Below are 101,241 nucleotides of genomic sequence, written 5' to 3' on the forward strand. Positions count from 1 at the left end.
ACGCCAGCAGTCCATCATTGGCCGGGGCTGCTTGGTAGACACAAAGGGGATTGAGCTGATCTCAGATCAGATGAGGAGGAGGAGGAGTCCCGCTCTCTTCCAGGCAGCATTGGTACTTGAGCTCGCACCCACACAACATTTATGGAGGTGATTTACAATTCAATGGCTGCATCTGTTTATATAAACCTGATGTTTGAAGTTTATGTTCTAATGATTTAGACATAAGAACGAAGCAATATTTAGCCTGTGCTGGAGGAATCCTGAATGTCTCAAATACAGAAGAATGTGAATGACTAGAACTGCACCTGTTCAAGTCTGATATCTCATTATTTGACATTTTCTTAACAATCTTTAGCTGAGATTAAGAAAATGCTGAATTACATCATTCATTTTAGATCAAAAAACTTTATTTAATGTTTTTCACTACTTCGATAACCACTCATCGTTTACTCTTTAACCTTTGAGTCTTTCCAATCCATAACCTTTTCATTGTTTATCATTTTCATCATCATCTTCCTTTTCATCAGCTCTATCCATTATTTATTGATTGTCGTCGTAAGTAAGTAAGTAAGTAATTTGTATTTATATAGCGCTTTTCCAGACCAGGGTCACAAAGCGCTTAAAAATTTTTTTTAATTTCCCATCATATTCTCACAACCATCATCTCGGCTCAGCTGGTGAAGCCACTCCCCCTCGCGCTCCCCCCGCCCTCCCTCCCCCTGGTGGCATAAGGTTAACAGAAAAATCTCTTGGCAGTGAGCGGCCCTGCTTTGCTAATCCCGGCTTAGACTAGCGTACCTATTTCAGCCACTTAATGCCCCCTCATGGATGATGTCCCGAGAGCAAAGTATCACGTTTATCTGTTTTGATTATGAGCGAGTTTCAACACATTCAGATCAAGCTTAACAAACGTGCACGTTCTCGTGACCTGTCAGTTTTTATCACGCTTTCTCTTACCCACATCCTGCGATTAAAGCCGATGATATGGTTGCGCTGAATATGTTTTTCTGCTCTTATGTTGAACAAAAGTGTTTGTGGTGGGTTCAGAGATGTATATGTGCAGGTCACTTAAAACTCTGGGGATTTAACACTGTAATAGACTTTAGGATTCCTCTTACTCAGAGCAGGTTAAGTTGCTCCATTTATAGACACACGACTCGGGACAGTCCCAAAACAGCCACCAAGCTCTGGAAATTGATTATTTGTTGTTCATGGATCACAATATAGTTCTCTTTCACAATTTAAAGGGTTACAAGTCAGTATTTTTTTTATTTTGAGCAATCACCTGTATTTATTATAATTAAATCCTCATGAGTTCAACTATAAACAATTATTATATTAGACGGCATGACCTCGTGGGCCTTGTGTTATTACATAAGTAAATAAGTAATTTGTATATACTTAAAAGGTCAAGATAAAACTGACAACAACACAGGAGTTCCAGGAAATCAAGGAAAAGCCAGCACGAATAAAAACGTCTTAAGATGTTTCTTGAAGGAGTCAGTAGACTCCATCAAGCGCAAAGAGTGAGGAAGATCGTTCCAAAGCTTAGGAGCAACAGACTGGAAGGATTTCTCTCCTCTGGTCCTGAACCCTGAGCTAGGAACCATCAGTAGATTGGGGTGTAAGGCTGGATCAGATCACTGATGTCAGATGGAGCCTGACCATGAATAGATCTGAAAGTAAGAACCAGAATTTTAAAATTGATCCTGAAAGAAACTGGCAGCCAGTGAAGAGTTTTAAGGATCGGAGAAATGTAAGTTCTTCTACTTGAGCGGCTCAGAATTCTCGCTGCAGAGTTCTATATCAACTGCAGGCGAGACAGCTCCTTCTTATTTAGACATGAAAATAAACTGTTACAATAGTCCAGACGAGAAGACACAAATGCATGAATTAAAAGATCCAGATCATGTTGTGACAACATTTTCCTAAGTTTAGAGATTTTTCTCAGTTGAAGGAAACAGTTTCTGGTCAGTTTTCTGCAGTGTTTTACTAGAGACATGACTTTGTCAAATAAAACACCCAGGTTTCTCAGGCTCAGTTGGACGGACTGACCTAAGTCACCCAAGTACTGACTCAACCCTGGAACCTTATCATCAGGAGCAATCACCAGAGTTTCAGTTTTGTCCACATTTAGCTGCAAAGTGTTTTCACTCAGCCATTGTTTGATTTTTAGCAAACAATTGATTAAGCTGTTCAGCCTCTGGGGCTCAGTTGGATCAAAAGAGCAGTAGAGCTGGATGTCATCAGCAAAAATGTGATAAGAAACATCAGGAAATCTCTGAATGATTTTACCAAGGGAAATAATAATAATAATAATGTGCAATATGAGGCCTGCAGGTCTCGAGGTTGAAACTCTTGAGCTTGAGCAAAACTCAAGGTTTGAATCAGGGTTTTCTTTGCCAGTTCAGAACAGATCCATTCAAGTGATTAAAAAACTACGAACTGAAAATTAAATGTAAAAACATTTAGAACTTTATAAGTAATTTTGCTGACAGATGGACCGACAGAGAAGATATACTTCTTAGATATAAAATATGCCTACAAGGACAAGAGAGAACCAAAAAATTTGCTGTATTACAAAGTGCTTTCGAACATTATTTTATAGAAATAAGAAAATGTTGTTTTTCATACTAAATCTATCTTATTTTGGTATTCGATTATACATGTTTATACAGTTTACTGAGAGCAAATATGATAAATGTAAATATGATATGTAAATATCCATGTAAATATCTATCTATCTATCTATCTATCTATCTATCTATCTATCTATCTATCTATCTATCTATCTATCTATCTATCTATCTATCTATCTATCTATCTATCTATCTATCTATCTATCTATCTATCTATCTATCTATCTATCTATCTATCTATCTATCTATCTATCTATCTATCTATCTATCTATCTATCTATCTATCTATCTATCTATCTATCCATCTATCCATCTATCCATCCTTCCATCCTTCCATCCTTCCATCCTTCCATCCATCCATCCATCCATCCTTCCATCCATCCAATAATAATAATAATAATAATAATAATAATAATACACACAGTGACTCAGACCAGGATCAACAGGGTCACCTGAAACATAAAAGGTACGCCGATAAGTGGTCTAAGATGTGAGTGGAAGAGAGATGCCAGATGTGTTAGGACAGTCAATGTGCTCTCAAGAGTCCTCTTGTCCTGATGAGTCGCTCCTTCTTCATCAGAGGCTGGATGCTGATGATTGCTCGAACCTTGTCATTGTTTTATCCCTCTCGGATGACTTGTCCTCCAGTGAAGCCTCAAAGCTGCGTCGCTATAGCAACTTTGCAAACAAAGATTAAGGGGGTTTTACCAGAGATGTCTAATCTGGCCCTAAGTGAGTCTATTTTGCATTCAGCTTCTTGCCGTGGTGAGCTATAAGAGAACGATGCTAGGTTGATGTTACACTTCGACATCAACATGATTCAACTGGAGAACAATAACCTGTATTAAATCATTAATCAGATTCAGTCGATTTCAATCATTAAGCTAAGATAAGTGGTTGCTTTTTTCTTTAAATGTTTGCCTCTCTAGGTCTTCTGTCCTGTTTATTTTGTTGTTGTTGTTGTTGTTCATTTGTTTCTTCTTGTCCATCAGTTTCAGTAAAACTATATGTTTTCCTGTCTTTGTTTCCTTTCAATAAATTTAAACTTCGATTCAGAAACATTTTTTTTGTTTTGTGGACATAACTGATAGACTTCTGCAAAGTTATATGAGGAAGTTACCACCCGTCTGCTGCCTTCTGTAGGACAAGTGTGTAATTACATGTGTATATAACTTTATTGATCCCTCGGTTTCAGTATAAGATCTACTTTCAGTTTTGATTCACACAACATGATAGATGTTTTTGGTATTAAGTGCAACGACAACAACAATAACAAATAATTACCTTTTTTTTCTTTTTCTTTTTTTTTAAACGTAAAGACTTCTTATTTAAGTACATTTTCTATATAAAAAGGTACCTTGTTTTTTCAGATACATTTTTAATGATGTTATGTTTAACGGAAATGAATAAATCATAATGATAATACATGTATATGTAAAGCACCTTTCAGTGACACAAGGGGCATTATATATATATAAACAACTTTTAAATGATAGAATACATAAAAAAACAGCACAATAGCAACAACAATATGATAAAGAGAAATAATTTGCAGTCAGTTAAAAAAATAGGACATTTGATGATAATCAATTGTGCTTTAGTTATTTGAAGTTTCAATTGGACAAGTGGGGATACCATGTGAAACTAAACATTAAATTTTGGCACCAAATATAAACTTTTAATTTGGTAGCTGCTTCAGAAGTCTTTTGCAATATGTGTCTTGCCGTTGTGTTTTCACAGAAATGTGTAACATTTTGCCATATCACTAGAAGGTGGTAAAGGAGAGAGTTTCCAAAATATGTAATGGGTAGTTTTTTTTTGAGGTTAACCGCTCAAACTATGTTTAAAACAGAACAATACAAAAAAATTCAGCTTCGTATTTGGCAGATATAGGATGAATACAGGTATGAAGAAAGTTCTGATAAATTTCTTGGCTGGATGTCAACCTTCCTGCATATCAGGAATAACTGACTCTACTTGAAACAACAGTTTCTGCTTATGTTGCAACCCTGAAGCCTTGAATTGGGTTCTCTTCCTCCTTTGCTTTCAGTTCCAGTGTTTGAACGATTAAGAATAACATCTAAAATCAATATATCAGAGACAATGCCTAATATCTTAAATATCTTTCTTAAATATCTTGCAGACGTCATGAGGTTTAGCTATTTTTAAGTTTTCTCTAGAGTTGTTTATGAGTCACAATCTCAACATGAGAGGGCGGAGCTACTGTTAACAAGACACGTTGCTTTAAAGTGACCAATCATCAGATGTGGTCTCACCAGTAGTGGAGGGTGTGGCCATCACGTGGGACCTGAGTCCATGACAGAGGAAGTACAAGAGGAAATTGTTTGATAGAAGACATTATTAACCTTTGAATTATTTTGTAAAACAATGTTTGATCGTTGACTGATCTACTACTTCAATTGTTCTTCATTCCAGTCGTAGAATCAGTTTACAGTTCAACTTGTTTGACAACATAACAAAGTTGTTTAATGTATGTTTGATTCATGGTCTTAGTTGCTCTATTACTTTAACCATGGTCGCGAATTAGCATTAGCCCATCACTGCAATTGTTAATAAATGAATATGTTGTTATCTTTATTTGGTTTCATTGATCTTGTATTTCATGTCACAGAAACTACTGATTAATAACTATCTAACAATATTGTTACCTTCCTTGACCCTTATTTGACTTTAGACTTTAGACTTTCTTTTATTGTCATTGCACAGAAAACACAGCAGTGGCAGCCGTTAAAAAACACAGCAGAGTGAATGTATATATAAAAGTATAAATATAAATATTCATAAGTTAAAAATAAAAATAGTGCAATATAGTATAAAAAGAAAAAATAAATAACGTTTCAAATATTGCATGGAATTAATGTTTATAAAACTATAAATATTCATAAGTTAAAAATAGTAGAATAAATATATAATGTTTTAAATAATACAATTGACAAATGATAATAAAGAAAAACCACACATGGATAGAGGAAGTCCAACCTTTGTCATTCTTATCATCAGGTTATTTATTAGGGTTTATGACGCCTCCTACTTAGATGAGGCCTACTAAACATGCAAGCCAAAATACACATTAAAAGAACACTCAAAACTATTTACTACAATGGGACTTTAAACATGTAGTTGTATAATAATCATTAACTACTACATTCTTTTCGTCTCCACCCTGGGACTATCCCATCTCCAAAAACAAAGGACAATGGAAATAAAAATGTCACCTTTTTTTACTCTCATTGTCACTGGTAAACGTATGTAAATAAATAATTAAATATATTTTTCGTATCTATTAAATTGAGTGATAAATCAAGTTGTCAGTAAAATTGAATTAAACGTTGATGTACTGATGTGAGCTCATTTACATCTATATTACTCTGGCAACAATGTCGCCCTAAAGATATGAACTTGCAGCAGGTGATAAATTGTCTGGGTGTGGACCTTTGAAGTCCAGCTATGCAAGTTTTTTTTTTCCCCGACTCACTTACAATAACAACGTAAGATCACTAGATATAGGGCTGGTTATTATATTCATGGACCGACCTTCATATAAAAACCTTTTCTACTAGTTAACAGGTTTATTTTTAGAGTAAAATTGACTGAAACAAGCATCATGACGTATCAAGATTCACATGCTAATATTTTTTCACAACAAAACACATTTAAGACAGTAATAATCAAAAGAACAGAAATTATAGAAATCATTTTTGACATTTAATCATTGATGATTACAGTTATTAACAAGAACAAGAGTAGTAAGAACAAGAACAAGAAGAAAGTGCAATAAAAAGAAAGTGCAAGATGACACAATCTAAAGATAAAGAACATGGATTAAAGACAAATAACACAGATAAAGGATACCAAGATGACATAGAATAGACTCATTTTTTCACTCCACTCCTGCCCCCACTCAGAATTATACAATCTAATAGCACGAGGAATTAATGAGTCCTTGAGTCTATTAGTGTTGCATCTGGGAAGGAGCATTCGTCCTCCATCTGCTTCTCTGTTCACTGATGACAGTGTTCAGAGAACATTTACATGGATATTTACATATCATATTTACATTTATCATATTTGCTTCTGAAACGGACTCAACAAAACTGTACACGACTGAAAAAGAAAAGAGAATCATGCGTTCGCATAACGTTCGCATAACTTTGACATGATTTGATACTTTAAATAAAATTGATTTTAATGAAATTACATACACCAATGTCATCTTTATTTTCTTCTCAATGAGTCCCGTTATTATAGAACAGATGTACTCAAGGACGTCAATAGAACTCAAGGAAGTCCTGTCAAAAACTTGGAATAAGGGGTTATGTGTTTAAAGTCCACTAAAGGCTGCGTCGCATCATCTAAACCTAACATTCATTCATTCTTTTCTGCCGCTTATTCCCTTATGTGGGTCACAGGGTCATTTATAATTGAATTGTGGGGGTGACTAAATTGCTCTTACTAGTGTGAGGCTTGTCCTTGTTTCACTTAGACAAGTGAGGTCTTTTTTTCAAGGAAGAGGGAACAAGTGTTAGAAACGCTGTAAGGCTTGAGGTCGACAAAAGGTCAAACAGCAGGGCCCAAACTAAGGCAGCTTCCTACTGCCGTCCGACAGGAGACTGAGATCGATATGGACCAGAACATCCTGTTTCAAGAACTCTTTCTATGTATTATATTTTAATTATTTTTATATGTATGTTTATGATTATGTATCTTATTTTACTTTAATTTACTGTATTAACCTCAAATTATTTCATTTTTATGTTCTGTTCTGCCACCACAACAAATTCAGGTGTCGAGTTTTTAGACCGCCAGTCCTGCTCGCACTAATAGTACCAGACGGGTATTTGGCCATCATTGACATTATTAGATTGTACTGTGTTTTTGCTTTATTTGTATGGGATGTATTATGTAAACTGTCTGCATCTTTGTTGAGGACTACAGATGTAAAGTAGCATTAAATCCGGTGCAGCCACCTTTTTAATGGAACTGCACATTGTCCTTTTAAATAAACTGAAATTGAAAAATTGAATTCACGACGCTGGCAACAAAAGTGTTCTGATTTTCTCATTCTGATTATAGTTGATAAACATTTGACAATAGAAAAGGTTGTAGGTATTACGTTTTGGCTTTTTGTTTATCAATAGGAAATGGAAGTTTTGGGCAGGGGGGGGGGTTAGTTCAAGACAGCTTGGATCAGCTTTGCTCATCTTAATGGATAGATTTAACGCTGAGATTGTGGGTTGTTTAAATGAATGATGAGAACCTTTTTCTTCTTCATTCTGCTCTTTTGAAATCCAGGCATGATATTGAGCGAGCAGTGATGACTATGGAAAAAAAAAAACTGCCGTCAGTTTCTGTTTGTCTGACCTTGAACGTGTCAGATGTTTTTCAGATGAATCAAAGACATTTAAAATAGCTTCATGATGACTTGTTTTTCTTACGTAGGCCGAGGAGAATGACCTGACAAAATGTGTCTCCTAATAAAGTAGATTAGGGACAACAAAGGAATAAAAGAGAATAAGGCAGTCAAGGGCAATTAATAGTTAGAGGGGAGACTGCGGTTATATAAAGAATAAAACAGCTGAAGTGTGTTGCCTTTTTAAAAAAATTTTATTTTGCATGGTAAACTTTTAAGTTGAGAAGAGTCGGTCAGGTGATCGAGTCATGCTCACTCCGCAGCTGTAGGCAGCGGTAACACACCGCGCCTCTGTGTGTGTGTGTGTGTGTGTATGTGGAGTGAGTAGACTCGTGGAACGTCACGCATTTAACGGAAGAAGAAGAAGAAGTAGGGGAGAAGAAGAAGAAGAAGAAGAAGAAGAGCAGTTTGAGTCGAGCAGTCAGCAGCTCCCTCTCTCTGATATGATTGACAGAGTCAGCCGAGGGTTCCACTGGCATGTCCTCCCACTCGCTCGTATTTTAGTTTAACACAGAGAAGACAAGAGACATGGCGAGCCTCGAGAGAGTGCGGGCTGCTCGCCACCCTCTCTCCGCCGACGGAAGAACGTGTCTGGGACTATTGAGGATTTTATTTATTGTTTTTATAAACACGACGCGGGCGAATAAGCAAGGTTTGTAACTCGGGGCTAGCTATGCTAGCGCTAACTTCCTTTAAGTGTTACCTTCCACAGGGCCAACTTAATCACAGCTAACTCGCTAACAACTCACACAAATGCTGCTCTGCTTCCACTTTTATTTATAAAATGACACTGTTATTCGTGTCCTGCTGCTGCTGTGACTGTTTTTACACGTTTTCTCATGTTCTTTCTCTCGGCATTACGTTTCCTTTAACGCTCTGGTTGACGTTAGAGTGTAGGTTTGTGATGTTGTCATTCCCTTCATGCTAACTTGGGTTCGGCTAACTGACCAAACAGCAACTGGTACATAGAAGAGCTGTTAGCATTCATGCTAACACAGGGACATAAGCTGCCATTAAAAGAAGCTAATCTATCTCCATGGTGATAGTGAAACCATTATCGTCAGCCTTTAGGCTCATATTGTAGAAGGATACAAATATTTTGGTGTCTGTAAACGTGGCTGGTTGTGTTGACACTGGGGTAGAGTCTGGCAGAGTCAAGCCCCACATACGAGGGACGGTTGCCTGTCATGTTGACCACTAACTGTCAGGTCACACAGTCTTACCACTGCAGGGTGGACTTAGTCATAAACAAAACAAGATATGCAAGACCTGTCGTATCAAGAAACTGTCCTTTATTAAGTGGATATGGTAATAAAGATAGGGTTCGACTTAGTCATAAACAAAACAGATATGAAGACCTGTCATATCAAGAAACTGTCCTTTATTTAAGGAGGATTTGGTAAGAAAGGTATTCCTTTTTTCCTCATGCCATCATTGTTGCCAAAGAATATGTTGGGGGAGAACGTTAGAGACGTTTGTAAACAAGTTTTTCAATGGAAAAACGTACCAGGATGTATCAACTGAAAAACTCCCCCTTATACAGCCTTATATTATCTTTCTTTCCCGTTGTCTTTTCTCTTTTACTTTCCACACACTTGGAGATGTGACACATGAGTTATTGGAAAAAGAATAACCTGTGCCTTCTTCTTTGGTTTACTTGTCTTCTAACTACATGGCCAGCAGACCTATTATAAAACCAATATAAATAATGTCAGTGTTCGCCTTTTATGGTTAATAATAAATCAAAACGGCTATTCAGCTGAGATCTGTATCTTTGTGAGCTATGTCCTTAAAGGGTATTTTATCTAGGACCTGTGAAGTGCTTCTTTTTTCTCCGTGTCTCACTTTTAATTACATCAAATTAACCACAACATAAATAACATTGCAACTAATCACATGGACAACATGTATACTAAATGCACTAGTAAATAGAACAAAACTTCTGGACACAACTGGGAGCAAAAGTAACCTCAATCTTCACTGTTTACAAGTTCTATTTGAACATTAGAATAAAAAATAATTGACAACAGTCATCATAGTTTCCCTACATGGAATATTTGTCATCAAGTTAAAGGTTGCCATTCACTTTGATTTGAGCAGGGAGCCGCATATGAATGCAATTTTCATGTACATGAAAATTGAATTCACTTTTTCAAGTTTAAAATGAATGCTTAAGTTTGTAAGACCTTTAAATATTGTAAATTGAAAGTGAAACATAATGAACACTATAATTTGCCACTATCCAAACACCATCCTGTATATCATATGGCTTGACTTGCCTACAGACATGAAACTAAAAGTATTCTTAAGCTTTCATTTTTTCCCTTATTGACTGTTTTAGGAGGCCCCTTCACATTAGAATGTCCTTATCTTATGTTATCCTTCTTTTGCAGCGTTCATTCAGTCAGACACAATCCTAGAAGTTCTTCATTTTGGCGAGGGAGGCCTTTTACAGGTGAGTTGCTAGTCAAGTTTGGCTGCTCCCCACACACTTTCTTGAAAACTCAAAACAATAATGGTGCTTTTGCTCTTTAATTTCAGGCTGAGTCTGACATTGATTTTAGTTTTTATCAACAAAGGTGAGTTTCTTCAGTACATGACGGCACTTGAAAATGAAACTGATATTTATCATGTTACACACCACAAACATAAAACTGAAAAGGCTGCAGAAATATCGTTGTTCTCTCTGCAGACCCTGTGTATGGTTATGTCTCTTCTGTAAACAGTCTAAATATCTTAACTGTTCAATTGTATTTTGATGAAGTTTGTGGTTTCTGTCATTACTTTTACAAAGAGCTGAGGTTTTTTTTTTTAATGATATGAAACACATTTTCATTACCATCAAAACAACATTACTGCATCCATTCAACCATTTTTCAAACACAAGTTGATGAATTAAATTAATTAAATGCTGTCACCATATATCAAATTACATTATAATTTGCCCTTTGTTATCTTGCATGGCTTCTTAGAGAGGCTTGCACTTTGTGCACTATATGCCACAACCCATAAAAGTGTGGTTATCATGCGCAGACATAGCCACTCCCTCTCTGCACGGCCCTGGTAGAGTTCTGTCGGTTGAAATGTATTTGTTTGTGTCTTCTGCTTGTCTAGAGGTTTTCCTTTTTGCCTCATCTTCTCCTTACTTGGCTAATCATTCCTCGAGGGGTTATTAACATGTTGTTGACCCATTATTCATGAGTTCTGTTTCAGCCAATCCCGTCTGTTGGACATTAGTCGATCTGTCATAGAAGGGCAAGTCAACCCCCCTTAACTACCACCACCTATACCACCTCCCAATTCATTTGCCAGTGCTACTCCAATTACAGGTCACACACATCAGCTCTGCTGCATCAAGTAAAAGACTGCTCAGTATTCACAGCCAAGTACCATCTAAGGTGATGGTCCCACAGGGTTTTTTGTGTGTTTGTCTTATGAATTGGACAAGTGAGGATACAACGTTGATCACTGATAATCCTAGAGGAACATGGCCTGTGTGCGTTTGTGGTGTAGATTACAGGTTGCCTCAGGAGATGGAAAATTTGAAATCCATCCATCTTTAGGGGGGGGGGGTATAGCTACCAGAGCATATAGCTTAAGCCATTGTTGCCTTGAAAATGCAAGCTGGCTGTAATTGAGAGAAATTGACAAGTTTATTTGTTCTTGAACTCAAGGTTGGATGTGTTGCGTAGGTAAATCTTGGTTAAATATGAGCAGTGTTTTGAAAACTAAACTACTTAACTATATGGTAAGCAAATTGTAGAATATTCAGTTCTTGACAAATGTTTCGATGTGTCAACATACGACTTAATTATTGAACCTTTGCTTGCATAGGATTGACATAAAGTCTCTTCTTCCCTACTTGTGCTGATTATGAACTGGCAAACAAGGAATCCTTTCTACAGGGGCGTCCTTTTCTATTGTCGAATACGCCTGTTGTCAAACTGGTTTGGTCAGTATACACATTTGTCCTCACCTAGCTAGGAGCAACTTAGGTTTACAAGAACCGCGAGAGAAGCCTTGTTGACAAGGAGACGGCAGGAAAACGACACATTTTTCTTTTCTTTTCTAAAGGTCGACCTTATTTTGGATGTTGATGGCTGGCAATTTTGTGATCTATTTTTTGGGGGAGTGGTTTTGTTGCTGCCCTAATCCATTATTAACTCAACCTGGCCACCAATCGGAGCCTCTTTTTCTATATGCTTCAACTTGTATTCATGTGAAATGTGCCTAAACATGGATGCTTGTCGCGTCTGTTGCTTCTTTTTCCTCCTGTCACACTTTCTTCTCTCTCGTAGCACTTCCCCGCAAAGAGGGAACTGCCGACCTATACGTTTTGAACCTCCAATGTTGGACTTTCATGAACAGTGAGTAACTTAATTCTCTTTTGTTTTATCTTCATTTTTAGTTTAATTTGAACATTAAGTAAATGTTAATGGAGGGGAAAAGTGGGCCCTGAATGAATGTTCTATTTGCTTGAACAGTAAAGCTTATAGAAAAGTGTCCTGTCAAACTGTGTTAATTTAAATGTACTTTACATCCCACATATACCCCACCTTCCAAAAAAACATCTTGTTCCATAAAGTAAAAGCATTTTAAATTCCTACAATGTCAATTAAACATTGTGAATGTGATTATTTGACCTAATATTTATTGATCTAATTTAACATATTTAACTTTATACCTACAATTCCTGTATAAATTGTACACTATGTTACCAAACTTGGAAGATGTGCACACTTTTCTTGAGCAAAAAATAAGATGACAAAAAAGCCATCAAATGCATAAGGCAAATTAAAATCAGATCTTGGAATCACAACTATGGTTTAAGATGCTCATGAAACAATGCTGCAACAAAACATTTTGACAGGATATTGGACCACCACTGCAGGAGAAGAGGGAGTTTGATGTAGGATTGTAAAAGAAGGTCCCAATTCACTGTAGTATTGCTATTATTTCTAACAAGTGAAACTACAAATGACATGTTTATATAACTCAAGATCTATGGTAAAGTTTCTGAGTGGTGTGGGGTCTGTTTACGATGTTGATGTGCTATTTCACAGATTTAATTTCTTTTGATGAACGATAGACAACATTGTAATTTCACTGAAGCACATTTGCGACTATCGGTTTTAGTTTGCAAAGTTGTATATAATGTATTTTGAGTTAAGAAGGGGGATCTAACCCAGGTTGCAATAGTTGGTGTTCTTTTAAATGAAAAAGCCTTTTCCGATTAATCTTTCACCCTGGGATGGGAAGTCGTTTCTATTTTGGTCATTCATCAAGTTGAATGATTTTCTCTTAAAAGAATAAAACGGATTCTGTAAACTGTATATCTAAAAGCCAGTGCCTGCACCATTATTATCTGAAGTCACTTATCCGAGCACATTCCTCGCTTGACGGGAGGAATACACCCATTTACAATCTATGCGCCTGTGTCGCTGCCAAGTGTTCAGACTCAGTTCTGTACCAATTTCACTCGCTGCAGCAAACCACCTTCTTGTTCCTCATTCCCAAACAATTTACTTATTGGCTTGGAATGTGTGAGTGAGCCCTGAGATGAGACCTTGAGAATCCTTCTTTCTAGACTTCACAGGAAATGAAAAACATGCAGGATTAGTCCAGTAAATCTGCACAATCTAAGATGTATTAAAGAAGTATGTGATCTGTTATCTGCATGTGTCTTCAGTTAAAGCTGAGCGACAGATCTTTAACGCATAGAAGCAGCCTTTAGGCTTGTCACAAACGTGTAAAGAGCATCGTCAATGAAGATGACGTGTATTCATTTAGAGCAGAGGTTATTGTAGTTCCACATCGTGGTGTACGGTAGATGGTTCCCTAAAATATGACACCATGATTCTCAACAGGAAGCCAACAGAAAGCTCTATCCGACAAAGATAATCATCCAAAATGTTCAGTGTAATATTTATTGACCACTGATAATCATGATTTTGAGGCACTTCACTACACTTGACTGATAATAAAGGTTATTCAGAAGGTCAAGCGTGCTACTTAAATTTCAAGAGTTTTCATTAGGGAAGTACTGGGAATCTCTTTAAAAAATAAATTCCTGGCTATTAACTTGTAAGTAGAGCACAGTTGGCTTTGATCTGTAGATGTTTGTATCAAACTGAGCTGGTTGAGAGAATCTAAACGGATATTTTGTCTTAGTTCTGTGGATCTTAAGCTTTACCTTGTAACTTTTAAGACGTCAACTAATTGTAATCTGTTTGAACATGGCCCTAGCTTTATTGTGACGTCCCCACCTTTTTTTTTTTCAGGCCCGTTGGAATGCCAAAAATGGAGAAAGTTTATTTACATAATCCTAGTTCAGAAGAAATTAGTTTGATATCAATATCTGCAACGACGGCACATTTTCACGCCTCCTTTTTCCAGAATAGGGTATGTATGTTTATTTTTCTTTCTTTGACATGATCCTTCTTGCCCGTCTTGTTTTAACAAAGGATCAGTTCATTTGCAGCTTTTATTTTTCCGATAAAGTATCTTTGCCATCTTTCAACAAATCTCTGTATGAGCCAGCAATGAAAGAAATGACTAATGACTCCAAAGCCTGGTTAATCATAACTTAAACTTTTTTAGTTTGCAGACGGGTAGAATCTAGGTGTGTCTTGGGTATGGGATATTACATTCATGTTGACCAAATGACCAAGTAGTGGATGTGGTCATGCAGACCTGCTTGTTTTTAGGATCTTTCTGCCATCGACCTTATGCAAATAAATATTTATTTCTTGTGATGCTGTAAATAAGTGTAGCTGATATGCTTTGGTCTTGTTTGTCAGGTTTTGTTAGACACTTGAAAATTGAGCAGCATGGTAATAGCCTAACTTGTGTGTAGCAAAGGTCAAGTGCCAAAGAGGGAATCTAAAGGTCTTAAAATGACAGCTGTTCAGCCGGTTAACCTCGTCTTCTGCCTCACAGATAATTCCACCTGGAGGAAACACGTCGTTTGATGTAGTTTTCCTGGCCCGTGTTGTTGGGAATGTTGAAAACACTTTATTTATTAATACATCACATCATGGAGTGTTTACATACCAGGTATTCAAATAATTTATTTTGCATATGCTGGGGGAAAATAAATGACATTGTTGCTCTGCCTGTTTCAGGTTTTCGGGGTGGGCATCCCAAATCCTTACAGACTCCGGCCTTTTATTGGGGCACGAGTTCCTGTCAACAGCAGTTTCTCGCCTTTAATAAATATCCACAACCCTTTCAGTGAACCTCTGCAGGTAATTGGTTGCCTTTTATTTCTAGTTGTTGATTTAATGAATCACTGTTTAAACATCTAATCTCCAGGTAGTAGAAATGTACTCAAGTGGTGGAGATCTACATCTTGAGCTTCCCACTGGCCAACAAGGAGGAACTAGGAAATTATGGGTGTGTCTGGAATTCAGAATTATTTTCTTGTCAAGTTAGCCCAGCAAATGTGGCTCATGGTGATTTATATTTAGGAGATACCGCCATTTGAGACAAAAGGAGTAATGAGAGCCAGCTTCTCGTCGAGAGACGTTGACAACCACACGGCTTTCATCAGGATCAAAACAAATGCTCCCAATGAAGACCAGTTCATTATCCTTCCAGTCGAAGTGGAGGTCACATCAGGTGTGCTTTCCAACCTTTTCTACCACAACATACTCTCACGCTTCAGCTTCATTTTCTTCTTCTTTTTTTTTTTCCAGCTCCTGGTATTTACTCTTCCACTGAGATGCTGGACTTTGGTACACTGCGGTCACAAGGTTTGCAGCTGTTCAGTTGAGTTCTAAATTCTTGTCTTTACTAATGGTTGGTTACGTTGATTCAGATCGACCCAAACAACTGAACCTCCACCTCTTAAACTCAGGAGCAAAAGATGTTCCAATTACAGTAGGTGTCTTGTTAAATGCTGTCGTTGAACCAACATGTCATCCTAACCACCATCTTGACTTTCCTTTATCCTGCAGAGTGTACGCACAACACCATCTAATGAAGCAGTTACTATAGATTTCAAAGCAGTAACGCTCAAAGCTGGAGAGAGTAGATATACCAAAGTTGCAAGTATAAGCTTTGATGGTGAGTTTTTTTTTAATTTTTATCAAGTTTTATCCTTTTTTGTGTTGAGTTTGTATGTTCTCTCAATGCTTGCATGGGTTTACTCTGGAAACTTCAGTTTCCCTCAACAGTCTGTACTGTGCTTAGAATATTTGATATGTTTCATGTGTTGATGGTGTCTTTTAAGAATACTTGATTCTGAACCATTTATTCTGAACAGTTGCATCAGCAAATCATTGTCAACGTTTAATCTGTAACAAAATGTCATTTAATGGTCTAAGCAAGCAATTTCCTTCTAAAGATTAACCAAGCATAATGTTTATGTTATATATTTCTTTTTTTTAATAATTAATTGGAGGTCATCATTGAATAAATTAGTGAATTAAAATGGTTTTAAAATAACCTAAGTTTGAGTTAGTTTTGAATGCAGAAGAGACTCAAGTGTGTGGTGGGACACAAACGCAAAGCCCACTTCGGCTTCCTGTGAACATGAGAAGCACGTGCACACACAAAAAAATCGTAATCTTGATGTAGCAAATGTATGCTTGAGCTTGAGTTAATCTTAACCGCACATCTTTTTGTATTTAGTTCAGAACAAACTGTCAGTCATTTGAGGCACAGCTTTAGCTTTCAATGTTTTCCAAGATCTTCACATTTTTCTTATAATTTCAGCTTCTAAGGCGAGAAGACCTGATCAGTTTTTGGGAAAAATAACTGTCAAAGCGAAGGAAAAGAGCTACTCAAAGCTTGAAATTCCATACCAGGCAGACGTTTTAGAAGGGTTAGATTTAGCCCCTTAATATTAACCCAAATATGTCTTTTCCTTTTTGATTATGAAGCTAATGGGCTTTCTACTTATTCTGTTAGCTACCTGGGCTTTGACCACACAGCCACATTGTTTCACATCAGGGACAGCCCGGTTGACCCAGTGGAGAGGGCAATATTTCTCACAAATGCCTTCAACTTTGCCATCCGGGTGCATGAGGTGTCCCTGCCAGAGGAGGCAAAAACAATGTTCAAAGTGAGTTCTAATGAGAATACACACGATAATGCTTGCTCCAAAATGTTTGTATCTGATGTCCAAACAATTATTTCAGGTGCAGAACTTCAGTGTGCCCATCGTCATTCCTCCACACAAGTCCATCTTCATCTTTTCCCTCCTTTTCCGGCCAGTGAGACCCTCCATTCACATAGATAGCAATATCCTGCTCATCACAAACGCCTCCAAGTTCCACCTGCCAGTTCGAGCTTATACCGGCTTTTTGGAGGTACAAACATAAATGCAAATGCAGGTGAAGCCTATAGAGGCACATTACATTGTGAGAGAATTGTTGATGATTGTAAGTCATCATTCTAACTTCCTTTTCCTGAACTTCAAATTGGGGTTGAAAAAAAAAAAAAAGAAGCGACCTGCCTATTTCTGTCATAACGCCTACTGTTCAATGATTGTGACTTGATAACAGATCTCGTACTTCCTCAACTAGTGACATGTGAGGCCTCTTTCGTTATAACTATGTTTTCACTAAACCTTTAGGCTCTATATAATCGGGCGTTTATATGGATTATTAAATGATTCCTTGCACCACGCACATTTGCTCGAGTAGTATTCTAAGAATAAATATGTTGTCTTACAGCCTGTAGTGCTGCCCCCCAGTCTTAAAGAAAACCTGCTGGACTTTGGGGTTCGCAGCGCAACCGACACCAGCAGCATCATATTTGTGGTGTTCAACAGTAACCCCATAGAGGTGAGAAAAGTCTTGTTTCGACTATGGCAATGAGCATTCAATCGCAGTTCTGTCACGTGAGGCATACAAATAAGACACTACTAAAGACCCTATTGTTCTTTTTAAATGTACAGTTATGTTACATTTAGTTTTTTGTGTTTGTAGCAGACGTTGCTACGTATTTTTAACTGTTCAGTGAAAATGTTATCTTAAAAAAATCAAGACTAAAAAATGTTGCTTCAACCTTTACATGGGGTATTTTTCTTGCAGCCAATTAAACAAATTATCCAGCACAAAAAATTGAATCTTGGTCAATTTAAGAACATTTAATTTAAATGAGACTCCCTTGTTCCATGACCTCACCACCTTTGAAGCCTTTTAAGACTTTTCCAAAATGAATGACTCTTTGGTGTTCTGTTTCAAATTATTAGCTGGAAATCAAGTCCTGGTTGGTGACTGGAGACAGTCTCAGTATGGAACTGGTAAAGACGGAGAAAGGAAACTCAACAATTGCTCAGGGTCGCCTGAGGGACCTGCAGAACAGTTCAGCCTCTAATCAAAAAAAGGTGAGAAGTTACTGTATGTATTGTATCTGGTGACGCAACATCACACCATTTCATTTTCTGTGACGACTAACTCAGTCACTCGGAATGAGCGAGATAGTGTGTTGAGACTACAAACCACAAGTATCATATTAACTGGCATTAAAAATCGACTTAAAAAAAAAGAGGCCCATAACGGTTTGACAGTCGCTTTTTTTTGTAAATCTCACACTCAAGTAAAAAACAAGGGGATGGCTTTAGATTGCTTAGGAGTTTATTTTTTGGCAATAGAACATAAGTCCAACAATTAGGACTGAATGAACAGAATACCAACTGGTATTGTGCCAGCTGAATGTCTGATGTTTCATCTATTGGGTGTTGTCCCTGTGACGCTGCTATTGTTGCATGATTCATTACAAAAGCATACAATGTAGTATTTTCTCATGAGGGTTTCAATGTTAAGCTTGTGTGGGCACTGGACTCATGTCTTTGAAATTCTGGTTTGCCTTGAAAGGCGTCGCCTCATTGGATCTCTTCATTTTCTTTGTATCATTGTTGGCTTTTACCCTTGTTTTTATGTTATAGTTCTGTCTAGTTTTGATCCTGATATGCATTTGTCAAGGTGTGGCCGGCTGAACAACACGACGCTAACAACCAAAATATGTATGGCTTGTGAACAAGCCCATAATTAACCACCTTGGAGACATATCTCACACTACATACCTGGTCTCTTCACTTTTTGTCTTTCTCTTGAGAGTTATATTTTAGTTGGACCCTCATTGTCAATGTCTTAGACCTGCACTTATACACAGGTACACATATTAAGGCCTGATGTATAATTAATTATCGGCACATTTATTAAAATTTATAATGTATATACAAGTTGCCATCATATGAAAATGGACTTTAATAGCTGCAAGTCAACTTTTTTATTTTAAATTAAATATGTTTCTTTGAAAGATGGTAAAATTGTAAATCACCAGAATAAAGTGTTGCATGTAATAACATGTATATATTATTGAGACTCAAAACACTCGAGTCATTCTATGAAGTAGTGTTATTTGATACCTGAAAGTAAAGATGAAAAACTAGATTAAGTCAGAATAGTTATAATATGCTTTCCCTGGACTTCAGTTTTCTTCTTTCAAACATTACTCTAACTTTGGGATGAAGTCAAAAAGAAGTATAAAAAACTGAGTCCACCACTTAGAATACTTGATGAACCTCATATGTTTACATATGATGATAACAGTCATGACATCAATCTATAAAGTCTTGTCAATATATTTTGATGTCTTTACATGTTTTATACAGGAACGTAAACCTTCATAGAAAGTGTTGAACATGCTATTCCACTTATTGCCAATCACAGCTGGAAGTCTGACGTAACATAAAGGACCATTGTACTGCTTTAAAACAGACTACATGAAGCTTCATACGATGAAATGTTGTCTCTTCAGGTAATACTGGCCTCTGGTTATTACGCTGCATTCCGAGTCACGCTGGTTTCCAAATCACTGGAGGGCATGTACGATGGAGCTGTACACTTGACAACCGACTATGAGGTGTCTACATTTTCTTTTGTACATTTTCTCTTCAAAAGTCTATTTCTAACAAACTGCAACTCTTCCACAGATACTAACCATACCAGTGAAAGCTCTTATAGCGGTCGGAACATTAACCAGTTCCCCCAAACAGATCCTGTTGCCTCCTTCGTTTCCTGTAAGTTTATTTTCTTGTGTTTAGACTCGTTCAAGCATAACTATATCTTGAGTTTAACAGTCTTAATAATTTTCTGTTATCACAGATATTTTAGATAATAATTTGTTTCATTAAGGAATTGTACCTTGACTCAAATACATAAGTATTATAGTATAAAAAATAGTCCTTTCCAGACACGCATTTTGTTTTTTTAACATAATACTTTTTGAGTTCACATTAAAATGAAGAATACAATCATTAGAGTAAATAATTCTGTTGAGATAAAAAAAAAAAGAAAGCTCATATTTGGTGCAACACTTATTGCTGTACAGTGAAATTATGTAGGTTTTTCTTTGGTTTAAAGTAGCTAAACATTCCAAGTGAAAAACTCTCAGACACTAAAGTCAAATGTCAAATGTTTCATCATTAACAAATCATAAAATACCATTAAAATGTGCTATGAAGTTATAGAATGTAAACATGATTCTAAAACATGTCATCTTCAAACTCCTTAAAAGCTTCCTCAAAGTTTTATTTTCTGCAACATACAAATGACTAATGATGAGGCTTCACGATACAGCTGTGTAGTTAAGACACTGTGTCATGGTGCAATGTCTACATCAATAGAGGTCCCTAGATGGCACTCTATGCTTTATGGTCTTTGGCTCTAATCTACCAATTAAAGGAAACCTGTGAATATTTTATTACTTTATTATATTACTATACGTTTGAAAATATTACCAGGTTTCCTTTAATTAGTATATTAGAGCCAAAGACCATAGTGCCATCTAGTGACCTTTCAAAAGAAAGATACTGTGTATCACTTACAGTTTCTTCCCTACAATGGTTTTCCATGAGACCTCATCAGCCCATGACTATGACCTTTAAAAATGAGATTGTGTCAGCATGTTTTAGTTTTGTAATCTTAAAAAATCACTACGATAGTCAATTTCAAATGAGAAAATAGTGTATTGTTGTTTGCTTGTAATTTTAGTTATTTTCTTGCTAATGCGTGATTCTATGACTGCTTTTGCTCTTCAGGGGAAGGTCGTTCACCAAAGCTTCAGCATCCAAAGCACTTTTACTCAGAAAGTTCGGCTGCAGCAGATCCGTTCTCTGACTGAAGACATTTGCTTCTATTACAAGAGGCTGCGCAACAACAAAGACGAGCTGGAGCCAAGAAGAAAATCCAAGGTCTGGCTTATCTCGGGTTGTCAGTTGTCCTCGCTGAGTTTTAACACATTGCAAATGTTCTTTTCTAATTCAGGTGGCCAATATATATTTTGATGCCAGCCTTCGATGTGGTGATCACTGTTATGTGGGTCTGCCATTTGTGCTGAGGTGTAAGTGTGGCTGTAAATGACATGATTGTTTCTGGGAACAAGCAAAAAGAAATGTTTTTTTCTGTCTCCAGCTGAGTCCAAGCCCCATGGCATGGTGCTACAAGAAGACATTTGGGATTCAGATGTTGATCTTCACCAGAAACTTGTCAGGCGATGGAAAGATTTAAACGAGCGATCGGGCCATAGGTACGTTTTCTTGAAATCATTTCTGGTGACAAGTTTTGGAGTTTTTAACCGTGTCTCTCTCTCTCTCTCTCTCTCTGTAGGATCGATGCCACATTTGAGGTCAACACTGACCTCCAGAAAAATGTGCAAGCAAAAGTTACTGCTCAACTGACCTGGCCCTCTTTGGTCAACTCTTCACAACGCATTACATTCCCTCTGACCAACACAAACGGCTCTTCGGTCTGTGTGCACTCACGCGGGGATGATTGAAGGTGTTATGCATCCGTCACTCGTCAACTTTCTGTGTCTGGACAGGATGAAGAGGTGACGCTGCAGAACCCTGCTGATGTCCCGGTCTATGTCCAAGTTCTTCCCTTGGCCCTCCTCCCAAACCCCTCCATCTTTTCTGGAAAACTTGCTGACCGGTGAGGATCTGTTCAGCATTAATGAGTTAGAATTCTGTCAGGCAAAAACATGCAAATTAATAACGAATTTCTTCTTCTTTTTTTTTTTAGGCTGCCTTTAGGGAACTTGTCTAACATAAATATTGACACAAATACATTAGAGTTTAAAGTACACCGAAATCAGGTGAGTGCTGGGAGAAATGAAGTTGCTTGAAGAGTTGCTGCATGCATGTGGAACTTGTTTCTGTCTAACCAGCAGCACCTTTGTCAACAGACGAACATAATGAAGAGCAGCGGGTTTGTTGAAGGATCCACGAGACCTTATGTCTACAACTTGCTCCTGCTGCCAGGAGAAATCAAGTCTTTCAATGTCAGATTTACCCCCACAAGCAACCACAGCGTCTCCTCCTTACTCATCATCAGGTACTGGTTTAAACTCCTCCAAACATTGAGGAAAGTTTTTTAACTACTTTTCTAAAAACAAAACAAAATAACCTTTCAATTTTTATATATCCCGTTAGAAATAATCTGACCGTGATTGACGCCATCATGCTTCACGGTCGAGGGACAACAGAGACCCTGAAAGTGGCTGGGAAGTCTCCTGGTCTGGGGAGCTCTCTGAGGTTTAAGATGACGGAGGCTCTGCTGAGAGACTGCACCGACAGTGAGTGTCTTGTTCAAGCTGCTCAGAGTCGACCAACATGCAGTTCAACTAACACTGTTTTTGACATATCGTATTATATTATGGCATTGAGTTTGAAATATCCAATTATAATGCTCTTTTTGAATCAATTATTTTTCATCACAGAGACAAAAACCAAGGAGCCGAACTATACTCTCAAAAGAGCCTTCAAGGTGGAAAACACAGGGCTGCTACCAATCACCGTCCGATCGGCTGAAATCAATGGGCTGCCCTGCGAGGGATACGGATTCAAAGTTCTCAACTGCCAGGAGTTTGCACTGAAACCAAACACTTCGAAAGACCTCATCATTCTGTGAGTGAGCCTAGTTTGTGTTGTGTTTTTCTCATCAGCCACCATCTATTAATACTTCAGTGGAGGCGTTTGGAGTTGGATCATGAATTGCTTCTCTGTCTCAACGTGGATCATATGACGCTCTTTTCCTCATCTCACTTTAACCTGGCTAACATGTAGTAACTGTCTCACTAAATACAACCATGATTCATGTTCGATTCTCATTCTTCTCTAAATTGACTGTTGAATAAAGTGACTACTTACTGAGCAACAATCATTTTGACAACATTGATTTTCTATATTTTGTCACACCTGTAGGAGAACAGTCTAGTTGTTACTTCAATGATACCCCCCCCCTATGCCAACACTGGGGAAGACAGAAAAAAAAAGTTTTTAAATTAGGCTTTTAACTGATTTGACATATGTTTAGGTCGTTTTTATACAAACATTTCAAATGTACTTTATTACTTGTTTGCACCAATCAACCTGTTGTCATGTCCTTCTATCAAATCAGTTTTTTTTTTGATTAAAACAAGATTTAAAATGTTATTTTAGAGGATTAAAAACAAACAATATGTTGTGTTTTTGGGTTGTACACACTGTTGACTGTTCAGTAACGTGTATAACACACAGTGTTGAGGTGAGCATGCTTAACACGTGTCACTCGATTACTACCCATTTTTAGATCTGTAAAAGCACCTGTAATCTGAGAACGCTTCATTTTACTGTCGACATTTTCTCATCGCAGGTTTACACCTGACTTCACGTCCTCTCGAGTTATCCGGGAGCTTAAGCTGGTGACATTGGGAGGCTCACAGTTTGTGTTTGTGCTCAACGCCTCCTTACCCTACCACATGTTGGCGGCGTGTGCAGGGACACTGCCCAGGCCGAGCTGGGAGCTGGAGCTGTACCTCTTTGTGTCTCTCATCATGAGGTAACGTCTTGTCTGCGCCACCTCACATGTTGCCCAGCTGGAGTTCTGAGTGTCGCTGTATTTTCAGCTCCATGTTTCTCTTGGTCATCACCACGGCCTACCTGGAAGCTCAGAGCATATGGGAGCTCTTCAAGAGACGATTGTCTGCCGAGTCCAACTCTTCCATGGAGACGGGGAGACCATTTAATCTTAGGGACATTGTGCAAAATCAAAGTGATGCAATGTAAGTCATGGAAAGCGTGTCAGTCACCTGCTGTATTGAGTCTCATTTAGGTGTATCTTAATTACACTATTCATTTAATACATCATATTCCAGTAGAGCTTACAAAGAATGCGAGTATAAATAAATAAATGGATTGATAGATGAAATTTAGGTAAAATGTTTTTTTGCTCGCCTATGTTGGAGCCAACCAAAGTACCATGTGTTGGCATGAGGGCTTCAAGGCTTTAATGTACTTGTTTCGTGAATTTCCAGTGACCCTAATCAGAACCACAGAAATCCATACCCGTCTAGTAACGGTGCAGCGCGGGGAGGAAGCAAGCAGAGCAACCGACAGACAGACTCCGACCACCAGGAGAGAAGGTTGCGGGCCGGCCCCGGCCGGTCATCTATGCCTTCATCCTCCCAGCCGTCAAAAGGAGGCTTGAGCTCAAACTCGGGGCAGGACTCTGCGTCTGCAGGCTGCCAGCTCACCAACAGGAAAGCTCGGTCCAACAAAACTGAACCCCAGAGCCAAAGTTTAGCGGCACCATCCCTCTCCACCAGGACCTCTGACACTGGAGACTATGACAACCTGGTCGAAACCATGGACAACGATGTGGACCGTCCAGATGCCCAGAGACCAGAGGCTCTACAGGAGCAGAGCTCGAACAATAAAGGTAGAGACTTGCTCGTATTTACAACTTGAATTTAATCCTAACGGGGATTGTTTTTGATTTTGTGTAGCGGCGGAATCCAAAGGGAAAGTACGAGCTAAAACAAAAGCCCAGAAGAAGAAGGAAGAGAAGGAGAAAAAGTCCTCGGCAAAGAGTCAGGGGGGCGAGTTGAAAGACACCCTGGTTGATAATGACGACAGCTCGTCCACCACCACAGAGACGTCCAACCCAGACATGGAGGCCAACATCAAAGAGGTTTGAACATGATCAGTGTATTATTAATGTCAACTTCTTGTAAGGTATTCATTATTGTTCTGAATGTTTGCTTGTGCAACACTCACCACTGCAGGAGCCAGTCAAGAAGAAAGGCAAGACTGTTATCCTCGATAAAGTAAATGAAGAAACGGCAAACATCATTCCCAAACCCAAACCTAAAAAACAAGGAGCCACAAAGAAAGAAAACCAAGCAGAAAAATCCAGGTATTTCCTCACGTTCAGTTCGCAAAGTTACATAAATGGATCAGTTTAATCAGCGACTTGTCGTCCTCAGTTGTCTGGAGCTGCCTTATGTCACACCACTGGAGACCAAACAGAGAAAGAGCTTCACATCCAAAGCACTTCATCCTCTCTCCAACATCCCAAAGAGCAGACCAGTGCCCAAACCGAGACGTGAGTCACACTTTGATACTTTCATCACAACTATGATGAAAAGAAAACGGGTCAGATGAAGCAGGGACTTGGAAACACCTCATTCATTAAACATGCGTCTCCTGTACGTCTGTTTCAGAGGAGACTAAGGTGGAAGAAGGACGCAGCTCTTTCTTCAAACTGTTGTCAAGCAGCTCTGTCCAAGAACTGAGTCAAAGCAGCAGCTCGGAGGGTGAGAAAGACTTCGCCCCTCCAGAGTGGGACATCCCAATTTCCCAAAACAGTGTCCGTAAGTATCCCAGCGTGAATGATCCTCTGAACCTCTGTTTTTAAAAACGTATTTATTATTACCAGAAGCAGACAGTCTCCAGCAGATCTCCCTGCAGACATTAAAAGCAGATTCTTTCCTCAAAAGTCCAGTGGGGACCTCCTCCCCTCCCCCCACTTCCCCCATCCTTCTGTCCCGAGGAAGCTACAGCAGCGTGCTCAACAGCAGCAGGTGTCCACCATAACTTTGTCCGTCAACTCCGGAGCACACACTAATCCAATGGTCTTTTCAGTGACTTCATCCAGAAGAAAGCACCAGGAAGTAAAGTGACCTCGTCTGCAGCGCTCCCGGGAAAGAGTGCGAACCTGACCTTTGCCGCTGTGGCTGCTGGTTATGACAAGAGTCCAGGTAAACCACAACGTTTTCATGTGACGACCAGGATTCACCGACGTAAACGACAAGTAAAACGACTGGTATCGATAGTTTCTAAGCGACATCTTGGTTCAACAGGTGGATCTGGACCTAAGACCGAAGGCTACATGAAGAACCTGGCACACATGACCTCAGTGGAGAGCGACAGTTCCGAAAGGTAAAACCCCACAACATTGTAACACAACCTGGAACATTTTAAATACCTAATACTCTTTCACAGTTCTGGACCCTGGGGGGGTTCTATGGACACGGTCCCTAGTCCAAACTTCCACTCGGCCAACTCCTTCTCTGCGTTTGGACCCAACAACTCCTTCAACCTGAGTGGAGGTAACATCACAGCTGTGAACAATATACTCATTGGTTTTCATTTAGATGTGAAGTGGCTCCGATCAATGTTTTATGATCTGAAGTAGATTCTGGATTGTTGGATCAAAGGCAAGAATTGTAATTTCAATACAGAGGTCACTCACCACATTGCAGTTCATCCTCTTTCTGTTTCACGGAGTTTGTTTCAGAACTAAGTGGGAGACCCTAATTACCACTCCCACCTTACTTATGGTGCCAACAAATACATGAACTCCCATGATGCCCTTCTACACACTGCTCTATTTAGTGACAACACTGTATTTAAATTACATACAATACATCCATGTCTCCTTGTCACCTGTGATTAGTTGGCTGGGCGGCAAAGCATCATGGGAGCTGTCCATGTCACAGTCACTGAGAAGGCTGGCAATGTTGAGTTTGCAATTTCAAATAAACATTGTTGTATCTGTTAAACATGTTTAAACAAATTAATATGGTCACTAGTTTTTTTCTTCAATGCCGGGGAGGGTACAAAAAGTAACCCCCACAATAAACGGGGCCCCACTAATATGCTGCCAAAAGTGTTACGTCTGAGATTTGTGTTAACAGTTTATGGTTTAGTGTTCAGTGGGATGAACCTCTCGAAGTCCCCGGAGCCCCAACAGAGCTGGCCCCCTGAGTTCCCCAGCGTGTCTTCATCCATCTGGGACAACAACCCCAGCAGCAGCAGCAGCAGCGACCCTCAGCACTCCTGGCCCAGCAGCTCCAACTCCCCCACCGTCCCGACCACAGTGAGACCCTCTTCTGTCGCCACGCTTTCCTTTCCTCGCCGCCACTCACGCTCTCTCTCCCTCCTCTTGTTTTTCCAGTCACTCCTCGGGAACGCCCACAATCCCTGGTCCCCCACCAGCTCCACGTTTGGCAGCTCCATCTGGTCGAGTGCAGACTCCACCTTGCACTCTTACCCTCCCACCACAAGCTCCAACACTCTGCCCGAACTGGTCAACAGTCCCACCTCGTCCCCGACAGCCTCCAACGAGATGAGCCGGACCTACAACCCCTGGAACATGTGGCGGCCCACCCTCAGCAGGAGGAGCTCGGAGCCCTGGCCCAGTTCGCCCGACAATGGCAGTTAAATCGCCCTTTTCCAGAATCATGTTTGGTTGAATACAAATGTTTCGTCAAAAAAAAAGTTGCTCCTGTTAAAATCTCTTGTTTTTATTTAAACCTGCTCTTTTGTTGGGATGTTTTAACAGGAGCAAGTGGAGATTTAAGTAAGAAAGTCCTGCTATAGAATCGCAAAAGTTCAGTATTAAAGTCAGAGGCGTCTAAGAGGACTGCGTTGCGTTCTACATCATTTATTTAAAGAGAATATTCAGGTTGACGGTCATCTTTTTCTACATGATAATAATGATCCACATTGAGAATCAATGCACTTTTGTTTGGCAGAAGGGATTTATCTGTATTCTGTATCCCAGGATTAAACATTTGTTTCCCAGATCCAACTTCTTTTGAGGATAAATTGGTCATGTGACTATTTAAGTTTGAGGTTATACATCGCCTCCGTTCGTCAACAAAATTCAAATAAAGGATTTCAGCAGAACATTTGTTGAATTTTTTTCATTAATTGAATGGAACTTTACAGGTTTTGTAGTGTGACTTTTTGGAAACTGAACTAAACTTTCCTCTCCCAACTGATCGAAAGTATTTGCAGAATGAAAATGAAATCCTCATGTTTTTCCTTCACGGGGAACTCGTCGGAAACGTCAAAGGAATGCTGGGAGAATGTGGGGAGGATCAAAACTATAATTGCACCTTGTGACGATAAATGGCCGGTTTGAGTCACACCCTGTTCTTTTTTCCTCTCAGTTTATTAATCAGTTCGTCGATCTGGGTCGATGTTTGCGCCCCCTGCTGACCGTTTCATGACATGACCTTTTATCTGGAACTCTTGGCCAAAATGAAGATGATTAATAACGTGTTCACAGTCGGGGTGTATTGGTGTGAAATAAACATGCTGGACTAGATGTAAAAGGTTTATTATGAAAATCAGAGTTGTCATAGGTTAGGTTAGGTAGAAATGTATTGATCCCTCAGGAAGTCTCTTGGGATTTTTTTTTTTCAAATTATCTACAGCAAATACAGCAATTTTTCATGAAAAATAATCAAAATAAAATGAGAACAAGAACAAAGAGAAATAGAGAGAGAGCGAGGAGAGAGAGAAAATTCCTTCTCTGACTGGAAGTCATCTACTTCTTGGGCTGTCTGACTGACCCGAGCAGCAGCTGGCTGAACCTCCCAACATCACACTTGGTCAGGACCGAGACGGGATGTGTCTTCTTCAGCCCATTGAGCCGATCCACCACCATCATGCCCCGACAGATGGATCCCTGCAGCTCCACACGGACCGGACACTCGATGGCCTCCGTCACCAGGCTGGGGTCGACGCAGTAGGCCACCGCGTACGAATCGTAGGAGACGAAGCCGGGTCCGAAGTAAATGTCTCTCTTGTCCTTCAGGTGCTCTTTGGAGTAGGCCCAGCATTTGGACGTGATGGTCTTCATGAAGCGGGCAGCAGGAAAGTCTTGATTCACCAACTCCTCAAAGAAGTCCTGAAAAGATAAAAAATGATTAAACCAGACTCCTGGTGGACACAATGACACACAAGGGTAACACTCTCACCCAAGGCAAACTGTTTCTGCAGCAGAACTCCATGGAGATCACAGACGTAGGACAGAGGAACTCCTCCAGCACAACATATGCTGATTCTGGGTCAGTTGCAAAGTTGAATTCGGCACAAGGCGTGACATTTCCCTTCCCTGGAGGACACACCGTTCAAAAAATGATTTATAAAGCTGAGGAATAACCAGGATGGATTGTTCACCTTCGATGTTTCCACCCATGATGACCAGGTCTTTGAGCTTCTCGGGGAAACCAGGGTCCAGTCTCAGGGCCAGTGCTAGATTTGTTAGAGGTCCAAGAGCCACCAGGGACACCTGCGGGACCAAAGAAAAGATTGTTTTCAGAACGAGGCATCAGACGTGTCACAGAAACCACAAGTGACTGTGATCTTTTTCTATCTCTGGTTATCTTTTAGGGTCCTTCATTAAAATGTATTGGAAAATGTTGCAGCGACTCTGATCACCTGCTTCTCATGTTCGGACACCAGTCGGATCATGGCGATGGCAGCGTGCTCTCTCTGGATCTTCTCCTTCCACTCAGGATCTCGGTCTTGGATCACGTCACCGAGTCCATCTGTCCCAAAGTGGTCTCTTGCGATGTCGAAAGCCCCGACCAGAGGACCCTCGGCTCCTCGGAACACAGGGATCTGTCGTTTAAAAAAAAAATTTTTAGTCTGTTCAACTGTCACTTGATGCCTGAAGGAAACCGCATTTACCTGGATAAATATTGAACTGCTAAATGATATTTGTACTTGATTGATTTACTGTCTCCTCTTATAATGCTGCTCTGTCCCAGCATGCAACTTTCTCACTAGAACTGTCTCTTTTCTTGTACGTTTTATTTAATTAAATGTATTTCTTATATGAGTCACGCCACGAGGTGAAGTTGTCGATGCGTTTTACTCGCAGCTATCGAAGGTCCTTGAGGCGAACATTGTCGTCACCGATTCAGTTTTGTGTGACTATAAATGATTGACGTGTCATCTGTTAACCAACGTCTCTCCACTGAGTTGTTTATAAACTCACATTCCATTTACTTTTTGACACACCTGTCAATGATTTGTGTCTAGAAAAGCCTTTGCATCATTTAGTGACACGTGACACGTTCATGTCCGATGCAGAGCGTGTGTGTCGTGGCCATGGAAACCAAACGGACTGTAGTGGGAGTGATATTTTGATATAATGCAATGATATTCATTTGAAGATAAACCTCTTATTGATCTATAACAGTTCACGCTCAGATCCCTGTGGTGTATAAAGAACCTTAAAGTAGTGATTCAGAGGTGGATTCATTCAATCGTGCGCCACTGAAGGCCTATGTGTGAAATGCACGGCCCAATATAAATATCAAATAATAATATATCAATTGACCTGCATTCTCTGGAGTAATGTCCTCTGTTCTCTTGAACGTTTTTGTTAATATTTAACATGTGATTTCTGTCAAAAAAACGTTTTTGTAGAATTACCGAAGCAAAGATTAAAATAAAAAATACGTATAGAAAATTAAAAAAAAGTAAATGCAAATGAAAAAATACACAAGTAAGTAAGTAATTTGTATTAATATAGCACTTTTCCAGACCAGGGTCACAAAGCGCTTAAACAATCAAAACAATATTCAATAAAATATATACTTAAAAGATCAAGATAATTCTGAGAACAACACAGGAGTTCCATAAAATCAAGGAAAAGCCTGAACAAATAAAAGTGTTTTAAGATGTTTCAAGCGCAAAGATACATCTTCAAACCTGAAACAATTTGTCCAAAATCAAACTTTTAAACAGGTATGTTTTTGTTTTCTTTTTAGGTTTAGTGAGCTGTTAACTTTCTTCAGGTGATAAAGAAGTTAAGTCCTGCCCAAGATTCACAGAAGGAAAATCTGATATCGCTGGTTTTCTCTTCCCACTATGTATTTATTGTTAAACTGCTCTTAACTAACATAAATCCATCCAGACTGTTGGAGCCGCATGAGATCATTCAAGTTGTTGGATTCATATTTCTTCTGCAGTCCATGCAAAGTTATTATTCTCAATCCATATTATTGATTCTACTTTGATGGTTCGGGAAACTCACCCCCTGACGCTCGCAGACGGAGAACACCTTCAGAACATTCTGGCAAACATTGTCCACCTCGGCGTTTCCAAACACACAGGTGACAGCCAGGATCTGGATGTTTGGGGCCCCCAGGGCCAACAGCAGCGCCTGAGCATCATCTATCCCGCAGTCAGTGTCGATGATCACCAGCTTCTTGTCCATGTCTCTGGAGTCTGGAGGAGAGAGTGTCACATGTGGGGACCAGGAGAGCAAAATAAGGTCTTGAAAAAAAAAGTAATGATTAATGAAGTCGAGGTCATGAAGCAGATGATGACGTCATCTTTCCATCCGATATTAACGCCAGTTAGGTTAGGTTAGGTTAGGTTAGGTAGAACTTTATAATAGCCTTTTTCAATTATCTACAGCAAATACAGCAATTTTCCAAAAAAAAAATCAAAATAAAATGAGAACAAGAACAGTTGATAATTAATCAATAGCAAATATTTACAAATTTGAGATTTTCATTTATAAATAAAACATTTAAATGTAAAATGTTGGTGTTAAACAGCAAGCAAAAAAAATAATTGACGGTAACTTTCACGGGCGTGTCGTAACGAGCTGGCAACTATCAGAACTTCTCAATCTTAATAAACAATTTACAAATGTTCGTTTTATTTTTGTGTTCATTATTGTGAGATTACGATACAAGTTGCAATGATTAAGTAAAAAACGCGTGAGAAAAAGAAGAAAAAAGAAGTTTGAACTTATTAAACAGAATATTGGACTTACCTCACGGATCAAGTCTGACTAGACTAGAGTACAGAGGTGGATCACTCCAATAGTCCAATAGTGGGGGAGTACGATAAAAAGCTCTTGTAAAAACGTTTTTAAATAAAACAACTACATAAGGTATTTAGTAAAGGTAAGAAATATTTGTTGTGATAATTATCTATCGAAACCCTGAAAGTTCAGTATTTTATACAGCTGTACGTTGTCGTACACTGACACGCCCCCCCCCTGCTGTCACTGAGATGGTACACCCCGCTAACATGGTTAGCTGCGCGTCTTTAACGGAACGTGACGTATGAGGCGTGAAACGTGACGCGCGCGCGAGTGGCGTCTGAACAACGGTGTCGCTTCTCTGCGTCTAAACTATGCCGAACTCGTCGGAAGGTCCAAAGCTCGCCGGTTCCGCGGAACCGTCGGCCTCCAACGCCGCCGCGGAGCCTCGGCTGGACCGCGGGTCCGGGAGCTCGTTCTCCCGGGATGCGGGTCGAGTGAGGAGGGCCTCCAGCGCGGACCTGCACCTGCCCTGGACCTGCCCGGTGACCCACTCCCGGGAGAAGTTCTACACGGTGTGTTCGGACTATGCCCTCCTGAACCAGGCCGCGTCTGTGTACCGAGCCCCCCTCACCCCCGAGGACACACCTGCAGGTGTCCAGGAGACCTGCGGGGACTTGGACATGGACGAGGGGAACCAGTGCAAACCCGTCCTGGCCTGGGAGATCGACACCTCGGACTTCAATGCTGGCTACACGAGGAAAGTCAGAACCAGTAAGACGTGTGTTTATTATTGTTCACATCCTCCTCAAGAAACACGATACATGCTGTTTTATTGTGACTTCAACAAGTGTGTATGTTTACATGTTACCTTTCACAACATCTCAACCTTAAACACTCATTTAAGATAAACTGTTTATAACTGATGGATATAATGTATAAAATGGGCGCATTTATCCCTTTGAGTAGATTTATGGACCTTATGATGTCAGAGTAGAAGTGATCTTTCTGACAGTGATTATATTATAATATAATGCATAAGTAAGTAAGTAAGTAATTTTTATTTATATAGCGCTTTTCCAGACCAGGATCACAAAGCGCTTAAACAATCAAAACAATACTCAATAAAGTATATACTTTAAAGATCAAGATACAACTGATAACAGCACAGGAGTTCCAGAAAATCAAGGAAAAGCCTGAACAAATAAAAACGTCGTAAGATGTTTCTTAAAGGAGTCAGTAGATCCATCAAGCACTAGTGATTTACAATTAAATACAAAAAAAAGTCATTTCAGTTTATTTGATGGTGAATAAAAAAATGTTTTTTAGTCAGAGACATTTCTACTTAATCAGTTATATTACGATTTTATTACAAAGTGCATAAAAAAGTGCATGATGACACAATCTAAAGATAAATAACATGGATCAAAGAAAAATAATACAAAGATTAACATGGAAAAGAATCTTCTTTTCACTCCACTCCTGCCCCCCAAAGAATCTTAATATCACAAGGAATGAATGAATCCCTGAGTCTATTAGTGTTGCATCATGGGAGGAGCATTCATCCTCCATCTGCTTCTCTGCTCACTGATGACAGTGCTGAGGGGATGACTGTCATCATCCATGATGGACAGTAGTTTGTCCAGTGATCTCCTCTCAGCAACTGTCACCAGTGAGTCCAGCTTCATTCCAAACACAGAGCCAGCCCTCCTGATCAACCTGTTGACACTCCTCTTGGACACATTTCCACCCCAACACACCACAGCATAGAACATGACACTGGCCACCACAGACTAGTAGAGCATACAGAGGAGCTTCCTGCAGATGTTAAATGATCTATCATATGGTCTGTGACCAGTCCAGTTTACTGTCCAGCCACACGCCGAGTTGTCAACTATCTCCACCTCGTCGCCTCTGATGGACACTGGACGTGGCTTTGTCCTGGACCTCCCAAAGTCCAAGACAAGCTCCTTGGTCTTTGAGGTGTTCAGCTGCAAGTGGTTCCTCTCACTCCAGTCCACAAAGTCATGTATCAGACTTCTGTACTCGTCCTTGCTGTTGTTTGCCCCGGTCTGTTAGTTTACATATACAATTGTCACATGTTAAACACTGACTAGACATATGATGGCTCTACAGACAGACAATACACTTTGAGATTGACTGGATTATTTGTGGATATTTTAAAATCAATACTTGCCTTTGGACTGAGAACACTTCACCACTTTAATCTCTATCTGTTGTAATAACAACATGGATTGGAGGTCATGAAGTTTATACACTTTAAATCTGCTTAAAGTAATATACTGTTAACTATATAATATATATAGAAAAGCATACATTTCTTCATAGTATAGTTTTATAGTTATTTATTCCTCATGGTTTGATCGTCTTAAGATATGTCTTAAGTTGGTGATAATTGTCTTGTTCGTGGCAGGTAACGTGAAGAAAAGCAGCAGCAAGAAGCTGAAGTCCTCCGACAGACTGAGTCGAAATTTGCAAGAGGGGATTTCTTCGTCCCTGGAGGAGATCAAGCAGAGGAAGGTCCTGGATCTGAGAAGATGGTAAACGCCACACAGTAAATAAGAGAGTCAGGTAAGAGCGTACTAAGCTGCTGTGGTCCTGCTGCAGGTACTGCATCAGTCGGCCGCAGTACAAGACGTCCTGTGGAATCTCCTCGCTGGTTTCTTGCTGGAACTACTTGTACAGCACTCTGGGTGCAGGGAGGTGAGAGATTTTAATTTTCTAATAACAGATGTGTAACTAACTAGTGTGTCATGCCATACCATGCTATACAATGGTCAGATGTTGTATATGTCGTTTCTGTTTGATTTAATATGACTGTCACATTTTATTCAAAATAACCCAGTGTTTCGTCCTGTAAACTAGTGAAAATAAGTAAAGCAGAAACTCTATAAAGTACCATATTGATGAATGCATGACAGGATCAATCCTGTGATGGCAAAAGTTTATTTTAGTGACGACCAAATACAGAACAGTAAACAAAGGACTGCACACTAGACACTGACGGACGAATACGGTGTGTTTCTAACTTGCCTATAATGTAGAGAACATTGAACTCAGTGGAAGCAGTGATGCTGTTCTTTGGATTGAAGAATCAGGAAAGTAACTCTGATTAAAATCTCACCGAGGGATTAATTGACATCAATTATATCTGTGTCATATTGTTGATAGGATCGAAATTAGTGAAGGATGTGAATTAAAAAAACAAGACATTATTTTTACTTTCTTAATTCATAACATTACTTTATAACCGGCGCACATGTACCCACATCCACATCCCTCCATGTTCATGTTTTACACATTTCATTAGTTTAATCCAGATATCTTATAAATATCCAATCAGCTTTATTGATTGACAGCTGGTGGACCAAATATAATATTTTAGAACTCCAACTCTTGACAAAGAAAGTGTCTCATTCATTTTCTTGCATGTCAGGTAATAACGACTGGTCCAATCAGCTGGATTTGCACACATATGTTTAGTGTCAACAAAGTTTTATATGTACTCACCTTTATCTAATTACATACCATTGTAAAAGTGCAATAGAAGAGATGTGGCAGAGTGACCACTCATACTGGTCAGTATGGGTGGACGACTGTTCGTCTCTCCTAAGCACCAAGTCAATCAAAGGACTTCTAAAATCTTGTTATGAGAAACATTCCCGCCGCACCAATCTCACCTAGTACAGACTTCAAGAGCAAGAGCTGCGCTCCTGGGTCCTGCTGTGTCTGAACGATTAATTGCATCTGCAATATAATCGCGATATTCAAAAATATGATTATTACATCGCAGAAGTTGCGATTTTTGTTTTAAAGTGATTTTATGCGATTTGAAGTCGAGCGACGCCAGTGGACTGAAGTTGTAGTGTTCAGCCCGACGGGACACCACATTTCCCATGAGCACTCGCTAAATGTCCCGGTTTGCAGCAGTTGGATTTTCTGTTTCCAGACTTCCATTGTCTGAATGAAGGATGGATACCGATGAGGCAATGAATCATATTGTGGATAATGAAATATGATATGATATTTATGCGTTATGACGTATTTGTAAATAACATAACTTTAACTTTGTTTTTGTACCGTAATTTGCCCCCTGTGTGTGTGCTCATTACACAAATTGTGTAAATGATAATATATTATTGTGTATGACAGGAAATGCACTTAAACACACGAGAAACTGTGCAAAAATATGCAGTAGGAAAAAGAAGAATGACTGACTAGTGTTTTCACTTTACTCTGCACGGAAGTTTGTATGATTTATTATTGACTCATAAATATAAATGTTTAAATCACACTTTTAGCACGTTTTTACAGTAGTTTTTAGTATTTGCAGTGAAAATGTTGTTTGTTTACAAGTGTAATTAGAGTAAATGAATAAACCTTCTCACTTTATTTTAAGGTTTGGTTAATTTGCCTTTATCATAAAAAATACTTAATAACTTTATCTTGAGAATCGAAGAGAAATACCTTTTATCGAAAAGTTAATAATTTATTGTATTAAATAAAAAAAATGCATCGTTCAGCCCTACCAATTACTGGGTGAAATACCAGTATATTGCCATTACTCCAGACTGCAGTACCACTCCTGCACCCACCTACAGACCCTACGCCCCGCAACTCATCTCTTGTCTCTGGAAAATGACCTGTGATTCAGCTGGAACTACTTGTAATGTTTCCCTCGCGCGAATACCCTGCGAGGATTTGCCTGACTGGGAGTGGTACTGTAAAATCCTGTTTACAGAGACCCATCTGTCACCTATGACTTGACCACTGTTTGGAAAACCACCCTCAGACTGGTCTCTAGCTATGCTTCGTCCCTCACAGCGTTCCCTGTTTCCAGTCAATGATGGGCTTCAACATGAAACTCCGCTCGAATGTTATGGCCAACCTCATCCCGGATGTTTCTAACCCCCTTCACTTGGACATTCAAGACATGTCCTTTAGACGGAGGCTATATGAAGGAAAATAAATCAAGGGTTTCCAGTGGGGGGGTCCCAACCATATCTACAATAATGGAACTTGTTTGTCCCCTTCTGAACATGCTGCTATGTGTGGAGCTGGATACCGTCGTCATGCTTGCACGTCGTTGGAAATATTGTGAAATACTGTACGAGAATCTGTTGTTGTTGCTACTGAAGAAGTGGCTGAGACCATTGGAGAGGGTATTACAGTGTTAGGTAGTTTGATCGGGACATTATTGTTGAAAATGTGGCCTTATGTCCTAACACTGATGATCCTCGTCCTCGCAACGAGCCATGGTTTGCCTGAAAAGAGGAACCTGAGGCCCTGTACTGTTCCTTGACGATATACCCTGAAGTCTCCGCTATGAGAGAAGGTACTGCACTTTCATCTGTTTCATAGCCCATTCTTGACCCCGCTAGGGTTGCAATGCACCGAAGTGCTGGCTCCCTTCAAGCAACATTGGTCCCCTTCATGGGCCCCCCTAAGATACCTACACTTGATGAAGCTTATTTGGGGGTTCTTTTGCCTATCACTTAAAAGCTGTGGGGATATGACGGTAGTGCTACCGCCGTTGTGGGTCATATCTCTGGTGGGGCTACTGTTTTTGCTGGAAACCGTGGAACTCACTTCAAGGATTTCTTTCCAGTACCCCGTTGTCCCGATTTAAATGATTCTATGGCTGATGTGGTCGCAGTTGCCTCTGCTGCAACTGCCTCCCCGGCTAGACCCCACCAGCTATCTCGTACAGTGCACTGGCCACAGGAAGCATCTCCCAGTGGAACTAACTTCGGCACCCCCACCTACAGGGAAGGACCTTAGTTCACTGGTCCCCGCAGATAGTACCACTCTCTCCCACATTAGTGTCATCTCCCGAGATTGACCCGCTCGTCAAACCCCCCACCACGGGCAATGTTGCGGATGCAGACTCACAATCTCTGCATGGACACGAAAGGAACGAGTGATCACCAGATCCTGGGACTTTTGCCCGAGCCCGGTCTGGTCATCACCTACGGCTCCATCGACGAACTCTTCAGTCATGCCCCTCCATGACCCCCATTCGACCACAAGCCAAAACATTCTTTACCCTCTTATTACGAATTGGACCTTAATTTGAGACGGGATGAGTTAGGGCAGCATATCTGGTATGAATTCAAATCTCTGATTCTTTTATCTTCCATTGTAACTTCAGAAGTATAGCATTGCCCTCGCAGTCATAAAGACGGTCGAGTGTTATTCCTATATCGAGTACTTTTTTGACATGTTATAAATTTATGTTTGCTTTTACGCTTCAATAAATTTCCTAAAATGTATTGAAACTCTTTTCATTGACCCACGCACACCAGTTGAAATCATGAGCTAAAGCAGAGCGTTACTATAGTAGAGGGTTTAATATCAAGTTGGATTCATCTAGTGTTGGAATGGAGAACTGTATCAAGGTTAAGCTCCTATTTTTGAATTGGACAGAGCATCATTTTGGACATCCATGTCTTCTTACAATGAATCAGCCTTATATCTTTGGTAAACAAGTTTAAGGAATCCTTGATTTCCAAATGTGTGTGACCTTTCAGTTCATCTGACTGTTGAGTTGGCATTTTTAACCGTATGTCTTTAACTGGCTAGTCTTCCGCCGATCTCTCAAGAGGAGGCGCTTCACATTCTCGGGTTCCAGCCGCCTTTCGATGACATCAAGTTTGGCCCCTTCACCGGCAACGACACTCTGATGCGGTAAACTATGACTGAGCTCACGCACCGGTGGGCGACGAGTAAATGTCGAGCTCTTCCTCACAGCTGGTTCAGACAAATCAACGACAACTTCAGAGTGCGGGGCAGCTCCTACATCCTGTACAAACCACACGGCAAACACAAGACGGCGGGAGAAACCGGTGAGTCTCTCGCGTTCAAGACAAGGACCGACATGTCTTCTGTGTTAATAGTTCTGATGTTCTTCCAGCTGAAGGGGCCTTGATGAAGATGACTCAAGGGCTGAAAGACGAGTCAATGGCTTACATTTACCATTGCCAGAACCACTACTTCTGCCCGGTGGGCTTCGAGGCCACTCCCCTTAAAGCTGCAAAGGCTTATCGGTAATTTCATCTGAGCATAAGTCCTCCTAAGAACCACAAAAGATATCCTGCATTTACTTTTACAGCTGAAGCACACATTACAAAAAACAGTACTGTTGTAATTGCTTGTTCACTGAACTTGAGTACATATTTTCCAGGGGCCCAATGGCTCAGTATGACATGGAACACTGGATCTTAATAGGTGAACCCAGCAGGAAGCATCCAGCCATTCACTGTAAAAAGTGAGCAGCGACTCCCCTCAGTCTTCTCAGATAAATACCCGTTACATGCTAACTGTCTCTTGTTTCAGATGGCTTGACATTGTGACCGACCTGAACACACAGAACCCAGAGTACCTGGACATCCGTCACACCGAGAGAGGCATCCAGAGGCGCAATACCAAAAAGGTTTTTTTTTATTATTATTAATTTTTAGATTTCTTGCTTTTCAGTGACTTAAAATGTCTGTCAAAGGTTTCAAGGTCTCAAAGTCCTGGCCATTTGCAGCCTCTCTTTTTGAGAGTGGCCAAAATATGAGACCCCAATCTGTTTACTATGTCAAATTTTGGGGAAATAATAATCATCACTATGTCTCTTTAAATGGAACTGATTTATGAAAAGAAAGTATACTGATATCAGGCAAATTAAACAACAATGGTAACATTTCCGATTGTCTGTGACCCTTGTCCTAGAGCACATGCACATTTTACATGGCCTGCTTGGTGGTTGGCTCAACATTAAAGTGGATTGGAACTAACAATATAAATAATAATCCAAGAATCCACAGATTAATTATTTTTGAGTGATACAAAGATGACACAAATGTAGGCTGTGCAGCTCGGTTCTATCAGGTCCAATATTTAATTACCACAACAAAAACAACTAAACTTAAACTTGCTATACAGTGCCTTGCGAAAGTATTCGGCCCCCTTGAACCTTTCAACATTTCGCCACATTTCAGGCTTCAAACATAAAGATATAAAATTTTAATTTTTTGTCAAGAATCAACAACAAGTGGGACACAATCGTGAAGTGGAACGAAATTTATTGGATAATTTAAACTTTTTTAACAAATAAAAAACTGAAAAGTGGGGCGTGCAATATTATTCGGCCCCCTTGCGCTAATACTTTGTAGCGCCACCTTTTGCTGCAATTACAGCTGCAAGTCGCTTGGGGTATGTCTCTATCAGTTTTGCACATCGAGAGACTGGAATTCTTGCCCATTCTTCCTTGCAAAACAGCTCGAGCTCAGTGAGGTTGGATGGAGAGCGTTTGTGAACAGCAGTCTTCAGCTCTTTCCACAGATTCTCGATTGGATTCAGGTCTGGACTTTGACTTGGCCATTCTAACACCTGGATACGTCTATTTGTGAACCATTCCATTGTAGATTTGGCTTTATGTTTTGGATCATTGTCCTGTTGGAAGATAAATCTCCGTCCCAGTCTCAGGTCTTTTGCAGACTCCAACAGGTTTTCTTCCAGAATGGTCCTGTATTTGGCTCCATCCATCTTCCCATCAATTTTAGCCATCTTTCCTGTCCCTGCTGAAGAAAAGCAGGCCCAAACCATGATGCTGCCACCACCATGTTTGACAGTGGGGATGGTGTGTTCAGGGTGATGAGCTGTGTTGCTTTTACGCCAAACATATCTTTTTGCATTGTGGCCAAAAAGTTCGATTTTGGTTTCATCTGACCAGAGCACCTTCTTTCACATGTTTGGTGTGTCTCCCAGGTGGCTTGTGGCAAACTTTAAACGAGACTTTTTATGGATATCTTTGAGAAATGGCTTTCTTCTTGCCACTCTTCCATAAAGGCCAGATTTGTGCAGTGCACGACTGAATGTTGTCCTATGGACAGACTCTCCCACCTCAGCTGTAGTTATCTGCAGTTCATCCAGAGTGATCATGGGCCTCTTGGCTGCATCTCTGATCAGTCTTCTCCTTGTTTGAGATGAACGTTTGGAGGGACGGCCGGGTCTTGGTAGATTTGCAGTGGTCTGATACTCCTTCCATTTCAATATAATTGCTTGCACAGTGCTCCTTGAGATGTTTAAAGCTTGGGAAATCTTTTTGTATCCAAATCCGGCTTTAAACTTCTCCACAACAGTATCTCGGACCTGCCTGGTGTGTTCCTTTGTCTTCATGGTTCTCTCTGCGCTTTAAACAGAACCCTGAGACTACCAAAGAGCAGGTGCATTTATACGGAGACTTGATTACACACAGGTGCATTCTATTTATCATCATCAGTCATTTAGGACAACATTGGATCATTCAAAGATCCTCACTGAACTTCTGGAGTGAGTTTGCTGCACTGAAAGTAAAGGGGCCGAATAATATTGCACGCCCCACTTTTCAGTTTTTTATTTGTTAAAAAAGTTTAAATTATCCAATAAATTTCGTTCCACTTCACGATTGTGTCCCACTTGTTGTTGATTCATGACAAAAAATTAAAATTTTATATCTTTATGTTTGAAGCCTGAAATGTGGCGAAATGTTAAAGGTTCAAGGGGGCCGAATACTTTCGCAAAGGCACTGTATATACTGTTGTTGGACAATGGTTACCTCACTACAGGATGAACACCATATTATACCTTTTCACTGTTTGTTTTTGTTTGTCACTGGTGAAGGTACGGTTATAAAAACACAAACAAAAAAAGTCCAGTAGATTATTTTCATGTTGATATTTTGACCTATAAAGATGCCAAAGTTTAAGACACGATGAGGACATGGATTGTTTATAACAACATTTATACAGAGAATTAAATCTTGGTCAAATGATGATGAGGGAAAGGAATTTGGTTTCTTAGTGTTGACACTAACACTGAGATAATGAAAATATATTGAGCCAAGAATAAAAAATAGTATCGCAATTAGACTTGTACTTAGTGCTAAAGACAGTTGAGTAAATATAGATTATCTTCGGTCCGTCTAAATGACACTAACTCCTCCTCATGTTTCCTAGGTTTTTTAATGACACAAAATAATGAAGAGTAAATAAACATGGACAACAAATACACAGAGACTGTATTTTGTGGTTAAGGTTCAACCTTTTCTTTATTTCGATGTTACGAGGGTCATTAATGCTGATCATCTGTGGCTTGTCCATCAGGTCGGGGGGAACCTGCACTGCATCATGGCATTTCAAAGGGTGAACTGGCAGAAACTTGGCCCATGGGCACTTAACCTGGAGAACCTGAGGCACGACTTCCACCACACCACGAGTGAGCTTGCTCAAGGGAGCGGGGCAGGGGAGACGACGACGATGACAATGATGACCGACAGACGTCTGGCCAACCTGGGACGATCACAGAGCATGGGCAGTCAGAAGGACTCCACCTGGAAGTCCAACACCGAGTACAGACAGAGGAGCTCACCGGGGAGCGACGTGGAGGAGGAAATCTCTGACTGAAGAGTGATTTCAGTGGTGTGTCACTGCTGCACTTGAAAGCCGCTTATTAAGGGAGACGGTCATGTGACATTGACCTCTGATATAGAGCTTTTTTGGTGGTCAAAGGTAAATTCACTAGTTGATCAATTATAAATATCAAAAGATGGTATTAAAGCTGTTGCGTTGAAGTTCTTTTGGGATAGACAAAAGAAATGTAGTCGACGGCACGTCCAGAGAGCCGATTGTGCCAGATAATCCTTAAAAATATGTTTGTGGTTATAAACTCATCACTGACTAAAGAGGTGGATAATCCGAGTCTGCAACAACAACACACTGACTAGGTTAGACTAGACATGTACGATGATGGGTTAGTTTAGATCCACTCAGGTACACGTGGTGGTAAACACACTTCTATATTAAGGTTATCACAAAGTACACAGTTTATTGAACTTTCATAGTAGACATGATCACAAAGCGCATGAGCTTCCTCACAGAGCCATGCAACATTAGCAGGTAGAATTTCAAGTGTAACTCTTTAACAGCCTCCACTGGTGTTTGTCAGTGAGATGATAAACACTTAAACATTGAGCTGAATTTACCAAAAATACTTTTTGAAAAGCCAATTCCTGAATAGCTGCTGACAACGCAAATATTAAACGCACACTTGAGTTTAGGTTTTGTTTTTTAAACCATATCAAGTCATGTAAATGGATAGAAATCCGGTATTTCTATCTGCTTTAAGTGATGTTGTGATGAGGGTGAAGCTGGATCATTGTTGTTCTTTTATTTATTAATTTATTAGGTTCTAGCAGCAGCTTCTTCCCATGCCTTGCCTCAGCTGCTGCAGGAAATAATATGTTGATGTATGTGCCGTCAGTACGAGTGGTACGTTCTGTAAAAATATCCTGTCTAACTATTGTGTACGCAGCTGCTCTTCTGTTTGGATGAACAGAATCTGTTAGTGCGACAACTTAATTCTAGTAAATGCCATGTTTGTCCACACATTTGTGTTACCAGAGCCATTTTTTCCAAAGACCACCAATTGTTTCCGTTTGTACATGAAGTAGAGGTTTATTCATTTGTGTACAAATAAAACATTTGTATTAATAGCTTTGTTAGTTTACTCTGTAGGTCCTGGAGCTGCAGATGTGTTCTTATCTTTTATCTGCTGCCTCAGCTGAGTTATCTGAGCAGGGCCGACGCGGCAGCAGCCACCTGGTGGACAGAGAGAATCATTGCATTAAATCAAGACACTACGACAAAATGACATCACTGTGATCTTACCGATCATAGTAGCTCCCTGCTGCATCCAAGTCTGACTCAGGTCAGTTATTGATGGCGATGGTTTAACCGATGTTTTCCACCTTTACAAAAATATAAAGTTTACAGCTGAATCTAAAGAAGTAAGTAAATCACTGCAGACATACTCACCCAGATGTGGTGTCCCAGTCCTCTCCACTGTTTGGGTAGACCACCCAGTGCATGTCTGAGTCCTTGACGGACTTTGCCGAGTCCAGCAGCGGCTCCACCAGCTCCGGAGAACAGCAGTTGACTCCTACGGCAACAAGCTGTTTGGATCTTCTGGAAATCTTGACTGCATCAGAGAACAGACTGTTGTCTGAAATATGCTTTTCATCCTGAGTGTACACAGAAAACAGGTTGTGAAACCAATGCAGTGAGCTGACGGATGTCGCTCACCTTACAGGAGAAGGAGATCCAGGCTTGGACGTCTGGAAACTCTCGCAGCAGCTCCACCAGAGCCTCTCCTTCTTTGATGCTGGGGATGGTCTCGAACGCAATAAGATCAGCTCCCGCCGCAGCTAAACATTCTAACTGTGGACGATGCCACGACTTCAACTCCTGAACAGAGAAAGGAAGCAATTTCTGATAATTGTTTCTCATGTGTAAGATGGAATAATCTATTTAAAAAAAAAAACATTAGTTCACCTCAATGCTCATGCTCTGAGCATAATCTCCAGTGTACTCTGAGCCATTGTGCAGAAATGCCCCATAGGGACCGATAGAACCTGCAACTAAAAGTTTCTGGTTCTCTGTGAAGACAAATAATACTGTATATTGTTTTCTTTCCAGTAAAACAGTTACAAAACAACTCACTGATTATGGATTTAAATAAGACCAAGGTTGTCATTTTGCCTATAAATATAAAAATATTATAGAACCTGATGAAAGACCCTCGGAGTCAAATGTCTTCACTGCCTCTCTGGCCAGATGAACGGCAGACATGAGCAGCTCTCTGGCGCTCTCCGAGCTCAAACCCAGGTGACTGGTGAATCCCGGGAGACTGGCCTGGTACGTCGCCGTTGAGACCACATCCGCCCCACTGAGGAGGAACCTGTGGGGAACCAGTAAAGTCCAGGTAATGTTTATTAAGCATTAATGGTTTGTGCACAAACCTGTAGTGGGATTCTTGTATGGCCTGGGGTTGTGTGTGGAGAAGTCTGGCACTCCATAAAGGGTCTCCCTATAGAAGCAAAGGTATGCAGGAAAAATGACATGTTTTTATAAAGATACTTCGATGCAACATGAATTTATAAATGTATTTTTTTTTAATAAGGTGAGGTTCTAGATTATACTCAATATAATAATGTATTCCATTGGTACATCGCATATATTTCTGCACTGTAAATAGAAACGTATATACAAAAAAAAGATTGCTAGAGGGTCATAAGATTGTTGTACAAAAAAAGTCAACCTGTAATTTGGCTCCATGCTCTTCCAGATCAGTTGCTAGTCCACCGTCCAAAATGAGAGGTCCGTATTTATGCACATGTTGTTTCAGATCGTTGATCGAACTCATTTATAATTTTTTTTAGACGCTCATTTAGCAACTACTGCTGTGTAATAGCGAAGGTGCAGCGGTCTGCAGCTGCTCATGAAACTTTCACACGTCGTTTCCGGGTGTCGTTTTGACGTGTTCAAGATGCGTTCAATAAAACTCTGTAAAATAAAGTTGCTGTCTTCCAAATATGGGTGAGCCAAGCCAGTAGTCGGTGCAACGGGAGAAGGCAGAGTAAAACTCAATTTAAGAGATGAAAATACGTAACACAAAAATCGATCCTTTTTTTCACGAGTAAAACTTGCAACATTCTTGGGATCTCTTTAAATCTACGCCTTTTTACCAGGTCATTGAATGCATCGACACGGTTACCATAGAAACTATGAAAACCGGAAATGTAATCGGTAAGCGATACTGAATTACTAATTATTATTACTTTTTATTATTATTATTATTAGAGTGCTCTCGTAACATTTAAAAAAAATAAACGGCTATTTAGGTTTTTCGTACAATCCAGCTTTTGGTCCTTTGTGTATTTCTTGAACTACGTTTTTCCTTGAGCCTTTGTTTACCTGTGGCTTTGTTGTTGTTACTATATAAACGATACAAAATGTCAACGACACTAGAATTGGCTTTTATTAAGAGAGAGATTGTAATCGACTCCACAATTAATATCAATGAATGGTCAGCAACATGATCGATTGTTTCATTCACCAGTGTCCGTAAAAAGTATATACACTTGAGGACACTTAAACAATTGTTTTCACTGTGTTATGCTGAATCGTTTAATGAAAATAATTACAAAACATGTTCGATTCACAATGTTTAGTTAGTGCGTGACGACTCCGTTCCAGCAGGTGGCGGAAGTATCTCTTGGCGGGGACACGCGAAAAAGAAGCAAACACAACACTGAGGAAGCCTGACTTTACATCAGTAATGGTAGGTTTTAAATCACACATTAAATAAAAACAACGTGATTTGTCCTTGTTAGAAAGAATACAATAGTAAAGAAAGCGGCTCGGCCGCTGCATACTAGTTTTCTCGTCAACGTAACGAAAGTCGAATAGTTAATTTCGCGCCATAAATATTGAAAATTAATACTTACGACAAAGGTAGAAAAGCTGTGATATTAGAAATGTTTTTTGTTAAATTTGTTAATCTTTACTTATGCAAGAATATCTTCCTTACAAAGTGCATGAATGGTGTTATTTCCTTGTTGTAATACGAGCTCCTCTAGTTATTTAATATTAATAATAAGCCTCCATATTCGTCATACCTTAGAAAGTTTCTATGTTTTGATTTGTGTTTCTTTGTTGCGGTTCTTACACATTGCCTTGTGTTCCCATGGTAACCAAGTGTAGGAATCCAAACACAACGCTTCACTGAGCGCCCTTAACTTAAAATGTCTTAATGTTTGAAGCAACTGTCGAATATGGACAATCGTTAACATGAGCTGGTTGTGAATTTGAATCTATGAATGAAAGGTTTTCAGTCCATTATTGTATAGAGAGCATATTTAATACAGTCCTGATGCAACACATCATACAATCAAGGTATTGGGTTCAATGGATCTGGAGCAGATTTAAAGTTTAACCACTAAAACCAAAATGGACAATAACACAAATATGAATGAACATATGATTAATTAATGTGTGAAACAAGTTATTTTGTAATTTGGTATTCTGACTAAATATATGTTTCTTTATTTATAATTTAAAAATATCGACGCTCTGTTGGCGAGTCTTTTCTTTTTCCAGACACTGGATCCACTCTGTCATCCACAGATGATTCTTTGGAGACCAAAGAGCTTCATGAATCTACCTTAAGATCAAGTTGTTCAACAATAGGCTCTAATTAAAAGATTTATTTATACGACACCGTTTTCAAATTTGTTTTGATACATTCTACATCCGATTAAATGATAATTAAATTAAATTGAATTGTTTCTGTTTTCAGGAGGAACGCTTCGCCTTTCTGACCGAGTGGTATGACCCCACTGCCTCTCTTATAAAGCGATACCAGCTGTTTTATTACCCCAGCAGTAACGCTGTAGAAATGGTAAGATGTTCATTCTATTTTTTATTTTTTATTTCAATGAGTTATAATTGTATTCGTTTGTCTTTCAATAGTATTGTTATTTAATTTCCAAAACATTGAAAAGGTGTAAACGTTTCATCCTACTTTGTTGAACTCGATATAGTTGGTGTTGTCACCCTCTGCCGGTCAATACGAATACTACCATTTAGGATTAGTTGACTTTTAAGTAAGATCAGTGTCCATGAATTGAAAGGGCACGTTTATGTTGCATGTTGTTTTACTATTCTGAGTAAGACCTTGATCGTATAATTTATTTAATGCTTTATGTCTGTTCGCAGTATGATATAAAAAACCAGCGAATGTTTTTGAGAAGGAGTAAATACGATGGACTCAACCTAGACGACCTTTTTGTTGGAAATCGAATTACTATATTCTCACGTCAGTTGACTCTGATTGATTATGGAGATCCATATACATCGAAAAGATTGGGCAGCAAAAAAGAAAGGTACACATTTCCTCATATTTTAATCCATTTTGCTTAGTTGTATATTTAAAAAAAAAAAAGGCAGAGTAAACTTTTTTTTTCTAAAAATGTAATGCCCAGAATTGTACAGTATTTTATGTCAAATTTGACCATATTGTGTAGAATAAAACTCATCAGTTTGATTAAGTTTTCTTTTTTGTTTTTTTCAGATCTCTGGCTCTAATTAAACCTGATGCCGTTTCAAAACTGGGTGATATTGTCGAGATGATTTATGCAGCAAACTTGATTGTGACCAAAGCCAAGATGACACGACTCACCTGGTAAATAGAAATATTATGTTATGAGCTCATATAAACAGTAGTTGTCTATTTGAATGCTAAATCTTTTTTTTAAATTATTATTATTTTCAACTTTAAATTGTCATAAGAGTCACATATTGTTGAATTTGAACTAGTTGTCACATGAAGAAATGCCCGATCATTATGTTTGTTTGCTCTGTACTACAGGTTTCTGGCAGCAGACTTCTATGCAGAACATCAACCAAAGTCCTTCTACAAGTGAGTGCTGATGTTGATTATTTGCTGCCAACGTGTACCTAATGTATTCACTGGATATTAAATTCTGACATTGAAATCTATTTATCTAGCAGACAAACATTCAATTAAAACAACATTAATGTCGTACTGAAGCCGAGGTGCTCTGTGTTCTAGTAACCTGGTGCAGTTTGTGTCCTCGGGCCCTGTGGTTGCCATGGAGCTGATGGGAAATGAAGCCATCTCTGTGTGGAGGAAGCTTCTTGGACCCACAGACACATCCATAGCACGGACTGAAGCGCCCACTTCTGTCCGGGCCAAGTTCGGGACAGACACCACGCAGAATGCAGGACACGGCTCAGAATCGGTGGCTGCTGCTGCGAGAGTACGAGTGGCTTGTTTGTGTTCACGTGTTCTACTGAGCGGTGCTCTGATCTCAAGTTCCCTTCTGTTTGTTTTTATAGGAGTTGGAATTTTTCTTTCCGACCACTGTAGGCCGAGGTCCCCCAAACACTGCTGCGTTAACAAACTCCACATGTTGCATCATCAAACCTCACGCTATAGCCGAAGGTAAGAACCAAGTGTGTTGATGTCAATCATATTATTGTCTTTTCATTCAAAGCCTCTTGCAATAATTGTATATAACTTGATCCCTGTTTTTTAAGCTACCATATTCATAACATTTCTTTTGAATATGTTATCAAACGAGCAGGTCTAAATGATTTACATACTACAACGATGCAAAACTTATATTCATATCATTGATAAAAATATTGATCATTCTTTATATTTACAATGTTAGTTGATTTACCTTTCATAACTGAGCCAATATTGCACAGCATATTCAACTATGTACGGTTTTTTAATTATCTGAATTAACACGGATGACTTGCACTGTGGTTGGTATCATTTGGGTCAATTGGGTCGATGTAATCAGAACATTTAATTAGTTTAATCCAGGATTCTGCCACATTTACTGACTCACCCAACGGCATCTTTTAGGCGTTGAGTCAATGGACTGATCTTCTGATAAAGAAAACCGCCCATTGGTTCATTTTCTAAGATCTGCAGGGCTCGTCCAATCAGGTGGACCTTCAAAAATATTGTTTTCTGTGACCGCGTAGTGTCCATATTGTTGTAGATGTATTTATATTAGCAGAATAAATTCCAAAGTCAAAGCAAAACGGATACAAAATGATAGATTTTCATAAGAAAAATGTTAAATCTGATCTAAAATGCAACTGCTTTTTCTGTTAGTCCAGGGTACTATCAGAAAAACCCAGATGTCATCTTATCACCGCATAAATCAACTAAGTGACAGTATGGATGATAATTTTCTTTTAAGTTACCAACACTATCTTTGAAATCTCCTGGCAGATCAGTATAGAGCACCCGTGATTAAAAACATTTTTTTTAATTTTAAAAGCAGCTCATATATTAAGAAACTGACTCAGTTTCACTCAAGTATAACATTTGATTTAAAAACACAAATTCTGTAATTCTGCTGTATACTTTTTCACCACAATTAAACTATTCCTTAAAAAAATGTGTCCCAGAATTCCTCCAAATCCCTGCCCTGATCTCTAAATGCCACTGAATCTGTGACCTGGAATTGTTCACTAATGAGTTTGCTCATGGGCAGTTGTTGATAGGAAAAATATACAAAAGAATTGTGCATCTTGTGTAAATGATGATATTTAAAACTATATTCATCACTGTAAATTTAGCACGTGGCGTGAAAGAGACTCACTATATCATGATTTACTGTCGTGAGATTAAGGGTGTTATCTTGTTATGTCACTTGTTAGTCAGTACAGAAGAGATTTCACACCAAGGACTTTGATGTTAGTTAAATATTTGTAGAACCCTGGGCAAAAAAACACTTCCTTATGTTCAAATCTCCTCTCTTGCAACCTCTTGAAGGTCCTTGAAGGTCTTTATAATACTGTTGTTTTTTTATACAGTTATCTATGTCACAATGTTACATGGGAGAAATGTTTTTAAAAACAAATGCTTTGTCCAACTCTTTTGTGTCTCTTGCATTAAAATGTTAATAATTGATATAGGATTGCTGATGTAGACAGAGAGAGTAATACATTATCCTTTCTACTACTACTACTAGATAAGAGAGTCCTTCAACACTCTTACAACGTAACTTTAATTCTGGGTTAAACTTTCTTTTATTTAAGTTTCTTGCTTAGGGGATTTTTTTTAAATTCACGATTAAATGTTTTCTTCTAATTTAAAACCCATGTGCAGGAAGATACATTTCACAAAACTAGTGTTTATGATCAGGGCAAGAAAACTTAGCATTTAGCAGTAGGAGATTTGATTGACAGCCACGGTCCAGAGTTTGGATTTTCCTTTTGCAGCTGAAGATCAAGCCCCAATGCATTAGACTATTATTTTGACAATTGCACATTCAATAGGATGACTGGGTTTTTTTCAGAAGTCACAGAAGTCGCTTTAAGACTTTGTTGTTTTAACCCTTAACCTTCCTTATATGCTGTCTATCTGCTATCAGTCCAGAGCTGTGTCAGTACTTGTATATATCAGGGAATTGAGGTTTGTACATTTAGCTATATAACCGGTTGAGAAGCAGTGGAGGTGTGGGGGTGATAAAAAACAAACAAAAAAAACGGCCATGGCACGAAAACACTCGTGCATGTTTGGATTTGCTTCAGGTTATAATTGAGCAACAACTGTTCAACTGCGTGTCTCAACTGCCAGTTTCTGTTTCCTTTTATTAATATAGGTACAAGGTGAGACCAGCCACCCGATTTGTAAATAACACACTAAGTTGGTGGGTTTTTGTAGTTGTGTCATGTTCAGCTGTAATTTCAATCAGTGGATTCTGCTGCCATGCTTGGACCACTACTGTGCTCAAGTTGTGTAACTTCTGCCTTATGAGATCGACTCAGTAGAACTTGGATTAAGGTTTTCATTTGACAACATAAGCTTATTAGACCAGGGGTCACCGACTGGTTTTTTTCACCACGGACCAGTATTATGTCGGAAATTATATTCAGGGACCCGACTTCAAAAGTTAAACGGTTCTAATAAATCATATAGAGTTTGTGTTTCATTCAGTTTCACTAGTTTAAGAAGTTTACAGTTTAAAAAAATAATAAAATTAACCTTAACAAGCATTTTGGCATTTCAAGATTTACAAGCTAATTGTTCTTTAGAGAAAATACCATCTTTTTGTCAAAAGAAAGACACTAATAATCAATAAAAATTACAAATTGTTATTCTTTCTGCGCGCCAGGTTACAAATGCCTCACTGACTGGTACCGGTCCCCGGAACCGGGGTTGAGGGCAACAGTTAGACGTTGTTTAGGTAAATGAACAGTTATTGATAATGTCCCATCATCGCTAAAGTTAATCAAGGTGTTTTGGTGCGTTTGTTTGTCAAGAGGTTGGTGCAAACACACAGAGGAGTGTCACCAATCAACATGATTGAACTCCTCCTCCAATGACTTCCGTTGATCTCAAACCCATAGTCTCTGTCAGACAAATCTTTGTCATGATTTCCCAGGAGGACCTCTCAGGGGGGCTAATTTCCTTCTCCAGTTACGTGAACACCCCGCAGCCAATCATAGCGTCTGTAGGGGAAGTTGTGACTGCAAAATGCATTTAGACATGACTGGAATAGTGAGGCTTCTGTTGCCAGGCACCCAGAATAGAATCACCTAGCAACAGGAGCAGCTGCTTTTGGGAGCAGCGTGGAGTGTGTGTGTGTGTATCTACCCTGAGTGAGGCGTCTGCCTGCAGAGGGCACAGAGGATTCAGGGTCTTACCTAACACCAGCATGATTGAACTATGGCTGATCAGTTGCACCCGTAGAGCGAAACAAACCTATCAGCGCAGAACCTGTGCGCTCGTCATCATCCAGAATTAATGGAATCACGGAACATTCCCCGTCCTGCCCGATGAGCACTTCTACTTTCTATCAGGATGTCTGACGGAGATAATGACACTGGCGCCCCTTTCTTCAATTACGCGTCTGCAGAGTCTGACCTTCACCGTCGCTGTCGCACATTTGTCGCCATGTGTGTGTGTGTGGCACGTTTCTGCTCAGCCATCGTAGCGAACGCTTCTTTATCATGAGTGTTGACTGAACAAAAATAATATCTCCTCCTGGAATAGACGGGGCATCTGTAAGACAATCTCTTTGCACTTTGTCCCGAGCAGACGCCACAATCAAGAGTTTGTTGCCAGCAGCAGATAACAAACAGAAGCGTCATAACCCCTTCAAAGTCAGTCGTACAATAAATAGCTGTGCACGATAAGCGTGCATATGTGACCTTGTTCGCTTGATGGACGCGGGTCATCAAACAGCCGACTTTATTGAACTGATAAAGATTGTACTCGTTGACGTGTGTGATCAGCTCATGGATGTTTCTCCTTTGATGTTTTGACAGGTCTGACGGGGAAGATTATCAACTCCATATCGGCAGAAGGATACAAAATATCAGCTCTTCAAATGGTAAATCTGAAAACTGTAACCTGTCATACTCTTTTGAGATTATTTATTATTTATTTACTAGTCCTAAGCTTTACTTATGATGTCATCACTGCTGCAACTTTTTAAATAAAAACAAAAAAACTAATTAATTTCAAAGGAGAGACAAAATTTTAAAGCTATAATCGCAACTTTCCAGAGTGGAAACCGTATCAAGCAGAAAATACAAAACCCTAAAAAACTAATGTGTTGATTCAAGTGTGTCTTAAATAGATGTTGGACTCTATTGTATCATCAGTATGTGTCTGTTTGTACAAAACTCTCTTTTCACTTAAATATTTACATTATAAAATGAGTTTAAGCCCCACCCAATGAAAGCACTTTGTTTTTCTGGAGATTAAATCTTGGTAACCATAACCACGCCCACTCTGCTGTGATTGGTCAAACATCGATTGTATAAACAAAGGGGGCGGGATTACAGCTGGCTGGAGGAGTGAAGACCATTATTAGGTCATAATGGACTCCACTCTCGTAACCTCTTGTTTATCGAGATTTCGGACGGGGGAGAACTTTATAAAGTAATAAGCTCAAAATAAGGTCATGATGAGAAACTTACTGTGTCTTGGAGAGGAAGACTTTAACATTTAAATCATGTAAGCCAGTAGAGTTGGCGTTTTGCATTAGTTGCCCTTTAACACGAGTGATGCTATACAGTGACAGGAAGTTGATTCTCAAGCGAGATGGTGATTAAAACACTATTACTTACAGACATGAAATGTCATCATGAGCTGCCTGCTTTACATCAACTTAAGTTACAGAGAAGGTTACAGACTATTACCTGAACATGTTATTTAAACATATACCCAATGAAGAGCAGATACAATAGGAATATCCCTCATGACTTCTTTAGTTAAAGGAGTAAAACTCCTGATCTACTGAGACGGTAGACCCCCCGCCGCTAGAACTCCCTCTAACCCGAACATCCGTAACATCTAGTGTCATGCTAAACTTTTGTCTTTCTGTTGTTTTTTAGGTAGGTAGGTAGAGCTTTATTGATCCCTCAGGAGGTCTCCTGAGGGAAATTGTTTTTTTCCAATTAGCCACAGCAATTGTTGCTTTTCTATGTGTTTTTGTTACGTTGTTAAGGGCTGTGAAAGACACTTTAACATAACAAGTATTGTTATTATCATTATTATTAAGATATTATTTGATGAATTGTATTTGACACTAAAACATCAAGAATACTCCAGAGAAGTATAATGACTTCTAAAATAATAAATTAGTGACAAACATTATGCTCACGTGACAAACCCATCAATCATCATATGACACACGTAATGTTCACGTGACACATAAAATAATCAATAATTAATCAACAAAGTATTTAGTACATATCCTGTTCAGTGACATATAAAAGTATTAATAATGGGCAGAAGTAACTGTTGTTTTAACTGTAGTATAAATCATTTGATCTTTCTTTTCGTCTCAGTTCAACGTGGACCAGGTCAGCGCGGAAGAATTTTTTGAAATCTACAAAGGCATCGTTACAGATTATACTGTGAGTCAGAAAATGAGAAGAAAATCAAAGTGTATTTTGTCTCATCGCCGACACCTTTCCACTGCTAGGGCATGGTTACAGAGTTGTGCTCGGGACCCAGCATGGTGCTGGAGGTCCAAGGAAAGGATGTGACCTCGTCATTCCGAGACTTCTGTGGCCCGTCTGATCCGGTAAGTCAAAGCGAAGATCAGTCAAATGATTAGGTTTTGATTGTCATTGTTGATTTCATGTTGAGTTGAGAGTGTCCTGTGCCGCATATACCTGAATCTGTGTACTAGTGCATGTCTGTCTCTCTATGGCTGAGTGTTTGTTGTCCTCCTTGAGTTAAGATCATGGAGCTTCTTAGATGAGATTAGGTGTGTGCATGTGCTCCTGTCTGCATGCACGCCTGTTCAGCGGGATACTGTGGGACCAGCGCTGCAGGGCTGTGCCGGTGCGTGATGTGAAATCTAATGCTAAGAAGCTCAAAATGTTCACATCAAAACCAGAGCGAGCCGTTTCTGTGTCGGTCTGTGACTCGGATCCTTGCCGACTCATGATCGCCTCGGCGTCGTGCTCGCTGCTTCAAAAACCTGACGGCGTTTGTTGCCTTGTCCACGGTGACATTACAGCCACAAAGAGAGCAGAGTTGGTAATTGGCTAATGATTTCTAGGTCACATGACACCGCAGTGCTGCTCATTGGTGCCAAAATAATTAGGTCTTGTCACCGTTCTTTGTTATTTCATCCATTGGGCCCCCCCACGCTGTCTCCATAACGGCAACACAATTGCATATATTCGCTTCCTCACCACAGCTTCAATCAGGGAAACCGTAACCTTGTCAGAAGGTTCTTTGTTGCAGACAAAAGCTTTATTGATGGATCATAATATCACTGTGACAATGAAGTATAATATGTGGAAGTGTGTGTGTGTGTGTCATGAATAGAGGGGGAACAGCAGGGATAGCCATAAAGCCCTCCACGTCCGGCTGCATCAGAGATTTGAAGACTGTAATATCCAACTGTAGCTATTAGCATGTTAGCTCAGTACCTTCCATCCATGACCTTGGTTGAATCCTGCAACTATTGAGTGTTGAACAGTGACAAGTTATGAAAAATGAGGAAAACTCACTGCTTGTTAACGTTTCCACTTTCACTGCTAAAATCGTGCTCATGTTTGTCAGTAGCTTTCGAAAATTTAACAAAAAGGCACATGTGGCTTTCACCAAAAAATGCAGGCTATGTGTATCCCTAGGTTTTTAAACCTAATTAAAAGTAATCAATACTTTTGATATTTTTCCTTGTAAATTTGAACATTCATTATTAATCACTTGAAGGATTATATTCCATTGTTCAGTTGCAAGTGAATTCTTTTTTGTCAAAGGCATCTTTAATAATCTGCATCATCGTCACATGTAGCCGGAACATTCCATTGGCTTAAGACCAGGAAGTGAAAAACCAGACTGATGCTTGGAAAATTAGGAGATTGACAAATATTCTCATTTTATGTGAGGGTAGAACGTTCCCTACAATCATTATACATTTAATTCAGCCAAAAAGCTTTTAGATAGTTGTGTTTGCTGAAATAGTAAAGACCGAAATGGTACTACTACGGCATTAAAGGCACATTTACAGGTGGTTAAAAAACGACTTGTGTCCTAAACACTAATTTAAACACTCAATGTACATGTTTAAATTTACCTTTTGATGATATTTCCATTCATCCTTTTTTCCTGAGTTGACATGATAAGAGCCGTAGCTGACTTGACTGATACTGAGTGCATAATAGCCGCGTGGCCTCAAATAAATGGCCATAGTTTCATCACTCATTCATCCTGCTGAATTGAGCCTCTGTACCAGGGTCTTAGACATGAAGACTGGAGTTCCAAAAGGGTCATGAATGTGGCTTTGCTTCCAAACACTGGTTCAGTAACAGGCGGGTGACGACGCTTTTACTACGTCCATATTTGATCTATCGTTGCTTCTCTCATGAGGTGAGTTCAGGGTCAGACGCCAGAGTAACCTGGAGCCATAACTCAGAGTTGATTTCTCAAGACTTAAATAGACGAAGGAAGTCAAAACAGTTCAAGAAATCAAAGATTAAAATTTGTTGAATCTGTTTGCATATTTGACGTCGACGCTGTCGATCTGGATATGTGACGCAAGTGTTCAATGGAACTGCCTAGCGGACGAATGTGAGCCGAGTTTTAGTATTCAGTTCACAGCACACGTGCCTCGTTGTGATCCACTTTCCACCGTGGAGGTCAAACTGTTTCATCACTCCCTGACCTCGCGGCGACCTCGGCACTATCTGACAAACACCCTAAACGCTACCACTCCCACCCCTCGCCGTCGCTGAGTCATTTGATACACGGGGTGAGTGGAAAGTCACAAGGCCACAGAGACTCTGGAGAAGGAACGCTGCACACCATCCTTCGATCTTGGAGGGGAGGGTGTGGGGGGTTCAATGGTCGGGCATGTCTAGCTTTATGTCCCATTGTTCCTGCTGAGTACCAAAGTACCTTTCCTCTCCAAACACACGACGCAACAGCATTCCACGCTTCAGTGTCAGGCTCGTGTGATTTAATAGTAGTTCAGCGAAAGCTTGTTTGTGGTGAGAACTGGATATTGATTGATCCGCGTCGACTGAATCTATAGACAACGCGGCGTACGAGTGTAAGGACGCGTGACGGGACAGCTGAACCGGGTCAATACATTGATCCCAAGCACGCTCGCGCTCGAGCTCACACTGACTTGATGGGTTGTTTGGAGTCACGTTCTGTTGTCACCGCGATTGGTGTTAAAATGAAACGTCTCCTCGCCGTCACACCGACTCGAGAGACGTTTCCACACGTTTTGAAGCTCTTTAATATGCACCGTGAAGATGAATGTGTAAGACTTGGATGTTTGAAAGATCAAACTTCCTGGCTGAACAACAGAAGTGCAGATTTGTCACACAAATAATCTGTGTCAGGGCTTCTAAAATATCTTCTGATGGTATAAATACTTTTGGGCCACAGGGGGGTTAGACGACACCATTGATGTGACCCTGAAGCGCAATGTAACCCCGAAGTTACAATGTAAAGAAAAAAGGATCGGATCTTTCAATTCTGATGGTGTGACTGGAATGTTGTGTTTATAACGTGGTTTTCTGTGTGAGTGGACACTGACTCCCGAACGGTCACATGTGAGGGCCGCTCACTGGAGCGTGAGCCATCAGACGTGAGACTTTCTCAGAAGCACCGGGTCACCCTGCCCGGGTTGGGACGTCCACAACCAACCGATTGGACGCATCAGAATTGGATTAAAGATGGAGAACAGGCACCTCATGATGACTAACACAATTACTGCGAGCGCTTCTTCACAGACATGTCGGCTGTAGATCCTGATCATCATCTGCCGCCTCATGTGGCGCCAACAGATTAACAGGATGTATGACAAACGATCCGTCCAACAGGCACTTTACATGCTCATCTCAGTACTGGACCTCATCTGCATCTATTGTTTTATTTTATCGAGGCTTCACAAACAATATTATACGTTATATATGTCATATATGTTAACTACAACTAACCAATAATAAGATCAACAAAAATGTTTGTGGTGAAGAAATTAAGTGAGTTTAAAGGGAAGTATTATTAGGAATTTCTGCTCCTTTAATATCTTTATAATGTATAACTACTGAAGCTCATGGTGTATTTAATCAGAATCAGAAACTTTTATGGCAACTTTTAATATGACATAATATTCTTAATTAATTTAAAAAAGCTTTTTTGGCTCCTCCCGGTTTTAATAAATTACAGACTTTGACACTAAAGCCAATATGAGAAGCTGCAAATGTAATCAGATTTATTTTTATTTATCAATATTGGTTAATTGTTGATAGAGTTGGTCTTAAATAAGAATTTCAAACGGTATTTAAAAGAGTCTTGAATTTAACTTGCCTTAAGCCTGTGTTTCAATGCATCTGACTTAATTTCTTAACTGTTATTACTCACACCAATGAGTAACCAATAGCACTGGTTAAAAAGTCATTTAAATTAGAGCAAAGTTCAATGTGACGCTGGAATCAAAGCAATTGAAACCTTTGAATGATCAGAGTCCAATTAAGCAGATTATTGACCAGCAGAACCTTCTAGTCAGCCTTACCAAGTGGTAAAAAAGTGATAAGAAACCAGTCATAAACCGGGGTTACTTATTGTTATGATGGGCTTTGAGCTCAAGTTAAATAGTAGGCTGTTAAATGACTGATTTTAGTTGCAAAGATGACTGGACATGACTTGGGACATCACTCCTTTACATTTCTATAGATCTATTTATGTAAAAAGATCAAAGACATTTCTCCAAATGTTAGTCTGATTGTTTGAATGAGCGGAAGTTGTGGTGACCTGATGGCTTTATCTGCAGTACAGAAATCTGACGCCTGTTGTATCTGAGATATTTGGTTTGAAATGTTGTCTTAAAACTATAAAATGATTAGATTTGTTAATACTCTAAGCCATCTATAAGTTTAATCTTCTCTTTCTACTCGTGCTTGTATTCCTGCACCATGCATGAGGTTATAAATGAGGTTGAATCGCTGCTGTGTCGTGTCAAAGTCTTCTCTGTCAGTTACTACGAGCTGCAAGGCAGCAGTCCTCGGGTTCCCGTGGGTGTTCAAAGACAATGAAGAGACGCTTCATTCATGGCCATGAAGCTTGTTCCTGCGTTTGTGTCGGTGGAATGAAGGACTTCACAGGAAATACCTTCGCCGTCAAGCCTAGCCATAATTCTGTCAGTGCTCTGTGAACTTTTTTTTTGTTCGTTTTCTTTTCCTTTCATTCATTAATAATTCACCCGTAGTAGCGTGGGAGTTGTATTTCCCTATGGAGATAAGTCCAGTAACCTTGAGTGGAAAGGTACGGATTTAAATGCTAAGACAGAAGGTCATAAAACACCTTCAACTAAGTTAACGTTCACTTGTATGGATGCATGAGAGGTTTTATCTGTAGGCTTCTTATGTTGAGGAGCTGAACCTGTGTGGTTTTGTCGGTTCATAACATGTTAGATTCGGGGTCTCAAACTCAACTGGTTGGGGGGGCACCAGAGGTCGATTCTTGTAGAGACTTCATGAACGTCTTCGACAAATTAGATTGATATGTTTTTCAAAATCGAGTTTGCATGTAGCGTGGGTGTACTTCATTGGCAACTTGGGGAAATTGTCTGTAAGTATGAGTGTGTGTGTGAACGGTTGTATGTCTTTGTGTGCCCTGCGACAGACTGCCGTCCTGTCCAGGGTGTCCCCCCTCCTCTTGCCTGAAGAATCAGGGATAGGCAACCACCCCCATAGGAAAATAAGCAAATTTGTGTCAGTTTGACTGAATTTTAACCATTTATGTCTAATTTTCAGTTTTATTTTATTTTATAAATGTGTTCCATTTCAATTATATCATCTCCATAATGTAAATAATAACATCTGATGTGTGTCATTATTACGAGTGTTAAAAATCAAATCACTTCATCATCTGCTCCATCATGAAGTAAAGCCTTTACATTTAAATGTGGTGCAACTGCTCAAAGGAAGCAAGATAAGGTAAGGTAAGGTAAAACTGATATTGATTGATATTGAAATTGTTTTTTTCCCAATAGTACAGTATAGATACAATAGTTTTTACAACCTCCTGTTGATGTTTTCATTTATTTGATTTCTACCAATTTCTGTGCAAAAATTGGCTATTTGCTAATTAAATGGCTTTTAAAAGTGTCTCTGCCTGTCCTGAGGTCAAAAGTGGAAGCGTCAGTTCGGTGATGTCAGTTGGGGTGGTTTTCATAATTGTCGGGACCCCTCCCGGAATATTTAAAGAAGAGTGGAAGGAGTGATGGATCGTACTTGTCGTTTACCAAAGACGATGCTTCAGAAAAAACTGAAATATATTAGTTGTGATGGATTGTTGAGTCATCTGTGGAATTTATTTTTTCTAAAATTAGTGGGACCTAAAATTTCAAAGGTCAAACTCTGAGGTGTGAGTGTGTGAAGAAGTTATTCTGGTCACGAGAGCCTCTTCCAAGTAAATCTCTTAAACCACCTTCAGTTTGTCAGGAATAAATCCGAGTGGATCGACGGTTGAATCGTGAGAGAAAAATGTCAGATTTAAACCGTTTGATTTAGAGTTTTTGTATCTGATACATAACTAGAAGAACATGGGTAAAGTTCTCTGCATAGGAATTGGTTGAAACTCGCTTTCCCCCCCCCCCTTTTCTTTCCTTCCCCCAAGCTTTGATTTCTTTCATGAAGCACACTGGTGTGGCCACAACACGTCTTCAGCGAACCTGTGGAGCGTTTGTCACTTCCTGAAGGCTCATGTGTGCGACTGCTGACTCATCACTTCCACGGCACAGGATGTTCTATTTCCTCCACCGTGAGCTCGGTGGAAAATCTCTGGTTTGAATCAGGACGCTTGACAAGTTGTGTCACTGAAGTCGATGTAAAGTTCCTTCTCACAAGAGGCGCCATTGTTTGTCGCCTCTCAATAAAGAAAAACAATTTTGAGTTTAAGCTCTGGCTTATTTTTTAGGAAGCATGAATCCTTCAGAACCAGATGTTTTAATTTCCCCCTCGTTCTACAGGACGTCGCTCGCCAGCTTCGCCCCGCCACGCTGCGAGCGCTCTACGGGAAAGACCGGGTGAAGAACGCCGTCCACTGCACGGACCTCCCCGAGGACAGCTCCCTGGAGGTGGGTGCTGCTGCTCTTGATACGCTTCCTGATAGACTCACACACAGAGGTCATCTCTAAGTCAGCACCTCGCTTTGAGTGGAGACCCCACCCCCGCTCCCCTCTGACCCGCGAGTCCCATGACTCTGCAGTGTGGGCAGGAGCAGCCTCTGATCACACTGGTCTGAGGAGAACAAGCGGAATTTGAAACAAAAGCATTGTTTTCTTTGTGTGTGTGTGTGTGTGTGTGTGTGTGTGGAGAGTGGGACCGACCCGCAGAGCGTCATTGTTCAGGAGAACTCCTGATTCGCTTGTCGGACAAATGCCTCCTTGTTAAACATTAGCCCGAGCTGCCATTTTCTCAGAGCAAGTCGATGCAGAGGAACTGCTCTCTTCTTGTTCCTGAGGGGGGGGAAGCTTTCAATCTTCTCTTGTTCACAGGTGCAGTATTTCTTCAAGAATCTGGACGACTGACCGCTTCCAAAACCTCACTCACCACTCACTCCTTTAAACACACTTCATGACCTCCATCCATTAAAGGTCTCCAGGGTTATAACCACTTGGAATAAATCCAATCGTTTACTAACATCATTAATTCATTGGAAGAATGTAGAAGATCTAAAACATGCAACCCCTCATCTGTTCGGTGGTGTCACCGTGTTCCTTTTTAAAAAATAAAAAATATTTTCGTAATTTTTACCCAAGAGAACTATTGTGATTCATTTTGAACATTTTTTTTATTCAAACTTTCATATCTTAAAAGATCAAACATGTCATAGAGTTGATGCTGTACTGTCTCAGTCTCACTGATGCTTGAGCCTGTCATTGAATCTACACTTTTTAAATGGTGACCATAAATCTGTTTCCCATAATGCACTGCAACAGCTTGAAATTCTATAAAACGCTGTCATTGCTGACATGAAATATAACTGCTAAATATTTTTATTTTTATTTTGTTCGTTTGAGTTAAGGAATCAACTTAACTCTCTATTCAACATGGAATCCTAAATCTAACTAAATCCTGGTAACACTAAGACGGTCGGCACCAGAAGGAATTAGCTTTTTGGATCTGAGCTCCTGGTTTGTTCGTCCTTCAAAGCATTTGTTGAGAACATTTCAAACGTTTGAGTCGAGAGGAAAAGGTCGCGACCCCCGCTGGACTGTAACATGTCCATCGCCCCATTAGAGTAACTAGAACACAACAGACGTGACACGTGTCTCTTTTTTTTCCTGTTTATTGTTTCAGAGTTATGATTAAATAAAGTGACAAGAGCAGACTCCTGAAAAGTGTTTTGATCTTCAACATTGAATTTAAGTCACACCAACTATGCATCGTTTTACAAGGGATACTGAATCGCCTCTGATATTCTAACCTTTGACCAGCGACTTTGGTTTTTGGATTCATTACATTACACTTTGAAAAAAATGTACAACTGCATAAATATAAAATTCTTCCACCATGAAAATGGCTAAAACATTCAATAGTAAGTGTCACCACGTGGTGTGATGTCTCCAGCAAAAAAAAAAAAAAAAAAAAAAAAAGAACAAAAAAAACAGATTTTCAAGAGTTGCCACTGTTTCTTCGAGGCTGGACCCACAAAAAAAAGCTCTAAACTACCGAAGAAGAAGAGATAAACGGATGTATCAAACAGACGAGTCGTTAATCTAGATTACAAAGAAATGTGTGTGAATGTATCCTCCCTCAGTCTGGGTGAAGAGAACGTTTCCGTGGAGCGCAGTCGTTATCAGACGCGGGCCTTAAAGGTTCAGAGTACCGTGCTAGTTTTTCAGTTAGTCAGAGCACTTTAACACACTTCGCACACACACACGCACACACATCAACTAATACAGCTGCACACAGACACAAACACACCTTGGACCACTAAAGCTGACATAAGACGGAGGAGATTACGGGAGACGACGACACAGGACTCTAAAATATAGAAAGCACATCGGGATGGAACGCTGCGGGGACAGAAATACACCAGCTAAGCGTCAGTAGTGGAATTGCAGTTTTACAGTAATAGATGAACACATCCCATGGCTCAAGGAATATTTTCATTTACAGTAGAATAAATATTTGCTATTGCTACTCTTGTATTTTACATTCTAACCCTGGACAGACACACGGAAGAAGCCTAGTGTAAAGCACACAGATTAAGTGTAGGTCCTGTATATCATGAATGTTCAAAGACTAGTGGTGTTTTTAAATCTGAACTCTTTTAAATCTCTACATTTCAACATGAGAGTGCTCGTCATGGCTGAGGTCACGAGGTGATTGTGAATTTGACATCGAAGCGTCCCTGATAGCGGTCCTTCTCGCTGTAGTCGATGTTCCTGCCGTACACTTTGCACTCGATGCGCATCTCCTGGTCCATGGTCAGGTTGGTGAACTGGATGGCCACCAGGGGCTGCAGGTACTGCGGGTGGAGCAGCTTGCCGTAGTAGGGGTAGTACTGCAGGGGGAACCCGTTGCCCAGGCCGAAGTACCTGATCTCGCCGATCTTGCCCTCGTCCTCCTCTCTCTGTAACGACAGCAGCCCAGTTCAACTTCAGTTCGATCGACCAGAGCTTACGCTTGTGCCTCTAACTGTGGAATACATCATGACTGCACAAGAGATGGATGGATGGAGATAGATGTTATTGTATATATTATATTTTTTGGGGATTTTCGTGAGGTTTTACTGTAGAATTGTTTCTTCTTCTACTGGTCACTGAAGCATTTGTTACTGGGCAACTCGGAAAGAAATAGATATGTATATATTTTCTTTTTTCAAGAGGCTTGTTTCACTCAGGTTTATGAAATAATAATCCTGAAAACTTGCAAAAAATAAGCAATACAAATACAAAAAGCATCTATCGTCTTGTTGCAGAGGAAATGGTGAATGTTAAGGTTGTATTTTCAAGCTCTAAACACCTTTTTTTAAATATTATTTTGTTGTTACTGTTTTCATCTGAAGGTTTTTCCCCCTGAGTCAGAGTTAAAGATGCTTTGTCAATGGGATTAACTAGCAGGAAAATATCAGATGGACAGATCATGGAGAAAAGTTTGGAGAAGGATAGAGAGCTGACTCATAATGTTTGGACATGTGGTGAAGAGAGATGGTGTAAGGCAAGTAAAATACACAAGAGATCTAATGAGGTTCGGTGGTTAAGGAGGACTCATGGAAGTGACTAGTAAACGTGGTCTTCAAGACCGGCTAGGTTGGAGGAAGCTGACTTGCTAGAAGCAAATTGTCACCTGAGCAAGAGAACCTTGTGAACTTCAAGAAGGAAGACGAGATGCATCGATCAGAGAACTCTCACTGACGCCCACACACGCGTGTTAATCGTTAACTTCAACACATTATATAGATGTGAGGACACGATGTCCGCCGATGCCACAAAGTCCACAGTGATACCGTGAAACAATAATTGACACCGGCTCACTAAAGCAGCTTGAATATTAATTTAGGGTTGATATGGATTCAAAGGAACCGTCTCAATAAACGGCGTTACAGAATAATGTCAAAGATAAAAGAACAATCCTGGGTAATGATCAACTCCTCATGTTACTAGATTGATCGATGGATCACTGGATGTATGGAGGCACAACTTCTGAGCTCTCAACTCCCGAGCCTCGTTACGCCCATGATGTAATGACTCTAAGGCTTCTGGGAAAAAGCGATTTGAACCCGTGAACGATGACGAGGCTTAAATCGTAATCAAAGCTTTTAACAAGCATGTGAAAGTGAAACACAACCGGAATCTGATTCCCTGATTGTCCTTATCAATGTTTGAGCGGATTGTGAAAGCTGCTCCGTCCGGGCTCAACAAATTGGCAATAAAACCTAATTATTAACAAACCGAAGTGCCCTTTGGCCTCCAGCACATTTTTGGACGTCGTTCTACTCTATTGGTCAAGACTGCCAGGACTTTTAACAAGTTCTCCTGACTCATTAACAGAAGTTTAGTGTCTCCGAGCAGGAGTCGAGGACATCATAAAACACATTCTGTACATACAAATCTCTACTTGTTGTACTTATTCTACAATTGATTTTTCTTCTTTCAAACATTTTACATCCAGTTCTTGAATCTAAATGACAGTCAAATCAAATGCCATTATTGTTCTTTTACAAAATCGTCATCTAAACTACACAATATTTTTTAATTTAAATTAAAAGTCAAATTATAGCGTGGTATTATTCATATTGGCCACTGAAACCAAACGAAGTATCAGTTCATAACAGCATGAGCTCAACACTCTTCAACACTGAGTCCAACAGGGAGGTTCTGAGCGTGGACTCACCTTGTTTTTGCAGTGGATAGGGATCACGTTGGCCTGCAGCTTCAGCTGAACGGGCAGTGGCAGCGTCTGGTTTTCGGGAGTCTGAAAACAAAGACAAGATGGTTTAACTTCCTGCATGAGTTGACCTCCATCGCCGTTGACGTCCATTTAACTGGTGGTAGGATGTTCACTGACTCGAGTGTAGATGTACGTTCAAAACCAGTTGGAGGCATTGAGACTGTTTGAGATAAATATCTCCCTTTGGTTCAGATGTGAACGGTTGGTAATACTTTCTATTAATCGTCTGTTGCTATGACGTTCATTTTCCAACCCGGGATAAAACCCTGGATCTATTGACTCTTCTCATCCACATCTGACTTGATAAGCTTGAGAGTAAACGGCAGTTGCGGATTGTGTGGAGTTTAGTGGAGGTTTTTGATACACTGTAAATGTTTCTGGTACTTTCCGGTTTATTTAGGAATTCTTAAACTCTCCCGCTAGTACATTTTGTTCTCATGTTGTCTGTTCTGTTCTCAGTTGGTTCCATTTCAAGAACCACAGACCGTCCTGTCGACGGTCGTGATGCGCGCCTGCATCTGGACTCACCTTGGGTTTGTAGTTGACGATCCGGTTCAGCTTGACGATGAGGCAGGGTTTCCCCTCGCTGAAGCCGAAGGTGGCGTCGGTCTCTCCCGAGCAGGTGGACAGCCAGGTCTTGGAGAAGCGACAGGCCTTCCTCCGGCCCGTATCGCTCTCCAGGTTGCCGCGCTCCTTGTAGAACTGAGGTTCGTCTGCGGGGGGGGCGGAGTTAGAGGGCGGAGTTAGAGGGCGACCGTTCACTCTGTCGCCGGAGAGAGTGAGTTCGTTCTTACCTCCGCAGTCTTCGTATTTCATCTCGTCGGTCTGCGCATCCTGATCGTAGGGCTTCAGCAGGTCGATCATGCTTTTGACGTACTTCTCGTATGTGTTCTTGTCACTTTTCGTGAAGGCAATCTCAAACTTCTCGGAGCGTGGGGTGTGTGAGAGGCCTGCGGGAGACACACTTGAGTCAGCTTATATATTCACTGGGAAAAGAAAACATTTTGAAACCAAAGAAGTGCACAACCAATGATATTTCATTGTATCAATAAAAAATCATATTTGTATTTAGGTCATATTAATCTTCTATTTTGTATGTTGTTTTTTTTAATAAATTGTTTAGTGACAATAGCATGATATAAAAGCTATGGTTTAAATGACGAAAATAGTTTGAGAGCGACACCTAAATTTCCACATGACTTTTAATTACAGTAGAAATGTTAATCTCTGTGAAAGTACACACTAAAATGAATATGTCTTCCAAAAGAAACAAGTGAACTAGAAAATGCACTTTGAGAATCATCCCAAGATATATATTTATATAGAGTTAGAATGTAATTAAAAAGTCTTAGTAAAACAAAGACATGTAATTACTTTCACTAAATATTCTAGTGTAATGTCCCTCTAAAATACTTGTATCAGGGGTAGTAATACAGAATAAAATATTGAGCAGACATATCAGTAGAGAGAAGAAATGAATAGCTAAAGAACTATTTCCAGTTGAAATATTCAAAATGGCTACAGATGTGGGGCAGATGTGACACCTCTGTGCAGTGTTAGGACAGAGACCCGGTTCCTGTCAACACACAATGTAAAGGTCTTGGGGGTTTCCTCACAAGGTCCCTGCAGCTCAAACCGTGGTAATTTTCCACAAGGCGTGTCCCTGTGCACAGTAGTCGGTCCTCAGAGGACACGTTTGTAAAGAGCGTCTCTCGTCATCAGCTGCTTTACTCTGAGTGTCCGTCACACACTTTTAATATTCAGAACAGACCCGTGAAGACCCAGCAGTCGTCCCCCCTCCTGCCCCCCCACTAGCTTCACGTGTGACTCCCTCTCAATGGAAACTTTTCGCCTCAGAGTGAGAGGCGGGCTTGTTAAAAAAAAGAGAGAAAAAAAACCCGGCTGCCTTTATCATACTGGAAAGTCACTTCAGAGCTTCAGTCCGGCGTGTGTCTCTGCCGAGTGAGTGGCGAGCGCCGTGGCAGGAAAACTATCCCGTGTGTGTCGAGTCCTTTTACAATCGCTGCTAAAAATATATCCAAAGCTGAAGCATGTGCAGGTCGAGTCGCACCAACTCCGTCCACCTGTGAGCTCAGTGTGTGAGCGCAGCTCAGTGGCTTTTTGAAATTCTCGCCAGATTACCCAGAAATGTTCGCCGGCAAAAAAAAGAAAAAACGACAAGCTTAGACTTTTCTCTCAAGAAGTGGGGCTGTTTGCCGACGTGCACGTAAACATGCTTAGTGATCGTCGGTGTGAGCGTACGCTGCCACAGCCTGAGGGGAGAAACATTGACTGGCTGAGAGGAGTGAAGGACAAAATGGCTGAACCTATCCGAGGTCAAAAAGACGTTTGACAGACGAGCCGCTTCCAGGCACATGCTGCCGGCGACACCCGTACGGGAGTGAAAAGATTTACCACTCCTTCATCCCTCCTTTATTCAGCTGTCCAGTGTGTGCGAGTGAAGCTCTGAGCTGGTCCACACAGTGAACTGGATCATTATATTTAAAAGTCAGTATATATTGTGTGTAAATGACCCACTAGTATGTGATAATGTTGCTCTTAAGGTGTGAGAACCTCAAAGAGCATCTTAGTTGTGTGTCTCTGACGACGCCCCTACGAGACAAGACCACCTTCTGAAAGTGTTGCCACTTCCTGCAGTGGACAGAGGTCAGCGCATGACCTTGACGGGCCCCTCCCTCACACATGTACAGTACATGCGATCATAGGCGAGGACGCTCGCCTGCACTTGTTAGCATACTGTGTGTTACTGCAGTGTTTACTCATCCTTCAACAGATACTATATAGTATGTGTTAGTTTAGGTTTCCTCCTCCAGCAACACCACAAACATGGCAGCACCACCAATACGTTTAGGCGAATCAATGAAACATAGCATGAAACTAGCTTAAGCAGCATCTTTCACCATTACAGTTATAAAATGTATGTTAAAATGATATTAAAGAAACACATTCTATCTTTACCGCAGAAAGAGTTTAAAATAAGGCAGTACTATTAGGTTAGTGACCAGAAGCAACTGTGGTCTTCATCCTGCTCTTGAAATACTCATGTACTAGTAGGTTTTGCAGTACTTTGTAGAGATTATATTTAAGTGTTATTTGTTTGGAGATGGTTTTAGAATACTTTGCAGTAAGTTGGTGTTTTAGATTACTTTGCAGTAAGTATGTTTTCAGAGTACTTCTAAGAGGGAGTGTGTTTCAGAGATATTTACCAAGATATTTACCCAGTATGCGGAAGCTGATCTCCAGAGGGATTAATAAGGTCTATCTAATATTTGTAGTGAGTATTGTTTTTAGTTCTTTGTAATTAGTTTGATTTTCATGTTCTTTGTAGTGAGTATTTTTTAGTACTTGAAGTGTAGAGAGTACTGTAGTTTGGTTTTTAGACTGGATACATCCAGTTGTTGGTTAAACTTGTTTTTTTCTTTGAATGTGTTCTGGTGACTATACTGGAGATTCTCAGTTCATTATCAAAAAGCCAGTGCAGTGAATAAATGTTCCTTTTTTTCCTTTAATACCTTGTTTTAGTCTCACCTTTTCACTTGTTCTTATCTATCTGAACCGTGTCAGGAATCTGCCTGTGAGCGCTCTTCAACGCTGCAGTTTACAAACACAACACAACTTCTAAAGCTGCCTAACTAGCTCTCATTGTTTACACAAAAGCTGTAAATGTGTCATCTTGAGAAGCTTAGACAAGAGGGATTCTTAACACCGCTCCACGGTTTCATGCATTCTGGAGATGAGACCCAAGACTCTACCTGGTGGGGCGACCCTGTCCTGGTAGGTGGGCTTGTAGTTGCTCAGCGTCAGCAGCATGGCCTGAATGGTTCCGATGAAGATTCCGGCCAGGCATCCGTAGAAAATAACGTAGAACAGGGTGATCTTAACTGCGGGAAGAAGAAAGGGAGAAAACGACTGTTAGTGAAAACCACATTAAAGACCATCAATGTAGATCACAGATCCATAAGCAGGCCCTTAAGGAATTCTTAAATCCCATCCTGACACCGTAACAATGCTACTTCGGTTCTAAACGATATCAATTCTTAACCATTATCGGTGACTCAGGTGATTTTCTCAGTATTGTGACATTTCCAGCACGACGGGGGTGAGTCATTCTAGAGAGCCGCCGCTCATGAGGACCCTTCCCCCCCCTCCGCCCTGTCAGCAGCCGCAACAGGTCCTACTTCTCTCAAACACCCCCTTCAAAACAAAAGCCTTCTAATTATATTCATTTCCACTGTCGTACGGGAGATTTCACCGCCCGCACTCTCCCCGGTCACCTGTTGCACATACCAATCCTGTGCTCTTACGCAACACTGCAGACTTTGTTTCTGTGACGTATTTTCCACAAATGCTCCAAAGTACAAAAGCCCCTTCTTTTTATCCCCCTATTCATGTGCAGGCCTCGCTTCATCTTAAGAGTTTTATTTACTGGATACATATCTAGACTTGATTCATTCATTCGCGTCGCGGGCGTTTTTTTTTCTCCCAAATTGCAGCCGGTCTCTTGTCGGGATGAGCCCAGTTAAACCAGTTTGACAGGTGAATGGTGAGCTCGGCTCACTAGTGAACCACGGGTAGGAAACTAGAGAATGAACATGTCGAGGGGGGGGTGGGAGGGGTTGTCCTTCACAGCCCTGCAGTGAATATTTAATACAAATTAACACTTTAGTAATGTCACTTCTGTTATGTTTTTTTTAAAGGGAATCCATTGAATATTATTTAAATGATATCAGTTTTCTCAGTAAAATGGCTGCCTGGAAAAGAATATGGTGCCGCTCCAAGTTTGTCCTTCAGCAAGGTTCATCTACAAATGGCTTCCCTTCAAGAGCACAAGAAAAAAAAGAAAAGATAAAGGTATTCTCCACACTTTACTAGAGCAACAAGTATGCTTGTATTTTATAATGTGGGGATTTTAAGGGCCGTAGAAAAAAAACGCTGGTCACATGACGATCATTTGCAAAGCAAATCGGGTTCGTGCTTGTTTGTAATGGTTTTAAGGATCGAGCACGTGGAGCTGGTCGTGGCCCTGGACACGGTAGTTAGTTGAGAAGATTTATTAATAAGAAATCTAGTGAAGATGCAGGAGTTTGTGATGCATTACACTCAGTAATACACGAGAGAAAAACATCTTATTTGAGATAAACAGGTTTTAAGTGTCGGGCCCCTGTGCTTGAATTGCTAATTAAAGGGTGATGTTTGTCAATGCGGAGGGAAGGGTGGGATTAAGTGATTTATCAGGCTGTTTAATTAACGTGGAAACCGGTTCAGGGTGGATGAATGGCAGGGAGGGCTGTATGTGAAACCAGCCCAGTGAGAAGTCCGGCACAGAAACTGGTCAACTTATGATGAGAAAAAAAAAGAAAAGCCCATCCCCCACCCGGCGGCTGCTGCTGCAGTGCAAAGGGGGGGCCACCGAACCACAGAGAGGCCCCTGGACTTTTTTTTTTTACACACATCCATGTTACCATCCACATCTGCTGAGCCTTCAAATGACACGATCACAGCCATTTTACAGCGACGGTTCGACACGTTTGGAGCGCGTCAAGAAAGAGGGCAGAACCTGTTGCTTAAAGTTGTTGGAACCACCATCTTAAAATGTTGATTTATCAGCCATTTATCTTAAAAACATCGATCAACTTTAGCGAGTTTCCTCCCTTCTTACGCTAAGTTAGACGAGTCTAAAATGTCAGGGAGGAATGAAGAAGTTTAGCGGGGGTTTATTCGCGCTCAGGTCGCTTCTTTTTCTGGGTGAATTCTCGGGGGAAGATGGAGAGAAAATGTGGCCGCCATGCGAGTCGTGATCAGCGAGTTCCGCGTTCACCAGAAGCAGCTCTTCCTGGCGACACCTTCAGAACCAACGCTTCTCGCTCGGATTAACTCGGTGCCATATTAACCACGACTAGTCTTGTTAGAGCGAGAGCTTTATCTGTCTCGAATAAACGAGCTTAAAGTCTTTACAAACTGCTTAAATGTGGCGCATAAATCTTTTTTTTAGGGGGGAGAAGAAGAAGGAGGGGGAGAAAGTGGAGAAGAATCAAAAAAAATGTTGGTCTTCTTGTTGCTAGGCTGAAATACATGGAGGGTCTAATATAGGAAGAAGAAAAAAAGGGCTTTGAGCAGAGGGTTCAGGGGGGTAAAAAAAAGAAGTCCTGGCCCAGAACAGACTGTCCTTCAGGACGACCTTTTCATACAGGACGTTTATTAACGGCTGGATTCCGCCATTATTCTGTTCCTCATCTACTGTTGCGTTAACTCAGTCACGTGACTTAAAAATAAGATTAACGTTAATAATTAATACTCGCTGTTATTTTGATTTATTTATCCTGTTTTTTGTTTTTTCTTCACCTGTTGGTGAGCAGTTTTATCCAAAAGCAAAGATTATAACCGTGTCGTTAATCTTGCGTTAACGCGAGCCCACTTGAGAGGGAAAAAAGCAGGAGTCACGACGCAGACACGGGGCTCTAACAGGTGCTGTGTCTGCCACCAGGAAATGGCTGCACGTTTTCTTGAAAGAACTGCTCCTGTCACAGGTGAATGAAGAGAATAAATACACAGTACTTACACCAACTGATGCCGGTTCGTCCCAGAAACTCCCCTTTCTCTGAATTCCACACGAATTTCCTCCATCCTCCGTCACTCTCTTTATTTCCCGACATGATAGAAACTCCGCGGGAATATCCTTCCCTGTTGCTCTGGCGGGTGGAAGTAGCTTCAGCTCCGGGTGTTCCTCGCACGAATGGTTGCCTGTCCCTCGGAGGAAAGAGCGAAAAGGACACTTTCGCACCAGACTCCGGCACTTGTAAAACACACAATTTATCTCTCAGGGAAACCGACTCCGCCCGCAAACTCCAGCCATAAGTTCCCCCCACCCCCCCTCCGGGAGGGAGGGCCGGGCCCGACCAATCACAGCCCGCCTTCACGCCCTACGTCAGAGCGAGGGGGGGGTGAGGGGGGGCTCGGAGAGGAGGAGAGGGGGGGCGTAGAGACCGTCCAGCACCCACTGGAGGCTCTGAGATGAAACTGCTGCCATGGTAACCAGACTACACGGTCACCACGTCTCCAGGTCCATATGATGTATGAGTGGTTATTACAAGCGTTATAACAATGAACAGACAGTGTTCCTGTAAACATGCTCGACACATGTGCACTGGTGAGAGTCGTGGCACAGACTGTGTTGGTGAAAAAAAACCACCTTCTTTTAGCTGGTTGCTGTAGATATACTTATGGTCTGTCTGCTAAACCAGAGCCTTCGTCTTTGTTCGGTACGTTAGACTTCATTGTTGTAAAGGTGTAGTTGATTGAAGGGCTGTTATTACACCATGTTTTCCATTGTCATTGTTAGATATGACGGCAAGAACGTGGACACTTACACTATGGCTCGAGATACACACAATAGAACTAACACCTAAAAATGTTAGTCATTTTTAAACTAATCTTCATTCATGTTGTTATAAAAATGTGTCATTTTTCATAGTCATTAATACAGTTAATAAAAGATGCCACATTGTCTCTCAAACAGCCATACATTAAAAAAAAAAAAAAGCAATGAATAAAATGTCAATCACAAATGTATGTTCACATTTATCTGATTTTTTTCCCACAATAAAATAACAGTTGATTGATGCATCATACAGATATGATTGCCTTACTTTGAAATATAATTAATCGAGGATGATATTCTTAAATAACTCGACACTTTTTTAAACCAATAAATTGATCCAGGCTTGTGACAATAACTTAAATACATGTTTTAACATTTAAATAGTGTATGAAATGTGGCATCCTTAAGTTCAAAGTCTTATCGTGATGAGAGGTTTGTGTTCGTTCATGTAATACAGCATGCTAATACATTGTAGTTGTACTGTTTAAGTAATTTAATAATAATAGTAAAAATTCCCATTAGTCCAGAATTTTTTTTTTTATTTCAATAACCTTGGTATGATTTATTAAAAAAGGAATATAAAATGATCCAAATGAATATCCTAAATATTCTGAATAATGCTATATAACAAGTTAATAACATTTTTAGGTTCATTGTAGGTGTAGTACATTGCTATCTACCCTAAATATCATATATAGATACACTACAAGGTTACGCGCGTCGTAGCATTGTGATGTTTGTTACTCAACACTGGATGTTGTTGGTTCTATTTAAAACATAAACACAGATGCTGAGCCGCTCTGCTAAAGAAACAAACTTAATATAGTCGCAGCTGCCGCGGTAGTTCTTCCACGCAGCCAAATAATCAGAAACTTTTCTGAAACGCTCTACATTTTCTGAAACCTGCCTTGTGTCGTTTGCACCATCAAAAGTAAACAATGTAACGCACTCCTTTGTGAGTCTATTGATCCAAGCGTGATACCATAGCAGGCCACTGTTGACATAGATCAAGGGTTTGCCAAGATTACCAGGAGGTGCAGCATTCTGAGATAGGTCGAGGACAGGATGAGGAATGCAGCGTGTGAGCTGGACCTCAGTTGGTCAACAATAGTATGTCTATGCAGACAGCTGCGTAGCCAGTAGTTTGGAGTTGACTTTTCCTCCAAACATGCTCACCTAGGCTGTGTTTGAACACGTATCCCTGGTTATTAGTTCATCTTTAGATGATTCAGGTCAACTGAGAGAGTGCATGGGTTTAAAAAACATGTGTATCGTCGCTGTCATGTCATTTGTTGAAGCTGTTTAACAACAAGAACACTTTGATTTTCACGTCATGTAGCTTGATGTCAACTAGGCTGACACCGCAAATACAGAATCCATTCTCAATAATTTTAACAAATGTTCAACTCAGCCATTCAAGACTTTCCATTTAATTATTTATTTATGCAATGACCCCTTTAATTAGGAAAACCATGTTCGTCTTTTTAAAACTAATTTCTTGGTTCAGAGGTTCAGGTTCAGAGTCGGTCTAGGAATCCAAAGATCTGGGACGAAAAAGCGAAGAAAGTCCAGTCCAGGTTGGAGGATGTTTTGTATCTGTATCTGTGGCGAAGAAAAACTCTCGTTTTACCTGTTTCTACTCTCACCTGTGCTCATGAATTGGTAGTGAACAAAAGAACGAAACCTAACCTTGGAGTTAGGATGAGGACCTTGTCATTCAGGAGAGCCTCACAGTGGAGCCAATGCTCCTTAACATCAGGAGAAGCCCGTTTTTATAGTGGCTCACGCTCCTTTAGAAAGTGGTTAAATCCAGGACTATCAGCTGCGGCTGCTGCCCCCTCAACGCAACTTTGGATAAGCTGAGAAAAGATGGATCGATTAAACATGATGTATTAATTCCCGGACAGTTTTCTGGATAGTTTCCTCCTCAACACTCTTACTGTATGATGAAGGGAATCTGACTGATATCCCATCCTCTAATTCTTGAGCGTGTCAAAGAGTTCTGGGTCACAGATAAGACTATTTTGTTTTAGGATGGATTAGCAGAGCACAGACTGGCTGCACTTGCATGATAAACTGAAATATCTAGAGTTTGACGGAAACACTACGAGTTTGAATCTAAGCCTGTCCTCTGATAGACAAGGGTTTAAAGTGATCCTTAGGATTCCGTTAGAGCTTTATTTGATTGATGTGCAACTGCAGTGGGTCTTTTGGGTGGGTCTGGTCCAGTGACCCCTCCTACAGTTCCTGAATAACACATGGGCCCTCAGAGGTTACATGCATAGTTTGACCTCTGCATTCGTGGCAAAGTGTATTCCCTCTGTGATTCCTGCTTGTTATGTTGTGAGGGAGGCCTACTGGGCCGTCCCCAGCTCCACCTATGAACCGCTTCTGACAAACGTTTTTAATTATCTCATCATATTTTCAACATTTTGGCTAACTATTACTTAGGATGTTAAGAGTTAGAGTCGGCCAAAGCAGTACTGCCTGTACAGAGTTGCTGCTGGTGGGTAGGGCACAAAAATATGAATCTTTATTTTGTTTTTTAATATATCCTTCCTTCGATGAACTATCATATTGTGTTAATGGTGATGGGTTGAAGAGGCCTCATGAAACAACTGATGTGGTATAATGATACAGCGTCTTCATTTCTAGATGGCAATCTTTTTCTCTGAGACTGCTTATTCAATTAAACTTGGCATACTTTACATAACTTACAGTGCCATCTAGTGGTCCTTTAGATATAATACACTGTATTGTGATACCTTGTCAGCTGGCCTCATAAACCTATCACTAATGTATTACTAATCACATTTCACTTTTCATTTAAACACTGTTATTTTCCTGTGTTTTAAAACTTTTGTTTCTAATGACTTTTCACAACTCGTTGACAAAACAACAGAACATACTTGGGCATTTGTAAGGTGATATTTTTCATTGAGTTTTATTTGGCAAACCTTTATAGATTGATGCATCTTTGTCCGACATTTTCATCTTTAATGCTAGATTCATGGAAACATCATAAGTCAATTTAAATATAATATATGATAATAATAATGATGATACATGTGTTTTTATATAACTTTTAAAGATACTCAAAGACAAAAAAAAATGCAGATGGACAATACATACGGTAATACTGTGAAACAGTGGAACGCTTTTTGTCAAGTGTTGTTGAAAGATTTTAGTTTTGAGATGACTTCTGAAAGATGTACACAGTGTCTGACTGTGGGAGGAAACCAGAGTGCGCACACAGGAAACCAGAAAACATGACAGGATGAAGGAAAGACCCACAAGTTCCTTTGAGTAGTGGAATCTCTCTCCAGTAGCAATTACAGCAACAATTATTGAGAGCTTAGAATCACCACAACATTTATTAAAGCCAATGACATGAGCTGGTTTGTTTTCATGTAAATACATGTCAGTTCTAATGCAAGTCATTGACGATGCTGAAGCTTGTTGAAAGATGTTCCTGAAAGAATAAATGAGCCATTTTAAACAATAAATATTCAATGAAAAGCTAAATGCTTGGTCCAGCGTTTGATAAATGTGAGTGTTTGGGTGGATTTGGAACATCTTAAATACATTGATGGGGTATAACATCTGGATGTCTTGTACCCTCCCTGTTTTCCTCGCCTCATAACTGAACGCTTCAGATGAGCTCAGCTGTGATCCGTGCGGCTTCCCAGCAAACTCTCGATTCAATTACGCAGAGAATGAGGCAGCAAAGCAAGAGCTGTGTGGCTTCAGCGGCACTGACTCAGTGCTGGGGAGGTCCTGCAGGGCGAATGGGCGTGTGAATGTCTGGCTCTGTCACGGCAAAATCTATCAACTGCGCGGCACATCATTTTCCACAGTGATGGGTGTAAGCGTGGTACGCTGTTTCAGTTCTGCAATCTGAGTCAGTCTGACCAGAATTACACAAACTGTACTTCTGCTTTCTTTGACTTCTCTCTGTCCTGTTGGACAACAGTTATAAATCACAGCTGACGACAGTAACAACATGAGACGTTTGATGGACAACGTTTTTTAATTGGTGGGAAAATATGAAAACGACAAAACATTAATTAAGGCTGGTATTGATGGCATTATTACCTCTGCCAAGGAGGATATATTCATTGTCAAGCAACATAATTTCAATACAGGTTAAAATATTTCAATGAAATTGTTGTATAATGTAACCATGATTAGATTAAATAATTAGAAGTATATGTTGGACTTTTTCGGTCAGACCACTTATGTGGTGACAGTGTCAACTTTTGAAAAGCTTTTTTTATCAGTAGACCGAAATTCAACTGAACAATTTGTAACTTTGTAACAAACAAAAATGTATATTAACAAAGAGATGCACGTCATGTCTCCCATGACACTTTTATCATTTTACAACTCGATAAATCACATTTCAAAATACTTTGTTTTTAATTTAAAAAATACATTTATTTTTTCCTTATTTTTTTTTGTCTAACTCATTTCCTCCAATTAGTGAAGTCATAAAATGTAGTCCAGGTATTTAATTGTGATGAAAGTCATGTGAGGCTTCTGACCAGGAAGTGATATAAAGCACGGATGCTTAGAAAATGATCCAATTGACAATTGGGTTTTTTCGTTCATACATACATATGTGTGGGACAAAGTGCCTCATTCAGTGGAAGTTTTGTTCACTCGTCAAAAAGTTGTTTGCGTTTGTAACGTGTGACATCATCACGTAGAAATACCCAGGTTCCAGAATCCGATACCATTATCCCACAAGGCTAAAAGAAGAGATATCAAATGACACTCTGAAGACTTAAAGATGATGCTGTAGATGAGTGTTTTGATGGAGGTGAGCACCCTCTGAGTACTTTTTCTAGCCTGTGATGATTCTATTGGTCATTTCTGTCATCGTAACTTTGGTGTAACGAAGCTCCGGTCCGACCTCCAACTTTAACACGTACTAAAATAGAAGCTTCAAATGGGATATAAATAAATCAAGAAATGTGGTTATATTTGGAATATTTTCTTAAGATTCACACCGGCACACTCCGTGATTACCAGAGCGAGAACAGAGACCTGCACCTGACCTTGCTTTTCTTTGAAGCATACATCGCTTTTGGATTTGAATTTCCAATGTATCAAGATAAAAAATCCGAGCTGCAGAAGAAAGCAGTGATTAGTGGAATGGCTACCGACGCCTGAGAGGCTGAAAAAGAATCTGGATCACTCTTCTCATTTTCCATGTGTGACGGTGATTACAGGCCGACTCACTCCGGCTGATTACATTATGGACACTTGGAAATAGACGTATTCCATTAAAATGGGATTTTATCAGGATACTTGATACTTGTTTTCGTCTTCGAAGCTTTTCTAGACTATCGTTGACAAGTGTTCAGTTGTGTTTTCTTACATCATTGCTCATGTTCAATGTTTCACTCATTCATCTGTTAATACTCAATGAAGTTGTGCTCAGATCCTTTATAAACGTCAGCTGTGACTTCAAACGCTCAAATCGAGGCCCGTTCACACTGACGATGCTTTTGTTTTTCTGTATTTAATCATCTCTTATCCACGGCGCAGCCTTCCAGCCATGTTTCCTATCAATCAACCATCGCCGCGATAAGAATAATGATAATTCTCGGTATCAGCGAGTCCGACGCCAGAGGACAGCGTGTTATGTGTGTGATTGTGGTTCAGATCCTTATTTCTATCCGATCTCTCGCTTCAATGAACTTCCAGCCTCGAGCTCAGAGATTTGTCTCGTCCAGGTTATTATGGTGGCCTTTTGGTCGAACTCTTAATTTCATCAGTGAAGCTCCATTAAACACCAAAGGTCTGATGTGAAAATGAAGCCCGCTGTGGGGGCCTTTTGACGTTGTGGCAGTTGTGTAACCTCCACATACCAGAGAGACTGGTGTGTTTAGCAGCCGGTGGCTCACTATTCATTCATAATTACCGCCAGAGACATATTAGGGAGTGAATTAGTTCCAGTGACTTCTCCTGCTTTGGTCTCATTTTAAGATTGTTGAGGGAACAAAAGGTAGTCATGTGTCGTTATACTGTTACGTTTGAGCTGTGCATGTTGTTTTGCATCAAAGGGATCACGGTAATTATTGCTCAACTCTTTTATCAGGGGGAACAAATTGATTTTCATTTTCAATGCTACCTGATCTGTTCTGACCTCACAGCTACTAACTGATAACTGTGATCGAAACCAGGTTAGCAGACACACAATCCCTTGAGCTATGAAAGAATTAAGAATTGTGAGGTCAACTTTAATTCAATAATAGCTACCACAAAACTATCTTGTTTCATCTTAAAATGCTTTGTATTACAATATTCCTGATGTCGGGTTTGTTTATTCCGCTTCATTAAATGTCGAGCATGTTGAAAATAAGGTCGATCAACTTGCATCGGAACATTTTACTTCCATGATTGGACTTCATTTATCCAACATTTTATTCCTTGATTGTATTACTTTGTTTATTTTTGCTTGTTCTCTAGTTGTGGTCAAAATCTGGTATCTGCAATACCAGACATATTATTGTTGAAACGTTATAGACTTGTTTGACAGATACTTTATCATTTGTAATATGTCAATAAATAGGTTTGTGCTTCAGCTTCCTCAACTCTTCTTTGAGCCTGTGGCATGTTTCCAGTTGTAATGTTCCTTTTCCCTGATGATAGCATCGCTCGTGGTGGCTACATCTACAACAACAGCTTATCTATGATCACAGTCATCCATCACATGATGGTTCCTCTGGTTCCTCCTCTGTCAGTTTCCATTGTCCAGGACATTCGCTTAGCCCTCATTTCTTGGGGCCTTCTTCCTGACGTAGCCATGGAGCTTGGATAATTCGTCTTGGGTAGGGGCTCTGATACTCACTAAATCTTGGTCTCCTTTGTCCTAGATTGGAACCTCTCGTGCATGGTGAGCAACATCCGCGCATACGTTAAGTATGTGGCCCTGAATTTCCTCCTTTGGCCAGCGTACTGTTCCTGCAGGGTATCTGATCACTTGACCAGACATTGTTGCTGCCTTTGACCTGACTCTTTAGTACTAGTTTTACTCACTTCAGGTATTAAGGAAGCTTCTTTCCTAGTAGCCTCTTCTTGGTTTTCATTTGCATGTGGTATGCCAAGATATTTGTAGCTTTCTTCCACATCTGCAGCTCTGCCTTCTGGGATGGCGATGCCCTCTACTGTATATCGACTACCTTCTTCATGTTTGTCACTGCTCAGCCACACTTCTTCAATCCAAACAACATTCCTTTTGTAATTGGCTCAAAGTTTGCCCCAAGTGTGGCTTTCCATTACCTTGTTGAGTCTGCAATGAAGGCCTTTAGAGTCTTGTTGAACTAGTGCATGTTCAGATATCCCAATGTCATGCATTTCTTGTAATCAATCCAGGCAGTGGACAGATGGTAAGTTTGTTTGTGCAGTCTCGAGTGACTGTTATGTCCACTAGCAGCTGGTATTTTTTCTTCCCTGGTATAAAACCAGTGGCCTTATGTGTAACCATCATGTATCGATCCATGTGTCCACTTATCGTTGCCCATGTTGCGAATGGGACTTTCTGAATCAGGATGGGATTGTAGGGTCCTTGGTAAGTCATTTCTGGTGGGTCCTATCTCTCTTAGCAGTTGATTCATTTTTACTGCTGTCCTCTCAGTCTTCTCCTCTACATCAGCTCATTGTTCTAAGTGAAGCCTACATTGACTCTTTGGATGTTCTTTATCTGTCCTTGCTCATCAGTGCCAGGGTCGCCAGGTCTTAGCCATGATCTTTTCTCTCAGGTGAGATCTTGGGCTATAAAATACATTAGAAGTCTTCAACAGCATGGTTGTTTAAATATTAATACACAAACTAGTTTCCTCTATCCTCAGGCTGAACTTTTTCCTGAACAGTATTCTTTTACATGACAGAACATCCTTGCAAAGATAGTAAATCTGTTCAAATGTTGACTTGGCAGATGATTGAGAAAACACTACTCAGTTGACAGACAAGAAAAGCTTCATAATTTTCGTGAGATCCTGATAATCTCGACAGATTATTTGGATTATGAGGTATGTGACCAGGAAGTCATGAGTAGGTAAATTTGTGTAAAAAAACAAGATGAAAATGAATCATGCATTGGACCGTTCATCCGTGAAATAACTACTAGAAAGTGTTTCCTGCGTGTAGAATCGGTTGTTTTCTGTTCTTTCATGGCTCAGCAGTGGATCTATATGGAATGATTTCCAAACAATGGAGCCACAGGTAATTTGTGGACGCGTGTAACGCCTGCCTGATCTTTTTAAATTGCCTTTTCTCTGCTGGAAATATGTAGTGATTCATAACTAATATCTGAAATGAAAAATGTCAGTAGAACATTCTACATCAGACTCTTCATGAGAGCTCATCGCTCATGTGAGATTAATAGACGCTTAACATGCTTGCTTGAATGTTGGAAACCCTGGAGTGATTAATATGTCCGAGATAAAAGGATAAATATGGTAAAGAGACATCGTGGTTAGTATGCAGACTGATCACCGAGGGTCACAAATGATCTGTTACCTGTAGCCAGAATGTATTTGTTAAACAAGACAATGTAAGTGATGATGCCTTAATGGCGACGATACTTTAAGTCTTCAGAGTGTTTACATAACATTTTTTATGTTTAAACACCTACAATCTCTCATGTAATCCTAGAACATTTTTAAACCAAATTTTCATTATTAAAATGATTCTTCACAGGGGCCCCCGAATGATGCTTCACAGGGCCCCCCGACCTTGGATAAGCTGTAGATCGCAATCTTTCCATGAATACAATTTTTTTTAATTACATATTAATTTCTTATTGTTACATCTGGATTCATAAATGTTCTCGCCATTAATACTAGTGACGTCACAGACAGCCGATGACATCACTCAAACAATTGCACCAAAACATACAACAAACCAATCGTCCACAGTTTATTTTAGGGTCGAAAAATTCACCTTCCACCCTAACCCTAGACCCCCCCCCCCTTTCCCCCAAATCACAACACATTATCTCAATAGAAAAGGGTCTTTGTTTCCAATCCTGCCCAACTACTCCACATTTTCACTCCATTGTCTCTTCATTAATGATCAATAGCATTCTAATGGTTTCTTTCAATGGAGCTTCCATACATTCTTTGTTTACAACATGGTCTTAAACTGGGAAGTCCTGATCCTCATCTACACCCTTCTCTCACTTACATATGAAACAATTGAGGGTGGGGTCCTGCTAATAAATGGTCAACCCAATACCTGTTTTTTTTTTTTTAAATCATTGTTTTAAACCCAAGAAAATGAATAAAAAGATACAAATGACAAACAAACTTGAATTATGTATGAATTTAAAGAAAAAGTTCCAAAGAAACATAAACAAAAACAAGCAAATAGAAGCTAATTCTGTTGGTAGCTGCAGATTTAAATGAATCCAGGACAAGAATAGCTTGTTCCTGTGACATAAGAACTGAAGCCAATCCAGAGAGGGATCACCCGGCGGTGTAACAATCATATTGTCGGCATGTCCACAATAAGAACGAACATAGAAGCTAACCCTGTTCAAGGTTGTTTTGAATTACCATAAGTAGATAGAAATTGGTCTTTATTGTTCTCTGCTTGTTCTAGATAAAATATCTTCTTGGGAACAATGTGATACAATGTGAAACAGAAGGATTGTTGCAGACAGCTCGTCCTTTTGTGAACAGGTGGATCAACATGTAAGATTAGACGGGGATGTTTTGATGGCTAAAAATGAATCGAGAGTAACAATTGAATCACTGAAGTAGATTCTAACCTCATTCCGAAGCTGTTTTCAGGTCATATCTTTTAACTTTTATATCAATTTAAATACTGTCAATAGATAAAATGTTTGATTTAGATTTAAATTCATTATTTTGGCCAATCAAAATATTTGTTTATTATTTAAAAGAGGTGTCTTCGTAAAGTACTTTATAATTTTTGACTTGAACAGATGCACTTCTAGTCATGTTTGAGTCCAAAGTAATGCCTGTAATTTTCAGTTTCCACCAGCAGGGCTTAATATTGCTGTGCTGTTTTGTCTCAATCATCATTATAAGTGCTGTAAATAAACACATCAATAAACAAGTGTTTTAAGATTTATTCCAAATTATTGTCCACTTCAGGGTGTAACTGACCATTGTTTTTACCCTGACAACTCAATTTCAAGAACAACACACACAAAAAATATATAATTTTAAGTTAGAAATAAAAAATGTAATAATTAAATTAAGAAAAAAATAATAATACGTAATTATTCACAATGAATTGCATAATTTGACATCCATAATAATAAGTGGGTTTCTTTCGTAACATTACTGCAGTCATTAAGGTCGGACATTCATTTCAAGTGTACTTGTCGAATTACTTAAATTGTGTGTCAACCTTCCAGAGTGAGGCGGTTTATATTTAGCGTTTCAGCTGACTCAGCTTTTCATTACCATTTTCAAGTCACTTTAAAGCCATGAGCACATTTTATTTTGCCTTCATAAAAATGATGATTTAACTTTTTCTTGTTCTGATGAGAAAGTTTTCATGTGGTTGTGAGGAAAACATCACGTTAATCACATAAACAATACCTGGGTGGCTTAAGTTGTTTTTTTTCTGAGATGAAGAAAAGTTGTTTTTTGTTGTTCAGCGACTCATCCCATACTCACGTCAGCGAGTGTATCCTGGTTTTTTACACGCTTTTAATGGTGCAGTAAAAATAGAGCCGGCATAGATAAAGTGCTTCCATCTTAAGCCTTGATGATACCGAGGTGCATAAATAGATCACAACTGAATTCAAGTGCAGGGGATAGCTGGAGTGCTTTTTTATCTCTGGGCAGGAAACTTTCGTCATCCATAGTCCAGATCGATAATCGCAGAGAGTCTCGGCTGAAAATCCCATCCGGCCGAAGGACATGACAGAAATGAAAGAATAGAGAAATTGTCACATCTGATGTCAGCAGCACTCGTCACGGTGAAACTATTTGAATTGAGCAAGTTTGTGGAGTGAAAGCGTGACAGAGAGTGAGTCCTGCCAGTGTCAGCGTGAGGCCAAGTATGTGTGAAAGCTGCTGGTGGACACAATGAAAAGCAGATGTCCACCGCAGCACAAATATTTATCTGATGCTTGAAGCCAAACAGAAAAGAAATGCACTTCTTCCTTTAAAGTTCCTTCCTGTTTTACAGCAGGCACGTCATTGGAGCAGCTATTGTGAATGAGTCCTACATTCTCTGTTCTGAATAGTTTTTTATGGATACTAGCATCTAAATATAGCAGCGGTTCTGCTCCATATTGATTTTTGTGGAACTCCTTTTACAGTGACACCAGCACATGTGCTGTAGTTTATTTTTAGAGGCTTTAAACATGATCTATCTCCGGCATGCGGAGGCTGGATCTTCACGCAGTGTGAGAAGATTCCTGAGCCCACAACAGGGTGTCCTTCCAACCTTTAAACTCTCATCTGACACGTTGTAAATGTTGTCAACGCTCGCCAAACCGTCACCGCCATTGATCTGATTGTTTATGGAGGGGTTCTATGAGAGGCTTCGTCGTGTGTGATTTCAGAAAGATCGGTGGACGATTATTATATTGTTTGCTATTTGGAATTCTACTACAACCTTCTTTTGTGCTCCATCAATACTGACTACGCATGGATCGTTTTGATGGGTTGGTTATTGATGGTCGACCTTGTTACGTCACCCTGAGGTGCCGGTCCAGTTTACAACTGCTCTTGATCAGACCAAAACTCCCCACTTCACCAACAAACAACGAAAATAAACAGATTTTATCTTTTACTCATTACTCATAAACCATTTTAAAAATAAAGGACTTGTTGTTTCATTTATCCGGAATGTTTTTTTCGCACATTTTATTTTAATAGTATTAAGACATTATGGAAAACAATTATCAACAACATATTTATTATTTATTGAAATTTAGTTATTTTTTTCCATTTACCTTAATATTTGTATCCATTTGCATTTGCGATATATGTACATATGAATTGTTAAGTAAGTAAGTATTTTTATTTATATAGCACTTTCTCAGTTTCTCCGAAACCTTTTAAAAATTAAGGTAAAAGGTTACATTTCAGTATGAATGTTTAGTAGATGGTATAGCAGAAAACTTGTATATCTCTTAATAATCTTTATAACTTAATAATCAAACAAACCTGTCAAAGAAGGGTTTATTTTAGTCGACTAGCTCGCCGGATTAGCATCAGCTAGCTTTGTTGACCGGTTGACCTCTAACTTCTCTTTGAACATTTTGTAATTTCCTTTCGTCACCATCGTAAGAAGAAGTTTGTTGCTGAAAAAAGAAGTCAAAAGGTCATTGAGTCAGGATGCGAGTAAATCTGTTCCAGTGTACGTCTGCTCCACCTTCAACAAATCAAAAGGGATGATGTCACAAGATGGCCGCCTCATGAAAACAAACGACAGCCATCCAGCGTATTCCATTATTCTCGGGCAGGAAGTCCTGGTTCAGGTGTCCGCTGAGGTGATTTAAACGCTCAGTTAGGTCCACGTGTACATCGGAGGGGATGGATGTCGGCCGCGGCGTGATGTTAATTGTGACCTTGTGGGTTTATTAGGTCATAAATCGCGGGGATGTGCGAGCTCTGACTCCAGGTTTCATTAACGGATCCGCTCAAGGATCCTCATGAACGCCATCTGAAGGTGAACCGTGTCACTCTCACACTTTAACACACTCTGTGAGGGCCCACTTTAAATGTCTCCATGGAAGTGAAGACAGAAGCAAGTCGTGGCATTTGCAGTGACGTGTCGGACATGTCGACTGAGTGGGACGACTATTGTTTCTGGACGAGGGAGGGAACCGTGCACAGATGATGAGTCACGGGGAATATATTGTAGTACGGTCGAGAGTCTCTGGTAGGATCGGATGTTAACAGATGATGTCACTAAAGCAAGATGAGAGTTCAGAGGTGCAGGAGCTGTTAGTGTTGGAGCCTCGCATCCAAATCTTAGTTTAATTATGTGAAATTGTAATTGATTATTATATTAATTCATTTAATTTTAAGATTTGTAAATCTCTGAAAAAAAGACATTGTAAGTTATTTTGTTTGAATTATCCAAAACTTTGAAACTTTGTTTCTACACATTTTCTTTTTATAATATTGATTATGAAAAAGCAAAATTCCACTTCACACTGTTTCTATGTCGTCTTCTGTCTGTAGCTGTGTGAGTGGTGGTCCTCAGGGGCTTCTTAGCCTTCATGAAAATGTGTCTTTTTTAATTGTACACATACATAACATAGTATATTCATACTCTTTCTTACCTTCTTTCTGAATTGTTCATCCTGACAAATGGTTGCTTTAATTGATTAATTAAATGATCGGTGTTTATCAAGAAAAGCTCAGAGATATTGAATCCATTTTTGTATTTTGGTTTGGAGACTGAGGGGGAAATTGACCGATCACAGTTTGGTTCTCTGAAGGAAAACTAAAGAGCCAACATCCTCCCTGAAGTCTGACCAATGTCATCTCAGCAGAGTGGTTAGAGGGGGAGATTTAAACGGCAACAGACAAGAGTGACACTAGCTGGGTGGCCCCTTTTTCAAGGTGTTTTTTCCAGGAAAACTCAATATTTTTTCAAAACCAAAGACCAAAAAAAATATCCCTTGTGTTGGCTCTGTCACTGATATTGTATATTTAAAGCTTTTATAAAGTCAGACAATAAAAACAATAAAAGATGTTGACACTCGAAAACACAATAGGTAAAATAAATCAATTAGTTAATTAAAGCACAACATGGTAAAAAAAAGAGGAGAGCATCACAATTAAAAATGTGAACACCAAACAAAACAATTGATCTGAGACGTCAGGATACATTTATGAGGGTCATCAACGAGGGAGATGTTCATCCAGTAAGTGGAATGTTAGCAATTATGGGTGTCACGCGGAGGTCGTGTCCAGACGTCCTTGATCAAGACGTGAACAATCTCTAATCTCTGACCAGCAGGTGAGTGAAGCTGCTTTCAACGTCGGCGTATTGAAGTGAGAGTAAGTGATGTTGAAAAGCAGAATAATGATGGATAATGCGGATGATGTTGAGCAGAAATGATGATTGTTTAGCAACAGCAGAACAAAACATCGTATCAAGGCTGTGAAGTGAGTTGAATCCATTATCTTACAGCATAACATGTTTAATATTAGCATTATTGTGTTTATTTCCTAGTTACTTACATGTTGAATTATCTTATAGATATAATTAAGTTTTTATTTTAATAAACATGCATTTTTTATTGCTCAATTTATCACATTTTAATTATATTTTTACTATCAATTTTTAAATACTTTAAGACATTGTTATTTGTGCAGGCTTTTCGCTGATTTTCTGGGACTCCTGTGTTTGTCTTATGTGTCTTGGTCTTTTAAAGTATATATTTTAACTGTATATTGTATTTGATTGTTCAAGTGCTTTGTGACCCTGGTCTAGACACATCTTGACATATACATAATGACAGTTTTTTATTAATGTTTTAATAACATCTGTTTACAGTAACTCCTTAGTGCTTCAAACAAATACATTCTTATTTATTGTAAACCTGATCTGAAGAATAAAAAAAACACTCTTTGAAACAGCTTTTGCAAGCCTTTTCATCTTATCCCATCGTTTGTATCCAGATTATCAGCTTGAGCATTTCAAAAACAAGTCGGATACACGTGCAGATGTGTTCTCCGGGGGAGATGAAGCTCTGGTAAATTACAGTCTTTTGTTTTTTAAGGTACCCCCTAATCTAAAGTTCCAGTTCTCTATGTTCGTTACCAGATTCCACCTTAAAAGGTTAAGTGGCGTCATGTTTTGGCATCTGTCGTTCAATAAATCACAACACGATTGGAAACATCTGCTCGGCCAAACACTTGGAGGAGTTTAAACTCGGGCAGATGTGAGCAACTCATCAGAAAGACTTCAACATGGGTCCGGCTCTGGTTCTGTGGGCGCTGGCTCTGTGGGCCACCGCGGCGGCTCAGTCCCAAGACCACCAGGACATGGGCTGGGTCAACGGCTATCGCCAGAGCTTCAACTTCCAGTGTCCCCACGGCGAGGTCCTCGTGGCCCTGCGGAGCTACTACAGCGAACAGGACGGATCCGACCGCTTGTGGACGTTCGAGTGCCAGCCGACTCCTGGGGGCCTCGGGGAGCCCAGTGACTGTTGGTGGGACGACATCAGCCGAGCTGGGATGGAGTGGTAGGTCCTTTCTTACGCATTGGTGCAGATATTTCTAGACATAAATAGTGGTACAAACTTTTTTGTTTAATTCATTTGTTGATCTTTTTTACTTCCAATGCAGGATAGGAGAAACCATTTGAATTCTGAAATATTTAGGTGTTACAAGAGATTTTTGGAGGTCCTAGAGACCAACGACAAACACTTGAAAGGTCATTATTAGCAGAAAACATTGGCCCGTACAGGACGTGGCTCAAGTGACAACAGGAAACTCATCTATCACTTTCTCACATGAAGATGATCCAGTAAATATATTTCATACTCTTGCTGTTGCATTGATCCTAATGGTGATGTCTCTCAAAGTAAAAGTTCTCAATCAGACATTCAGGCATACAAGTCAAACACAGATGATAAAAGGTTCCTCAAAAGTCAAACCCTTCCGGAAAACCTTGTCCTTGAAATTTGTGAACTGACTTTGATCCCACGCTGCTGAGATGGCTGAAGGACAGTCGATCCTCAGGCCGTCGAGCCTCACCTCATACAATATTCTTAAATATGTATGTGTTCAGTGTGGAGGTTGCAGTAGAAGAGAACTTGTTATGAAGAAGTCTGTAACTTGGTTTTTAATGACAGTGATGACATGAGCTTTTTACTGATGTCACATGATAGGCAAGTTCTCGAGAAGAACAAACCCACCTACGCAACTTGCAAAACTAGCTAGACTTGAAGGAGGAAGTAAATTCATGAAAATGCGGTTTCCTCAGAAGGAACCAATTTTTGTACAGTATATTTTTGCAATATTCCGTTGCTCTCCCTAAATGACTAAAAATGAATCAGATGTATTCGGGTTGATCCGCAAAACTATTCATTTTCAAAGCAAAATATAAACTTCTAAAACAAGAGCGTGAACTCCAAAATTAATAGTTTTTAAATCAAGTTTGATGTACCTAAGAGTGACTATTATATACAACTAAGCAAGTATACAGGTGTCATTTTCACTTACTTTACTTTACAGCCTCTATTACAGTGTTTAGATTAAGCTTAAGGTCTCTTTGCTGAAATAAAATTAAAAAAAACAAATGAATCCTCTGAGAAATGGCCCGTTTGAGGCCTTGGCTCCTACAAGGGTGTTTGTGAAATAGTGAGACATAAATCCTTACGTTGGAAATTCCACTTTCTAAAAGTTATTTTTATTATTAATTTTTTTTGAAAAGTATTATGAAAATAATGGAATTTTGGTTCAAAAGTATCTTGAATTTGACTTTTGTATGTACATGTGGACAGAGTTCTTCGTAGAAAAGCTAATATTCTTGTGTTTATGTTTACACTAGCATTGAAACACACACAATGTTGTTCACACACTCTAGTCAACAGTTTTAATCTTTCAAAACAGATTCTTGAGAGCTCATGAAAGGGACGGGACACAGAAAGCAGCAGAATAGCAGACGGTAAAAAGACCCATGCGAGCAGACTCTACTCTTCATGTCGCACCAGCATCAGATCAATAGCTCAGGGTCGAGCCAATGTTGCCATGACAAACGTCCACCAATGCTGCACCCCCTCCCCGCCGCCGAACCTTGGTCTTTTTGGCAGTGTTGTGGTGTCAAAGAACAGTGTGGGCCGTAAACAAGCCCCGCACAACAAACCTTTATTGAGTGTAAACATCGTTGACGCACACTCTCTGCCCCGGTTGTTGGACTGATGCTCGTGTTGCTCTGACTCTTGCAGGACTTCGACGTGCACCAGGAACGGCCTGGTGGCCGGGGTACAGAGCAAGTACTTCGAGACTCTCCTGGACCGAGAATGGCAGTTCTACTGCTGCTACTACAAACGCCGCTGCCCATACTCCTGCATGTACGTCCCCACACTACCCTTGAGCAACACACTTGCAGTCACAACCATGGTTTCAGGACTTAAGAATTGCATGAGGAACGTTTTTCATGATCGTATAGATATGAAGAAACTATGACACTTCAGGATCTGTTCTCTAGTGATGAGTCCTTGTCTTTTTATTAGTCACCATTCAAGTGCCTATGACAATGAATTGTTCTTATCAAGGCAGGGAAATACGATGTCTTGAAGGGTCACATCATATAAACACTGTTGTCAAGAGACAGAAGGAATTAAGAAAAATGATTATTATGAAGCAGGAAAAACACTGAATAAACAATGACCAAATAGAAATAAGTTATAATATTCTATTGTAAAGACAGTGTAAAATACTGTATTGTAACTACATTTTTTATTTTATTGTATTTATAATATGTACTGGCAAAAACTAATTACATATATTAATTAAGGGGCAAAACTATACACAAAAAAGATAGAAAATGAAGTTCTAAAACAACAATTTGATAGTTTCACTCTTACCTCATAAGGGCAGATTACTATAGTCAAAAAGCTGCATCTCAACATTATATAATGCAATATTTGAGTATTATATGTTCATTTACACCTATCACAACTTTGTGATACATTCAATAATTAGTCAGCAAAATATATATTAAATTAATCTTCATAAAATACATTTCTAAGACTTTGTTATTTAATTACTTTTATTCATTTTTGTGATATTTTCACTCTTCAAAGTAAGTTCATATTATTTATGAAATGTTTTCATTTATATTGTTAAATCAATACATTTAGTTCACACAAGCAAAAACTGCTTTGCAATGATTTAATTTGTCCTATTATAAAAATGTATTAAGTAAATTAAATGATAACAAGCTAAAAGAGTGTCAATGTCGTGGTTGTGATTGACAAACATGTGTTAGCATGACTGTGAAGTTAGCTAACGTTATGTTCAACTACTGAAGGTAACACTCAAAGGGAAAGTTTTTGATCGATTCTCGACATAAAACTGTTGAATTGATCCGTCTGTCTCTGTGCAGGAAGACTCCCGACATCCCGGAACATCACCGAGAAGAGGCAGAGATGGTTGTTCCCAGTTATGGCTACTTTGTGCGAGGAGCCGAGACGACGTTCAGTGGAGTCCTGAGGTGGAATAATGTTCTCATGAAGGATTTCACTTTGCAAAGAAACATTTGAATAAGTGTTGTGTTGTTTTTCCTCTCGCAGGGATCGGCAGTGGAAGTACATCCTGTGCAGAATGACCGACTTTGATTGTGAATTTGAAAATTTGTAAATCAACTAAAATCTAATCTGAGCGCGTACTCATGTGTACTGTCATTTATACAAATAAACAGATCAACAACAGGAATGTATGGTTTGTTGTTTTGGTGCTGCTTGTTTGAGATGACGTGGGGACGAAGACAGAAAGAAAAAAAACACAAACGTGGACACAGACGGAAATCTAAAGTGGTTAAAGATGGAGCTGGAGGTCTTTCAGCAGGAGGTGATTTTTCCAAACAAACACATTTGCATCGGTGGAAAACATTACGTCAGCGTTTTCTCTGGGAATTGGTGAGCAACATTTTGGATGAAATGAGCTTCGCATGCTACAGTTGGATTTCCATGTACTAGGAAGAAACATGAATAAAAACACACATGAATAAAACAATGCAAATTTAGTGTCATCAGGACCCGGGATTCTAGTCTGATGATCCGAACTCTTCCAGACGTGGGTCAGTTCGCTGCCCTCAGTGTTCCGTGAGAAGACCAGGAGTGGGACATTAGAGTCACTTCATAAGCTGCTAACTTCAATGTTCATATTCCTGCAGCAGGATATGAGCGAGGCCGCGGGAAATGTTTGTGAAGGAGAAGAAGAAAAGGATTCTTGGTCTGAGCACCATGTGTTCCACAGAGAAACACGTTTACACCAGATGAGAAAACCGATTTGATGCCGAAGAATTCCCGACAAAACTTTGTTTATGCATCTTTCGTTGTTCATTACATTTGATTCAATGGCTTTAACGTCACTTGATTATTTTGTACCTTTATATTAACTAGAGTTTACAAGCCAGAGTGTGGATCAGAGCACATCATGGTGCTTGGAATTCTCATGAGAATAAAAATATATATATTCTTGTTTGTAAATTAGGTTGTTTGTTTTTTTATTCTTATTTGTAATGTCTTATTTTTGCTTTTTACTTCTAGCTTTGTTACATTTTTTTTAAATTAAAAACACACCATGCATATATATTTATGTCTTGTCATTTCAGAAACTTTCCTTGCTATTCCTACAAGGTTAAACCAAAGAATTCCATCATCATTTGAAGATTGTTACCTTGAATTCCTTGTTAACTGAAATCACAATTGTCATCATAAATTCTGATACGACCTATCCCTCCATCCATCCATCCATCACTCCATCATCCATCCATCCAACCATCATCCATCCATCCATCCATCCATCCATCCATCCATCCATCCATCCATCCATCCATCCATCCATCCATCCATCCATCCATCCATCCATCCATCCATCCATCCATCCATCCATCCATCCATCCATCCATCCATCCATCCATCCATCCATCCATCCATCCATCCATCCATCCATCCATCCATCCATCCAACCATCCATCCATCCATCCATCCATCCATCCATCCATCCATCCATCCATCCATCCATCCATCTATCACTTCTTTCATAACATCAAAAACAAGTCATTTTGCGTTTATATCAAATATATTGTTTTTTTTTTAATGCTATTTAAACAACTCCTCTTGTTAGCAGTTCATCCACCCAGAGTATCTCTTGGATGACAAAGCTCCTCCCCCTCAAGGAAACTCATTTGAGTTTTCTGTATTCATGAACCCCCTCACTTCTGAACAAGTCACATAACTGTGACTGTTGTCTTCTAGACAGATTAGGTCGTCGCCGTCTCATGGTGCATTAGAGATTACAGGATAGAGATTATAATAAAACAAACACACTATGGGAAACATGTTTAAATATCAGCTACAGTCTGAGAAAAACAACCATTGTAGTGTATATTTCCACATGGAATATCACACATCCTGGTGATGTCACATGATCTCCATCATCTAATGAACCTGTCGCCAAAAAAGTGTTTTAAGAATTAAATTCTCAACTTGCTAAGACAGGAAGTTTATTCTTGATTAACTTCAAATAATTGTCGTGACACAGATTGAATTTGAAACACTCATCAAATCTGGCAAAATTCTGTGGTCACCAGAAGTTGCCAGTGTTTATATGAGATATCGATTATTTACGTCAATGATTGTTCACAGACTTCCATTAATAGTAAACCTGTGAGTGTTTGGTAAAGGAGGACAAACACAGTTGATTAAGATGAATCGAGTCTCAAAGAAAGCAAAGACCACATCACACTAGTACTTCCTGGATCATGGAAAAAGGTTCATTAAACTCTTTCCACAGAGAGAAGCAACTGATTTGACGCCATGACATGATCAACAAACACCTCTTTTATTCTCTCAATACTCATTTTTTAAAACCTCCAGTCGGAGCAGTCAGTGTCTTCCAGGAAAAACTGACTCACACTTTCCAAATCAAAACTTTCCATCGTCTTTCACTGACAGAGTAAACACATGAATGACTTATTATTTCGTTTTTTATTTTTTTTTACTAAAAACATTCAATGAACTGCAATGGAATCGTTCAATGGTGTTGTTCACTGACTTGTTCGTCACATATGGAGAGTAAGAGATGAGCCGGCAGTCGTGGATCTCACTGGTTTTATTGTTGGCGAGAGAGTGTGAAGTTGGAAGGTTTGGATGATAATGAACAGATGAAAGTTAAGTCCAATTATTGCATTTATCATGATGTATAATCTCTGCTTGATCAAAACAAGCTGTTAAAGCTGAACATGGAACTGCTCTTGAGTGAATACATTGACTTTAGATAAAGTTTTGCTGCACTTTCTTCTTTTTTTTTACATTTTTTGGGCTACTTTCTCACCCATCCTAAATTTGGCCCCTGGCCCTTGAGATTGGCAAGTGTAGTTTTCTCATTAATAAGACCAGCTTAAATACCGGGATTTTAGCTCATTTATAATGGTAGAAAGTTTGTAAACTCCAGCAACCTACGTGTGGTAATAAAGAAAACTCTAAAATCTATAAATGACTGAAAACAAGAAGTTCCTCTATGACTAGAATGAACACGCCTGCCCATAAATAACTTAACTAAATAACTTTTCAAGCTCTTCCTACAAGTTTCTCTGACACTTCTGGTGACGAAGAATAGCAAAAAACACAACGTTTTGGAGATCTGGAAATACTCATTTAAAGATTTTTGTATAAGACCCCACGTGGCTTTCAGAGTCTGTGGCCCCCAAACTGCACATGAAATAGAAATGAAATTGAAATGAAGTTGCTGAGAGGAGATCACTGAACAAACTACTGTCCATCATGGATGATGACAGTCATCCTCTGAACACTGTCATCAGTGAGCAGAGAAGCAGAATGAGTGCACGAATGCTCCTACCCAGGTGCAAAACAAATAGACTCAGGGACTCTTTCATTCCTCGGGCTATTAAATTGTACAATTCTGAGTTCGGGGGCAGGAGTAAAGTGAAAGTATCTGGATGTTCTGTTCTATGTTAGTCTTTGTATCCTTTGTCTTTGTTGTTTTTCTTTGATCTATGTTCTTTGTCTTTATCTTTAGACTTAGATTGTGTCATCTTGTTCTTTCTCTTTATTTCTCTTGTTCTTATTTTATTTTGATTTATTTTTTATGAAAAATTGCTGTATTTGCTGTGGCTATTGTTTTTTGCATTAAAAAGTTCAACAAATTTTAACCAAAAGTTAAACAAAAACAGTATTTTTTTGGGGGAGTAATTAATTGAAGCCTTTAAGTGGGACGCGCGTGTCTGGCGTCAGAACAATGGTGGGCCAGACGGACCAGAACTACAAGAGCAATCAGAGCAAATAAAGGAGCCACTCTCGCTCCCATTAGCCCGTTTCAGGGAGCAAGGATTTACTCTCAACAGCCCACACTGGAGCAGCGTGGAACTCTATTCAGGGTTAATGGAGTGAGCTGGACGGAGGTCAGCGAGCTGAGCGGCACCATCTTGAATGCAGCTCTGGACCGGGCCAGCAGCTCTCAGTACAGTTTGTTTATGGCCACTGCTGGCTCGGGGCAGCCGGCCAAACCCCACAGCGTGACACGCGGTCCCTGGAGCCGGTGGCCGGTAGCAGGCCACACACTGGTGGGGGTCCACAGAGACCCCGCCGAGGGAGAGGACTTCCACTGGAGAGCTATAAAAATCACATAATAAGGTCCAGTTAATAGAATAAATACAGTCAGTTTAAAGCAACAGTACACATGCTGATGAACCAAAGTCAGTCCCTGTTAACAATGAGTTCATGTGAACACACTGAGCTCAGACGCTTGAGTCTGTAAACAGCAATCAAGTGTCATTAGGTCTGAGAGGTCGAGCCGTGATTGGACGACGGGTTACAATGTCACCTTGTTCAAGGTTTCCAATCATGACGTCACTTCAAGTTCAGCAACACTCGGCCGCTGTGTTCAAGACTTCTGCTGCGTGTCAGGCTTTTCTTTCTTCTATATTTGAGAGTGAGCACAGATGTTGTGTCGCCTGGAACTGTCTCACTCTTGTTAGGTTAGGTAGAACTTTATTGATAAATTGTTTTTTTTTTCCAATTAGCGACAGCAATACAGCAATTATTCATAAAATAAATAAAATAAGAACAAGAACAAAGAGAAATAAAGAGAAAGAACAAGATGATACAAAATTGCCAGTTACAGCTTTGACTCCTGAGCTATATCACCATTCAAACAAACTTTATTTACACACTTTCAATGAACACATATGTATGACAACACACACATGCAAGCAGCTATAGGAAATGCGCGCACACACACATACACTTATAATCAAATGACAAACAGACAAGGCACACATTTTAACATTGATTATTTACTACATACAGGCGTTTATACAGACAAAACATACAAGAATACAAAACAAACATGAAAACACACACACACACTCAAAGAAAAACAAATACACACACATACATCATTATGAGTATACACACACGCGTACATTTGCTTTCACAGACACACACTCAGGAACACACATCACAATCAGTTTACACTCAGACATGAACACAAACGCAAATGTTAATACAACTTTTATACAAATATATCAATTCACACACAGATAGAAATGAATACAAAAACTACACATGAACACGCAAACATATGAGCATGCACACACAACACATTACACACGCATCCTTTTGCTATAAATATACATTGACTAAACACAAATGAACCATGTTTTCTTGCACAGACCCACACTAACAACAATTAAGACATCCTTTAGTTGTACCTATAACACTACACACACACACACATTGACGAACACATAAAAACATAAATGATTTCAAAAACTACATATATATATATATATATATACACTCATACGACAACAATTAACACACATTTTCATGCACAGAACCACACACACAACGATGAGACATGAATACTATCAAACACACAAATATGTGTACACAAAGAGACACACAGTGAGCAGTGAAACTGTATTTCTGTGCACGTGAGATTGTGTCGCTCTCATAAAGACTCTCCTGTTCTTCAGTCGCCTCCTTCTTTCGACTCTATTTTGGTTCTAACTTCTCTGCTCTCGACGTCTCCAGTGGAAGCTGCTCCAGTGGTGCCGAGAGAGTGAGGGGCTGTGTTTGGACGAGGGGAGATCCCGGGCGAGCGAGCATCACGCCGGGTGACCCCCGACCTGCGGCTGCACGGCTGTTTATTTTAGGAGCCTCCGGCCGCCCTCGCTGGAAGACCAAAACACATGTCTTGTGTCGGCCTCTTTATGGGGAACATCTCGAGGGAAACTGGTTTAACTGAATCACAGAATGGATTGACACGCCACCAGCCGACGTGTCGGAACAGCGTGTTCCATAAAAGATCTTCTTGAGGGATCAGGGAAGTATGTTTGTGTCCGTGGGAGGGACGGAGGGACGAGTGCCAGCCTGCTGCCGGTGGGAAGTGTAAGGTGTGTTCTCTTCATTCATCCTCCTGCAGAGAGGGTTTTGGAGGTCGTGGCGGACACCTTGACTCTGATTGGACAAACTTACAACAACATGTGAACGGCCATTAACCCTTCGTGAGAGTCGCTGTTGAGAACCAGGACACAGAGAGATCAAGGGGGGAAAAAACAAACACTTTGTCACGTTTTAAATACTTTTGAAGAAAGTTTTTTCACCCCGTTGAGTGATTTATTTGAATGATTGACAACATCAACAACTAAGTGTGAAAAAACAAGTGTATTTCTTATGTTAAGAGACATTGCACGAGTCCCTGCAGCAATAGAATTACTTGTGGAAACAACAAAAGCAACAGTGAGTCTCAAACAAACTCATCTAAATCAGTCGATCAATCATTTTGACACCCATTAAGACAGTTTTAAACCGTTATTCCGAGTTCACCTGTTGTCATGGAGTGACTTTATTGTTTGAGAAGAAGGATGAATTCATTCAGTATTTTCATTTTTTATTCCATAATACTAGAGTTCATTTGGTTAAAGCTGCACCATGTGAGATTTCACACACTTGTTTCAGGCTCCCTCCACTGTTAGAACAGTGTAACTGCACAGTTATCTATGAAATAAGGAAAGTTTCTTATTGTGTAGTTTTTTTTTTACCAAAATTAAAGAGTCAAAAAGTGAGGCCAATTATTAAAGAAAATAGGGAAACACATTGAAAACACATTAAATGAGAAGTAGCCCTCTGACTGTATTGATGTGGCCCTCATGAGGTCAAAGATCATGTATAAATGTTTAACAATGTTATTATTTAACTCATGAAATATCTTTGTTTGAGGATTTATTTTCTTTTATTTGATATATTTTAATATATATTAATATATTCTTATATATGTGAGAGTGTGTAGTTGGTGGATGAAAATGACAACAGAAGTTTTCTGTGTCTAGCGCCGTCATGGAAAATTCGATTTGTTGAGGGGCCACATTTTTATGCAGAGGCTGTTAAGAGGCCTAATCAAGCTAAATAAAAGGTGGGAGGATCAAGTCAAAAAACCAAGATAAATATTCTAAAATTATTATTGTATTTTTTATAACTTTTTTTAATTTTTAAAACTTGCTTTTCTTTCTTATATATTTTTTTAAACCTTGTGTTTTCTCTGGGTCAAGGTGACCCTGAGGCCCTAAAACAAATATAAAAGTTCTTCACAAGGACCAGAGACAACACAAGGGATAAAACAAACACATTTGTTTTTGGGTCACCTTGACCCAGAGCTAACACAAGTGTAACATTTATTTTAAGGGGTAAATAAATACTCACAAACATCACGAGGACAAAAGTCCTAATACAACAACACTTAAGTCACATGTAGGGACTAGTAATAATGATATTAAAAAATTCAACAAAATCCAACATGATCTTTGACCTCATGAGGCCACAACAATACTATCACTTTGTTCAGGTCTGATCTAGGAAAAGTTGATGTGTTTCAGAGGAATATCTTGGACTAAACTAAGATAAGTGAAAGTGTGCACGTGAGCCTATCATGTCCGACCGGATCTCCTCTCTGGCTCTCTGGGAAAAGTGGCGAGGACTCAGGAGGGAGCTGAGCTCCGGTGTTTGTGCAGCCCACCGGTGCTCGTCCTGTGGTCTCAGAGTTTTTGGTGTCAGATAGAGCAGCTAGTTGAGACTTCGAGTTAAGAATAACAGCGGACTCACTTTTTCCCCTCTGGGTACTCGCAACAAGAAAAGGTTTGTGATCTGGAGGGCGGCCAGTGGATTGTGGGAACCCGGCGGTGTAAGGTGAGCTCAGTCACCAACTGGTTCCCAGCCTTCCCGGCTAATTCCTACCTTCTCTGCCTCCACACAAAAGCTCTTGGAATCCTGACCGGTGAATTCTTGGTGGCGACGCCGAGCCGAATAAATCAGGAGGTCGATGGCGTGTGATGAAGGGAGATTCACGGCTTTTGTCTTTTGGGGGTTCACTGGCAGACGCTGTCATCCCCAGACCTCAACCACCGAAGAAAAAGGTGCCAAAAGGAAGAAGAAGAAAACCTTTGTTAACATGAGTTGTCAAACTACATTCTGCCGGAACAGGCTGCAGGTGAAAGGTCAAGGGAGAGAGTGTAAAAGATGTACCGAAGCTTGTCAGCGTGCTAATCTGTCTGTTGGCCAGAGGCCCAGGCGTAGAGAGGAGAGCGAGACTCCAACTGGATTGTGTTACAGAAAACAGCCTCTTCTCACACCAGCAAGTGCACGCTGGCTTGTGTGAAACCCAACGGTGTCCTAGAATCTCTGCCAGCTCACAGAAGAGAAGAAACCCTCCGTCCATCGACGGGAACCTGCATGTTGCTGCTCATGAAAAACGTGTCAAAAATATTATTTTGTTCGTATGTTTCAGACTCGTAAACATGCTACAGGACATGCCGTGATTCTGGAAACATCTAGTTCACAGAGAGGAAGATGCAAGACTCACGTCTTCATCGTTTTCACGACTACATAAAAGTTTTATTTTGTTTGCTGGACAGAAGCTGATAAAATGCTGCCTCTGAGTGAAATGAAGTGGCTCTCAAGGTCACCTTGAATGTGGAAATGTTTCAGTCAAACATGAAACTGTTTATATTGTGTTTGGTTTGTGATTCATTGCTTTAGATCTAAATATAACTCAATTTACACGTTTTTCTTTTATAAGGAACTGGATGTGTTTGGATTGTATTTGGCTACTTATAGTTCCATTGTTTTCTTTTAATTTTATTAAATAGGTATTTTTTTGCTCTGTTTTGTGTGAAAAGAAAAGAAAAGAAAAATGTTATTTGTTTTTGATTCAATTATGCTTTGATATACAGTCGATAATCATAAAAATGACAAAATAAAATTAAAAATGAACTGAATAACAATAAAAAAGAAAATTCTTATTAAATAATTGCATTATTTTAATGTAAATGTAATGTATTTCATCTAATACACTACCCCGCAAAAACAACAACATTGCAATGTTACCTTTTAAATAACCTTTATATATACGTATATATATTTATATATACATATATATCAGAATCAGAAACTTTAATTTCTAGTGTCGTAAACTATAAATTGTTTGTGGTACAGTACACAATAAAATAATAAAAGAACATATCTTCATTACCCTCCTTTTAAAAAAAAAAACATATTTATTTTCTTCTCAGGACCTGAAACCTCCCAGCTCTGGTAAAAGGCGTGTTGAAATACGAGTGACCCACTTCTACTGCTGAGTTTTGTCCTGGTCTGGAGCCAAGAAGCATTCTGGGGCACATCCCTCAGAATGAAGATTTATTATAACACTGAACTTAACTTGTCATTTCTTACACTGCGATGCTCATTAGCTCTAAAGGCGGGCATTTAGACCAACGTTCTGGACCCGGTTATCCGTGAAGACCGGTCAGACCTCAGAGCCTCGTGCCAGCCAGACAACAAGCACCAAAGGAGAAATGAAATGGATGACATAAGCAGAGCTGCTGGGGGCTCTTACGTCATCCATTCATGGACTCGCCTAAGACGGGCCTCCCTCACAACACCTGCTTCAGGCGCCGTATTGTTCGCGGGGATAATGAGGCTGAAAAAGAAAGTTCATCAGGAGGAAAAGTATGAGTTCATGAGGCTCCGGAGAACATGTGTGCTGTGGAAAAGCACTCGGGTGTGTGAGCAGCCGAGCTATCACTGAGCTTGTCCTTGGATACAAGAAGACAATACGAGATAAGACAGTCTCTTCCCAGCTGTCCCTGCACCTCTTTATCTCGGGAGTCCGGCTCACTCTCAGGATCTCCCCGACTTCTTCTCCACTTCCAGTCACACCGAGCTTTCCGGTCAATTACCAGGATCTCCACGTGATTTACTTGTCATCCAACATGATGGAGGCGTCAGCCGCCATTTTAAAATAAGAACTCGACGACAGGACGATACTATTAAAGCGTGTTTACAGTCAACAGGCTTGAACTATGAGTGGAAACACATTCTGCAGCAAATGTTGGGCCAAACAGCAAATGGTCAACCAGGCGGTAAATAAGGGCGAGGATCGTCTCTGTCCCGGGATACTCTCACTCGTTCATTTCCAAGGTCAAAGAGAGGAACGTGGGTTCATATATGTGTGTTTTTTAAGAGACAGAGAGGGAAAACTTCTTGAAGATTCTGTTCATGGGTTGATGGTAACTTTGTGTCATAACTGTGGAACAAGACTGAACTGAACAGGAAGTGAGATCTGTGTAGGCGTCTGTCAGTCACACAACTGAGGGCGAACACCTTCAATCTTCTCAGAAAATGAGAGATTAACACAGCAATCGTCTCTTCAAACTCTGGAGTTCAAGATATATTTTTTTAGATTTTATTTTATTCATGCAGGCTTTTCCTTGCTTTTCTGGAACTCCTGTGTTGTTCTCAGTGTTATCTTGATATTTTAAGTATATATTTTATTGGGTATTGTTTTGATTGTTTAGGCGCTCTGTGACCCTGGTCTGGAAAAGTAAG

At 39.9% G+C, this 101,241-nt stretch overlaps 7 protein-coding genes across 7 annotated transcripts; 4 read left to right on the forward strand and 3 right to left on the reverse strand.

Annotated features, from left to right (window-relative positions):
- Nucleotides 1-8,216: 8,216 nt before the first annotated feature.
- tmem131 (transmembrane protein 131) lies at nt 8,217-28,036 on the forward strand. The gene is made up of 41 exons (XM_087784437.1): nt 8,217-8,722; nt 10,464-10,525; nt 10,612-10,649; nt 12,369-12,437; nt 14,352-14,472; nt 15,010-15,126; nt 15,195-15,317; nt 15,385-15,465; nt 15,540-15,690; nt 15,768-15,824; nt 15,890-15,951; nt 16,029-16,137; nt 16,789-16,897; nt 16,984-17,137; nt 17,214-17,384; nt 17,751-17,861; nt 18,272-18,406; nt 19,843-19,947; nt 20,018-20,104; nt 21,125-21,277; nt 21,351-21,426; nt 21,498-21,612; nt 21,693-21,831; nt 21,907-22,016; nt 22,107-22,179; nt 22,270-22,418; nt 22,517-22,659; nt 22,804-22,990; nt 23,718-23,903; nt 23,971-24,126; nt 24,379-24,782; nt 24,850-25,034; nt 25,129-25,259; nt 25,330-25,448; nt 25,567-25,716; nt 25,782-25,926; nt 25,988-26,103; nt 26,206-26,284; nt 26,348-26,454; nt 27,055-27,224; nt 27,303-28,036. Exons 1-41 carry the CDS (start codon nt 8,599-8,601, stop codon nt 27,567-27,569), a joined length of 5,346 nt encoding a protein of 1,781 aa, XP_087640563.1. The 5' UTR covers nt 8,217-8,598; the 3' UTR covers nt 27,570-28,036.
- A 420-nt stretch (nt 28,037-28,456) lies between these two features.
- On the reverse strand, nt 28,457-32,064 carry LOC148086354 (inosine-uridine preferring nucleoside hydrolase). Its single transcript, XM_087784445.1, has 6 exons — nt 31,935-32,064; nt 31,185-31,378; nt 29,579-29,761; nt 29,318-29,429; nt 29,116-29,252; nt 28,457-29,045 (listed from the first exon to the last, which is right to left on the reverse strand). The coding sequence occupies exons 2-6, from the start codon at nt 31,365-31,367 to the stop codon at nt 28,683-28,685; spliced, it is 978 nt and encodes a 325-aa protein (XP_087640571.1). The 5' UTR covers nt 31,368-31,378; nt 31,935-32,064; the 3' UTR covers nt 28,457-28,682.
- Nucleotides 32,065-32,246: 182 nt separating this feature from the next.
- LOC148086355 (basic immunoglobulin-like variable motif-containing protein) lies at nt 32,247-43,357 on the forward strand. The gene is made up of 9 exons (XM_087784442.1): nt 32,247-32,699; nt 34,360-34,486; nt 34,554-34,649; nt 38,529-38,633; nt 38,697-38,791; nt 38,860-38,992; nt 39,130-39,213; nt 39,282-39,378; nt 42,077-43,357. The coding sequence occupies exons 1-9, from the start codon at nt 32,300-32,302 to the stop codon at nt 42,374-42,376; spliced, it is 1,437 nt and encodes a 478-aa protein (XP_087640568.1). The 5' UTR covers nt 32,247-32,299; the 3' UTR covers nt 42,377-43,357.
- Nucleotides 43,358-43,444: 87 nt separating this feature from the next.
- Nucleotides 43,445-45,251, reverse strand: LOC148086356 (betaine-homocysteine S-methyltransferase). The gene is made up of 8 exons (XM_087784444.1): nt 45,069-45,251; nt 44,770-44,837; nt 44,536-44,708; nt 44,303-44,406; nt 44,054-44,215; nt 43,787-43,992; nt 43,640-43,719; nt 43,445-43,570 (listed from the first exon to the last, which is right to left on the reverse strand). Exons 1-8 carry the CDS (start codon nt 45,171-45,173, stop codon nt 43,476-43,478), a joined length of 993 nt encoding a protein of 330 aa, XP_087640570.1. The 5' UTR covers nt 45,174-45,251; the 3' UTR covers nt 43,445-43,475.
- A 573-nt stretch (nt 45,252-45,824) lies between these two features.
- On the forward strand, nt 45,825-61,599 carry nme7 (NME/NM23 family member 7). Its single transcript, XM_087784443.1, has 12 exons — nt 45,825-46,091; nt 47,109-47,210; nt 47,528-47,694; nt 47,883-47,993; nt 48,180-48,230; nt 48,384-48,591; nt 48,671-48,776; nt 52,631-52,695; nt 54,161-54,229; nt 54,298-54,399; nt 60,814-60,921; nt 61,342-61,599. Exons 1-12 carry the CDS (start codon nt 46,089-46,091, stop codon nt 61,372-61,374), a joined length of 1,125 nt encoding a protein of 374 aa, XP_087640569.1. The 5' UTR covers nt 45,825-46,088; the 3' UTR covers nt 61,375-61,599.
- Nucleotides 61,600-62,119: 520 nt separating this feature from the next.
- atp1b1a (ATPase Na+/K+ transporting subunit beta 1a) lies at nt 62,120-72,081 on the reverse strand. The gene is made up of 6 exons (XM_087784447.1): nt 71,826-72,081; nt 69,019-69,147; nt 66,040-66,195; nt 65,774-65,958; nt 65,189-65,269; nt 62,120-63,425 (listed from the first exon to the last, which is right to left on the reverse strand). Exons 1-6 carry the CDS (start codon nt 71,917-71,919, stop codon nt 63,168-63,170), a joined length of 903 nt encoding a protein of 300 aa, XP_087640573.1. The 5' UTR covers nt 71,920-72,081; the 3' UTR covers nt 62,120-63,167.
- Nucleotides 72,082-87,500: 15,419 nt separating this feature from the next.
- On the forward strand, nt 87,501-91,039 carry dpt (dermatopontin). Its single transcript, XM_087782907.1, has 4 exons — nt 87,501-87,846; nt 89,554-89,679; nt 90,717-90,824; nt 90,904-91,039. The coding sequence occupies exons 1-4, from the start codon at nt 87,572-87,574 to the stop codon at nt 90,968-90,970; spliced, it is 576 nt and encodes a 191-aa protein (XP_087639033.1). The 5' UTR covers nt 87,501-87,571; the 3' UTR covers nt 90,971-91,039.
- Nucleotides 91,040-101,241: the final 10,202 nt, after the last annotated feature.

This window comes from Callionymus lyra, chromosome 2, assembly GCF_982586985.1.
Source record: "Callionymus lyra chromosome 2, fCalLyr1.hap1.1, whole genome shotgun sequence".
Taxonomy (NCBI): Eukaryota; Metazoa; Chordata; class Actinopteri; order Syngnathiformes; family Callionymidae; genus Callionymus; species Callionymus lyra.

Excerpts from the sequence above, each read along its gene's own strand:
- tmem131 (XM_087784437.1), top strand. The coding sequence starts at position 8,599 with ATGGCGAGCCTCGAGAGAGTGCGGGCTGCTCGCCACCCTCTCTCCGCC. Across the intron at positions 17,138-17,213 it reads AGGCAAAAACAATGTTCAAA|GTGCAGAACTTCAGTGTGCC; the intron begins GTGAGTTCTAAT and ends CAATTATTTCAG. Across the intron at positions 25,260-25,329 it reads AACCAAGCAGAAAAATCCAG|TTGTCTGGAGCTGCCTTATG; the intron begins GTATTTCCTCAC and ends TGTCGTCCTCAG.
- LOC148086354 (XM_087784445.1), bottom strand. The coding sequence starts at position 31,367 with ATGGACAAGAAGCTGGTGATCATCGACACTGACTGCGGGATAGATGAT. Across the intron at positions 29,762-31,184 it reads CCGTCTGCGAGCGTCAGGGG|ATCCCTGTGTTCCGAGGAGC; the intron begins GTGAGTTTCCCG and ends TTTAAACGACAG. Across the intron at positions 29,046-29,115 it reads GCAGAAACAGTTTGCCTTGG|GACTTCTTTGAGGAGTTGGT; the intron begins GTGAGAGTGTTA and ends TTATCTTTTCAG.
- LOC148086355 (XM_087784442.1), top strand. The coding sequence starts at position 32,300 with ATGCCGAACTCGTCGGAAGGTCCAAAGCTCGCCGGTTCCGCGGAACCG. Across the intron at positions 38,634-38,696 it reads GGCAACGACACTCTGATGCG|CTGGTTCAGACAAATCAACG; the intron begins GTAAACTATGAC and ends TCTTCCTCACAG. Across the intron at positions 38,792-38,859 it reads CAAGACGGCGGGAGAAACCG|CTGAAGGGGCCTTGATGAAG; the intron begins GTGAGTCTCTCG and ends ATGTTCTTCCAG.
- LOC148086356 (XM_087784444.1), bottom strand. The coding sequence starts at position 45,173 with ATGAGTTCGATCAACGATCTGAAACAACATGTGCATAAATACGGACCT. Across the intron at positions 44,838-45,068 it reads AGCATGGAGCCAAATTACAG|GGAGACCCTTTATGGAGTGC; the intron begins GTTGACTTTTTT and ends TTGCTTCTATAG. Across the intron at positions 43,993-44,053 it reads GGATCTCCTTCTCCTGTAAG|GATGAAAAGCATATTTCAGA; the intron begins GTGAGCGACATC and ends GTGTACACTCAG.
- nme7 (XM_087784443.1), top strand. Across the intron at positions 47,994-48,179 it reads AAGATGACACGACTCACCTG|GTTTCTGGCAGCAGACTTCT; the intron begins GTAAATAGAAAT and ends TCTGTACTACAG. Across the intron at positions 54,400-60,813 it reads TCTGTGGCCCGTCTGATCCG|GACGTCGCTCGCCAGCTTCG; the intron begins GTAAGTCAAAGC and ends CTCGTTCTACAG.
- atp1b1a (XM_087784447.1), bottom strand. The coding sequence starts at position 71,919 with ATGTCGGGAAATAAAGAGAGTGACGGAGGATGGAGGAAATTCGTGTGG. Across the intron at positions 66,196-69,018 it reads GGACAGGGTCGCCCCACCAG|GCCTCTCACACACCCCACGC; the intron begins GTAGAGTCTTGG and ends TGTCTCCCGCAG. Across the intron at positions 65,270-65,773 it reads TCGTCAACTACAAACCCAAG|ACTCCCGAAAACCAGACGCT; the intron begins GTGAGTCCAGAT and ends CTTTGTTTTCAG.
- dpt (XM_087782907.1), top strand. The coding sequence starts at position 87,572 with ATGGGTCCGGCTCTGGTTCTGTGGGCGCTGGCTCTGTGGGCCACCGCG. Across the intron at positions 87,847-89,553 it reads AGCCGAGCTGGGATGGAGTG|GACTTCGACGTGCACCAGGA; the intron begins GTAGGTCCTTTC and ends TGACTCTTGCAG. Across the intron at positions 89,680-90,716 it reads CGCTGCCCATACTCCTGCAT|GAAGACTCCCGACATCCCGG; the intron begins GTACGTCCCCAC and ends GTCTCTGTGCAG.